This window comes from Martes martes, assembly GCF_963455335.1.
Source record: "Martes martes genome assembly, chromosome: 15".
Taxonomy (NCBI): domain Eukaryota; kingdom Metazoa; phylum Chordata; class Mammalia; order Carnivora; family Mustelidae; genus Martes; species Martes martes.
This window is the reverse complement of record NC_137903.1, coordinates 3,664,513-3,808,691: the sequence shown is the minus strand read 5'-3', so window position 1 is coordinate 3,808,691 and position 144,179 is coordinate 3,664,513. Positions and strand designations below refer to the sequence as shown.

Sequence of the window (144,179 nt, the reverse complement as noted above, 5' to 3'; positions counted from 1 at the left end):
ACTATAAAGAGAAGTTGAGTAAATCAGATGTCTGCCCATGAGAACTTACCACCTTATGTAGGATCAGTGTGAGAATGTTAAGACATAATAAATGCCTACATTTACATTTATAGCCAATGACATTTATTGATTATTTAATTAACCCTTCTAAGAAATTGTCTATTTTCTCTATCATATTTCTCTACCATATCAGTGCTAAGACATATAACTTGTGTAGCAGTTTTAATATGATACTATGTGACTTGGTAATAAATATTTTAGAACTCAAAATTATGTGCTAAAATCTATTGATGTTTCCACAAAGTACTTATACCAATTCAGTTTAAATATGGCAAAATATTTCACGCATTGGGTATAAAAATTATTTCTCTATTTTGAACCTCTATATTGTTTCCTTACTATTACCATTCTTATAAATGTGGCAAATATCACTTTTTTGCATAAAATTCTTTCCATTAAAAAAAAAACTTCTGTTTCAAGATGGATTTTAAGAAACTGACCTATTAAAGTAAAATGTGCAGATATGTTTATAGCTGTGGATAAAGGTACTGTTTTTGCAAAGGTTGCACTAGTAATGCATGAATGTGGTACTTTTAGTATAACTTTAATAGCAACTGATATGATTAAAGAAGAAGTCTGGTTATTCTGTGGAGCTGTCCTTTCTATCACTGACAAGTTGAAATTACAGTAGGACTACAATAGAGTGATAGATTTCAGTGGTAAATTGAGTTATTAGTCCTGGTTCTTCACATCCCTGGAATAGAAGAATAAGTCCACAAATTTGCAATGAGTGGATTCATGCTGGGTGGTCTATACTTCCCAGTCCCACAACTTTGGATAAGCCTTTTTAATTATTTGATGATTGGGATGTCCGTGGGCATTCCTGAGATCCAATCTGTGCCCTTGCAGTTGGATTTGCTCCCAGCAGCTGCTTCCCTCGCAGCGTTGGACCCATGAGTCCATGTGCCTGAGAATCCCTGGTCCGGAGAATGCGAGACACGTGGAACTGACCTGAACCCAACCTGCCCAAGCCTGGTGTCTGGAGCCCAGAACCAGAGCCCAGAGCCGGGAGTCCAGCCGAGACACGTGGAGCTGGCCTGTGAACCAGAGAATCCCTGGTTCAGAGAATGCGAGACACGTGGAGCTGGCCTGAACCCAACCTGTCTGGTGTCTGGAGCCCAGAACCAGAGCCCAGAGCCGGGAGTCCAGCCTAACTCCCCTTGTTGCAGGTGATGAACAGCCTCACGAGTGTGAGGCTAAATGATTATTGTTTTACTATCTGCTGTGCGTGGGCTTTGTTTGACATAGCACCAGCCTGGGATGGCAGAAATTTAATAACTAGTGCTTATTATCGCATCTTAAGATGTTCTTTTAGGTCGTAAGTATTTTAGAATTGTATTGCTAATTTTAGAAAAATGATTCTATTATTTTCAGAACGAATACTCACGTCAAATGTGTAGTTACTTAACCATGGTGCCTGGTTGTGTGTGTGTGTGTGTGTGTGTGTGTGTGTGTGTGTGTGTGTTTGAAATAAATTTTACACGTTAAAGGGATTTTTGATCATTTAGAGACAGAGCAGGTGCTAAAGACCTGAACCTGTGAGGGCAGGGGGTGGGGGAAAGAGATTTAGGAGAGTCGCTCTTTGGAAGTTACATTATCTTTCCTATACCGTTGTCTTCATCATTTCTGTGGCTTATCGTCATCCTGCACTTGAACAGTGAATGAAATTAAAGTCATAGCGTTAAAAATCTTTTAAGGCAGAATAAAAGTTCAATACAAAATAAGAAATGTACAAATAAAATGTACAAATGAAAATAAGAAATGTACAACATAGTGAAATGTTGTAGAGATTCTCCTTTTTTATTCTTATTGCTTGCTGGGTGTACAGAAGCAAAATGTCTTGTGTTAGTCCAAACATAGAATAAAATTCATATGAATTCTCTGTTATAGTCTCTAGCCAGAAACTGCTGTGTTCAGTAAATCGGTGTGTCTTTGTCTGAAGCCATAATCCCATTCCTTATTGCTTAATTTGGGCGAGAAAATCATTATACTTAAGGGAAAAGACTTCTTAAAAAAAAAAAAACAAGAAAAAATAAAACAGCAACAACAGATCTAGGTCAGTAATTTAAGAGAAGATAAGGCTCATATTGTAAGCCTCATAATTACATAAAGAGATGCTTGAACTCTTTATTGAGTCTCTGTGTTGGAGGGGGTGTGGACACAAAGAAACACACACACTCAGCTGCAAATATAAACTGGTGTAGACGTTCTGCAGAAAAATCTGGTAGAACTTAAATTACACTGAAGTGTGTCCTGTCTTAGTAATCCTCCTCCTAGGAGTGTGTCCCAAAGACATTCCACACTTGTTAATAAACCCACACATGCGAAGATGTTGTTTGGGTATTGGAAAGTTGGAAGCAGTCTGCAATCTATTATGGCTAAAAGGGATACCTAAAATATGCTGAATGAATACTTCAGAGAGTCATAGAGGTGTTAGATACCATAAACTTAATGAACACAAAGAAACATAAACAACTGAAAAATAATGCTAACTGAAAAAAAACAACAACAGTGCAATGAAATCAATTGAATACAATTGATGTGAACAGAAAGTCCATGTAGGTAAAACACAAATGCATCTTTTGTAAGAAAACATACATACAGAAGACATCTTAAAATTAAAGTTAAAATAAATCAAAATAGCTTTATAGGGAGAAAATAAGAGGAAGAATGAAAATAAAGGAAAACATATAAAAATACATTTCAATATACATTTAGATGTAATCCTCTCTTTTTTTTTAACAAGATGGATCACAGCCATTAGTGTTACATTTTCTGAGTTAAGTTTTCTGAGTTAACAATACATTTGTTTATGTCTCTCCAAGTCACAGCACAGAGATCTATGATTTCCACATAAAATAACTACAACATAATATTTTGTATCATGATTGTCCCTTCTGTTACTCATTTAATCCCTATTGCTGTAAATTTGAGTTTTTTAAATCACTTTTAATCATAAACAAGGCCATAGTATGAAACCACATATAAGTTTGCACATTGCAATATTGTTGTAAGATTAATTCTGGAAATATAACTGCAATATTCAATAGTATTCAGGATTTAAAAATGAAATAGATAATGCCAAATCACCATCCTAAGTACTGTAAAAATCTATATAACCTGCCACACTGAGGGCTTATATTTCAACACATTACCCCATGCAATGTATATTACTTGTTGTATTCTTTGCCAGCATAAGGAGACAAAACAAAACAAAATAAAGGAAGATGTACATTTATTTGAAAGTCACCAGAATAATTTATTTAACAATTTATTAATATGTAATAAACAGAGAAGCTCTTTTCTGTTGCCTCTTTAATTCCTAATTAGTATGTGTTGACATTTTTCTATTGAGACTTTTTTTTTAGAAAATTTAAAAAACATGTTAACATAAAAAACATATTACAATTTCATATAATTTACAAAAACAGTGTTTTTTTCAGTAAATCTAAGATGGCTGGAACTATATAAGTTTTTTAGACATGGCTTCATATACTATCTGAAGGCAACCATTATCTGAATTTAGAAAGATGGTACAGAATTAAATGTCATTGTGGGTTTCTAAGTAAATGTGTTTCTATGTAATAGTCAATGGCTTTCATGGAGTCTCATAAAATAAATGCAATGCTTAAAATCACGTAGGATTTTAAATTCCAAATTAATTTTCAGAGTAATATTTTGAAGTCAGAAGAGACACTGTTGGGTCAATTGTGCGAAACCTATTATTCTTCGCCCAACTCTGATAAGGAGGGTCTCACCGTAGAGATATTGGCAACAGTTTGCTAGGATTTCTGGGAGAGCTTTTGCTGATGGGCTCTCAGGCCACAATTTTCTGCCCTGATGCAGGACAAAGGATGCCTGGTACTTAGAGATCTACTTTGCAACCATAAGGAAAAGTCCAAGAGAATGACTTGTCAATTTGGGATCAAATAAGAAAGGAACATTCCTAACTGATAGCAAGTATAAGTTATTATTCAATTATGAAATAAGAATCAATAAGCAGTCATCTTTTGAAGTACAATGTTAGCATCAAGTTAAACTTGTCAATGTGACCATGCAATTTTTAGGAAAATACAATTCCCATGTAAAATATACTAAAACAAAAAAATGTAATTTCCTAAAAATTCAGATTTGGGTTTCAAATAGCTGTTTATAATAACAAAACTAGAACTTTTTATTTTTTTAAAGATTTTATTTATTTATTTGACAGACAGAGATCACAAGTTGGCAGAGAAGCACCAGGCAGAGAGAGAGGGGGAAGCAGGCTCCCTGCTGAGCAGAGACCCCCCCCATGCGGGGCTCAATTCCAGGACTCTGAGATCATGACCTGAGCCAAAGGAAGAGTCTTTAATCCACCGAGCCACCCAGGCGCCCCAAAACTAGAATTTTTTTAAAGAAGAGCTGCTTATTCCATAAAACAGGGAAGGAGAAATTCAAAGAGAGAATGGAATATCTTAAGGCCTAAAAGCAAGGTTGCATTTTCCTAAATTTGGCTTACTGTCCTGGAAATAAGTAATCAGGATGTAAGTTCAGATTTCGCTTTTTGTTTTCCACCAATCTCTTCCCCTTTGCTGTGTCAGCTTCCTTCAAATCTGAGTCTTGGATTTTCAGCATTTTGATTCAATTAAAAGCCAATCTCACCAGAAGTACCACAGAAAAAGGAAGTTTATAAAAATAATTTATTCCAAGGCCTCAGGCTCCTAGACTGTCTCATTGGTCCTGGATTGAAGTTCCCCAGAACTGGGGTTCTCCTAATTGCCAGGCTGAACTGTTTTTCCTAATTAGAGCCATTACGGGAATGCCTGTTTTCTTGTCTTAATTAGTTTATGTAAAATTCCCAAGAGATTCTATCTTCCTATTCAAGTTATGTTCAGAAAAAGATACACACATATGGGAGGGAGGGAGAGAGCTCTACAGGGAGTGTCAGATCTATATTTCATTGCCTGGTGAAGAAGATACAGTTTAGATGGAGGACTCGGGGTAGGGACATAGCACAAGAGCAAAGGAAGTTGATGGTGGGCCACATCAGGGTAGGGAAAGTTAGAGTCTTCATCTAGATTTGTCCAACTTTGGAAGCCAACAGCAGCAAGGTCAGTGAATTAACTAATTTTGGGGAACTGGAGATATCCGAAGGAAGAACGATCCACTGGCATAAGAATAGATAACCCAGTGTGCATGCAGATACCATGGATAACTCTTGAGAAGATTCTGAACAAAGAGGAGTTAGGAAAAATAATACTGTAGGACAAGTTAGTACAAAGCATAAATGTTTTAAATATTACAGTTTCCCAGGAAATGGGGCCAAGGCTCAAATGATGGCTTTAAAACCACAAAGGAGCCTTGTAATCGATTTCTGAAATGTTTTAGGAATCAGTGTTTCAGGAATCAGGTGAGATTTCCAGTTAGCTGTTTGATGTAAACGTCACTAATGTTTGCACTAGATTTACAATTACTAAGTTTTAGGTAGAGGAGAGTTCAGTGGGAAAAGTCTAATGGTTTTTCTTTCAGGGTTAGATCGTCCTTATCCCTTTTTTGACCTGACTGTATCTCTTTGGGAGATTAGGGAATTAGGTCTGGGTCTGCTGGGAGGCACCTTCTTCAACTAGTAGCTTGGTTCAATTTGTAAAACCCTTCCCTGACAGCCATAGTTAGAAGATGTGGTGACTACCACTGGGGAGATCAAGACTTACGGGGAAGATCAGATATGTACATGAAAAATCAAGAGAACCTAGAATAGGCATATATATGGTAGATATAGATGATAGATAGATGATCGATAATCATGAATAGAGAGAGATAAATAGATACTAGGTAGATAGTTAGACATAGTTATAGATAATCGATGGACAGATAGATGGTAGATGAGAGGTAGATCTAGCTCACAGGGAATAGGAAGAAAGTGATTCAAGACATGTGGGATTAACTTGTTGAAACTAGAAAAGACACACGTAGAAATTAGTGAGGGTTAAAAAAAGTTAGAGGTTGATGAGGATATTTCAGGTAGGAGAGATTTACTTTAAGATAATGTTAGGAGACCAGAAAATGAAACTGACGTGTTTGGAATAATTACAGGTTTACTGAACTGGGGATTGATGATTAATAATTTGCCATAACAACAGGAGATAAGGGTTTTTTTTTGTATAAATGACAAAAAAAATTCTGTACATTAAAGAAAGATGATGTAGTAGATGGTGTAGGAATTTGATGGGTCTTAATTACATAATCAGTGGACAAACACATCTGTAGCTAGTATAAGTAAGAAACTGTAATAAAATGCCCTTTTCTAATTCATACACAAGGCTAGAACCTAATGAATGGTAGACAACAAAGGGGGTTTACGACTTCCTGTTCCAGCGATTAAGAGAGTGTCATCCTAGAGGACTTGAGCTGTTACCTTTTTAAAGCAGAGACACCTCAGAAGAAGAGAATGGAGAGAAAGGGAAACTCACGTAGAGGACAGAAGGAGGTCACGTGTGTAAACTGATGATCTGACAAGACAGACTTTGAGGGAATGGAAGCTTGTATCTAAAAGTAAGACCTCCGGAAACTTGTTACCCTGCTGTAAGGCTTAGGAGTAGGCATCAGATTAGGTGCAGGCAATGAGGATAAAAGATACTGATGACAGAGCAAGAAAAAAGTTAAGTTAAGCATAATCGGATGGTTCATTGGGTTTGAGAAGTGAGGCCACGCTGGATAGAAAATGACTAATGCTGGTATCCAGATGAACAAAAGTAAGAAATTCACTAAGGGGCTCTGGTGGCGTGCTGTGGATGAGGATGGGGACACAATAAAAAAGTGTCACCGCCTGAGTCCTCGGCTTCAACGACAGGAATTTATTTTCTTTCGATTCTAGGAGCTAGGCGTCTGCGATCCACGTTTGGACAGAATTGCTTTCTTCTGAGGCCTTTCTCCATGGTTTGGATGTGACTGCCTTCTCCCTGAGTCTTCCTAAGGTCCTCCCTCGGAAGCCGTGTCCACATTTCCTCTCCTTAGATGTCCACTGGTCATATCCGATTAAGGTCTACCCTAGTGTCCTCATTTTGATTTCATTATCTCCTTAAGGACCCTTTCTCCAAGCAGAGTCACATTCTGAGGCTCCAGGGGTTAGAAATTCAACCTGTGAACTTTGGGAGGACAGAATTCAGCTTGTAACAGGTGGAGACAGCACGTTTGGGTGAAGGTGAGACCTCTAAGTGGGAGGGTTCTGAAGAAAATGTGGGGCTCAAGAAAGAGATGCAAAATAAGAATTCAGGAGTCACATTAGTTAATGAGAGTAGGAGGCCTATAGAAGTTGATAAACAATCTTGAATAAATAAGATCTCTTTGTAAAAAAATATGGAGTTAGAAACAAAGAACAAAGAAAGAAATTTAGGAGGTGGAATACAGAATAGCCAATGAGGGGAACCAGGGTACTGTGGTGGTGGGTATTAGGGAGGGCACAGATTGCATGGCACTGGGTGTGGTTCAAAAACAGTGAATACTGTTACACTGAAAAGAAATAAAAAATTTAAAAAATTTAAAAAAAAAGGCAGAAAGGGAAGGACTTTCAAAGATCAGGTGATTGAGCTTTGGAGGTTAGTGGCAATGAGGACAGAGGGAGGCCATTGAAATTTTAATCAGAAAGCCACTGATATACTTAAGAAAAGTCATATGGAGCATTGAGAACAGATCATTGAGTCAAAGGGATTCAGGAGGGAATGAAGGCAATAAATACATATTCACACATCAGGGGAAAATGATGTTGGTACAGAGGAGAGAAATCATCTGATAGAGACAGTACTTCTCTCTTAAGATAAGATTTGTGCACATTTGATAACAGGAATAAAAGAATCAAATAAATGATTCTGAAAAGGGAATAAATTAATAGGACCATATCCTGCAATGTGATGTTTCCATTGCATTCCATGAGCCTCCAGCCTCTCTCTCCACCCCAGCTCCCACTAGAGCAGCTCTGCGTTTATGGCTTCACGTAGTAACTTCTTATTAATTATGGCATTTGACCAAAGCCTTTTGGCAGAAAACATATTTGAGATCCATTTTCCTAGAAGAGGGAGGAGAGAAGGAACTGGAGAAGGTAGAATGGCCCATCCTTTTTTTTTTTTCTTTTAAGAAAAATAACATAAACATTGCTATCATTGGTCTCCTCTGAACATTCTCTGAATAATTATTGCTTATACACATTATGTATATTATATGAAGTATGGAGATAGAGGATATGTCAGAGACAGGGAAGGAAGAGGATGAAATTCACGAGTGATGGTTTGTCTTTGCCATTAAAATATTCAATTAAATTGCATGCCAAGAATCAGATGAGGAACTGGAAGCTTGAGGAAAGAATTCTGAAATCATTGTGGGGAGATCGTTAGGGAATCAGTAAGACTTGAATGAGGGGGAAAAACTCACCTACTGTTCCTTCACTGTCTTGTTTAGTTCTTTCTTTGTCTAAACACATGGTTTTAAAATGGGGTTCCCTTAACCAGTAGGATTAGAATCATCTAGAAATGTGTTAGGCATGCAAATTGTTTGGCCTTACCCCAGATCTACTGAATTAGAAACTCTCAGGATAGGGACCAGCAATTTGAGTTTTAACAATGCCTCCATATGGTTCTGAAGATGTGAAAATTAGGGAATCATCGGTTTAAAATATTGACTGTGCTTTGTGACTGGAGATGGTCCCATACTATAACTTTAGTTGTGACCATCTATGGAGTATGGACTATTTCCTTCTTCCTTTGTCTTTCTCCACATCCCCAGTACAGGGATCTACACAGAGCTGGCATTTGGTAAGCGTATTTACTCTCTCACCAATAGTAGACATCTCCTACAAGGTTGAGTGCACTGGGAGTTGGAAGTCCTTGTTTTCAACTAGAAAATGGAGAGCCCCAATCAAAGCACTAATCAGGAATTCATCTTCTCTGCCTTCCCTTATTCCCGGGAAGGTTCTGTCATCTGTTTCATTCCACTGCTCTTCATTTACACTTTCATTGTCTTTGGAAACCTGGTCATCATCACGGTGGTCCAGCTGAACGCTCACCTCCACACTCCCATGTACTTCTTCATCAGCACCCTTTCTTTCCTGGAGATCTGGTACACCACATCGACCATACCAAAGATGCTCAGCAGCCTGCTGAGTGAGAAGAAGAGCATTTCCTTGGATGGCTGTCTCCTGCAGATGTATTTCTTCCACTCCACTGGCATCAGTGAGGTTTGTCTCTTGACAGCTATGGCCTTTGACCGATACCTGGCCATCTGTAGCCCTCTTCATTATCCCACTATCATGACCCCGAGGCTGTGTGTCCAACTGACTTTGAGTTGCTGCATTTGTGGCTTTATCACACCCCTCCCTGAGATTGCCTGGATCTCCACACTGCCGTTTTGTGGCTCTAATCACCTTGAGCATATCTTCTGTGACTTCCTCCCTGTGCTACGCTTGGCTTGCATAGACCCACAAGCCATCGTCATGATTCAGGTAGTGGATATTGTCCATGCAGTGGAGATTATTATAGCCGTGATGCTCATTTTCATGTCCTATATTGGTATTGTGACTGTAATTCTACGCATTCGGTCAGCTGACGGCCGACGTAAGGCATTTTCCACGTGTGTTTCCCACCTCACTGTCTTTCTGCTCTTCTTTGGCAGTGTGGCCCTCATGTACCTACGCTTCTCTGCCACCTACTCCTTATTCTGGGATACAGTCATTGCTCTGGCCTTTGCAGTTTTGTCCCCCTTCTTTAACCCCATAATCTATAGTCTGAGGAATAAAGAAATAAAGGAAGCTATAAAAAAACACTGGGGTCAAGCTAAAATCTTTTTTCATAAGACCAAGGACCTCAAGTAAAACCTAATTATTGGAAGTCTACCTAGTTGTTGGTGACTTCTCATTCGCAGCTCTCAGTGATCTTTTCCCACCAGCTTTTACTGAAACTGGTCTTCCAGAGGTCACCAAGAACAAAATTCACTGAAAACTAAATGTAATAGTTTCCTTCACTCTTTATCTAACCTACATATGGTTGGATCTAACTTTGTTAAATCAGCTTCCTGCCACTCAATTCAGTCAAGATAAATTCATATTATGGAAATGATCTGGGTCAATATTTAATTTTAACATAGTCAAAACGTTTATCAGATATGGTAATTGAAAACTCATCTTCATAAGACAGAGTTCCCTCCGTGGTACCACTAATGGATATAGTTGAAAAATAACCCTAATTCCTAAATTAAGCATTCACTGTTTTTCTTTTTAATTTAAATTCAATTAGCCAGCATATAGTACATACTTAGTTTCAGAGGTAGTGTTCAATAACTTATCAGTTGTGAATAACACCCAGTATTCATTACTGATGAATATCTGTATAGATATGTTTCAGCAGGTTCTCCTACATGGCTCACCTGTTCCATTCACACCTTAGCAGTACTGTACAACATGAGTCCCATGTCTGGATCAGTAACAAGCCAAGGCCATCACAACTATAATGTGTGAAGTGAGTGGAGGCCGTTTGGCTCAAGACTCAATCAACTTCATTATTACTGGTAACGTAAGAAGCTAGGACCATGGTAGGCCTCTGCAATATTGACAGGGGAGGAAGCCTGACAAGACCATTGGCTGCGATTGTGCGGTAGTTAGACTATGGCAAAGAATCTTAGGTCAAGAAGATCACCGAATAATACTATAAACGCAAAAACAAAATTTAAAACTTGGTCTTAAAAAAATAAAGCAATATAACCATCAATGAATCAGTGCTTTTTTTTTTCCTTTGTGTTCAATGCAATTAAGGATATTGTGTGAATTAAGTGACATCATCAATAAACCCCATTGAATGAGTAAACCAGCACAGCCACGCTGCGTTCCAAATGTTCCAGCTGGCATCCACAGTACCGAATGACTCTTCTCTTTTCGCTTGGCTTTGAAGATGCTGGACTCTCCTTGTCCTATTTTGTTTGAGGGCTCTTTCTCTTGCTGAGTCTTCTTATACATGCTTCATAAAGGGTGATTTTCTCCAGGGCTCACACCCCAATTAAGATGTGACGAAGTGTAAATTTACATTTACTAAATTTACATTTAGTACATTTAGATTTACTACAATGTAAATGCTGGGAGATTTCCCCTCCCTCCTGGCCCACCCACACAAGTCCTATGATTGTCAGCCTCATTTTCCCATGACTGTGCCACAGCCATGCCCTCATCCTCACTCCTAAATCTTATGATACTAGATGGAAAGACAGGAGTAAGGGGGAAAGGCTGATAAGAAGAAGCTAATACGATCTAATAAAAATCTTAGATAGAGAAGGGAAGGTAAATCAGAGAAAATCAGAGAAAACTGAGGCTGAATTATTTCTTAAAATTTAGATCTGATCACTTTGTTACTTTGCTTAAAAACCTATGATTAAACCCACCCTACTCTGTGAATGGAATTTTACTAGATAACGTGTGTGTTTATGTGTGTGTGTGTGTGTGTGTGTGTGTGTATGTGTGTGTTGAGCAAAAACAGTTCCAAGCTAAGGGAAAAACAAAAGCAATGGAAACAGAAAAGAAAGTTTGTGGTGTGTTGACATTCATACATGACTTTCTTACTACGCCCTTAGTAAATGCATAGGATTAAGGAAATGTGTGGCTTCTGACTTGGTGAGCACAGGAGCACCTAACTCTTTCTTCTTAATGTTAGATGGATTTTATCAACAACTCTGCTGCATTTATTAATCATAGCTTTACTTCTAGTAATAAAATAACATTTTTATATTCACAACTGCAATTATATTTATCGATAATAACAAAAATACAATTTTCTCCTTATTGGGCATGGATTGTATATAAGATATTGTAATAAATGTCTCCTGTATATATGTTACTTGATAACAATCCTAAGCAATAGGTATTACTATCATTCTTACTGTACAAGTGAGGAAACCGTGACTTCTAAGGGTTAAGCGACTTGTCTGAGGCCATGCATTTAGGAAGAGGCTGGGCTGTGATTCTAACTCCATTCGCTTTTACTCCGAAAGCCCTGCACTTAACCGCTGTGCTACGTTCCTAACACTGTGCTGATATTCTTGAGAAAACAGAGAGGTGAGGAGGACTCTCTTCTCAGAGGCTATAGCATAGGCCATCCCCGAGGTTCTTGTTACTTCTATTGAAATAGCTCAGCTATTTCTTAAAAAAAACTTTAAAAATGCATCACTATATAGAGAGGAAAGTGCTAAGTGTTGAATGATAGTGGTATAAGGCCCGTTCTCTGATGGGCAGAAATTCACAGTCTGGGACAAGAGTTGACATCAGTTGACCCATGAGCTGGATCCGGATGAAGGGAGGTCTACACCCCTGCCCCTGTCCTCGTAACATGGGTCCTGCTTGTCTTCCCCTCTCAGGGGCTGCTCCAAGGACAGAGTCTTGACATGTTGATGAGGTGCTCACAGAATCTGGGCAGTATACACCACTGAACCCCATTAATGCCCCATATAAACTTTAAGACTCTGGTGATTGGGTGTGAGGATGCACGCATCCTGTGGTCACCCTAGACAACCTTGTATGCAAGTTCTCTTTGCTCATTAAACCTGCCATCTACCAATCTGGAGTGGCCTGCCTTTTTTTGGGTCTCTCACTGCCCTCCAAATATGGAGACTGGTTTCAGATTACACCTGGAAAGCTTCAGAAGAGCTTGTAAACCAACAAAAGGATGCTATAGAATTTATCCTGAATATGCGTTTTTTTTCCCCCAATACTTGGAATCTCAGAATAGGCCACATGGGCATGAAGGCCATGTCCCCCATCCTGGGCAACGTTCATGGCTTCACAGTTCCAATATGTGGCTGCTTCTTCTGTGAACCTGTGGATTTTTCTTCCACAATTATAAACCAACCTGCCACATTGTGGCCCAATATTTTCTATGTATCAGGCACTGATAGGATCTGGAAAAGAGTTTCCACTGGAGAACTGGAGAGAAACCTATGAAAGTACAATACAAAAAGTAATAACAAAATTCATTAAATCATAGCAGACACAGTATCCATTCTTGGTGAGTCAAGAAAAATTTCAAAGAGAAATTATATTTCTTCTGAGACGTGAAGAACCTTCACTGTTTCTTTGCATTGGTTATTTACCCATAGATCTCCACCCTGACTTAATTTAGGAGATTTCTTGACACAAACTAAGGACAGGCAGTAGACCACTTTTAAGGAATACCTTACTCTCTTTCATCCTCGATAATGGTGAGAGAGAATTTTTGCTGGGAGGACTAAAAGCTTCTTCCTATGTAGTGGAAGTATTTATTCCAAGTAAAACCAACAGATGACACATTCAGAAAGTAATTGGACGTAAATGAGCTTTAAAAAATTGTTCGCAATTAAACTTTTAACATTTAAAGTTATTTTTGCTCGTTCATTCTTTAATTTAGAAAAGATTTATCAAATGTCTATTTTCTATTTTTTGAAAGATTTTGTTTGTTTGTTTATTTAAAAGAAAAAGAGAGAGAGAGCGTGAGCAGGGGTGGGGCAGAGGGAGAGGGAGAAGCAGGTTCCCTGCTGAGCAGGAAACCCCATGTGGGACTTGATCCCAGGATCCTGAGATCATGACTTGAGCCAAAGTCCAGTGCTTAACAGACTGAGCCACCCAGGAGCCCGATTGTCTGCTACATAAGAATTGATTCTTGCACCTTGAGGTAGACATTCATCACAGGTCTAACCAGGGTGTTTTCCTCTTGATAGTAAGATATAATAAGATGACCAGAAAATCATTTCCTTTTGTTTTGAAGACTCTGGCTGTCCTTACCATTCTCTCTTTTTTTTAAATTTTATTTTTTCAGTGTTTTAAGATACATTGTTTATGTACCACACCCAGTGCTCCATGCAATAGGTGCCCTCCATAATGCCCACCACCAGGCTCACCCATCCCCTCACCACCCTCCCCTCCAAAACCCTCGGTTTGTTTCTCAGAGTCCACATTCTCATGCTTTGTCTCCCCTCACCTTTCTCCTAATGGCCCGGGTCACTTCCTTTTGTGTACACCCACATGACATCCACAGTGAGAAGTCTCATCTCTGGACAGTTTTTGAAAGACCATAAAACAGTACTAATTTTCTCCAAAGTCACCTCAGAAACAGAGCTGGAATTCTCTTCACTGATATTCCTCTGAATCCTACAACACTAATTCATCAAAGCGCAGTGTGACCTTTTATTGTTTCTGGAAAGCGGAGAAGATGATATATTGGAACTTTTGATGTAGACTTGAAAATGTCTCGTTTTTTAGTGACTGATTTACAAATGTCCTGGTTCAAGTGACTTATATTTGCAATAACAAACCATTCCTCCACCTTTTTGTTAGAAACCATTGTTTTCATGAGAAAAATCAAATGTTACTGATGTCAGTTTGCTTGTTGCATATATGTGTGTATATATGTACACATATACATATATATACATTTTGCATGCAGCCAACTGTAAGCACAGGGACCATTAGCATATTCTTATTATATATGTAATGTGAAAAGTGGGCCCTCTACTTTGTAATCTCCTCGAGAATAGGCATCTTGCTTTGTTCACCTCTATGCTCCCAATGTCTGTGAGAATTCTTTGTCCCTAGAGATGCTCAATAACAGTTTGCTGAAAGAATAAAGTTTTAGAATAGAGGTAGTCTATGTTTCTTGACAAATTACAAGTGATGAAAAAATTAAGTTGTAAAAAACTCGGACTATTCCCACATTCACCAGAGAAGGACAGGGGAGGGAGATAATGGGAAAGGCATGGTATCTGGTCTGTTTGCAGTTGCACATACAGCCAGTTGTAACAGTGGAATGAAGCCATGTCACAGACAATCCACATAAATTTCCATGACTGGCATAGATGTTAAATAGAACTTTCATTGACATTGTGGGACTCTAGTCCCTTAAATTTAAGAACTAAACTTCATAGTTTAATCATGGCTACGAAGGAGATAATACGTTCAGTCCTGCTCCTTGGCTCATCCTTTCCTTTATTTTAATGAGAAATAATATTTTTTAGTTGAACTCTTTTTTCCCTGAGTGGGGCCATGGCACTAAACTTGCTATTTTTTTAAGGTTTATGAGGATTTAGGCTTATATAGTTTCCTTCAGCACTGCTGTACTCAAAGAAAATTATTAGTGGATGGGAACATCAATCAATTACATGTGAGATTTTTAAATGATACGTTGCAAATCATTCTTTAAAAAATACAACCTTAGCTTTATGAGGAGTTATTCCAAAGCAGATACCAGACCTTTTCATTCTGATTTTCAAAATTAATGATTCAGAATAAAATGTATGGCTTGTAACTAAAATGTAAAGTGAGCCATATAACAATTCTATGAAATAGGTAGATTGGTCATTATTACCCCCATTATATACTTAACAAAATTAAAGGAAATTTCTAATGCTCATGTGGTTGTTTTTTTTTTTTTCCAATTTTTTATTTATTTTCAGCGTAACAGTATTCATTGTTTTTTCACCACACCCAGTGCTCCATGCAATCTGTGCCCTCCCTAATACCCACCACCTGGTTCCCCCACCCTCCCACCCCGCCCCTTCAAAACCCTCAGGTTGCTTTTCAGAGTCCATAGTCTCTCATGGTTCACCTCCCCTTCCAATTTCCCTCAACTCCCTTCTCCTCTCCATCTACCCTTGTCCTCTATATTATTTGTTATGCTCCACCAATAAGTGAAACCATATGATACTTGACTTTCTCTGTTTGACTTATTTCACTCAGCATAATCTCTTCCAGTCCTGTCCATGTTGCTACAAAAGTTGGGTATTCGTCCTTTCTGATGGAGGCATAATACTCCATAGTGTATATGGACCACATCTTCCTTATCCATTCATCCGTTGAAGGGCATCTTGGTTCTTTCCACAGTTTGGCGACCGTGGCCATTGCTGCTATAAACATTGGGGTACAAATGGCCCTTCTTTTCACTACATCTGTATCTTTGGGGTAAATACCCAGCAGTGCAATTGCAGGGTCATAGGGAAGATCTATTTTTAATTTCCTGAGGAATCTCCACACTGTTCTCCAAAGTGGCTGCACCAGTTTGCATTCCCACCAACAGTGTAAGAGGGTTCCCCTTTCTCCACATCCTCTCCAACACACGTTGTTTCCTGTCTTGCTAATTTTGGCCATTCTAACTGGTGTAAGGTGGTATCTCAATGTGGTTTTGATTTGAATCTCCCTGATGGCTAGTGATGATGAACATTTTTTCATGTGTCTGGTAGCCATTTGTATGTCTTCATTGGAGAAGTGTCTGTTCATATCTTCTGCCCATTTTTTAATATGATTATCTGTTTTGTGTGTGTTGAGTTTGAGGAGTTCTTTATAGATCCTGGATATCAACCTTTTATCTGTACTGTCATTTGCAAATATCTTCTCCCATTCTGTGGGTTGCCTCTTTGTTTTGATGACTGTTTCTTTTGCTGTGCAGAAGCTTTTTATCTTGATGAAGTCCCAGAAGTTCATCTTTGCCTTTGTTTCCTTCGCCTTTGGAGACATATCTTGAAAGAAGTTGCTGTGGCTGATATCAAAGAGGTTACTCCCTATGTTCTCCTCGAGGATTCTGATGGATTCCTGTCTCACGTTGAGGTCTTTTATCCATTTCGAGTTTATCTTTGTGTACGGTGTAAGAGAATGGTCAAGTTTCATTCTTCTACATATAGCTGTCCAGTTTTCCCAGCACCATTTATTGAAGAGACTGTCTTTTTTCCACTGGATATTTTTTCCTGTTTTGTCAAAGATTATTTGACCATAGAGTTGAGGGTCCATATCTGGGCTCTCTACTCTGTTCCACTGGTCCATGTGTCTGTTTTTATGCCAGTACCATGCTGTCTGGGTGATCACAGCTTTGTAGTAAAGCTTGAAATCAGGTAACGTGATGCCACCAGTTTTATTTTTGTTTTTCAACATTTCCTTAGCAATTCGGGGTCTCTTCTGATTCCATACAAATTTTAGTATTATTTGCTCCAGCTCTTTGAAAAATACTGGTGGAATTTTGATTGGAATGGCATTAAAAGTATAGATTGCTCTGGGCAGTATAGACATTTTAACGATGTTTATTCTTCCCATCCAAGAGCATGGAATGGTCTTCCATCTTTTTGTGTCTTCTTCAATTTCTTTTAGGAGTGTTCTGTAGTTCCTCGAGTACAGATCTTTAACCTCTTTGGTTAGGTTTATTCCGAGGTATCTTATGGTTTTTGGTGCTATAGTAAATGGAATCGATTCTCTAATTTGTCTTTCTGTATTTTCATTGTTAGTGTATAAGAAAGCCACTGATTTCTGGACATTGACTTTGTATCCTGCTACATTACTGAATTGCTGTATGAGTTCTAGTAGTTTGGAGGTGGAGTCTTTCGGGTTTTCCATATAAAGAATCATGTCATCTGCGAAGAGAGAGAGTTTGACTTCTTCCTTGCCAATTTGGATACCTTTTATTTCTCTTTGTTGTCTGATTGCTGTTGCTAGGACTTCTAATACTATGTTGAACAAGAGTGGTGAGAGTGGGCATCCTTGTCGTGTTCCTGATCTCAATGGGAAGGCTGCAAGCTTTTTCGCATTGAGGATGATATTTGCTGTGGGTTTTTCATAGATAGATTTGATGAAGTTCAGGAATGTTCCCTCTATCCCTATACTTTGAAGCGTTTTAATCAGGAACGGATGCTGGATTTTGTCAAAAGCTTTTTCTGCATCAATGGAGAGGATCATGTGGTTCTTCTCTCTTCTCTTATTGATTTGTTCTATCACATTGATTGATTTGCGAATGTTGAACCATCCTTGTAACCCAGGGATGAATCCTACCTGGTCATGGTGGATAATCTTTTTAATGTGCTGTTGGATCCTGTTTGCTAGGATCTTGTTGAGAATCTTAGCATCCATATTCATCAGTGATATCGGTCTGAAATTCTCCTTTTTGGTAGGGTCTTTGCCTGGTTTGGGGATCAGGGTAATGCTGGCTTCATAAAAAGAGTCTGGAAGTTTTCCTTCTGCTTCAATTTTTTGAAACAGCTTCAGGAGAATAGGTATTATTTCTTCTTTGAAAGTTTGATAGAATTCCCCAGGGAATCCGTCAGGTCCTGGGCTCTTGTTTTTTGGGAGGTTTTTGATCACTGCTTCAATCTCGTTACTAGATATCGGTCTATTCAGGTTGTCAATTTCTTCCTGGTTCAATTTTGGGAGTTTATAGTTTTCCAGGAATGCATCCATTTCATCTAGGTTGCTTAGCTTATTGGCATATAACTGTTGATAATAGCTTCTGATGATTGTTTCTACTTCCTTGGTGTTAGTTGTGATCTCTCCCTTTTCATTCATAATTTTATTAATTTGGGCTTTCTCTCTTTTCTTTTGGATTAGTGTGGCCAATGGTTTATCGATCTTATTGATTCTTTCAAAAAACCAGCTTCTAGTTTCGTTGATACGTTCTACTGTATCTCTGGTTTCTACCTCGTTGATCTCTGCTCTAATCTTGATTATTTCCCTTCTTACGTGTGGAGTTGGTTTGATTTGTTGTTGATTCTCCAGTTCTTTAAGGTGTAGAGACAGCTGGTGTATTCTGGATTTTTCAATTTTTTTGAGGGAGGCTTGGATGGCTATGAATTTCCCCCTTAGGACCGCCTTTGCTGTATCCCATAGGTTTTGGAGTGAAGTGTCTTCGTTCTCATTGGTTTCCATAAATTGTTTAAGTTCTTCTTTGATCTCCTGGTTGATCCAAGCATTCTTAAGCAAGGTGGTCTTTAGCTTCCAGGTATTTGAGTTCCTTCTGAACTTTTCCTTGTGATTGAGCTCCAGTTTCAAAGCATTGTGATCTGAGAATATGCAGGGAATCATCTCAGTCTTTTGGTATCGGTTGAGCCCTGATTTGTGACCCAGTATGTGGTCTATTCTGGAGAAGGTTCCATGTGCACTTGAGAAGAATGAGTATTCTGTTGTTTTAGGGTGGAATGTTCTGTATATATCTATGAGGTCCATCTGGTCCAATGTATCATTCAATGCTCTTATTTCTTTATTGATTTTCTGCTTCGATGATCTGTCTATTTCTGAGAGAGGCGTGTTAAGATCTCCTACTATTAATGTATTCATATCAATATGACTCTTTATCTTGATTAATAGTTTTTTTATGTAATTGGCTGCTCCCATATTGGGGGCATAGATATTTACAATTGTTAGATCATCTTGGTGGATAGTCCCTTTAAGAATGATGTAGTGTCCTTCTGTATCCCTGACTACCGTCTTTAGTTTAAAATCTAATTTATCTGATATGAGAATCGCTACCCCGGCCTTCTTTTGAGGCCCATTGGCGTGAAAGATGCTTCTCCATCCCTTCACTTTCAGTCTGGGTGTATCTTTAGGTTCAAAATGGGTCTCTTGTAGACAACATATGGATGGGTCCTGTCGTTTTATCCAATCTGCAACCCTGTGTCGTTTTATGGGTGCATTTAGGCCATTCACATTGAGACAGATTATTGAGAGATACGTTTTTATTGACATTGTGTTATCTTTGAAGTCTTTCTTTCTGTCGATTGTCTCTATATTTCTGTTCAATGCTATTCTTAGGATTTTTCCTCTTTTATAGAACCCCCCTTAATATTTCCTGCAGTGTCGGCTTGGTGGTTGCATAGTCTTTCAAGCCTTGCCGGTCTTGGAAACTCTTTATCTCTCCATCCATTTTGAATGTCAGTCTTGCTGGATAAAGTATTCTTGGCTGCATGTTCTTCTCATTTAGTGCCCTGAATATATCTTGCCAGCCCTTTCTGGCTTGCCAGGTCTCTGTGGACAGGTCTGACGTTATTCTGATGGGCTTTCCTCTGTATGTAAGGAGCTTCTTTGTCCTAGCGGCTTTCAAGAGATTGTATCTACAATTATGATTCCTCAATTTTACTATGAGGTGCCTGGATGTTTTTTTTGAATTTATAATCTTGGGGGGGGACCTTTCTACTTCTAGTACATGAACACTTGTTCCATTCGCAAGATTGGGAAAATTTTCATGAAAAACTTGTTCCACTATATCTTCTAGACTTCTTTCTTTCTCCTCCCCTTCAGGGATTCCAATAATTCTGACGTTGGAACGTTTCATGGCATCATTTATTTCCCTGATTCTGTTTTCGTGGCTTCTAAGCTGTTTGTTCCAGGCTTCCTCCTGATCCTTTCTCTCTATTTGTTTGTCCTCCAGATCACTAATTCTATCTTCTGTCTCAGTTACCCTAGCTTTTAGAGAATTTAGATTAGATTGGAACTCATTGAGAGCGTTGTGAACCTCATCCCTGGTGGCCTTCAGCTCTGCCCTAACATTATGAACCTCCTCTCTGGTCGCTTTCAATTCTGCCCTAATCAATTCTGTTTGGTCATCCATGGCTTTCTCCAACCTAGCTATTGCCTGGATAATTGTTAGCCTGAATTCTCTTTCTGACATATTGTCTATGTTGATAGCCGTTAGCTCTGTTGCAGATGGCCCATCCTCTGTATTTTTCTTCTGTTGGGGATTCCTCCTCCTAGTCATTTTGGTGAGAGATGACTGGACAGATGTAGCTGGATGTATTGACCGTGGTGCAGTCAAGGTGCACCCTGGAACGCTTCTGAGCACTCAGGATTCCCCACCCAAATGAGAGAAAAAAGAAAAGAAAAAGAAAAAAGAGGGAGAGAGAGAGACAGGAAAAAAAGGGAAGATAAAAGTGAAGGTTCAGCCCAAATGGGCCCCAGGGTAAGGTTTATGACGTATATAAACAAAAACAGACAAACAAAAAGACTGATAAAAGTATATGACGAGAGAAAATATATATATATATATAAGCAAAAAAAAGGGAGGAGCCTCGTCAAGAAGAACCCCAAGTATAAGATTTATATACTATCCGGACAAACATAAATACACAGAGACACTGGCAGAAGAAAAAGATGGGAGCATGGTTATAGATTCTCGGTGTGGGCGAGGAAGGTTATTTTGATTCTTCCTGGATGTATCTTGATATCTTTGTTAAAGGACTCAACTTTCCTAAGAAAAAGGGGGATTAAAAATTGGTTCACCTATAGGGGTAGCATTGCTTGGAGAAAGGGGGTTACCTTGAAGTTTAACTCTATATGAATATTAGAAAATAAAAATAAAAAAGGAATAAACTGGACTAAACTAAATTAAAATTTTTTTTTTAAAAATTAAGAAAATAGAAAAGCAAAAGAAAAACACATGTGTATGTATCAAAAAATTCAGGTTAGAAGTTTATCATGGAATTTGATGTACTGGACATCTCACTGTGATGGTAAATAGGTTAAAAAATTATCTATATAAAAAAAGAAAAAAAATGAACCAGAATAGTGGGAAAGAATTAAAAATAAAAGTTGTATCTATGAAGTAGTGGTGGTTGTTCTCTTGTAGTCTTTTTTTTTTTTTTTTCCTGATTTGTTTTCTGGGGGAGGGGGCTGCCACGTGGGTTTTCAGTCAATGATGTTCCCTGAGTTAAGTCCTCCTGACCCCCTCAAGGGGGTGGGCTCTGAGAAAAACGTTTTTTTTCAGGTTTTTGTTCTCTGGAGGTTTTTATGTTTGTCCACTTCTTTTCTCTCGCCTTGACAGCTTTTGATGGTTTTTGGAGGTTTAGAGGAAAGAAAACTGCACCCCAACCTCCCTCTCAGAGAGAAGCCTCAGTCTGCTCCCCTGCAGGTGCTGCAGCCGCTGGGCCGCTGGCAGAGCAGGTTCTGAGTCGCGGTCCCTGGGGACGCAGGATCTCCTGCTTGTACGCAAAACCAAGGCAGCTGTGGCTGTCTGGGCAGCTCCAGACCGCCAGAGAGGTTCCAAGCAGCAATCGCACACTGAGATTTTCCCGCTGGCTGGGGCTGAGAGCTCAGGGCTTGCGCGCACCTCTCCCAGGGGATGGTTTGGGGCGCGGCGCCTCCAGCTCTATCGGCTCTATCGCCGCGTGGGTGTATTGCCGCGTGGGTCCCAGAACACCAGGCTGGGCGTTCGTGCACCTCTCTCAGGGGAGGTTGAGGCACGCGCGCATCTCCAGTAAGGTGCGCGTTCTGCCATCTGGTGTGGCTCCCAGCCCCTCACGGGAGCCGGACTCCACCCGTTCTCGGGCGCACTGGCGGCTCCGGGACAAAGACCAGGTTTCTCCGCCGCACTCTCCGGCTCAGCGCCAGGGGAGGCTGCCCTGGGTCTGGGGACTTAAGCCCCTATCCCTATCCGCCCCGATTCCCACAATTTCCCCGCTCGAGTCTTTGCTCTTTTGAGTGCTTTCAACAAGACTCCAAGTTAATGCTGGTCCCCAGATGCCGGGCGCTCTCGTATTGGGGTATTATTTTCCAATCGGTCGCCTCCGGTGGCTCCCTCCCCCTTTTGTTTATCTTCCGATATCAGTCCGACGTTCCCACTCCACTTTACCTGCCCACTGGCGTCTTCTGCCCCCGTAGAGATCCAGACGTGTATAATTCTGATCTCAGGCTGATTTCATGGGTGATCGGAGTTCTTTGGTAGGTAATCAGCTCACTTTAGGGTGCAGGTTGAAAAGGCGCCTCCTCCTACTTCCCCGCCATCTTCCCAACCACCGCTCATGTGGTTGTTAAATGGAGGAGTCAAGCCTTTAAATTGATGGTTCAGTTTCAAGTCCAGTGTACTTAACATTATCCCTGCCTCTCCTGCCTCCATCACTTGGTTCATTGTATAAAGCAAATATCATGGGTTTTGCTTTTTCTTATTCAGTGCATTGATACTAAATAAAACAAATAAAATAAAATAAGTAAGAGAGACTGAGAGAAGATTATAGTAGGGAGGAAAAGAGTTATATTTTTTAATGATAGGATTGCAAACTTGAATAATATATATTCTGAATAGAGTTAAGGCACAGATAACTTTAGAGGACCTGAAGTGCTAAGAATTAACATCAATATATTTAACTGTAAAAGGATCACTTCGTGTTTTTGAATTATATTGCATAATTTTCTAACCCATTTACAAGGCAAAAATTGGAGACATTTTAAAACAAGAACTAATTCTGGAGAAGCAAAAATTAAAGATTTTAAAATAATAAAATAATTACGACCTTTATCCCATGGGAAAGAAATGGTTTTATGTTAAAATTAACATCATTTCCCTTGCTGGTATATGAGCCAAGAAAGTGGGACTCCAAAATATCCCCAGTAAATGTGGTATGACTGTTAGTGCTGCAAGTTGGGGTACTTCAGAATTTGAGGTAGAGAGCATCTCTTGGAGCTTCTGGGCCCAGGAGAAGATCTGATAACTGAGGGGAGGCCACAGGCAAGCTGGACAGAGCTGATTAAATGGGCATGGGAAGCACAGATCTGCCCAGTGCCGATAACCGCGACCCATACAAGAACCCTGCAAATTACTCCTGCCCTTGCAAAATGGAAGGTAAGACTCCTCTCTCATGACGCTGTCTGGGATGCACTCCAGCCTCCTCTGCAGCCACTAGCACTCACCTAAGAGCGGCATGCCACCCGAAAGACAGCGCGGGGCTCCAAACCCCCGCTGTGTTCTCATCCGTCTCGATGGCCTCAGAGCCGATGTGCGTTCTCAGAAAACTGTAAAAGTAGCAAGACAGCCAGGGGTCCAAGTGTTAAGCCACCAGGATTTAAGATGCTCTCATCCTGTCCCTCCGTTAATCCTCAAGTCTCCCTGATCCTCACCCCAACAATGGTGGTGCTAAGAGGACTGCAGCAACTCGGTCAGTCTAGATGGACTGAGAAGACGAGGCAGGGCTGAGCCTCGCAGGCAGGGCCAGAGCAGTAAAAGCAGCCCGTCCCATGAGCCTCTCCTGGCCACAAAGGCTGAAAACCCTAAGAACACTGGGTTACAACGCATGAAACCTCGTCCCTGAGTCTTGTGCACTTCCACAGTGCTCCCTGCTCTAAAGGCTATTGTTCTTTTTTTTTTTTTTTAATAATCGTATTTTTTAAAGATTTATTTATTTATTTACTTGAGAGAGAGAAAAAGAAGAACACTCCCCACTGAGCAGGGATCCCGATGCGGGGCTCCATCCCAGGACCCTGAGATCATGACCTGAGCCAAAGGCAGATACTTCACACACTGAGCCACCCAGGCGCCCCAAGACTATTGCTCTTACCCCCCTTTATTTTATTACTTCATGGTGACCAATCCTGCCCTGTTATTTCTTTGGTCATAAGCTTACCACAGGGTTGGCACCATTGGTGAGAAGTTTCTGGAATAGGACAACCGGAAACGTTTATGGATTAAGAGAAGCTTAGCTACAGCAGATGAAGAGCAGGATGGCCTGACGGTGACACTCACAGGGACCTGACTCTGCATACGGACAGCCAAAAGCCATTGGATAGGACACCTCTCAGACACTGAGACACTGCTTCTGTTCTCAAATAAAAATTGGGATGGTAATACCTGCTTCACAGAATTGTCTAAAGATCAGAAAGTAATGTGAATTAATCATGTCTATATATAAGTTATATGCACATTAAGATAATTGATGGTGGTTCTTATCTCTTAAAGATTTTTTTAAGGTCTTTATTTATTTGAGAGAGAGAGAGAGAGAGAGAGCACGCGCACAAGCAGGGAGAGGGGCAGAGGGAGAGGGAGAAGTAGTCTCCCTGCTGAAAAGACAGCTTGACCCCAGGACTCTGGGATCATGACCAGAGCTAAAGGCAGATGCTTAACCAACTGGGCCACCAAGGTGCCCCTCTCCTAGATAAAGATTTTAGAATGTTTTCTCCCCACCCCAACTCCATCAGAGGTTCCTTGGTGTGTGTGATATAATTCATTGCCTGAGTTGTGTTTCTACCTTTAATACTGTTATATATTTGAATACAATGAAATGATATGGAAAAGTAAAACAATACTAGACTTTCAAGAAGATAATTTTAAGCTCTCTCAGGTGAAGGAGAGGAAAGAGGGGAAACCAGAAGTGTAGAACCTAGCTCTACTCCAGTAGAACACGAAGTTAGGATATTTAGGTTGGAATCACACTAGAATGAAGTGTGGGCAGCATATCTAGCTCAGGAAGTTCCCTGCTTTGTAGAAGGGTCTGAAGCCATTCTACCATTTTCTTTTTGCTTGTTTCATTTTTGTAAAGTTGCCAAAAAGAAGTATGCCTTTGGAGAAGAATTTCTGTTTCTCTGTCTCTCAGCCAAAAATACAGGTTGACTTTTATCTTGCATTTTAGAACTCCAACCCATTTAAAAAAAAATGCGATTTTGTTAGTTTGTTCAATGAAGTATCCTAATTTTTGCTTCATGAAATAAAAGTAAACACACATATATCTCACTTCCTTTATCCCTTCCATTTAAATGACTAAGAGTACAGCTAAATCAGATTTTTAAAAACCCAATCCATGAAGCTAGGAATAAAATTTTCTTCCTATTTTGACAAAGACTCTACAGAGAGAATTAGGCTATCTTGTTAATTTCAAGACTGTTAGAAATCTGCACCTGGGTTTTCATGAAGTTGTTGAGTTGTATTTCCTAGAGATACGTTGGAAAACAAAACAAAACAAAACAAAAAACAACCTATGTATGTCCTGAGTTCCTGTCATTCTGGAGTCCAAAGATAGGATGGTCCAGAATTCCATCCTGACTTATGGGATCTAAGACTCATCAAAGAAACACAACAAAATTTTAACACAACCTTTTTATGTTACACCTATTAACGGGTTTTTTTTTTTTTCTCTAATTTTTCACTTAGAAACCCGACTTTTATGTTCATAAAACAATTATGTCTCACAAAGTCCTACTGAGAACCTTCTGGAGCCACAGTCTCTCTGAACCGCTGAGTCACCCGGCATCTGTGCGAGTCAGCATCTCCCTCAGCTGAACCTGTCTCCTGGAGATAACGTGGACTGTAGCTGGCGGGATTCGGGGCCCAAGGTTGCTTTTTTTTTTTTTTTTTTTCTTGTACTCTGCCACATATGCAACGTTTCTTTCATCTTTATCTGAAGAAGACTAGACAATTTTTTGAGAATTGTCTGTCTTTCTCTCTTTGTCGTCTTCCTCTCTCTTTCGGATACATTTTATCTTGCCAGGTTCTTGACCTTCCAGAAAAGCGAAACACTTTCCAAAGGAAACCGTGAGTACAGAATTCTTTGTAGTACAGTTTGTCACCAATATAATCAGGAAAGCTGTCTCTTTTGAACTTTCTGCACTGTGTTTGATAGAATCTCTAAGAATTGTTTCCTGGCTTTTAAGAAGTAGAGAAGCTTAATTTTAACTCTTTCTGTGAATATCTCGCTTTAAACAATGATCTTGAGCTCGTAGCTACACAGTATCAAAATCTAGCAATGACCTGTTTACATGGGGTCATAGAGAAAACAAGTAGGTAACTTGGAGCAAAATAATACACAAGAAAGATTGAGGTCTCCATAGAATCATTTGATTCTGTAGGCAAACTACAAAAGGACATCCACAAAGTAGCAATTATATTTTGGGAGGAAGAAGTTTAAAAATTTGAAATTGGTGTTCAGTGTTCTGGCTGAGGTAAGCTAGGGAAAACTGCGCCCATATCCAGATGAAAGAAGGTAAACCCTATGGAGATTTTGCCGGCTGTTGTCTCAAATAGGTTGGATCCCACTTATGTTGTTTGACAGTATAATATTTTACATTGCAAAAGCCAATTACCGAGAGGTTAATAACTTGAAATTTATGATAATTGCTAAAGGATGTGCTGAACTTTTTATCTGTAGTGTTTGTGAATAAAGCAAATAAAAAAGATAAACATATATGAGCTATACTTTATGTGAAAAAACAAACATTTCCAAATATTTGTGTATGTCATTCATCAAGTTTATTGCAAACCATGTTTAATTATTCATTAGATTAAATTCAGAATGATCAGTACAAGTCAACACTTTTCTAGCCTCTGTAAAGAAAATAAAATTACAACTCTTTTTCATCCCTCTGAGATGTGTGATTTTGCTAATTTAAACTTGTCTCCATCATTCATCCAAATTAATTCTATTTATAGGACTTAATAAATGGTGGCACATATTTATGTGAAAAGTTGGGAAAATGTAATCACTGATAAAGAATTACTATCCTAAAGGGTAGCTGCATATGGTTGAAACTACATAAATATCCTAGTGTCTTGTGACAACAGGTTTTTACAGGCTTCAAGACATCTGAATGTAAGTTCAACCTGTGAAAACACCTTGGAACACAGAAAGGGACATCACAGAGATTTGAGAACCCGCAAGAGATAGAAAATTTTTAACTTTCAGGCTATGGAGAGTGGTGGACCGAAGGTGCTGGAAACCGCGGAGCAGATCCAGGAAAGGCGTCAGGAGGTGTTAACTCGCTACAGAAGGTTCAAGGAGCTGGTTGCTGAGAGGGGTCAGAAGCTCGAAGATTCCTATCACTACCAGGTTTTCAGACGGGATGCAGATGACCTAGAGAAGTGGATCTTGGAGAAACTCAAGATTGCAGATGATAAGAGCTATGAAGACCCGACTAACATACAGGTACTCCAGTCCTGTGACTTCCCCAGAGCAGACTCTAAGATCTCCAGGGAGGGAAACACTCTTGTAATGTAAGTGTGTATTTAACTATAAGGGCATAATGTCATTGAAAGTTCAGACTTCCTGTTAGGGACCACAATTCTGTCACTAAATGGCCTGTGTCCTTAACTTCTTATGCCCACGACTTATGTACAGAGGAAACTCACCCTATGAAAGTAATTTTGGTCTGAAGTTGTGCTATGGGCATAATAGTGACTGAGAGTTCAAAGAAGTTATGACATATCAGGCAACTTTAATATTTCAAGGTTATGAAATGTCAGGGCTTCCATTCTGCTGGGAGATTTTCCCCAGGTTTATCCCAAGGGGCTATCCATGCCCTTGCTCAGTCCACATGACAGGTGTCAGAAGGAGGCTCCTCTCCTTCCATCCCAGCATGTGACAGAGTCATGACCAGAAGAAAGGGTTACCTACCTAAAAGGGGTGGTTGACGTTGGAGAGGAAGCTCCTGGATCAAAAAGAGAGTGATATCTATTAAAAGGATTGATACACGTATGACAACAAGAGTATTATCTGATAAGCAGAAACCTCTCAATTAAAAAAAATGTTATATTAATGATCATTTTCATCATTGTATTCAGCTTTCCATAGCACTTACTTCCTCTGTTCTGAAGAGGAACAAATATGGGGCATCTTTTCATTCTCACCGAAGGCAATTGAGGCTTAAAAATAACAGGGTATTTACTGGAAACTCCCCAGAGTCAATGCGGACAGGACGAAACATTTTCCTGGGTCCCCTAACCTTGTGCCTGGATTGGCCTGAAGTGGTCATTTCTTTTAGGATGTGACTTCTCCAGCTCTGGTCATGGGTTTTCTCTTTATCTAGGTTGTGAAACAAGTAGTTCTGCCCAAAAGTAAGAAAAGGAACCGAAGAACCCCTTTATGCTCTAGGCATACTAGGGTTCATTAGCCTTAACTTCTGATTTCTAAACTTCAGGGCAAGTATCTGAAGCATGAGTCCTTTGAGGCAGAAGTACAAGCAAAATCAAGGGTCATTCCTGAACTGGAAGAAATCAGGGAAACCCGATTTGCTGAGGGGCATTTTGCCCACGAGGACACCAAGGTAAATGTATGGTAGGGTTCTGTAAGAGATGTTTCCAATTGTTGATTATGTTAGCAGAGTTTTAAGTTACTATGACTCAAGGTCTAAAGCTTGAGATAGGGGGTTTGGAACCAGGGTTCCTGCCTCTTATCTTCCACTGGGGTGGGGCAGGAAAGATGGTGGACTTCCTCATGTCCCCTGGGTCAGGAAGAAGAGAGCTATGATACAAAATGGATCCTGGGATGGTGTTGCATTCCTCCCAGGCCACCAGAAGACAACTTGGCTTAAGATCAGGCCCTCTTTAACCCAGTTGCATGTGTCTCGGATGAACTGGCTTTCCTAAATGCCATTTCTAACGATTTCTTCTGACCTCAGAGTCCTTGTCCCTCACATTCTCCAAACAAGGGATATGGTGTCATGTGAGTCTTCTCTGAAATATCTCTCCCTTCTCTGTGATACCTCCCTCTCTTCACAACCCACATGCTGTGACTAATATTATAGTTCTCAAACTCCATTCTTCTGCTCATTTTGAAAAACTTCTAAAATCCCTTCTCTTCAGAAAATCTTCCCTGAGCCCGGCAGACTAAAGACCACCACCACTCTGGAATTCATTACTAATGTATCAGTTCTTTCCTGACAATCCGCATGCTCTTCCAACACGTTTGTGTTGATAGAGTCAATTCAGGATCTCTCCTGCATGAGTGGATTTGTTTGTTTTTACTGTTGAAGTTTGTTTGACATTATCATACCAAATTTATGTGACATGGTCTTTCTACACTTGCATACAAATTCTAGTCCATTTTACTGTCAACAAAATATGGTCGGAGAACACGGACTTTAACAGGAGAGAACCTTATTGAAAAGGATAGTCTGTAACAAGAAAAATCTCAAAAATTATGTATTGATATAAAATAGATTATTTTTTGGTATTACTCACAGCTTTGTGTGCCACTAATCACCTACATTAGTTAAAATAGTTAAGACATGTTTGAGACATCTTCACAACTATCAGACTCACTGAGCTCCATCAGACCACAGCACTGGAGAATTCAGAGAGAAATGTGATCTCCCGGCTACCATAAACAGTAGTTGAAAAATACCAGATTTCTGAGGACATGACATAGACAGTACTTTAAATTTGATAAATTATATAATCTGTGATCTTCTAAACTAACCTGGCATCAAAGCCTAAAATTACATAGTCTTGAAATTCTCTTACTGCTTTGGTGCCAGTAATTTCCATTATAAATTAGCAACATTGTAGTTCTTACTCGTCCTGGCAAACAGCTCATGCTAAATTTCTTCCATAATTTGCCAGTACTTAGAACACCCTCTGCCTGCCCCCTACCTGTCAAAATCCTATCTGTTCCTCAAGCTTCAATTCAAATTGAGCACTGTTACGTGAATCCTTATTCCATCCTGTCTTATTATTTATGATCCTTTCATCCTCTAAAACCTCAAAGCATTTTTACATTTTTTTTCTCTTATGGCGGATCACGTGTGGCTTGATTTAACATCTACTCTGAGGCACATAGATTTTTTCCTTTAAATATCTATTGAGCAATTAATGCACGAGAGAATGCAATTTTTATCCAGGGCCCTCTCTGCATGCGTCTCCGTGTCCTACCTACTCCTCAGCAGGTACGGTGCCTGAGCAGTTTTGTGTCTCCTCCCAAAGGCCCATCTGGAACAGCTGCACAGACTATGGGACCTGCTGCTGGAGCTGACTCAGGAGAGGGGCGTCCTGCTGCTGCGGGCCCTGAAGCTTCAGCAGTACCTGCAGGAGTGCGCTGACATCTTGGAGTGGATCGGAGACAAGGTACGGGACCCACAGGACGCAAGGAGGGCTTTCCATCCCTGTCCCGGGCAGCCCCCTGGCAATCTAATGCAGGCTGCTGGGAAAGCAGTCTGGGTGTCTGTTTCTGGACTTTGTTCCTTGAAAGAAGCCATTCTGGCAAAGATTTAGGGGTATCCTGGAGATTAGTGACCTTGTATGTGGGGAAAAGTGCCCTGGGCTTGTCCCTGTCTCCCTCCCACCATCCTTCGCTCCTCCTCCTAAGTTTCTGCTCTTACTCTGGGTTCAGGCTGAGGGTGTCGCTAGCTCCTTTCCTAAGGGCTGTCTCTCAGTACCTATAACTAAGGAGGTTTCTATTTTCAGAGTACCTGAAGGATAGTCCCGTGTTAGGACTGAAGATGCACTCACGTGAGTGCCCAGTCCAGGACTTCTGCAGATACCAGTGGGTTGATTGAGTAGAATCAGGATGAATTTATTTTTCATGTTCCAGAACACACAAGGGCACTTCCAGGAGCCTTGACCAACAATGTCCCTGATCTTTCTGAAGGATTACCCCAAAGAGCAACGTCCCCGGGACCAGGATACTCCCTCAGGAAATACACTCCTGCCTCCGGCTCTCTCCTGAAGGGCCTCCCCCAGGCTCCACCAGCCACTCCTTCTGAGCTCTCCTGAGAGGGTGCGCAACGGTTTTGTACATTTGAACTGCAGAAACTATTTGCTAGTGACTCAATAGACTGCCCATACCCACAGGAGACAATAGTGACGTCCGTGGAGCTGGGTGAGGACTGGGAGCGCACCGAGGTTCTGCATAAGAAGTTTGAGGAGTTCCAAGCAGACCTGGAAGCTCGACGGGAGAAAGTGGAAGGAATAAACCGGTACGCCAGAGAGTCCGCCAAGGTGAGGTGGGGCGCAAAGGGTCAGTGCGGGGGACGGTTCCGGTGTCCAGAACCTTCCAGCCATCAGTAGATGGGCTCAGAAGGATGTGGGACGTTGTGAGAAAACAGGGAGGCGTGACCCTGTGGCAACGTGCCCGGGGTAGTTTCCTCTCCTGTCTCTGCCCATCTCTTGCCCGTCCACGGAAACAGAGGCGTGAGCGGGTGAGCCGGTGTATGTGTGTGCACGCGCATGTGTGTGGAGGTCCTAGACCACAGCGTGGTACCTGCTGGGCAGAACGCCCATCGCCCGTGTTCATGACGCACCCTTTCCTCATGAAGAAGAACCAGAATAAAGTAGCAAAGAATATAAAATAAAGGAGCGCTCTCATAATGTATATGATGTCATCACACGTGATGTTTTTGTGAGGGCGGAAGGAGAAGGGAGGCAGTTTTACCTTCATTCACTTAAGACAGTGTTTAAGCAGATTTTCAGTGTCTGAGCAAACAGTTTGGTGTGGGCATAAATCACATTAGGATATGCGGGAAGACTGGGGAGCCCGTCTGATTTCATGTGCTGTGAGGGAACTAGCAACTCTGACCGTCGGCTGCTGTGCCTGTCCATTTGGTTTCTTCATTGCCTCAGCTCTCGTACAGGGACACTCCTTCTGTAGTAACAGATCCGAGACTTCAGGCTGAATGGGTATTGGAGTACAGGAAGTAAACGGCATCTCAATTTTTTTTTTTTCAGGTCACGTTTCCAACAATCTCTAAACTTTCTCTGTCCGCCATCTTTGTCTCATTGTGGAAGTTTCTCGGTTATTCAGTGCTATCTAACACGCTGTCCCCAAACTTCAAACAACAAACATGTTCTTTTCCCCCGATTTGGTGATTCAGCTGCCTGGCTAGGCAATTCTCCTGATCCCACCTTAAGGGCTACAGTTGGGGTGGAGGGCCTAAAATGGCCTTGCCCCCATGTCTGGGGCCTTGGCTCTCACTTTCCAGGAGTGCATGCTTTGTTTATGTGTCAGTGGTCCAAAGGTAGGAACAGAAGCTGAAGGGCTTCTTGAGACCAAGGGGCAGGAGCTCGTATCATTCCAGACACATTCTATGGTAACCCAGGCCTAGGCCAACCCAGACCCCAAGCCTGAGGAAATGGACTTCCCTTATTGCAAGGAGGGCTTCATGGCAAAATAACGCGGCCATTTTGTCTAATCGACCATAGGACGGATTGATTCTTGCAGAGTGTGTCCTCTGCTCTGGTGGGACCCGCACACAGCTACAAGTACAAAGGCCATGCATTCAAGAAGGGGAGTGTAGAAAATTCCATCTGGAGAGGATTCAGAATGGGGATGGAAATTCCAAGAGGCAGGGACAGAAGGGGTAGGAAGACTTGGATGCATGGGAACTGCTCGAAACTGCCAAGTGTCCAAATAGGCTGATGCCGTGAACTTGACCTCGTTTCATACATCTCGGTGCTTCAGATGGTTTGCAACGACGTATGAAATTTTCTGCAAAATTAAATGCATGTGTATGTAATTCTGGGAAGAGGGAAACATCTCTCATTTGATTCTCAAAGGTGTCGGGACCCCAAAGGCGTTAAGAACCACCGTAGTAGAGTTTTGGAAAATAAAGTCCTAGTTCACAGAGGGAATTTTTTTCTTCCGGGGTTTTCCAGGGACTTGGCAGGCATCCACAAGGTGGAATTCTGAAAATAACCTCATGGCCGGGCAATCTGTTAATAGTCTTTCCCAGGGCTATGGGCAAAAGATAGAGTATCTGGCGGGTGGGTTTCTGAATCTTGGTAAAACTAGGACACAGGGCTACGGTGAAGATTGGCATCTGGCTAGATGATCATTCTCTATGCCTGGCAAAGTAGGAACCAGTATGAAATGAGAGGTGTTCAATGATTTTTGGAACAGGCTCACCTTTGCCTATCCCCGGCCCTGGTTTCTTTCCAGGAGAACCATCCTGAGCTGCCCTTGATCAAGCTGAAGCAGGATGAGGTGAACGAAGCCTGGGAACGTCTCCTCAATCTGGCTCTGCAGCGGCAGGAAACGCTGTCCAGTGCTGCAGACCTCCAGCGGTTCAGAAGGTATGAATCTGGCCAACACGTTATGGGGAAACTCTGCAACAGCACTGTGTTTGTGCTTGTTCTAGCTTCTGGCTACAGTTAGCAATTAGTGGCCAGTATCTCAAAACGGAGTAAATCATGCACTTGCACTTGAGGCAGCAAGGGAGAGTGTAGTTAGGGCAAGTGTGACCCACCACCTAGCCAAGTGTGTGATGACTGGAGCCCAGAGCGATAAATCTGGCGCAGGTGAATTAGTGATGGAAGTACTGCAGAGATGAGGAACGTGCATCAGGACCTGGATGGGAGTGGAAGGTTGCGTGGGAAGAAAAAAGACAGTAAGAGCTGACCGAGATATGGCAAGTATATCTAGAGGCCCAAGGACCAGATAATGCTCAGGCCTCTACATCTCAAAGGAAACCATTACAAGCAAGAACTCTTACATTACTTTTTGCTAGTGAGTGGGAATTCAAGGTAACTGCTAGCTGAGTATACTTGCCGTGGACGTTGTTTGCCCTGGAATGCCTGCCATTGTCTTTGTTGGGACTCATGTGGCTCTCCGGCAGGGATGTGACTGAAGCCATCCAGTGGATCAAGGAGAAGGAGCCTCAAGTCACCTCTGAGGACTATGGCAAAGACCTTGTTACCTCTGAGGCCCTGTTTCATAGTCACAAGGGCCTTGAGAGGAACCTTGCAGTCATGGGGGACAAGGTAAGCCACTGTTGGAAGCCTGGCTGGTCTCTTGGCCTGGGAGAGGCATTTGGTGGATATCTTGCCTCCAGAGGACACAGTAAATTCACTGTGTTGATAAAGGAGAAATGCCTTATCCCTGAATACACTTCCTTGTTCTAGTTCATAACTTTTCCATGAAGTTTCCTTTAAATATATGTACATGTTTTATGTGTGTGTGTGTGTGTGTGTGTGTGTGTGTGTGTGTGTGTTGTAATGTACTTTATGATTTAAAAACAAAAAGCTACCTCCAGGAATGGTTTCCTAATCTTATTCAGGACCTGCCGTCAGAGGGTCTTTCCTTTTGTCAAACCACATTTCTGTCAGTTCAGCTGATCCTATTTCTTTTTGTCCTTCTCTCAGTAGATAAGGGAAGAAATTTCTCCTTCTTCTTCTTCTTCTTCTTCACCTTCTCACCCTCCTCCTCCTCATCCCCGTCCTCCTCCTTCTTCCTTCCTTCCTTCCTTCCTTCCTTCCTTCCTTCCTTCCTTTCCTCCTCCTCCTCTTTCTTCTTCTTCTTCCTTCCTTCCTTCCTTCTTTCTTCTTTCTTATCTTCTCCCTTCAAATAAACTCAGAGACACCTAGAACATGTTACTAGATCCACTTTTCGCTTCTCTTCTGAAAGCTGGAAGACCCGAGTCCCTATCTCTAGAGGAGGAGACAGAGGCAGGTTTGAATTTGGAGGAAGCCTCTACCCCTGATTGGCTCCCATCCTTGCTTCTTCCCCTTACAACATCACCCATAACCTCAACCAACTCCTCCAGAGTGTGTACAGTGGAGTCAGCCCTGAAGGTCCCCACACGCTGCCCCCGACCATAGCTTTGTCTCTAGAGCCAGTTTCCGAAAACTCTCCCGTTATTCTATTTCTTTCATTCTTGCTCCATTTTTGTATTTTGACTTTTTCTCCTAAAAATGAATAATAAAATCCCATAATTTGATGCATAATGATAATGAAATTTTAAATCCTAGACAACACCTGATTGTAGTTAAATATAATGCAAGCACTAATGGTAACACGTGGGAAAGTCACCCATACCCACATTTTTGCCCCAATGGTCTTGCTTCCTAGGAATTGTTCTCAGAATGGTCTGGCATTGCTAGAATTCTTGGCAGAAATTCTCCCGGGCAAAAGGGTCTCTCTGATTCTCACAACAGTATTTATGAGACAGTATAGAGTGTGGTGAAGGACAGTCTGAGGTCCAACCTTGCTTTGACACTTAGTAGCTGAATGGCCTTGGCCAAATAAAATACTCTACCTCTCAGTTTTCATATAAAGGAGGAAATAAAAATAGTTTCTGCTTCTGAGTGTTATTTTAAAAAGACAATAAGTCAGTGCATGTGCAGTGCTGAGCAGTAAGCACTCAATAAGAGACAAAAGTGGTCAGTACATTATCATTGCTGATATAGTATGTTAGCATATTAATACAAAATTATCTTTGGAAAACAGTGTGGAGAGTCCTCAAAAAATTAAAAATAGAGCTTCCCTATGACCCTGCAATTGCACTATCGGTATTTACCCCAAAGATACAGATGTAGTGAAAAGAAGGGCCATCTGTTCCCCAATGTTCATAGCAGCAATGGCCACAGTCACCAAACTGTGGAAAGAACCAAGATGCCCTTCAACAGACGAATGGATAAGGAAGATGTGGTCCATATACACTAGGGAGCATTATGCCTCCATCAGAAAGGACGAATACCTAACTTTTGTATCAACATGGATGGGACTGGAAGAGATTATGCTGAGTGAAATAAGTCAAGCAGAGAAAGTCAATTATCATATGGTTTCACTTACCTGTGTAACATAAGGAATAACATGGAGGACATTAAGAGAAGGAAAGGAAAAGTGAATTGGGGGAAATTGGAAGGGGAGACGAAGCATGAGAGACTGTGGACTCTGAGAAACAAACTGAGGGTTTTGGAGGGGAGGGTGTTGGGGGATTGGGTGAGCCTGGTGGTGGGTATTAAGGAAGGCGTGTATTGCATGGAGCACTGGGTGTGGTGCATAAATGATGAATTCTGGAACACTGCATCGAAAACTAATGATGTATTTCATGGTGACTAACATAACACGATGAAAAATTAATTAAAATTGTTTTATTTTAATATTTTAATTTACTATTTGTTATTTTTATATTTATTATATATTTTATTTAATATCTTTATTTATTTTAATTTAATAAGTACGTTACCGTTATCAATAGTTATCAGTTGTTTTGTCAGATCCCTCCCATAAGACTTTGTCGGGATGAATCGGAGTGCTTGGATTTCCCATTAGGTTTCTTTTTCATCCCAAAGGTGAAGGAGTTATGTGCCAGAGCAGACAAGCTGATGCTTTCGCACCCTCCAGAGGCATCTCAGATCCAGCAGATGAAAGAGGACCTAGTCTCCAACTGGGAGCACGTTCGAGCCTTGGCTACCAACAGATACGCGAAGCTGGAGGCTTCTTATGGGTCAGAAATCCCTCCTCTCTGTTGCTCTATCTCTACAGGGTTCGGATAGGACATCAAAAGCAGAAATAAAGAGTGAAAGAATCGAATAATGAGGGACCCGGCCCTCCCGCCTGCTGGTGGTGGAGGCGAAAGAAGCTTTATTTGTTAAGGGAAGCCCTCTGCCGGCTGGCATCGCACCCAGCAAGACTCCTCCCCGCACTGTGGCTCGTGGGTCTTCCCTGCCTAGAAACTGTAGAGTGCTATCAAATGGCCCACGCACCCCGAGAAGCAGCTGAAGAAGCATCAACATCCCCAGCCCTAGCTCAGGAAGTGAAGTAAATTTCCAAGCTGAACGGTGTAAAAATAAATCCAGAATTATTTCCTGAATGTGGGTCAGCTTGCCAAAATGTTGGGTAACATTTCAGTAGTTAATGTTTATAGTTAGTCATTAAAACACCAGAAAGCAGTGTTTATCTTACTTTTACAATTCCAAATTAACTGGTGAGCATTTAATTATTTGAATAGGTAAACATTTTAGTGTCTTGTTTTTAGTCATGGGGTTAAGGGTGAGCTAAGGCACGCGAGGGCTCCTGACCTTAACACTGGTCCCCTTTCCTGCCAGGTGCCCAGTGTTATTCATATGCCGTGTCTTATTTATTGGCCTCATTGGGAGGACTTGACTTCACTTCATGGGTCTCTGGGGTGGTGTGACCTTGTGATGTTGGGGAAGCAAGGAAGGCGCAGATGCCTCATCACACAATGACACACCGTCCCGGGAGTCAGCAACCTGGACTGAAGGACCACCTGCCCGACACGCCCCCCCTAAAGGAACAGGAAGGCCATTGGGGGGGAAGGGGTAGGAAGGGGTAGGATTAGGATTGCATCTCTCAGCTCAACCCAACCCTAACTCCTGGCTTGGTCCACGTACACCTGGTTTCTCCTTCCTGTCCTTTACCTACCTTTCTTGCAGGTACCAGAGGTTCTTATCTGACTATGAGGAGCTCTCAGGCTGGATGAAGGAGAAGGCTGCTCTGATCAGTGCTGATGAGCTGCCCACAGACGTGGCTAGTGGGGAGGCCTTGCTGGACAGGCATCGACAACACAAGGTGGACAGGAAGAGCCCCCCGTCACCCAGGGGGAGCAAGAGGGAGGGGCCAGGAGTGCCAGAAGGTTTCTTGTTGCATTTTAAGACATTTTGTCTTGTGGCCACAGCATGAGATTGACTCTTATGATGAGCGATTCCAATCTGTCGATGAGACTGGTCAGGCTCTGCTGGATGCTGGTCATGAAGCCTCTGATGAAGTTCGGGAAAAGGTAACCTAGTTGAATAGTGGGTGGAATTCTGATACATATTTAGCCCCACGTAATCTCATAATAATATGAACCATGCTACCCACTCAGACCTTGAAGTCGTGAGAGAAAAGCCCACTTCTTGTCCACGTGTGCATCCTTCCAAAGGCCTCGCACTTACTAGATGTTCACGTTGTCTCTTCCTTTCCAAAGATGACAACACTTGCCAACAGCTGGGCGGCCCTGCTGGGGCTGTGGGACCAGCGGCAGCTTCAGTACCTGCAGTGCCTATACCTGCACCTCTTCTACCGTGACAGTGAGCAGGTGGACAGCTGGATGAGCAGACAAGAGGTAATGGGGGGAGGGGGGCCAAGCAAGTGTCCAGAAGCCATTTCCCCCACCCCTCATTTATCCCATGACTACCGTCAGCACCCTCACAACCACTTCTGTGGGCTGGAGATTGTCTTAGGAAGTAGAGGGTGATCTATAGGAAGAAGATGAGATTGGCCCCTCCTTTGAGGCTCTTACAATTCCCTCATGAACAGACGCCTAGAAAAATACCTAAATACACAGCAGAGGAGCGTTAACTTCCCCTGAACATAAGGCCAGATGAATATCACATTGCTGAGGGGTCAGGAATAGAAAGTTGTGATGAGTCAGGGAAGGTCAACCAGAGATTTCCTGGAGGAGGTGATTGGTCCTCTTGAGGCAGTGTTGGGAAGTCAGAATGGAGCCAAGATTGGCCAGGACAACTCTATGTGGACAGAACCAGAAACAGAGGTGATCAAGTTGTGTGAGGGGATTGGGGAGGAGTCTGAAGTTCCTGCTGTTCAAGGTCGGTCCCTACCCACCATCCCACAAGATCCCACCTTGCTCTCCCACCGTCTCCTCTCCATCCTTAGTCCTTGTCTCAGAGATGCTCCAAAAGCAATGTTTCTCACCAACAAGGAAGAGCTGAGATGTGTCTCTGTCTTCTACAGGCCTTCCTGGAGAACGAGGACTTGGGGAACTCCCTGGGCAGTGTGGAAGCCCTTCTTGAGAAGCATGATGACTTTGAAGAGGCCTTCACCGCCCAGGAGGAGAAGATCACAGTGAGATGCGGGCTCTGGCGTGGGCGCCAGCTCTGTTTGTTTGTGTCACTTCATACAACACCCGTCCTTAGAGAGAACCACTCGTCACTTTCAGACATAACATGAGGGTTCTTTTCAAAAGAGAAAACATTCAGAAAAGTAATCATACCCATTTTTACCATCACATTTTTTATTCCACACAGCATATTTAGAAAATTTTTAAGGAGGAATTTTTTTAGCCACTTACATTTTCCCAATGAAGTGATGATTGTTTTATTTTTTTCTGCAGCATAAATAGATATTATTGGATCCCTATCTGACACAGAATCATGACTTGGAAGTTTGAGGTGTATTATTTACTTTTTCAGTTTTTTTTTTTCTCTCCAGTAATGTCTCCATTTAGTTTTCTCTAGTAAAATCTAGATGTCTAAGCAACATCTTTTCTTTTCCTGTACATCTTCAGCTTTGTGTTTCTTCTCCAATGTGACCACAGCTTTCCTGTGAACCCTACACTACAATGCCCCAGAAACTGGTCAATGTATAAGCTGGGCTCAGACAAGGGTGGGAGGATTTTATTGGTCCAATGTACTGCGTGTCTTTGGCCGTCTCCTCGGCTGGTTTTGGCTTTTAACCCATACATACTACCACTGGCAACAGCAGCAACCATAACAATAGAATTCCAAGTCAGTACGGGGATTAACGTGGTCCTTATCCATCCATATGCTTGCTCTGTTGATTTTTATTGGTAAAAACTAACAGTATAAAATAAGTTGTTGTTTATAAAATGCTATCATGTATTTTAGATTATATTCCCATTCTCTATCACTTAATCCATCCTGAGTTCTAACAATTTGAGGGGTTCATGAATGAATATGAATAAAAATTTCTAACCCTTCTTCCTACGAGGCTAGAGATATAAATACATATATTATATCAGGCAGAAAAGGGAGGGAGGGAGAGTGAGAGAGTGAGAGCGAGAGGCTGGCCACTGCGCAGGACTATATCCACAGTGCTTCCTCTTGAAAACTTAAGAGCAGGAGTGCCTGGGTAGCTCAGTCTGTTAAGCCTGTGACTCTTAGTTTCAGCTCAGGACTTGATTTCCTGGTCGTGAGATCAAGCCCTGAGTAGGGCTCTGCATTCAGCATGGCGTCTGCTTGGGATTCCCTCCCCCAACTTGAGCACATGCTCACTCTCTCTCACTCTCTCTAATAAATAAATAAATACAATCTTAAAAAAAATAAGAATAGATCAAATATTCACCTTCAAGTGACATCAAAATTCATTTATTATAACCTCGATGTTAAAAATATTATGGCATCAAAGAGGGTAATTAACTCATCAACTATACATTCTGAAACAGAATTTGTAATAGAAATCAGAACTAGGTCCCAGATGTCTGACCCTGAGAGTTGTTCTCTTCCCACATTGCCACGCTTTCTCTCTCAACAGCTAGCCCAGTGGTGGCCACTTACTCAGGGGCCACTGAGGGAAAACCACTCCAGTTTTTGTTGTTTTGTTTTTCAGACTGTAGACAATAATGCAACGAAGCTGATCAACGGTGGGCATTACGACTCTGAGAACATTGCTGCTCTGCGGGATAGTGTATGTCGGAAGCCCCGGACGCACGTCTGCCTGCCTGTGCCCTGGGGCCCGGGGAGGAGGTGGGGCCCAGGGACCGAGCTGGGCAGTGAATCTCATGTGTTCATACTTGGCTTTGATGACCGTGAGTTTCATCTTGGTTTTTGCAGCTCTTGGCCCGGCGGGATGCCCTACGTAAGAAGGCGGCCACACGGCGCAAACTCCTGGAGGATTCCCGGCTTCTGCAGAAACTCTATGAGGACTCAGATGACCTAAAGAACTGGATCAATAAGAAGAAGAAGTTGGCAGACGACGAAGATTACAAGGTAAGCAGGGTGTTCGGACCCTGGGCACACTCATCAGGACTGTTTCAGGGGACCGGAGTCTTAGAGCTGAAAGGACTGGTGAGCCTCTTTACAGAGAAGGACCCTGAGTCTCTCAAGGCAAGATACTTGGTTAAAAGCAAAGAATCTGGTTTCTGGATTTCCTGTGTCCCACCACCTCTCACTTCTTTTCTTCGACACAAATTCTCTTTTCCCTTCCCTTTCCTTCCTTTTTCTTTTCTTTTCTTTTCTTTTCTTTTCTTTTCTCCTCTTTCCCTTTATCTCTTTTCTTTTTTTTTTTTTAATTTTATTTATTTATTTTAAAGAGAGAGAGAACAAGGGGGTGGGCAGTGGGAGAGGGAGAAGCAGACTCCCCACGGAGCAGGGAGCCTGGCGCAGGGGCTCCATCCCAGGATCCTGGGATCAGGACCTAAACCGAAGACAGACTCTTAATTGACTGATCCATCCAGGCACCCTTCTCCAGCACAACTTCTAATGTTCCATAACGGAGTGGGGGAAGGGAGGCATGGCTCCTTGTTTAGTCGCTTCTTGTCCCTCCACTGCCTCTGCTGCTTCTCTCTGCACCTTTGTCATAGAAAAACATTACGTCTGATCCCGTTGTAGGTTCACATTTACTGAAAGCTCCTAGGAACCCAAAGGTAACCTCAAGGTTTGGCATAATGCAGGGTTACACAGTTTTGTAGCTAGAAGGGAACAACCCCTCATTTTATGGATGAGGAAACCAAGGATTTAAATTGGAAAGTGACTTGCCCAGAGTTACCCAGTTACTTGGAAGGCAGTTTAACGTAAGTGTTAGAGCATGAATTCTGGAGAAGGTGAACCTGGGCTCGAATTCTCTTAGTTCTGTCTTATTTATGTGACTTTGGGAAACCCTTGACTTCTCTCTAAGCCATAGATTTCTCTACCTTGGGGTTGTGTAAAACATGGATTTTTCATTCACAAGTGTTATGTACTACAAACTATTATACCCACATATATATAATCATACACTTTCACACTTAGTGGAAGCTAGAATGAGTCTCCTAATTTCTAGGCCAATACCTATTCACAATATTTACTTTTGTTTCATATCTTTATAGAACTATGAGCACCTTATCTGTACCTTTCATCTTGTTAAACTTGGAAATATGTGTTTGTGTTCTTGGGAGGAGGTGTGGTTCCTGGGTACAGAAGGTATACAGATCTTCTCTAGAGGGAGATATCATGCATCGGGACAGAAATGGGAAAAATTTGTCATCTTTCATGACAGCTCCCTGTTTCTGTTTTCCCTTCTCTTTTTAAATTTCAAATTTTTATTTAAATTTTAATTAATTAACCTATATGGTAAAATTGGTTCCAGGAGTAGATTTGCAGTGATTCATCACTTCCATATAACACCTACTGCTCATCACAAGTGCCCTCCTTTATCCCCATCCCCCATCTCGCCCATCCCACTGCCCACCTCCCTTCATCATCTCTCAGTTTGTTCTCTATCATTAAGGGTCTCTTATGGTTTGCCTTCCACTTCCCACCCCCCTCCCCTATGTGTATCTGTTTTTGTTTCTTGAATTCCACGTATATGAGTGAGATCATATGGTACTTGTCTTTCTCTGACAGATTTATTTCTTTTAGCCTAATACACTCCAGATCCATCCATGTCATTGCAAATGGCAAGATTTCATTCTTTTCGATGGCTGAGTAATATTCCATTGCTTATATATACCACCTGTTACTTATCCATTCATCAGACGATGGACATTAGGTTCTCCCCGTAGTTTGGCTACTGTTGATCATGTCTGATTGTTAATTCTTGCCTGGGGTGACATATTCAAAATGATCTTTAGGAGAAGTCTAGGCTGCATGTCGATTAGCCATGTGTGATGTGTGGCTAGAAGGAGGTGTTGGCCACATGAGTTTGTTCACGTTCTCTGGCTCAGTAGTTGAACTAGGACAGTTCCCTTGTTTCCTCTCCTTAATGCAGTTGTATTTATAGTGAGAAGTAACCCCTATCCTCAAAATTTCTGCTCCCCATTCTTCAGATAAGTTTCCTTTATCGTTTGGACTTAGGACATACAGAACTTGAAGAGCCGCGTTCAAAAGCAGGAGGAGTTTAAAAATGAATTGGAAGATTACCAACGCCTGCTCGACACACTGGAGAAAACTGGCCGGGAGATGATTGAGGCTGATCACTATGCCTCGGACAAGGTGGCTGAGCGTGTGGACGAGGTTGTCAGCCTCTGGAAGGAGCTGCTGGCAGCTACAGAGCAGAAAGGTGAGAAGCAGAGATTTTGGTGAACGTCTACCTCCTAAATTCTGAAACCTAGCATTTTAATCTCTACCACCTTGAATTTGCCTGGTGACCTCCATAAGAAGGGAGGCCACTCATTTCTTCCTGTATTGAACAGAGTTTTTATAACTTAAACTAAGTTTACCACATTATATACATACAGCTTTATGTTTTCTTCAGGCACATAAGTTTAAGTGAAATTACTTCTGTTTTCTTCACTTTGCTCCCACTTTTTTTTTTTTTTCTGTCTCCTTAACAAATATTCCAGAGCCATGAATCCAGTATTGGCTATGCACCTGAAACTGGTGTCCTTAAGTTAGATTTTCCCTACTTGGGTTCTACAGATGAAACAAGATATTTTGACCCAGGTTATTAAGGTAGACATTACAAGATTGCCAGCACCACATATGATGTTCTTACAATATTTTGTTCTTTTTAAAAAATATTTTTATTAACATATAATGTATTATTTGCCCCGGGGGTATAAGTCTGTGACTCATCAGGCTTACACATTTTACAGCACTCACCATAGCACATACCCTCCCCAATGTCCATCACCCAGCCACCCCATCCCTGCCCCCTCACCCCCAGCAACCCTCAGTTTGTTTTGTGAGATTAAGAGTCTGTTGTGGTTTACCTCCCTCCCAATCCCATTAAAAAACACAATCTTTTATTCTTATAAATGGAGTTTGATGATGCTTTTTTTCACATATCTGAAAGTGTTCAGGCCCTGTAAGCTCTTAAAAAATTCCCACATGTCTGCTTGGATAACCTCTACTTACATTTAACCTCCCCTCTTTAGAAAATCAGTCAGTTGTGGCAATTAACACAAATAATGAGGTCTTCCTATCAATATTCTTCTTGTGAGACAGAGACTCCATCTACAGACACCACTCTGCCCTGGTTATAGACTATATATACCATGCTGATTCCTTTAGATATCAACCCAATTTGGGGTTTAGGGGAAAAAATGCAAATTTACAGTAACAATAAGATGGTACTGCTACTCCCCAGCATCAGGAGATACAGCGACTACTTAGCAGAAATAATGTGAATGATCGTTCAAAGAATAAAGAATTTAGCTGAGAATGGTGTGGACAATCAAGACATTTTCTGGAAGAGAAAAATTGTGAGGCAGGGCTGCTGATGAAGGACAGGTACCAGGAGGGGCTGGTAATGTTCTGAGAAAGACATTTATAAAAAGACAGTTCACAATTTCAAATGGAAACCCATCCCGATTTTTATACTTCTCTTGGGAAATGCAGAGTTTGGGTTTGAATCCCTTTGAAAAGGAGGTCTTGATAGAGAGTGATGGTTGACATATTAAATACCCAAGATGGTCAGATCTAACACAATAGGACTGTACCTCCTCAGCAGAGAATAAACAGATTATTTCTTTGTTTTGGGAATGAAAGTTACTGATTTCAAAACAAAGACCATCCAAATTGCACAAATTAAAGATTTTTTTTTGTATAATCACATATGGAATGGATATTTTTTTCTCATTAGGATATCAAAATATTGTATTTCCCCTTAAGTCTGACGGACAGTGTATTACTGTGTAGTGAGGAAGAGTCATGGTGTCTGTCCCATTCTTACTGCCTCATTCCAGGGAACCAGTTGCACGAAGCTAACCAGGAGCTTCAGTTCAAGAACACTGCAGAAGACCTAGAGCGCTGGCTGGGGGACGTGGAGCAGCAGGTGGTCTCCGAGGACTATGGGAAAGGCCTGTCTGATGTACAGAACCTACTCAGGAAACATGGCTTCCTGGAGTCTGCTGTGGGCGTCCATCAGGTCGGTTGCCAGCTCTCTGGCCATGGTAGACCAGAGCTCCCGTCCGTGCCATCAGCACACTCGTAATAAATAACTATTGACAGAGAAAGAGAGCAAGAAACTGAAGGCAAAAATTCCAGAATTTTAGTTGGTCAGCTGTGCCTTCCTAAGACCTTGTGTGGTGCAGCCATTATCCTGGGGGCGGTTGTCAAAACCCCACGGCCGGGGGAGCTTTGTGGGCTCCCCTGTATATGGTGTGGCACTCTGACTCCAGAAACTTGGGCTTGGTATTTCTGCTCGTCACCTGCTGCTGATGTGACCTTTGATGCTTCTTTTCACCTTCTCACATCTCTATATGCTCATCTGTACTGCAAGTTTTGGACAACATGGCCTCTTCCTGTCCCGGCATTCCATGGGTCAAAGCTTGCAAATATCTTTAATCCTACTGCTTCATTTTTTGGTTAAGAACATTGAAGCCCATAGCTGTGGAGTGACTTCCATGAGGTCACAGAGAGAATTGGCAGCAGGGTAAGGACTAGGATGTGGATGTGTAGGATGTGCACTCTGGAGTGCAGGGTTACTCCCCTGACATCCCGCAAGATTGTCACTTGAGTTTATCTGCTCAGTTGTGAGATTGTGTGATTTTCTGGAGAACCCACTTCCAGCTGACTCACTTTCTCATCCAAGGTCTCTTAGCTTGTACTTAAGTAGGAAAGTCCTACTGATCTATCTTGTTAAAATCCACTTTTATGATGTCTGCTCCTTGAGTTAAATGGGAAAGACAGAATAATCTACAGGAAACAGAAAACAGGAGACAAGACAAGTCCCTTAGATACCTCCAGGGATGGCTTGATGAGGGTGCAAACAAGGTAACAAAATAATGAGATTCTTTTTGGAAACACCCCATTTCATCTCCTGGGCATTGTTCCTGGGATGCCACAAACTTCAGCCTGGGAAGTTTCCATGTTAGTCACACTTGCAGCTCATTTGCAAGGAAGGAGGGTGGGAGGGGAGTCTGACAGAAAGTGCCCCTCTGTTTTCCTCCAGGCCATGGTTTATTGACACTCTGACAGGTACTTGTGGTTTATTAATACTCCTGTTAGTTAAGGCTCTGTGTCTGTGGTTTCCCTGATTTCCTTGGCATACTCTCTGTATATTCTGTTTTTCTGAAATGTTTAGGAATTACTTTCCTATAAATAGCTCTTGGGTGATGATGGGGCCCTCGGGTCAGCATCCTTTGTCACTCTATCTCATGGATCTGGTTAAAAGTCATCACATGGCACTGGGGGAGCTGATTCTCCCCAAAGCCTCCTCATGCTGGACCCCCCCCACCCCTTTCTACTAAACGATGGCATTTCCTGACACCTATTCTGTCTCTCCCTCAGGATCAGGTGGACACCCTCACAGACCTGGCAGTATATTTTGAAAAAATAGACCATCCCGATGCTGGAGACATAAAAGCAAGGCAGGAGTCCCTAGTGTCCCGGTTTGAAGCTCTGAAGGAGCCACTGAGCGCCCGGAAAAAGACGCTCATTGACCATCTGCTCCTGCACCAGATCTGCAGGGACACGGAGGATGAGGAAGCCTGGATCCAGGAGACTGAGCCCTCAGTGGCTTCCACCTACCTTGGTTAGTTCCTGAGCATGTGTGGGCTGAGCCATAGAAGACCAGGGTCTGCAGACTCTCAGAGAGATCTGGGACAACCTGAGACACCGTTGTGGGGGATGCAGAGTTTGCTCTCAGCTCTTCCCTCTCACACTCAGGAACAATTTTTCCATCTTCCATAGAAGATTTTGTTAAAATTCATAGTGAACAGTTTACCTCCCAAAGTAAACCATGAACAATGCCATGAATTGAAGGCCTCTGAGAAGAGCGGGAGGGCTCAACCTTTTGCTACTTTCTCTAACTTAAGTTACTGCCAAGGCCCTTGGCTGAGCCTTCATGGTTGGTGCTCGAGGTCCCAAATAATTTTGTCCATCGTGTCAGTGCCTCCCTTCTGTGAAGATCTGAGCTATGGGAAAGAGAAAAGTGGTGGGACAGCAGAGAGAAGTACATACCTTCCTTTCCTTTGGGGGCCGTCCATCATTGCCAGTGCTGGGGTACGAGCGGAATGCAAACTTCATACCCAACAGTGGGAGCATCTATGAGGAGCTGATGATGGTGACAGTGGAGGGGCCAGCCTGGGAGAACTTCTAGAAGAGAAAAGACGTTTTAAAGGGTGGACAGGCCTGGAGAGCTTCTGGAAAGTCATTCAGTGGGACGTACAGGGAAGGGATTTTTGAAGGGGAGGGGGGGAACGTGTGGACGGGAGATAGGTAGTTGACGTCTGGAACTGGGGTGCTGAGAAACTGAAGCAACAATGTATAACATTTAGTTGGTGCTTGTTAATGCCAGCAGCAAGGGAGGCATATTTTTATTAGGTATTTCTAATCTTTACAAAGAAAACTTTAAAACATCTAACACATCATTTTCATGGTGAAAAACACCTAAGTTCAAGGATTTGATAACTTTCTGACACCCATAGGAATTCGTAAGTGGAGGAGTCTGCTTTTTACACCGTAATATGCTGAAACAAAATTGGTCACGCGCCATTGAAAGTCCTGGTTGAAGAGTTACTTGCCTTTCTGCCTATATAGTGACTTATTTATTAACTTTTATAAAATAATGAGTTGAACTTTCTCAGTACAAAGAGACAAGGGGAACAACAGTGAGCAGAGTTAATTCGGACAAATGATATAAATTTCAGGAAGTCCAGACGGAGACTACAGCCTCAAAGGGAAAAACTTGTAGGTTCAAGAGTTATAAAAAGTAGAGCAGCCTCTTCTTATTTCATGCACTAGAACAATACCTGACCTTAGAATTATTTTTCTCTGTAGGCAAGGACCTGATTGTCTCCAAGAAGCTTCTGAACAGACACCAAGTCATCCAGGATAACATTGCCAGTCATGAGCCAAGCATCCAAGCGATAACAGAGAAGGGAAACAAAATGGTAGAGGAAGGTATGTATGGTTCGGGTTGAACTGGTCGATAATCACATGCTAAACTTAAAGGAAGAAGTTTGTACAATTTTTTTTTTTTAATTTTTTTTAAATTTTATTTATTTATTTGACAGACAGAGATCACAAGTAGGCAGAGAGGCAGGCAGAGAGAGGAGGAAGCAGGCTCCCTGCTGAGCAGAGAGCCCGATGCGGGGCTCGATCCCAGGACGCTGGGATCATGACCTGAGCCGAAGGCAGTGGCTTAACCCACTGAGCCACCCAGGTGCCCCGAAGTTTGTACAATTTTAGGGCTTTAAGGGAATTTTAAAAGATATCTGATTCACATTCCCTTTTAATGCAGAAATTCCCCTTGGGCATTTCCGACAGACACAATGATGATACAATATTGCTTATATAATCCAATAACAGGAAACTCTCTACCTCATAAATCAACCATTTGTATTCTTCAGTTAAGCCAAAATTATAAAATAAAATATTTTTATGCTAATAATCAATATGATCTTCTGTAGAAGTTTTAGAATTTAGAATTTAAGTTACAAAGCCCCAGAAAACAAATCAGGCCCTTTTCCCACATGGGAATTTCCGGATCTGTGAAGAGTTGCCTCAGATCATTTGCATTTATTTTGATCATTTACATTTAAAGCAGTTATAGTCTGGATAGTTAATAGTACCATTTCTTTAAATTCCTTATTTGTGTAATCTCAATATCTCTCCTCCTCCTGGCTTCTTGTCTTTAAAAACCCCCTACTGCTTAAAGATGATGTTTGAAACTGAACGTCAAGACATCAAGTTCCGGCTGTGCTATAAGCAACATAGATTACACTGGATCATCTCTCCCTTGATTCAAGAATAATTTGTTGCCAACAAAAGAAGAAGGAGGTGGAGGAGGGGGAGGGGGAAGGGGGGAAGGAAAGCAGGAGAAGAAGAAAATGTTGGTAGCTAGCATCCAGCTATCAAAAGTATAGTTTAAAATTCACATTGTTGACCAAAAATTCAGATCTCAACTGAGGGATTCAAACTAAAAATGTTTATTTACAGTTCCTATTTTACTATAGTGACTCACCTTATTTCTTTTCTTGAATTGTAATTGTGGATTTCATCTATTTTGTTCAGTTCTATCAGTTTTTGTTTCATGTATGTTGAGACTATATTTTTGTGTGCGTACATATTTAGGCTTGTTGAATTAATGAATTAAAATCTTCCACATTATGATAGAGAGCCCTCTTTACCCCTGGTCATACCCTGAAGGCTACTTGGTGCTACATCAGTACAGCCACACCAGCTGTCTTTGATTCATGTTTGCACAATATATGTTTCTCCATCTTTTTGGTGGTAGTCTAGTTCTTTATGTTTAAAGCAGATTTCTTACAGAAAGCATAGAGTTAGGCTTCACTTTTATGTTAGCAATCCGGTAATCTCTCTCTTTTATGGGATTGTTCAGACCATTTAATTTTAAAGTAATTATTAATAAGGTTAGGCTTAAATCTAACATCTTGCTATTCATTTTTCTTTGTCCGTCAGTTTCCACTTTCTTTGGATTAATGATGCATTTATTACGATTCCATTTTATCTCCATATTTGTTAGCTACAGTTCTGTGGGGTACAAGTCTATGGGAGATGTGTGCATATGTGTTTGTTCTAGAGTAGTGATTCACCAATTATGGTTTTAATAATGCTAAGACATTATTTGCCTTTTTAATATTCATTCTTTTGTAAGTGCACAGTGAAATTTTCCACATGATGTGTGAGAATGCCTTTGCTCTAGTGGCTAATAGAATATATACTTGGATATTCTTTTGTTTTAAAAATTTTTGTTTCAATTTCTGATATGGTGACTATTAATAGATATCACCATATGAGCAAAAGCTCTTAGGGATCCTCAATAATTTTTGAAATTATAAGGGGATTCTTAACTATAGGGAACAAGCTAAGGGTTGTTGGAGAGAAGTGGGCAGGAGATGAGCTAGATGAATGATGAGGATTAAGGAGGGCACTTGTGATGAGCCCTAGGTGTTATCTATGTGATGAACCACTAAATTTTACACAAGAAACCAATTTTAGAAACCAATTTTACCATGTATGTTAACTAACTAGAATTTAAATAAAAGCTTGAAAGGAATTAAAAAAATATAAGAGGATTCTGGGAACAAAAATTTAAGAGCCACTGTTCTGGGATTTAAATATATAGATATTTAATGCATCACATTCTAACTTTATAAAAGCATACTACTTCATGTGTAGAATAAGATCCGTAAGCAGTATGTTTCCATTTCTCCTATTTTCTCCTTTGTATATCGATGTCACACATTTTAAATTTACATATGTTATAAATCCCACTGTAGATTGTTGCTAATTTTGCCTTACCAGTCGATCAGCTTTAAGAGTAAGAATGGAGTAAAAAAAACCTTTCATATTTATTCTATATGTATTCACATACATTCATATATTTCGTTCTTTGTTCCTTTGACTACACTGATATTTTTACCTCGTAATTTTTCTTCTACGTGGAGAGCTTTCCCTAATAGCTCTTGTGGTGCGGGTCTGCTAACCCCACATCCTCTAAGCTTTTGTTGGTCTGAATGACTTCATTTTGAAGCACATTTTTAGCTGACACAAATTCTTGGTTGACAGTTTCTTTCTGGAATTAAAGATGCTGCTGCTTTGTCTGTTGACTTGTGGGGCTTCCGACTTGGAGTCTGCTCTCACTACTATCTCTGCTCTTCCCTGTGTAAAATGCCTCTTTCCCCTGCTACTCTTTTAAGCTCTTTATCACTGGCTTTCAGAAATTTGCTTACAATATAACTTGGTGCAGTTGTCTTTGTTTGTTGATCCTGGTGATCACTGAAGCCCCTGGAACCTCCAGGGAGTACTCTTAAGCTGGAACTGATTTCATGATGGGAAGAACGTCGTTCTTCTGGTCCACTTTGGTGGGAGCTGATGTTAACTACTTGGAGCCCTATGTTGAGCCTTAGGGATTTGGGTCTCCTGCTTTTCCACCCCCTTGTCTTAACCTCGGGGAGTCTCCTGACCTGCACGTGTAAGTCTCAAACATGCGAGGAGACCCCCTGTACATCTCCAGGGCTCTGTGTGTGGTGTCCTTCCTTGGCCCCCTGCTCCTCGAGCGTGGGTGGTCTTGCCTGCCCCGGCTCACTCTGCCTGCTCAGCTCAGTGTGACAGCTGGTTTTGTGTGACGTCACCCCGGCCCTATAGCCCAGAGACTGCCCTGGACGTGGGGGCACATCTCATTTCCTTCCCTTCTCTGAAGAGTCACAGTCTTCTGCCTGTGATCTGGACGTCGTCATATGTTGTAGTTTGTCTTGTTTTCTAGTTCTTAGGGTGGGAGAACTGGTCGTGTGGTGATAAATCCTTTCTGGGCAGAATTGGCGATCTGTTGGATTTTCTGTTTATTCCAGAAAATACATGTTTTTGGAACCCTGAGCAGGACCCACATAAAGTCTTCTGTTTTCAAGTCTATGTACCGCAGACTATACCACACCCCTCACCACCACACAGACACACCCATCCTCCCTGACCACGTATGGACGCTCCGTCTCAGGACATTCTAACTCCCAGGAATTTAGGTGAATTGCTACACTGACAGCGTAAAGCAGCAGCCTGATGCCTTCCTTTCTCTCTCCCAGGTCACCAAGAGGACTAAAGGAAACTGATGTTACTGAGGACAATACTCATCCTTTCTCTAACTCCACCACAGGGCACTTTGCTGCAGAAGATGTGGCCTCTAGGGTCAAAAGTTTGAATGACAGTATGGAGTCTCTCCAGGCTCGGGCCGGCAGACGGCAGAATGATCTTGAGGCCAATGTCCAGTTCCAGCAGTATCTGGCTGACCTGAATGAGGCAGAAGCATGGATTCAAGAGAAGGAACCTATCGTAGACAGCACTAACTATGGGGCTGATGAAGAAGCAGCTGGGGTAAGGGGGCATGGGGGTAGACATTGCCTAGTTCTCACCAAATGGTACCGAATTAGACTGTGGGACGGCTGCAGGTTCTGTGAGATTATTTGGGTGTTTCCAGAGTGATAATCTTTGGCCTTGCTTTGGTTGGGATAACCTCGGAGTTGACACAAATCCTAAAATGTACACTACATTTTCCTGATCCCACAGAGGTTTATAGATTCCTTAAAGATTATCTAAACCCCAAAGGGCATGGCCAGAGATGATGCCTGTCTTGGTCCATCCTAAATTTCCCAGAATAACCTTGGGCTTTCCCAAACCAACCATGGTTCTAAGATATATATAGTTTCATTACTTTATTGACATAAAATCAAGCAGACATGTTGGGACAAGAACCTCAAAGGTCATAATTACCCTCTCTGTCTGCTTCTTGTTTTGTTCATTGTCTCATAATAAGCCAGCCTAGTGTTTAACAAACCTTCAGCACTAGAAGTAATTGTGGTGGGCATCTAAAGTCATGCTAGTATTTAATACCAAAAACTAACATCGTTAGCAGCGCCCTCTTCCAGCTGGGATGCGGGTCGATAAAACACTTGTACAATGGTGACTTCATTTTCATTAAAGCAAAAGTAGTGAATGTATTGAAATTTTCGATCATTTAATTCCTAGTTTCCTAATACTTGCAAATTTAGAGTTAAACAAACAAACAAACAAACAAACACCTCTCTTTATTATTATAGTGTCTCTTACCAGGAATTAGGACGATTGATACAATCCAAATAACAGCCGAATGACTCCCGAGAATGCTTAGGGCTCTTCCCGTACTCAATTCTAATGTCCCCTCATCGACAAATCCAGGCTCTTCTGAAGAAGCACGAGGCCTTCCTGGTGGACCTGAGTGCCTTTGGAAACAGCATGCAAGCCCTGCGGGACCAGGCGGCGGCTTGCCAGGTGAGAAGGTGGAGATGCCAGGAGCCACACTCCCCGCCCGACGAGAGAGGATTCTCTTTCTTACTGGCGTGTACGTCCAATAACCCAGGAAACAACTGCAAAGGAAATCCTAAGTCCTCTGGGCCTTTTAAGCAGGAACGGTAGCCTCTCCGCAGCGTTCACAGATTTAGTTCTCAAGGGGCTCTCGGTGAACGCAATCGCACGCTCATCGATGTGCTCTCGCTTTCCACCTTCCTTCCTTTGATATTTCCGTTCCTGCTTCTTTCTGCCCCCTTACGCACACCTCTCCTTCTCACAGTCCCTCCTGATTCCTCGTCTCCCTTCCTGGTTGTTTGCATACACTTATGAAATGTCGACCGTGCACAACCTTGAATAAAGCGTAATCCCGACTGCGGGAAAACTCCGGTCTATTAGGAGATCAGAAAGTTCGGCAAATAAGAGCACATGACAGACATACGGACAGGAGGAAGGGTCTCAGGGAAAGGAGCTCCCCTCACCAGGAATAAAACTGCTGGAAAGTAGGAGGATCCTCACGGCTGAGGTGAACCAATTTATCTGGGTTATTTTTAAAGATGGTTTACCGTGTAGATGCGAAGGGCTTTTCCAGTCAATAAGGTATGAGCGCAAAAGACACAAAAGCCCAGAATACTCGAGTGTGTTTGGGAAATGGGTCCTGCGAGAGCTGGAGAATGTGAAGGTGGTCAGGAAGGAGCCCGCGCTCAGAGCTTGTCCTGAACCGCAGCCAGGCTGGGACCCACTGAGTGACGGGGCGTCTCCTTGCGGTAGTGGAAGGAGAGAGAGAGGCTCTGGGTTCATACTGTGGGAGCAGACAGCAGACGTGGGTGGGACGGGCCAGGTCACCGTGTGTGCACGAGCGTGGGTGCCATGCCTTCCTCGGGAACCGGTGGGAGAGTGCCTTGTGCCTGGCGAGGAAATACGGTGCTCCAAGGAGATAAAATCAGGAGGGTCTGTAAGGGAGGCACACATCTTTCCCTCTGACGGGAAGCAGGCGTGGGCCACGGCTTCCAAAGGCGTGTTGTACTCCGTTCATTCTCTCAGAGGTCTGATATGTGCATAAAATATAAATCAGAGAAGGCTACACCTCGGAGAGCAGGTTGCTGGCTAAAGAGAGGTCCAAGATCTCGGATCTCAGTTTACGGTGTCGGTTTTTACAATTCTGTGGGCTTTCCTGTGCTCTAGGTCACCCATCTCTTAAAAAAAAAAAGTCTACTTTCCCTGATATAATAATTCAAGAGTGAAGGGGTTGGAAGGGTTGTCAGTGAAGGCCTGGGGAAGGCAGAAGGCGATGGGAGACAGTGGGTTTTTCACTTTCTCAAAGAGTCTTCTGAGATGTTGGGGCGTAGAAACCTTACTACCTGCTTTACACCCCGGAGGCTCTGAGCACTCCCTACGTTTCTGACAAACTACACACTCAGTGGCTCATTCTGTGTTCATGCCTCCCAGCCTGCCCGTCCCCTCAAGGGTCAGGGGGGCACCGTGCGTCTGAGAAGGGCTGGTTGCAATCTCCCTCTGGCTGGCGGCCGAGTGGGACGGCCCAGCCCGAGGCTCTCCTCTCCCGTCAGCTGGGCTCGGCTCCCCACCGAGGGGCTGGAGAGAGACGTGTTTCGAGCCGGCGACTGACGGGATCTGCTTCCTGCTCTGGTTCAGCAGCAGCAGGCAGCGCCGGTGGAGGGAGCCGCTCGAGAACAGCGGGTGGTGGCTTTATACGACTTCCAGGCCCGCAGCAACCGCGAAGTCACCATGAAGAAAGGCGACGTCTTAACTCTGCTCAGTTCCATCAACAAGGTGACCTTCCCTTCTAACCTTCTTCCCATCAGCAAGACAGCTCCTCCATGGTCCACCCTCCCAGCCCTGCCAGATGTCCATATTTTGCCAGAAGAACATTTTCTATGTTTCTCTCTTAAATCACCATAATTTATTAAGTAGCATCTTTCCTCCGGGTATTTGTAAGGTCTTGCGTATATCCTTTGGGGTTATACTGTTAATTATAGCGAAAAAAAATGAAGATTCAAGAAGCCTAAGTAAGTTGCCCAAAGACATAGAAGCTATGAATGGCAACTCCGTGATCCTAATTTATCCCTTTCTCCTCATCTCTGCTTGTCCCTCCTTCATGCCAATGGTCCCAGTGCTGGAACAACAATGGCCAGGGTGAGGAGGAACCTGGAAAAAAGAGAAGTTTTTTGTTAACTCGGGTTTCTTTAACATGTGAGGAACAGGTCTGTGAAAGAGCCTGTGAGACTAGGGACAAAACATCGGCTCTTTTCATAAGAGCTCAGATGATTTTTTTTTTTCATTTCAATAATTTCCAAAAATTATTGGGAAGAAAAGAAGAGAATCTAGGATATTGTTGTCCTAGGGTGAGCGAATTTTTGAGAGGCAGGATGGATGGTCCATGAGCAAATAAGCTACATGCCAGTCCCACTTTCTCCCTGCTCAGCCTTCTTCCTGTCATCACGTCGTGCCCCAAGGACACTGAATCTGGAATGTTAGTTCAGTAACCCCCCAGATTGCTCTGTGGGGCCCAGGGTGATACTGGAACACAAAACATCCACGAGTGAATTTTAAGGCCATGCACAATTTTTAGGTGCTCTGGGAGAGGTGGAGAGGAGAGGCCCAGGCCCACCGTAGTCTGGCCTGTGCCTGCAAACTTAGTTCTAAGAGTTGAAGCCTCTCCTATTTGTGGTTTTTCAAGAACTAAAGAAGGAGTGGGGATCTTTCTCTCTCTCCAGGACTGGTGGAAGGTGGAATCTGGTGACCACCAAGGCTTTGTGCCTGCTGTCTATGTCAGGAAACTGGCTCAGGATGAGCTGCCCACGCCCCCACAGCGGCAGCGAGAAGATCCGAGCAGCATCGCCCAGCGCCAGGAACAGATCGAGAACCAGTACGTTTTAGAAGCAGGAGAACTGGACCCTACTTGGCTCAGTATTTCTTATTGGCAAAGACACTTCTCATGACTCTGCTGTTAGATTAATGATGCCATTGTAAATTCTCAGATTTTACGAGCCAAAAGTCAACTTTGGGTTCTTGAAAAACTTCAGTTTTTGTATGAGAATGATGAAGGCAATTGCCTGAGGTCAGGCACTTCATGGAGCCACTCCTTCTGGTTGCCTGACCAGCATTCTGAGGTTATCAAAGTCTTCTGACTTCCACGTGAACTTAGTTACCCCACCAGCTTCTCACCCAGGTGTTGGCTGGCGTGTGAACATCTCACGTCTATAGAATAGGGGAAGTGTGATGCCAGTCACACTGTTGGAACACTGACATTTGTATTGTTTTTAATGGAACCCTGTGTGTTTGTCTCTCTGCTCTCAATGCTGTTTCCTCCCAGCTTTATTTCCTCCTCTCCTCCATTCTTCGTTTGATTTTCCCTCTCTCTTCTTCTTGTTCCTTTTACTCTCCCTGCTTCCACTCTTCAGCATTTCTTCCACGTTTCACACCACCATTCCCAGTCTCTCTGTTTCTGCACACAGGTACCGCTCCCTCCTTGATAGGGCAGAGGAGCGTAGGCGTCGTCTGCTGCAACGCTACAACGAGTTTTTGCTGGCCTATGAGGCGGGCGACATGCTAGAGTGGATCCAAGAGAAGAAGGCGGAGAACACCGGGGTGGAACTAGAGGATGTCTGGGAGCTGCAGAAGAAGTTCGACGAGTTCCAAACGGTGAGAATGAGCAACCTTCTCCTCCAGATGGCTTCGGACAGTGACCCCGCTTCCGTTTATCCCACACATTCTCCTAAGTGGTTCCTCAACTTCGCATTTGCTGAATATCCTTCCCAGAGCTGCTGAGAGTCCCACGTTTCAAATCTCCCTCTGGGTATGAGATGTGGAAGGGAGATACAGAGGGATCAGTGGCCTTGGCTCTGCAGCCTACAGTCCCTGACACTCCCAGGCCCTCCTGGAAGCAGTGGTCTCCTGAGCTCTTCTGCAGTCATCCCACACCATGCTTCGTTCTGGGATCCCAGGTTGAGGTGGGAGGCTATGCGACTCTTCAGAAGCTCTTAATTATGGGGCAGAAGCTGAGATGGGAAAGTGGGAAGAACTTATAGCTAGTTTCTAAGTTTCTACCCGCCTAAAACCATCCATCCTCCATTCTCACAGACTCATCCTACACGTTAGCTAGCAGTGAATATAAATCTCTTCCTTCCTTTCTTTTTCTTATGATGTTTTCTGCATAGAATTCAAAGACACACATAGGTAGATGATACATAGATAGATAGATAAAAGAATGGATAAAGAGGTGATAGATGATTGATATATGGATAGATGGATGGATGGACAGATGGATGGATGGATAAATGATAGATACTTAGATGATGGATGGATGGATGGATGGATGGACAGATAATAGAGAGCTAGATGATAGGTAAATAGGGATTTCACATACACATATAGAATGTATAAGGAAAGAGGAAAGTGAAAAAAAGGGAAGCAAGGACAAAATTATGAAAGAACACCAGGAATGACACTCCCATGAGGAAGCTCATTTAGAGGCCTTTGTAAAATGTAATGGGTGATCTCAACCCCACAAGCATCGTCATGAGCTCCTCAGAGCTATTTCTTGTCACACGCCTTAACACGAGCCGATTACAACTTAGTCCATGGAGTTCTTTAGAGGACAGGGGAGTTTGTATTGGCAGGAAAGCACCGGCTGCAGTTAGGTAATCCAGGAGAGATTTTTCAGAAATCTCAGGAATTGGATGTGCTCCACACTCCAGAACTTGGCAGCTCTCTTGCCAAGTTCTCAATAGCCACTGGGGTCAGGGGGTTTAAGGCTCCTCTTCTTAATGGCAGATCGGAGGGTAGCTTCTTGTGCATTGCATGTCAGGTTAGCGATATTAATATTTAGGGCAGAGGGGGGCAGGCAGGTATGAAGATTCCTGAGAAGGGGATTTATGCTGCTTTGGACGAATTTTCCCACCCAGGATTTGAAGGCCAATGAGCCTCGGCTGAGGGATATCAACAAGGTGGCCGACGATCTTCTCTTTGAAAAGCTTCTAACACCAGAAGGAGCTCAAATACGGCAGGTCAGTAGGACTCCCTCCGTGGTTTCCTCACCGTCCGACGGAGCTCAGGGGCCCCGTTTCGCTTTGATACACTCAACCTCATGTTCCACAGATCAGCTAGGACAGGCAGAAGATAGAAAGTTGGCTTCAGGAAAGGTCAAAGATGATGGCTCAAGTAGTCCTCCCATGTATGTATTTAAACTGATCTGAAATCTATAAATTGCAACACATGTCTCCCTCCTCCCCACATCTTCACTTACAGACACAGAAAATTCATGCTCATATACATAAATATAAAGAAAATGGAGGGAAGAAGCTATAGCAGTGGAAAGGGGCTGGTCAGGAAAGCTGACTAGAAGAGACAGGCTCTGATAAAATCTGATGAAAGAAGGAGGAAAACACAGGTCAGTACAGAGGAGAGGTGGGACGTTCTAGACCTGATTTAGACTGGGACCCTTCGTTCCATGGAAGATCAAATGAGCATGAGTGGGATGTTTAGTCCAGCTCTCTGGGTTGTCATAAACCAGGGAAGAGCAGTTCTCCGCCTCTTTTCAGGTGGTTGAGGTGGAGTAGGAGGGAGAAGAGATGTGCGTAGGAATAATGCGCGTGCTCTCTGCGGAAAGTAGAGCTCTAAGCGGTGGCTTGGTTTGGTCCCTTCAGGATGCATAAATATAAGAGCCGCTAACTACCAAGGCAACATGCCGTACCCATCTTCTGGAGGTTGGTATGTCGTCTCTGTAGCAGTCAGTGTCGGTTGCTGCTCTAGGGTTGGGTTTCCATTCTGGAACATCATTTGGGGAGGGAAACATCCCTTTGTCCACTGCAGGAACGAGAGCCGCCAAGCACTCCAGAGAGGAAAGAAACCTATTGAAGTTTCCAAAGTAGGTCACACAACAACAACGAGCATTCAAACATCATTGGGTCTTTGGACAACACTGAGCCACCTGAGTTAGCTTTCTAGCCGACACCCATTGTGTCTACCTCTTCCAGGAGTTGAACACTCGTTGGAACTCCTTGCAGAGCCTTGCAGAGGAGCAGCGTCAGCTGCTGGGCAGCGCCCACGCGGTCCAGGTGTTTCAAAGGTGAGATGGTAACCCTGAGAGGCAGTGCTTCTCTAGAACCCACTCGAAAGCCCGAGCCTGGTTGCTGCAGGAGAGGTATCGCTATGACTAGAACATGCAGAGACTAGATCGGCGGAGGTCAGGTGATTCTGTAGCCAATTCGTTACTCGGCACATGGGGTCCTCCCGGACAACCAGCTCGAATTTTCTAGTGCCTGGTCTTGGATCCTGATGCATAAGTAGCAGTTTTCATGATAGGTAATGAAACTTGGAGTAGAGATAAGAGGTTTATGTAATTTGTTTCAGAACTAGCCATAGACGGCAGCCAGCCACAGATACCACATTGGTTTCAACTGTTGATTCAAACCTTTTTTTATGTCTGATTCCAAATCTGTGTCTGCACACACATAGCTAAGCAAGCAAGCAAACAAGCAAGCAAATGGTAACCAAACACCTTCACTGGGTATAAACATACTTTTGAGTGTTTGGAGCAGGGAAACAGAGATGCACAGGGTGGCTGAGCAGTCAGGTCCCTGGGCCCAGACAGGCTGCACCAGTTAGTAGCTGTCTACCCTTGAGCAGATAGCCTCCTTCAGGCTCTGGTCTTGCCTGTGGAAAGTGGTCACAGTAGCTTTGCCTCAAGTCGTAGGTGGGAGGATGAAGTGAGCCTATGTTCTAACACATCAGGAAGGGGGCGGGGATGAGTAGAAAGGACGTCCCTGGAGTCAGCTGGGCCGCCTGAGGAACACACTGTCACCCTCAATCCTTCACTCTCGTGAGCCAGAGAAGCAGATGAGATGAAGGAGCAGATCGAGAAGAAGCGCCAGGCCCTCCAGGTGGCCGATCCCGGCTCCGACCTGTTCAGCGTTCAGGCCCTCCAGCGGCAGCACGAGATCTTTGAGAGAGACTTCATGCCTCTGGGAGAAAAGGTGGGACATTCGCTCCCAAGCTGTTCCAACACATCCCTCTTCACATCGATGCCTCTGTGTGGCCTCCTCTGTGTTTCTATTCCCCAGTCCCTCCTCTCACATTTCTCCTTGTCTTACTCCGTACTTGATCTTGTACCTGTCCCTAAGACGAGGGCACCCAAAGGACATGGCCAGGACCTCAGAACATGGAGGGAAAACATCCTGAAATGACCTCTGCTGTCCAAGCACCTCTTAGTGGCTTCCAAGTGCCTAACCTGTATAGAAGGCCTGCAGCCTCAGACCGGGAGGGACTGGCCACCCCCAGGATGATCTGGGCTGGGTGTGTTGCAGTTTTCTTCATAAGGAACTGATAGAACTTAATCCTACTTGACCTACAAGAAAGCTCTGGAGTTTGCCAGGTGCAATCTGGGATAAATCAGGGGCATCCTGCAGGTTGGCATTATCTTGCAGAAAGGGCACAGAAAATATCTATATTGAAAAGGTCTTCACATTAAAAGTCAGGACCCTTGGGTGCAAAGTTGACCTTGCCACTTATCAACAGGTTCACTTAACCATTTGCCCAACACCCTCTCATCTTAAAAAAGAAGTTTGGTAATGTCGAGTTTGACTACTTGAGGAAGTTACCATGTGTACTGAAAGGGTTGGCACTATTTGATGAAGTGGCAAGATGTGCTCTTACCTCCCTGACGTCTACTTGAGGAGTGAGCATTGCCAGGGCTCAGAAGCGGTATTTCGCTAAGACTAGGTATGGCTCTAACTGCTGATTTTCAGAGCTCTTGCGTCTCCTCAGGTGACCATGCTGGTGGAGACAGCAGAGCGGCTCAGTGAGTCCCACCCAGATGCTGCTGGTGACCTACGGAGGCAGGGGACGGAGCTGAAGGAGGCGTGGGACAGCCTGCTGAAGGGCTCGGAGGAGCGGAAGGAGAACTTAAATGAGGCCCAGAAATTCTACACCTTCCTTATGCGAGCCAGGTAAAGCTCCAAAGGCAGGCTCCGCCAGGTGGGGTGGGCCATGCCCATGTCTGGCCCGTGCAGACCTTTTAGAAGCAGCCTGGATATGGTTGCTCTTTACTCCTGGTTTGGAGGGTACATCCACGTCCAGATCGTACCTTGGTCGAGGCGCAGAAAGCACAGCCCCAGTAGTTCAAGCCCTAGAATACCCAAGTTTGAACGAACATGACACCACTGAGGCCAATCAAGTCAGCCTAGAGCATGTACGATACATGGGGCGCTGTGTGGAGTGTTGTAGACAATGGGTGTTTTCTTCCTACTGGAAAGACAGAGAAGAGCACAGATACCCACAGTCAAACACAATACAGCCCAAACGTGCATCCTAACAAGTGCACGGAACTAGCATGGAAAGGTACGAGGTTAAGAATGGTGTATAGTATGTTCAGGAAGTGGGGGCAGCCGGGGCACAACTGTGCATATCAGAGGGCTCAAGACAACTGTTGGGGCATAAGCTTAGACATGTTAAGATAAAATCCTGAGGACTTCCGTTGCCTTATTAGAGACCCTAGACATTATCACAGTGGAGCAAACAGACACTTCATCTGTGGAACAGCTTCCGTGTTCTGCCCCATCACCGTCGTCTGCTGGGAGGAGCATTTGGAATCAAGGATCCAAGAAGTAGTTCCTCACAATGTTATACTTTTGCGGGAAAAAAATTATTTACTTTTGGTAAATAAATGCAGTTCCTCTTGGCAACCTCCTCCCTACTTTGGCATCTCTGGGACGCTGTAGTTTTTCATACAATATAAATAAATAGCGTCCACAGCCACCCCCCAAATCATACCTGCTCACAGCTCTCTGTACATACAGATTCTGCTCTGGCTTCAGACTCAAGTCAGATGCCGCCTCCTTCCCTCGGTGAACTCCACCCTTCAGTATGCGGCGGTCATACTCCCTCTGTCCGAGCAACTCTGACACTGGCTTTTATCTCTTTATGACCCTCTGCTTTCCAGGCTGTTTTTGAAACAATAGGTTTTAGCCTCTTGTGTTTTGTTTGCTTTTTTTTTCCCTTTACTCTAAAGTGTGAATTCCTCTTCTGCAATGTTTGGTACTTAGTAAGTACCCAGTGAAACTTACTTGTTTAAGTGAATACATGAGTTTATAAAAGAAAAGACCCTTCTGCCCTAGAGTGGATGTTTGTTTTTTCTTCAGCAAGAGGAAGGAGTCTCTGTGTGTGATGCTAATATGCATTGTTAACTGTTATTTATCCTCTGGCTCATGGACCTTAGCTCTCCTTGTCATTCCCCTTGACTGCTGACAGTAAGAAGTGGGCCCTGGTCTCATCAACAGCATGGGGAGAGAGAGAGAGAGAGAGAGACAGACAGACAGACAGACAGATTACATAAATGTGTGTGTACATGCATGAGTGCGTGTGCATGTGTGTATATGTGTATGTGTACACACATGCTGGGAATCAAAGTAAGAATAAAGACATACTTTCCTGAGATTCCATACAAAATGGATCCTTAAACCCAAGAATTTACTCCTCATGTACAAGGATCATTTAGAGTAATGGAATATGTATTGGTTGAGGATTTGAGTGTCCGGGTTCTTCCCAGACATCTGTTTTTACTTCTATTACATGGATAAATCACTTACATTCTCTAGGCTGACCTCCTCATTTCCAAACTGAAAAGGGAAGAGTTCCCAGAATTCTCTACTGGATTATTACAAGAACGGAAAGAGATAATACATGTGAAGACATTTTCAAACATAAGGGATTGCCATTATTAAGTCAAACAGTGTAAACAACAGAACTCAGTGATCCGTCACTGACCCACAACACCCAGTGCTCATCACAATCGTCCACCCTCCATCTAGCCATCCCCCACCCACCTCCCTCCTTCAACCCTCAGTTTGTTCTTTATAGTTGTGAGTCTTTCATGGTTTTCTTCCCTCTTTCTCCCCCCCCCATGCTCATCTGTTTTCTTAAATTCCACATATGAGTGAAATCATATGGTATATGTTTTTCTCTGACTTATTTGCTTAACATAATACACTCTAGCTCCAGTCATGTCATTGCAAATGGGAATATTTCATTCTTTTTGATGGCTGAGTAATATTCCATTATATATAAACACCACATCTTCTTTATCCATTTATCAGTCAATGGGCATTTGGGCTGTCTCCATAGTTTGGCTATTGTTGATAATGCTGTTGAAAACATTGGGGTGCCGGTACCCCTTCTCATATTAACTAACTAGAATTTATGTAAAACTTTGAAAAAAAATAAAAGCTTGTCAAAATTAAAAAAAAAACATTTCCAATTGGTTTCTAGTAAATCATCTTTATCACACTTGTCTTTTTTCTGATTTTCCTTTTACTTGGAATTTTTCTTAGGCATTGTTATCAAATTCGAGAAAGTGTCTGTCTGTCTTCATCTCCATAATTTTATATTTTTATCTATTTCATTTTTAAAGATTATTTTCATTCCTTATACACTAGAAGATTCATGTGCAATGAATTTACAATAATAAATTTGCTTTTTAAAACAAGCAAACAAAAACCATTGTGAACAACAAACCTAAGATCTGTGAAGCATATAAAGCCTGATGGAAGGTGTGAATCCGGAAATATTTTCTAGGGAGGAAAAAGCCAAGGACTGATAGCCTTGTTGCAAGCTGCATGGATTTCTTGTCAATCCAAATACGTCTATTTCTCTAGGGACCTGGAGAACTGGATCAGTAACATTGGCGGCTTGGTGTCATCAGAGGAGCTGGCTGAAGATTTAATCGGCACGGAGATCCTGCTGGAGCGACACCAGGTCCGGCTGCAAAATCCACAGCCACTGACCACTTGACCTCCCAACCTTCCCTCACTTTGCAACATTGTTGAGATTCCCCTGGTGCCACCAGCCTCTTCCTTTTTCCAACACAGGAGCATCGTGCTGACATGGAGGCTGAAGCGCCCACCTTCCAGGCCTTAGAAGACTTCGGTGCAGAACTTATAAGCAGTGGGCACCGTTCCAGTCCTGAAATTGAAGAAAAGCTTGAGGCGGTCAGGCTAAAGAAGGACGACTTGGAGAAAGCCTGGAAACAACGCAAGAGGATGTTGGATCAGTGTCTGGAGTTGCAGGTAAAGCACACTTGACCCCGTTAAGAAGGATTAAGCTCAGTCTGTTCCTTCTGTGCAAGTTTGCACAGTTCCTGCAGGTGCTCATGTCACTGGGCTTGCCCTCCTGTAGGTGCAAGGGCATTTCTTGGCTCTCTGCCATTGTGCTCTCAACATCGTGGTGTTCTCTGCTCGTATTCCTGTTAGAAGGACCAAAGTGGGGATCTGCTTTTGGCACGAGAGAGGGTGATTATAATGTATTTATTGATTGAGAGTTTGGTTGATTGATTCTTGTTGAGAACCTGCTGGGTGTGGAGTCCTGGAAACACAAAGATTAGTAACATAACATCCCTTTTCTGAAATAGTGAAATTAGATGTGTAGACAGACCATTCAGGAACAGAAAGTGATTATTAATAAAACAAAATGGTGAAAGTTTTAAGGCTAAAGAAGTCTGAGTGATTAGTGCCGGTGATGGAAGAGACGAACAGGTGACTGGTGGCCCTGAGGGTAGTGGTTATGATGGTCCTAAAGCAATAACCAGCCAGCATCGGCTAGTTGCAGCATATGGGAAATGCACCAGGGGAATAGAGTGTAGCTTAAACAGAAACAATGTGTTTTCAGGGAAGAGTAAAAGGTACAGAATAGCTAAGATCAACTGTGTGAGTGTTTCTTGGAAGAACATAAGCAACCCTTATGGGATCCCTTATATTAGTGTTACAGGAGAAAAATAGATCATTTCCTCTGTCCCCTGGATTCGATATAACTTCTACCTTCATTTCCCATAGTTGTTCCACGGGAACTGTGATCAGGCTGAGAGCTGGATGCTAGCGCGTGAGAATTTCCTGAGGTCAGAAGGCCATAGTTCCTTAGACACTCTGGCGGCCTTGGAGAAGAAACGGGATGATTTGGACAAAGCAATCGCTTCCCAGGTAATAACGACCAATGCAAGAGTTCCAATAACAAATATTAGTAATGATAACAAAGATTCTATACATGTATGTGGTTTTGTGATTTACAAGTATCTTAATTCCCATTTGCTTCTTAGAGAAAACTCTGAAGTAGACAGCGCAGTTCATTCACATGGTGGCTTAGTCTTAACTCAAGTCACTCATGGTCTCGGACCAACTTACCGCCAGCCCAGCCTTTTACAACTTTTAGAATTGGAAGTGACTTTATATACTGCTTATGCTAACATCCCAACCAATGCAGGAGTCACCCTCTGCCATGGTCATGGGAGGAGTCTGTTCTTTAGGGAGGTCAGTACCATAGGGACTCTGTACCACAGGAGCTCAGTATCGTAGGAGTCACTACCGGAAGAGTACATACCACAGGAGCCCCTCTTAGTGTCACTACTAATGTTTCTACTCCTGTTGAGTTAAAAGCCAGTTTCATGGCGTTTACTCTCAGGCCCTCGTTTTGTTCCCCTTTGTGAAGCCACAAAGGGTGTCTTTGTCCTTTTCTAGGAGAGAGTCTGGGATTCCGCCGAAGGCCTAACCTCCGGACATCCGGACTTTTTTCTTTTCCTCTATCTAGGAAAACAAGATCACTGAGCTAGACCATGTTGTAGAGCGGCTCATAGCGGATGACCACTATGCCAAGGAGGAGATTGCTGCTCGGTTCCAACGGGTGCGAGACAGGTCAGGCCTGAGCAGGTGTTCTGTGAGCTAAGGAAGATGTAGCAGAGTGGCTCTTTGCTAGCATGGAGGATGGAGGTCACATTCTCAGTTCTTTTCATTTCTAAATGCCTAAAACTATCTTGACACTTGGAAACATTCCTGATCTAGACTCACAGAACGAAAGGCGTGGAATACAACTTAAAAATTACTGACTTAACCAGTGTGTTTTATATTTGAAAATAATGAGACAATGCAACAACTAAACCTATGTGCATAATACGTAATATTAGATGCAATATATATGTTATATAATATGTATATGTACACTCTATGTGATGTAGTATATAGCATATAACTAAATAATATATAGCTATGTTATATATAGCATGTAAATCTGTAAAGAACGAGAGAAGGGACAGGTTGGCAAATGAGAAGATCGCAGATATGGCATCAAACTTGCTGGATGGGTCGAGGGCAGAGAGCGCTCTAGTCTCTTTCTCCAGGTGGAACGCTCTCAGAGAACTGCTGACTGCTGAGCTGACAAAACTTGGTGCCTATGCTGACCTCAAAAAGTTCCACCATGACCTTGAGGACCTGGAGGAATGGATCAGTGAGATGCTGCCCGTGGCCTGCGATGAATCCTACAAAGATCCCACCAACATTCAGGCAAGTTCGAAATAGGAATCTTGGAAAACTCTAGCATATCCAGATTATTGGATGAAGGGTCGCCTCCCTACACAAAACTCTTGCTCACTGTTGAGACCCCTGCCAGCCCTCAGGGGCTTCTGAGGGGTGAGTCCTTCGGAAGCCCCGTTCGTTATGACGGAACATTACTCTTTCTTTGAAACAGAACGTATCTATCTTGCTTCCTTAGATTACAGACTCATTTAGTTTCTGCTTTCCCTTCAGAGAAAATTCGTGAAGCACCAGGCTTTTGAAAAAGAGGTCCTGGGCCGAGCTGATGAGGTAGAGGGAGTCCGCATTTTGGGGGAATCTCTGATTGACCAGAAGGCATGCGACATCAGTGAAGAGACCATGAAGGTGGGGATTCTGCTCAGGGTGGTCTGGGCTAAAGGCACATGAGGAGAAGCCTCTTCTTCCTTCAGCGTTTCCGTGGGTGGGGATGTGGAGTGTGTTCTTTGGGTAACGATCTTCCCTCTGGCTGCCACATAGAGAAGGCAGGAAACCAGGATGCTCAGACCTTATCACTTCTGTCAAACTCAGTAGCTAGAACTCTGAGAAAGTTCTAGACCTAAGTCCTAAGTGTTGTCATGCTTGTTTGATGTTTTCTATCCCTACTGCCAAGAGTTTTGGCACTTAGGCACCAGGCTCTGTAAGCAGCCCAGGACCCTTTCCTCAAACTTTCTTCCAACACCTCCTATTGTTTCCCAGACTAACTAACTAACTCACTAACTGGTTAAAAATGTATGGCATTCAAGGGTTGGTGGATTTTGGCTCGTCCCTAGCTCCTAGCCCCCTCCAGTATCCTTTGAAGTTGTCACAGGACTCAGCATCCTTTGAAGTTGTCTCAGGACTCAGGATCCTAAAGACCATAGTGATCCCCCAATTTCTTTGGGTTAGGGTCAACTGAAAGAGCTGAAAGACCACTGGAACTACCTGCTTGAGAAGACAACTGACAAAGGACAGAAGCTCGAAGAGGCGAGTCGCCAACAGAGGTTCAACACGGGCATCCAAGACTTTAAGTTCTGGCTCTCAGAGGTAATTGCACTCCGAATCATGGGGGCATGTGAGCTTAATAAATATGTGCCAGTAAATGGATTATGCACGAACAATTTCCTTGACTTTCTTGGGAAAAGTTGGGGGACGTGGCTGCTAATGTTCTCCTTAAAGGCAGTTTTCATCTTGCAGCTTCATTGCATTTTCCTTTATTTGCAGGCAGAGACACTGCTGGCCATGAAAGATCAGGCCAGGGACTTAGCTTCAGCAGGAAACTTGCTCAAGAAACATCAGCTGTTGGAAACAGAGATGTTGGCCCGAAAGGTAAGCAGTGTTGGAATCTCACTCCTCTGGGCAGAATGGAAATGGTTGCGACTGCCCTCTCTCATCTCAGGAGGCCATTTGAAAATACTTTCTTTCAAAACTGACCTTAGCATTCTTTATCAGCAGTCATTATAACCAGATCAAATCCGTGAGCTGCAGAGCTGTGGCATTGATCACTGCGAACCAATTACCATGAAACTACAGTTCTAAGGAAGAGAATCCAGGAAGGGGATCCTAAAGCTATCTTGTCTACCTCTTAATGATGCATTTGTATAAACTCACTATCTTCCAAAGCTCATATTTGATCTGGCTTGAAAGAAAGTTTATTTTATATAATTATAGAAAGCAAAAAAAAAAATCAGAGTGTGATGTCATGTACAATGAAGTTGAACTATACATACACTCTGGAAATTCTCTGGAGAATTCCATTTACCTTCCAATATCAAGCAGAAATGTGTCTTGGGAGCAGTGATAAACATGTTGGCAGATATTGATTTCATCCTGGAGAATTTTATATTATCATTTTTACTTGGTGGCAGAGGTAGACACAGAAAGGACAAAAAGTCAAAGGCTTTCTAAGTTCCAAAGCTTTAGGACTTGATGACATTCCCCATGACAACACTAGAAGGGCAGACTTAGAATGAAAACAGACAGAAGAGCCTGGGTGTGCTCTGGACATGGCCAGCCTAGGAATGTTATGGTAGAGTAGGTCTTCTTGAATACGTCCATCCATCAATCTGTGCCAGACTCAGTACTGTGAGGAACACAGTCCTGTTTGAAGACACACACTTACACTCATTTTCCAGTTGGGAAGAGGAGGAAAAAACAAGAGAGAATGTCAGAAGCTGAATGGACAGGTTGAGTATTATAGTCCCGTTACTCATCGTGCTCTCTGATCTTGTCCCCATCCAAGCTGAGATAAAAGAGCATATCATCAAATTGACTATCTTCAAAAACAGTCTATTTGACACAGTCTTTGAACCTGCACCCGTGTGGTTAAAGTCCAGGGGCCGTTTCATATCTGCATTGTTCTGTTCACTGAGCACACTTGGAATTTCTAGGATGCACTCAAGGACCTGAATGAGTTGGCTGCTGAACTGCTCTCCAGCGGGACTTTCAATGTTGATCAGATTGTGGAGGAAAGGGATAATGTCAACGAGCGCTTCCTGAATGTCCAGGATTTGGCAGCTGCACACCATGAGAAACTCAAGGAGACCTATGCCTTGTTCCAGTTCTTCCAGGACCTAGATGATGAGGAATCATGGATAGAGTACGTACGGCCAACTCACACTGCACCAATAACCAAAGAGAACAGATGATCCACCAAACGTGTTCCCATTTGGTGCTGAAATGAAATATGTATAATTGTTTCTTACAGTTGGTATTACCTCTAACCATGCTTGCCTTAGCCTAGAGTTAACATTTGTTTTATTCTTCTCAAATTACCTTGCTGTATGCAGGCAGAAGGAGATGGGCTTAGAGAAGTGGAGCGCAATTCACATACATTCTGAAAACAAAATTAAGTAACCTTGTATGCTTGCTTGTTCTAAACAGTTCATAGAATGTGTAATGTCTGAATGAGACAGCTGGGCCTTTACAACGTACTCAACTGATGAGATCCTTGTCATTAAAAAAAAATATTGAAATGCTAGTGGGTTAATATGCAAAAAAAACATACAGTGCAACACTGGTTTCAGGAGAATTCAGTGATTCTTGACTTCCATATAATACCCAGTGCTCATCACAACAGGTGCCCTCCTCTCTCCGTGGCCCACCTGACCCAGCCCCCGCACACCTCCCTCCATCAACCCTCAGTGTGTTCTCTGTCTTTAAGAGCCTCTCATGGTTTGTCTCCCTCTTTTTCTTTTTTTTCCCCTTCTGCCATGTTGATCTGTTTTGTTTCTTAAATTCCACATCTGAGCGAAATCATATGGTGTTTGCCTTTCTCTGACTTATTTTGCTCAGCACAATACGGTCTAGCTCCATCCAGGGAATCTGAGAGGCCACCAAACTGCACGCAGGACGACATCACCCAGTATCTGCCACGGTTTCATTACTAATTGCGCTTTTGCGGTAAAACGTGTGATTAGGAAAATCTTAGTAGATCCGATTATTTTCCCAACTTCCCATTTAACCTGCCTCATGGTGTTCCCCTTCTACAAGCCTGATGATTCTTTCTGGTAATCAATGAATTAGAGGGGAGCCTTGTGCATAGGGCAGCAAGGAGGACATCGTAGGAACTTCAGAAATAGCGAGATGATAGAATCTTGTCTGTGCTTTGCGGCGGCAGTCAAACGTTTTACCCTCGGAACCTACTCAACAGCCGTGGCTCCTACCATATCAGCTTTTTATAGCCATTCTACCTAAATTCATTATTGGTATTAATAGACAAAAATAGTGAAGGCCATGAAGGCCACATATGCACACAGGGTCGTTTATATGTGTGTGTGTGTAATTTTCACACTTTTGTAAAGAGAATCATTAGTGTATGTTCTTGAGCAAAGAAGACAAGATGCACAGGTGAACAGGCGAGGGAACAAATGGGACGTGGGGGCCAGTATATCATTTTCATTTGTATTGTCAGAAGTTTTGCAGAAGACCTCTGGTGCTAATTATCTTTGTGGTTACGGACACCTGAGTGTTCCAGAATTTACCGCCTCCCCACCCCTAGCCACACACCCACTCAGAAAAACCGTGTTCTAGCATCACCTTGCATGTCTAAAGCACTATCCACTGCCTTCCTTGATCCCAGGGAGAAGTTGCTACGTGTGAGCTCCCAGGACTATGGGAGGGACCTTCAGGGAGTTCAGAACTTGCTGAAGAAGCACAAGCGCCTCGAGGGGGAGCTGGTTGCCCACGAGCCCACCATCCAGGTAGGAAGGGTCAAGGTCTGTGGATCCGTAGGGTGATGCTGCACGAGGGGGAGGCGGCATGCAGGGCCACAGAGAGCTAGGCGTAGAGCTCACAGGCATTCTCCCCACCTCTGCACCTTGTCTCCTGTGAGCAGAAGGATTCTGCCCAGGGTCCATGCTTTTCCCTGGAAGGGACACTTTCAACACTGCAGGCACAGTTGTTGGTGACTCTGGTGCAGGCTGGGACATCTGGAAAAGTTGTACTTGAGCCGAGCCACAGGGGAAGAAGACAGCTGTGCCTTGCCCTGTGATCATGAATAATGCAGAAAGCAGGTCACGGAATGTAGCCTAGTACAGACACTGAAGTTGCACGAGGGGATATCTAGCATGGTGAACCTGACGGCAGGTGTCTTCATTCTCCCAAGATTTTCATGACCACCCCAAGTACCATAGAGTTTATAAATGACATGGAGGCCAGGAGGGGCTGGCTACCTTGCCAGGGCACTCTAACTAGATGGGGAAGGCCTGCGGGGTAAGGTGACGTGGGTGTGTGTGTCCTTCAGAGTGTGCTGGATGCAGCAGACAGACTGGGAGATAAGGCTGCTGTGGGGCAAGAGGAGATCCAGGAGCGGTTGACTCATCTTTTTCAACACTGGGAGGAGCTCAAAGAGTTGGCTGCCGCTCGGTGAGTGGGGGATAGGGGTCCAAGCTGTCTTCCTGGGTTGCTGGTATTGGGCTTAGCGTTGGCTGCTCTCCCCAGCTCCCCTTCTCTATTTATCATCAAAGTCCCTGCTCGGATGCCAGTCTGTCACGAAGCTTGCCCCCACGACCCCAGGGAGAGGCATGGAGGCTGCCGCGTCTGTGGTCCGAACACACATCTGCTCCCGCGCTTGCTTGCTGTTGTCCTTTATCATTATGGGCCTCACGTGCCAATCTTTCACACCAGGTCACGCCCTTAGGTCTGTTTTACTTTGTACACCACCCCCCCACCCCGCCCCAGGTTTAGCACTGTGTGCCCCTCAGAATGAAAGACCAAGGGGATATATTTTCTCCTGGAGAGCCACACAGCCGTGGAGAACCCTGAAGCCACAAAGCCAAACAGAACAGTTTCTGTCTAGGATTCCACACCTACTGGTGGCAGTAAGACATGTCTTTCTGGGGAATACAAGGAAACTTCTAGCACTGTGAGCTGCCGTCACCATGTAAGAGGAACCACAATGCTCTGAGTGGAAAGAGACACTACTTCACTGATGCTGTCCTCCAACTCTGATACTGGGCCCTCGTATTTGCACAAGTCTTCCTTCCCCCAACAAAGATTCCCAGAGAGCAGATGATGCCACAAAACAGAACTTCTGGGGCCAGGGCCTCCCCCGTTCCCAGGAGCTCAGGTCGGACTGTTCTGAGGCTCAGGCCCACTGCAGCTGCCTCGTGCAGCCGTGCTACTCGCGGTGCTCCCCTGAGTCCTGCTGTCTTCTCGTCCTCACTGTGGCTCCCTGCCCCGTTGCAGAGGGCGTCGGCTGGAGGAATCCCTGGAGTACTTGGAATTCCTGCAGAATGCAGAGGAGGAGGAAGCTTGGATCAGTGAGAAGGAAGCTATGGTTACCCGAGGGGGCTCTGGAGACACACTGGCCATGACCCAGGTGAGCCGCAGGCTGAACGACCAGTATCGTCCTTTTGTTTGAATCTTTTCTTAAGTAGTCAACACTTCATCTATGAAAAGAATCACTCTCCTGGTGGGAGAAAAAGACAATGGAAATATGGATACTCCTACCAGTTTTAAATATGAAAAATCAAGGTCCAATGATGGATGTAACTTGCCCAAGATCGTGGAATCAGTCGGGTGTGAAGGCGGGACTCAAAGCTCAGTCCCATAGGTTCTTTCTGTGACTTCAAGTCATCGTTGTTACAGACCTTCCCTCATAGGGGTAGGTTTCCTAAAGATTCCCTCAAATACTAATATTACACCGAAGAGGAGAGATTCTTATACGGGGCATTGGTTGTGGTTTCTAGAAAATACAGTTTCAGCAGGGCTACCTGGCAGGTGGACCGGTTCCACAATTGAGACATCCTTGTAAATACAGAGTAGAGTTTCCAATAAAGACAAAAACAAATGGTCCACATGATCTCAAGTTAATACGGATTTTTAAAGCTTCTGAGGGTGGTCATAAGAAAATAATGTTTTTGGGAACTTGGCATCTGTGCCTACTAGCCTTACAACTTAGGGACTTACCAAGAATTCTCTGTGGGGATTAATTCGCTCTTATGTGATGACATAAGGAAAGGCTCACACTGGCAAGAGAAAGGTTAAAACCTGCAGAGCGTACAAGTCACACCACCAACCCCTTTCTTCTGAAAAGACTTTTGGGACATGTGCACCCATGGGACACGTTCAAGTGGTGTAAGATTTCACCTCAAATATTCCCAAAGAGTTCCCCTTTTTAAATGAAACCTTTGGTCTTGAGAATTGGGGACACACATGCAGTTGTAAGAATAAAGGGAGGTCCCATGCTACCGTCTACCCAGGTTCCTCCAACGGCAGCATCTGCTGGGACACTGACCCCGATGCAGTCAGGATGCAGCACATCATCATCTCCCCATTTACAGAGTACCCCTTCCCTCCAGCCCCCACCCCATCCTTAGCCCTGGGCAACCACCAATCTGTTCTATGCCTCCACAATTTTTGACATCTCGAGATCGTGGTGTAAATGAGCTCACACGATATGTCCCTTTTGAGGGTCGTCTTCTCACGCAGCATAGTTGTCTGCTGATTGATTCAGTTGTGTGTAACCTCAGTGCCTTTCTCGTGACTGCTGGGTGGTATTTCATGGGATGGACGTACCAGTTAAATCTGCTCATCTGTTGAAGTGTATCGGTTTTGCCGTTTGAGCTGTTAGGAGTAGAGCTGCCTTTAATATTCGTGCAGAGTCTTCCTCATAAACATGGGTCTTCATTTCTTGGGAATATATGTCCAGGAGTCCAACAGCTGGGCCACAGATTAGCAGCACGTTTGGTTTTGTAAAAGCAGTTAATAGATACGTAAAAATACATGCATACATAAAAAATACATAAAAATACATAATAAATACAAAAAATTAAAAAAAATACATAAAAATATTTCCAGAGAGGCTGTACCATCTTGTACACTGGCTGGCTGGGTGTGCATGACCCTGGCTTCCTTCCCACCCTTGCAGGATCTGAGGTCATCATCATCTTTATCTTAGGCAGCCTGCTAGGAGCGCAGGGTAGGTAGCTCATTGTGGTTTGAATGTGAATTCCCTTTATGGCAGATTTTTTATGTGCTTATTTGCCGTCTCTATATTTTCTTCAGTGGAATGTCTCTTCGCCTCTGTTGCCCATTTTCTGGTCCAAATGATTGTTTGCTCTAACTGTTGACCTTCTGTGCTTTGTGTCAAATCTAAAAAAATTTTTTGCCTAGTCCTGGATCTTGAAGATCTTTTCCTATGTCTTCTTCCAAAAGTTTAGAGCTTTGCATTTTAATTTTAATAATCCATTTAGAGCTCAACGTTGTCTGAGATGAGAGCTAGGGCACGGGTTCATCTTTTTGCGCGGAAGGTCCAGTGGCTCCAGTGCGTTCTTGCACAGTGCCCCCTGCGGCCAACGCGCCGCTTTCACCACTGCCCACACCACTGTCCATGATGTGTGGTTTTGTAGACAACGTAGGGTTGGATCCGATTTTTGAACCCATGCTGCCAATGCTGAACTTTCAATAGGAATTTTTATACCATCACATTCAGAAACTCACTTTAGTGAGAAGTTTTTGCACTAACGTACGAATTCCAGGAAATGATTTTATGAAGCTTTTTTGCTAATCCTCCTCTTACCTTAAGATATCTATCTACCTAACCCTTCTATGTCATCTTTCATGAAGAAAAAACTGACCTTCTGAGTGTTCGGTTTCCTGAGCTCATATGCACTGGCTAATAAGAGAAAAGAGAGTTGTTTACCTGCTGTTGAATTTCGGTTTCTTTCCAGGGATCTCGTCTTCTCCTTTTGTTTAACATGTCAGAAGAGAAGAGGTTTCTGATTAACTTCTTGCAATCATGAGGCACATAATAGATATATTTAAAATATGTTTTAAGCTTTGGCTTTATCAACTTTTAACACAATATTAAGGAGGGTACTTAGGAATATATTTGAAAGAGGGACACCTATCCAATTTTAATTAAAGGAAATTTGTGTTTGATGTGGGGTACCTGAGTTTCTGAGGTGTCCAAGGGTGAGCACAGAAAAGTCACTGGAAACAGAAGGTGGCGGTGTTGAAGAGACTTTATTTCATGCATTATGTGTATGTGAAAACTTGGCTGAATCAGTCTATTTTATACCGTGGACCATGTGTCCAATCTCCATGTATGGTTTCTGCATCAAGTTGACATATAATACAATCATACAAGATCATGTAGCCCGTCTTGTATTTAAAGAAATAACCATCTTATTTTATGCCTAAGAACACCATATAACAGAAATCCTTTTATTTTCAAAATGTGGTGGTTAAAAGTATGATAGTCACACGAAATCTGTTTTTTCCTTTGGCCCGGGTTAGTATGCAATGTAGAAGGAAAAGTGGACAGGTGTCTTTGTGACAAGACAAGGCAAAGGCGGTAGAGGCAGCCCAGGCCTTTCAGGATGGGAGTGGCAGTGGGCAGAGCAGGCTGGACTGGAAAACACTCAGAAGAATACTGAGAAGGAGGAGACACGCTGTTCCTGGACTTTGTCCTAACTCTATTCTCCATCCTTCCAGCAGCAGGTAGACACAGAGAAGTTTAATGCTGAGATTGAAAACAGCTCAGAGTTTCTTTAGCTACCTTTAGGTCAGTTTTTCTTTTCTTTTTTTTTTTTTAATGTTTTATTTATTTATTTGAGAGGGAGAGAGAGTGCGAGGGATAGAGAAAGCGAGCAGGAGAGAGAGCATGAGCAGTGGGAAGAGGGAAACTCAGACTCCCCACTGGGCAGGGACCCTGGTGTGGGACTCCATCCCAGGACCTTGGGATCATAACCTGAGCCAAAGGCAGATGCTTAACCGACTGAGCCACCCAGACACTCCTAGGTCTGTTCTCGGTATGAGATGATACTTATTATCTATATGGTAGATACAACTTTTCATGGAATTATATAAATTTCAAGATGGTGGAATTCTTACATTTTACCTTGACCCACACTTCCATTCCAAAGTTCAGAAAAGCTGAAGTTCACACAGTACGTTAGAAAGCATATCACTGTAGTCCTTTGTCTCTTTCTTTTCTGGTAAGATTGCCCCTTTTGGCAAGTGAAGAGCTTCAGGAGAAGCGTTTAGTGGCACCATGGGAGAAGAAGTGGACACGCCCCTGTTCTGCCCGTGTAGCTTAGTCGTCCCTGTGGGGAGCGTCAGTGGGAGTCAGAATGAGGGTGGGTTAGGTTGTCCAGGCTTGGGAGTGTTGATTCTCACTGACTTGTTTATGTAGAGCTTGCTAAAGAAGCATGAAACACTGGAAAATGACTTTGCTGTCCATGAGACCCGAGTGCAAGATATATGTGCTCAAGGAGAAGACATCTTGAATAAGGTGAGCCACTCGGGGGTTCCAGGCCAAGCTCATTTTCCAAAAGGGATTGCTTCAAGTATAGAATCATGAGCAGTGCTAAAACTCACACATCAGATTTTAACACTCTCTGTCTAGCTACCTTGTTTTTGTTCTGAGCAAATAATTATCTCTTCGGTTGCTGCTTTTAATAAATTCTTTTTTCAAGTTCCTATCAGCATATCCTGCAGATTTCCTTAAGTCCTCTCTTGCCCCTCCTACTCACAGTGTGCAGAACATGGCATTTATAAAGACCTCACGGCACGGTTTGGTTATAGAGTATTGTAAAAATGTAAAGAGGTTTCTTTGTACGCCACTAGGGAGGAGGACCAGACTGAAACCTCCTTGTGACTTGAAAATCATTCTTTTGTTTAAATGCTTGTTTTTACAAATCCTCACTGATTAAGTGCTACATGAAGAACCTTAGACAGAGGGCATTGCAGCTAAGAAGGCCACACTCAGGTGGACAAACATGCGAAGCTCTCCCAAATGCTAGAGTGGAAATAACCATCCCAGACATGGACGAAAAATAAAATAAATGGATTAGACCTAGAAGAGAGTAGTTACATATTTGGAGTGGGAGAAATGACACCTTTTTTTTTTTAATCATAGTAAATAATTCCAACTTTTAGCTCTGGACATCCACCCATGTATCTGTCTCTCCTTCTCCCTTCCACCTTGGTGTCCCAGGAGAAAAGTCAGCAAAAGGAGAAGATTTCTGCCAAGATAGAGTCTCTGAAAGAAAAGATCCCTTCTCTGTCCATGGCAATAAAAGCTTGGAAGTTGCAACTGGAAGACGATCATGCCTTTCAGCAGTTTAACTGGAAGGCTGATGTGGTGGAGGCCTGGATAGGTATGATGTGTGAGGGACAGGAGAAGTGCTGGTGGGTTGCACTGATAGGTTCTGGGATGTTCTCACTTCCCATGGGAAGAGAGATACTCCCTCCTCACCAACGCCTACCCTTTCTGGACATAATTACACTCACATTTGTGTGCTTGTGTGTGCACGCAGACACCTCAGAAAACATGCTGATGGGTGACTGCAGACCAGAATTCCAGAAAACACATTTTTGGGAAATTGGTGATTTCATCTGTGATATTCAAAAGGGCAGAGCCGTGGCAAAACATTCTTTAGAAAAGCAGTGTGTTTGATTACTCCCAACTTATGTTTAATCTGCAATTTTCCTTTTTTTTTTTTTTCCAAGATACTCAGAAGTTCCCTTGGCTCTAGCTCTGCTCAGTCAGTTCTATGTTGCACAAGACCAAATGACCCATGCATCAGCCCCTAGTACTCCCATCTTCCAATAAATGGTCCACTCCTGAGTTAAGGGGCTCTCTTGTGACATAGAGTAAATATTTCCTTTCTCCTTACCAAGGCTGATTCAAGAGCAGCTATGTCTCCCCTCTAATCAATCATCTTTGCTCTCTAGCTGAGAAGGAAGCAAGTCTGAAGACCAATGGCAATGGGACAGACCTCGCTGCCTCCCTCGCTCTCCTGGCAAAGCAGGTGAGAACAGGGCTGCTCCTGGGCAGGTGCCAATCACGTTCATGGCCCACATACACGGAAGTTAAACACTAGGACTATCCTGTTCCCCAAGTCTGTAGTTTTCTTGTCTGTAGGATCTGAGATATTGTTACTTTTCCCTTTCCTAATATTGGTAACTTGCTAGATACATATATATATGTATATCTTATATATCTTATATATATTATATAATTATATATAATTATAATATTATATTAATATATAATAATTATATATATAATTATATATAATATATAATTATATATATATAATATTTTTTTCTTAGGACTTGGCCTTTTCAGGTAGCTCTTACTTCTAGGGCCTTTTAAGGGTTCAACGAAATCCCTTTTATTGGTGCTGCTCCTCTGTGTCCTCAGCTCAGTGCTGTGACACCATTGAGGACTCTACTTAGCATCTTTGACTCTTTGCGACTGTTCTTCTGCTTGGCCTCTGGGACTCCTATCCTATAGAGTTTAGGAACCCGTAGATGCCTCGAGGGGGAAACAGGCAGAATATTGAACCAAATTTTTCCCACTACTGCTCCAATCCTGGCTGCCTGGTTCCCCAGAAACTGTCTGTTTAGTTCCATGAGATGGTCAAGAGCTCCGAGCAGCTGCTTTCCCTCAGTCTCTTGGCCTGTGCAGCTCACGTGTCACAGGGAAGGGTGACAGAGAATATTACTCTGATTTTCCTACTATTTCACCTTCCTAGAGTTTTGATTCCTGAAGTCTAATGACCTGAGCTGTGTACCCATCTCGTTCAAACAGCTGATGTGTTGTACTTTTATCCAACAATTAAAGTTGTTCTCAAAGGGAGAATTGTTTAAATACAAGCCACCGTGTTAAAGCTGGAAGTGTAGTGTCCAGAATCTTGTGATTTTGATATCAACACCACACTAAATGTGTAACTGGCCTCCCTAAGGGATCTGTTGTTAGTGTGCGTACTTCTTTAGCAGTGCACTGCTACTACTCAGAACACAAAATCTAACAGGGGATGTAAGAGACTGAGGAAGGATGTGAGCTGTGGGAAGCCTTTAGTTTGGACTCCAAAAATGAAGATCATATCATGCTCCAACATTCCTTTACTATTGATTATATAGCTAACCTAAGCTCTGATTATAAAACATGCATCCACCAGAACTTAGGTATAACTCCAGCCACAAATGTTCATGTAGGTCTCTAAGTTATGTTTCCTTTTGCTTGGCCCACTCTCTCATTCTTTCCTAGACCTTATCTGGTCCATGATAAAGATCTGGTGGAACCCAGGTGTGAATGGTCCCTGGGAACCTACATTGTTTCTCTGTTCACAGCTCCTCTTTGGGTCTTTCCCAGGACACTCTGGATGCCAGTCTGCAGAGCTTCCAGCGAGACAGACTGTCAGAGATAACTGACCTAAAGGACCAACTGGTGGCGGCTCAGCACAGCCAGACCAAAGCTATTGAGCAGCGCCATGACGCTCTGCTGAGGCGCTGGGAACAGCTGCTGGAAGCCTCTGCAGCCCACAAAGAGAAGTTGCTAGAGAAGCAGCTGCCCCTACAGCAGGTAAAAAAAAAAAAAGCCCCAATCAGGCCTCAGTAATCTGTATATTAGTCATGTAGAAATGGATTCTACTGGAACTCCTGTTTGGAGTCCAGTAGAAATAGATTCTACTGGAACTCCTGTTTGGATAAACTCTAGACATTTGAATGGGGGCATGGAAAGGATCAGGAAGGCACTCTTACTGAACAAGAAGTAATCAGGGACTTTTTTAGACCATGTTTCAGTTATCCAGCTGACTTGAGATGGATGCCAGGCACATGTAACAGAAGAACAGAAAGATGGGTGGTCCTAGCATACAGAAAAACTACGCTGGCAGGCAGGAGGCAAGGCTTTCCTGACATTGTCCTCTAACCAAATGAAAAGAGCACTCAACAAGGGAAACTTGAGTTCTCATCTTGTGTTGCCCTGAGCTGGGAGACCTTGTATGTGTCACTCCACATTTCTGAGCCTTGATTCCTCCATTTATGAAATATGACCATATTACCACTGTCTCCTGCCGGTCTGTTTTACAACGTTTGAGAGAGATCATGGACCTGAGAATGCAGTGCAAGGCACTAAGCTCTCTATAGGCTTATGTGATGACAATGTTCTCTCTAGTGGTGGCTGCTAAGGTTCGATGTCGATCATAAAAAATAACCAATAATAAAAGGAAGTCAAGATGCTCAGTGAAATTACCGAGCATTCCTAGACCATAAGAAGTCTTGTACCAGGCAGCAAGTCAGGGTAGGCGGGGAAGGGAATTAGGAAACAAACACACAGATAAAAATCAGTCAGTCTGGACCCTTAACTAATTATTGAAGGGCTTGGTACCTACAGAAATAAGTCCTAAGTGAAAAACTAAATCCATTTATGGGCAACTTTACACACATATATGCGTTCTACATAGGAAGATGTTTTACATTTTTATTCTATTTTGCTTAACTTTCAACCTCTGCAAAGAGGTTTGTCATTTGATTTCCTGCTTATAGAATCTTCGTAAAATACAGAGATGATCCATAATATTATGGAAGTGATATGAGGTACCTTACAGGTTTTTGCGTCTTTCCCGTGTAGGGGCCATATCAACTATCTCTGTATGGGCCCATTTTACAAAGAGAGTGCTGAAGTGAGTACAGGGTAAGATGTAATGGTCTCACACCTTTGAGATCCCTCTTCCATTTGGACCAGTTTTCTCCTCCTTAACCTCCATATTTGGGAATGAAAACTCATTTTCACATTTGCCTTAGATAAATCTCTTGGGAAATACGAACTGCTGACCCTAAGTCTATGGTACATTTTAATCTAAAACTATTTTTGGTCACCTAATGTTTGTAACAATACATACTATTTTTCTTATTCAGAAATTCAGACAGTTCGGTCATTCAGAACATCTGGTTAACTCCAGACCGTAACATAGGGATAAGGGTACAGTTTAGAGGGTAGGAACTGGGTTGAGCCCTGAATAAATTTCGGAAAGAAAGCAAGAAAAGGACTTGGTACAGACAAAAAGACACCAGAGAGGCGTTATCTTCGGAAGAGAGAAAGAAGAAGCAAGCAGAGTGGGAGAGACTGGCCTAGCCCATCAGTGATCTCGGATTGAATGATTCACCCAGTCACTCATTTAATGCCTACTTTTGCATGTTTGCCATGTGCCAGGAAGAACCAGGGCACACGCTTCAGAATAAGAAACCGTGAAATCTCATCACTGGAAGAGGACCTTGCTTCGTTTGGACTCTCGGCACTAGAACAACTCTAGGGTTCCTTCAGCCTCTTTATTTGTAGATGACGAAGACTTGACTAGTTTCACATCAGGGGACCAGGACCCGGGCGGTGCCTCAGATGCACCTGTGCGCCCATTGATTTCATGTCTTCGGTGCTTTCAGTTCTGCCCTCTTGGAGAGCTGACCCTGAAAATATTTGAACATGGTCTTTATTTTTAACCCTCCGTCTTTTCTCTTGCTGAGGGCCTTTCTCAGGAAAGGTGGAGATGACTTTTTTCTCTGCAGGCTGAGGAGCTGTTCATGGAATTTGCACACAAGGCTTCCGCTTTCAACCACTGGTGTGAGAACGCTGAGGAGGACCTGTCGGAGCCTGTGCACTGTGTCTCCCTGAACGCGGTCCGGCAGCTGCAGAAGGATCATGAAGCTTTCTTGGCCTCCTTGGCCGGGGCCCAATCTGACTTCAACAATCTGCTGGAGCTGGACCAGCAGATTAAGGCCTTAAATGTGCCCTCCAGCCCTTACACGTGGTTGACGATGGAGGTGCTAGAGAAGTTCTGGAAGAACCTGTCTGACATCATCAAGGTAATGGCACACAACGGAGACTTTCTTTCACGGTAGTGAGCATGACAACCCAACGTATTATACAAGTTGTGGGCAGATCTTTTGAGAAAGAAAGGACACAGTTAATAACTATGATGGGTCAGCAGTCATGAATAGGAACTGTCTAAGGAAATGTCAGAAATATGCTCATGGTGGGTCCAACCCTATGCCCCAGCATTCAGACACTCTCGTGCCTCTGGGTGTTGAGCAGTGATTTAAGGAAACAAACACGGGCTCCAGGAGGTGGCTCTAAACATGGGGTATGAAAGTTCATGAGGTTCGTGTATAAGTTAACAGTCTGTAGATTCCCCACAACCTTATTTCATACCCACCTCCAAAGTGCCTTTTTTATGTGTTTGTGTATAATTTTTATGTGTATAATATTATTCATCATATAAACTATGGAAAACATTAAAAAGTTTCACAAAGAAAAATGTCACCAAACTACCACCAATTTTATTTTATTTTTTTAAAGATTTTATTTATTTATTTGTCAGAGAGAGACCACAAGCGGGGCGGGGGGGGCAGGGTGGGGGCGGCAGCTTGTTGCTACTTTTCCCTTTAGGGCTGTGTTTATGTTCATTTAAATGAAGATTTCACCTAGGGGAAAAAAATGAGAAGAGGACGATTTGCCTTTATTACTAGCTTATTTGTTACTGGGCTTGGTCTTAGTGACACCTGCAACCACTTTGGGGTGTGAGGGGAGCTTCCTGCCCCTTTGCAAGGAGAGGTGGGCAGGAGGAAATACCAGCGCGTAGGTAGCACATGCTTCCGGAAGACGTGTTAGACTGGGGGGAGGGGAGCGTGTAGGAACCAGCTATTTTACTGCAAAGAAAGGTCTTCAGTGTTCACGCCACTATTTGTGATTCGGGGTCTTAGGAACGGGAGCAGGAGCTGCAAAGGGAAGAAGCGAGACAGGTCAAGAACTTTGAGATGCGCCAGGAGTTTGAGCAGAGCGCCAGTGCCTTCCTTCAGTGGATCTTGGAGACCAGGTGCACAGTGACCCCCGCATCACCGCGGGGATGAAATACATGCCTGAAGGGAGCGGGAGGGGGTCCTACAGCACCTACGTGGTCCTAAATTCACCATATCCTGTGAGTGCTTCTCAAGTCTGGAACTGATGGTTTTCTAAAGCAGTCCTTGCAAAACCAAGAGACGAGAATGTCCTGCCACTGCCCATTGTCCACATGTCCATATTCTCACCTAGATACTCTCATTTTTTAATTCCTGTTGCCTGTGATTAAGTCTGAGATAACATAGTCCCTTATGTTTGCACTTTACAAGGTGCTTCTATACCCATTGCCTCCCTAACTCTCCCTGTGACCTTGAAAAGTGTACAGAGCAGATGTGATTACCTCTGCTTCCAAGTGTGGGAAGAAGTTCCATAGACAAATGGACTTGTTCAAGGTCACGTATGTATTTATGGGCATGACCAAAGGCAGAGCCTGCTGTGAGCACCCGCTGTGAAGCTATCATGCTGCCTGATCACGAAGCAGTGGTGAGAATCACTGAGACACTCTACGCTAATGGCTTTTATTAGAGGCAGAATGTCTTCTACATGAAAATAGCATTTGTCACATGTTTCGGGGCAAATGACCTGGAAAAGAAGAGACTTGGAGGGTTGTAATACATTAGAATAAACGTCAAAGTTGGTGGACCCTATCCAGTAGGTGGGTCAGAAATGGGGACTTTTGAGAGTTGAAGGGGTGGTTTAGACAATCCGTGATATGTACTGTTCCTACAAACCCAACAAGGAAAAACCAGATGGTGGGTAAAAGGAAAACCTGTGTCACAACTAAAAGTCATGGGGCAGAAGGCAGAGGAAGCACAGCTCATCCTCCTCTCCCTCTGGTTGGGTCCTTCATCCCCTGGCAGCGTGTGCCCCCCACTGAGCACATCACCTGAAACCAGAGCTCTTCATCCTAAAACAGCAGCTGCACAGAGGCTCTGAGTTCCTCCAAGATGGAGAGACCCCGGGAGCACTGTGAAACAGGTTCCTATTAGGTTTAGAATATTTCATTAATCTAGGGAAAGAAGATCATTGAAGTAATTTGTGTTAATATGCGATTTCTCTTTTCTCTCGTTTGATTCCTGCCTGGACCTCCATGCCCAGGGCTTATTTTCTGGACGGGTCAGTATCTTATGTTATTATGTTTGTTTGTTCTATTCTGCAAAACTAATAATAAGGAGGACTTAGCGCCCAGGCATCTTCATCATCACCACCGTCACCATCACACGGAGAGGGTGCCTGACTGAAAGGGTGGGGTGGAAAGAGGAGAACCCGGCGTATCAGACGGTCTGCATCCCACTAGGGGGCGTCTTAACCTCATTAGGTTCAGGGTATGTACCGAGTAAGAGCCTTGAGGAAGGGACAGAAGCCTTCTTGCAGACACGGAAGAACAAGGGCAGACCTCCCTTCTCTTCTCATCCGTCTAGCAGCTTGCCAGTTGGCAGAACAGTTCAGTTTCCTGAAAATCTGGTGTGAAAATTCATTTCAGAGGAGCCGTATAATAGACACAGAGGTAGAGAAATGTAGGGTGTCGGAATAGGTCTGTCTGGGTGAAATACTGACTTCTGATATCATGAATAACATTTCCCTCTGGCTCATAACTAGGTCTTTGCTCAAAGAGACAGGAACTCTGGAATCCCAGCTGGAAGCAAATAAAGTAAGTAACATTTGCTTATTAGCTGAGATATGGCCAAAATTATGAGGAGTGCCAGGGAAATGCTTTAAAGGCAACCCCCATAGTATTTTTAGGTAAACTCCCCAGGCCGAAGGTCAAGAGCCTCAGGGTTTAGTCCCAGCGCTGCCAGCGGCTTGTGTTCTAGCCTCTCACTGCCACTCCATGGGCATGGCCTTCGGTTTACATCAGTAACCTCGACTTCTGTGTCTATACAATGGAGTTCATAACACGGGCGTCACAGTCACTGTGATAATTAAGAAAGAAAACAGGTGCAGAAGCCGTCATCATTGAGAGTCGCTTGATAATATAATTAAATCCAGATGGTCTTTCCACAGTCGAGTGAAGCAACGGGCTAGAACAGTGTTTTTTAACCTTATTTTCATTTCTGCTCCACTTCAAGGAGAACATTTAATTAATTTAATCCAATTACTCCCATATGAAAGGCCTTCAATAATGAAGAGTAAGATGCCATCAGGTAGGACTGATCCCTGGAAGGTCGCAAGCCTTTGCACCATGTAGTACAATCAGTATCTCCATCCTCCCTCATGCTCAGAGCCCGTTCCCTCCTCCCCTGCTCAGGAGAAAACATGGCCTGGATGCAGGTGGTTGGCATCCGATGTGCCTGGAGGACAGGTACATCCTGTGGAAGTCTGTCCACGTAGTGGCAGGGGAGCCGGCTGGAGCTCAGCCAGTCCCCAGTGCGGATAACTCGCAGTGCAGACCGCTAGGAGCCAGCCATGCACGCATCCTGGGAGTACGCCTCCTCTCCTCTGCAAGATGTAGCTACTAACCCTTATATTTATATATTACACATGACCAGAATGACTGAGGTCACATCTCCTAGCCTTCCCCCATTGCATAAGCAAGGAACAAAGAAGTGGATTTTCTGAGCAGTTCATTTTTCACAGAGGACAGGAAGAGTTCTGAGAATAATTAAAAAAGAAAGAAAGAAAGAAAAAGAAAACAATTAGAGGAAACTCAAGCTCATCAGCTTCTTCTCTACCATCCCTTGGTTTGAAGCCAGTACCCTGCATGACTGGTCTCTCCTTCTTGGCTTTTCTAGCGGAAGCAGAAGGAGATCCAGGCCATGAAGCGCCAGCTGACCAAGATTGAGGATCTGGGAGACAGCCTGGAGGAGGCGCTGGTCCTGGACATCAAGTACAGCACCATCGGGCTGGCCCAGCAGTGGGACCAGCTCCACCAGCTGGGGATGAGGATGCAGCACAACCTGGAGCAGCAGATCCAAGCCAAGTACTGCAGACCCATGACCGGGGTTGCAGGGTGTGGGTGGGATTAGGTGTTGCAACTTAGCCCCAGGATCTAGAGATCAGGGTGCTGGATGAAAGAGCTGCTTCAGAGATAGGACACATACTATCTCCAGAACCAAAATTCTCTTTCTCTCTTTTCTTTCCCACAGAATGACTATTTCTTTTTATTTGGGAGTCTGTTATGAAACAGGAGACCATGTGCCCATCCCCCTGAAGCTACTCACCACCCAGTTCTCAGAGTCCCTTCTCCATCTCATACAACCCCTTCAGGAGACCATCCCTTTTGTAAAGTCCCTCTCAAATGTCTAGAATGCAAGAAATATTCAAGGTGTAGAGCCAGAAGAGCAGAATTCACGTTTTTTTTTTTTTTCTAAATAAATTAATTACATCAAAGCAGCTTTAGTTCTTGGTAATAATGACAGCATTATTGTCTAGATTGGGGATTGGCAAACTTTTCCTATGGAGAGACTCATCGTAAATGTGTCAGCTGCGGTGAGTCCTGTGGTCTCTGCTGTGACGACTCACTCACTGTCGTAGACAGAACAGGCTATTGACAGCCCACAAATTCATGACCATGTCCATGTTTCAGTAAAATTCTATTTATGGACACTGAAATTTGAATTTCATGCAATTTTTATGTTTAATGGAACACTTCCTCTTTTGATCATTTCCAACCATGTAAAGAGGTAAAACCCATGCATAGCTCACTAAACTGTACAAAAGCAAGTGGCAGACTAGATTTGGCCCATGGGCTATAGTTTGCCACCCCCTGAATTAGATGACCGAGTAGCCTAATACCCACTAGCATCCCTCTCTGTTCCACATGGCATGGCTTCTGCTACTTTTCTGTTTTATTTATTGGGTTAATGCATGTTTTTCCTTTCAGAGACACCATAGGTGTGAGTGAGGAGACGCTGAAGGAGTTCAGCACAACATATAAGTGAGTATAACTTCATAGTTGGTCAGTTTTTTATTTTCCAGCCCATTCAGAATGAATCTCCAAATAAGTAATTTTTTCCCCTCAGTGTTGGTGTGGTAGGATCTTAAATGAAAGCCTAGATGTCTTAATTACCTTCAGGTCATGGCTTTCAATAGGTCTATGAGATTCCTGGACTTCAGAAAATACATTTCTCCCACACTCAACATTTTATTGTCTTTGCTCCATTCACTGGGTTAAAAATAATTCAGAAACAGGGGCAAGCTCCCCACTCCATTCTCTGATGACCTGTGATGAGTTAAAGCCTCAGCGGACCCAACAGGAACTGTTCTTTTCTGTTCTAACCTGGTTCTCTAATGAACTTGATAAAATGGTTTTGTGCTTCAGACATTTTGATGAGAATCTGACTGGGCGCCTGAGCCACAAAGATTTCCGGTCCTGCTTGAGAGGGCTCAATTACTACCTGCCCATGGTGGAGGAGGATGAACCTGAACCCAAGTTTGAGAAGTTCTTGGATGTCGTTGACCCGGGCAGGTAAGAAGAAGACCAAGGGCCAGACCATCATAGGGGATGGGGTTTGGAGGAACAAGCACAGAGGGTAAAATGACCCATGAAAATCGTACCAACTCATCATGAGAATAGGAAGACACAGACTACCCTACATGAGTTGGGCAGGTTTTGATGCCTTGTGGGATTAGCTCAGAAGTTCATGGCACTGACTCCAACTCAGGTGCAGTCTTTGTCATTTGCTCAGTCCCTGTTTTCTGCTTGATCTATGAATCTCACCTTGTTCTGAGAATGGACCTTGAGAGAAGAATCCTTCCGTGTATGTAAGGTTGTAAGGAGACCTACATGATTTGGAGGCCGACGGATGGGAGTGGAGTCGTGTGCCTGTGGGGGTGGAGTACAGTCATGGAGAGATCCCGCCACTTTTAGGGATGAATTCTTTCTAACGCCAAGGATGACAGAAGCTTGAAAAACGTGAAGTGCCTGGGGACGGGTGCTGATGGAGACTCTCAGACTGTGTAGAGAGTCCAGCCAGAGGGCTCATGTGGGCACAGAGGCTGGGGCTTGGGAAGCGGCATTTACTTCCCCGCAAGGGCATGAGGAGTGGGGTCAAAGTAGAGGTCGCAGCTCACAGTCTCAGAGCGGGGAGCCCATTTCTCCCACAGGAAGGGCTACGTCTCTCTGGAGGACTACACCTCATTCCTGATCGACAAGGAGTCCGAGAACATCAAGTCCAGTGATGAAATCGAGAATGCTTTCCAAGCCCTAGCAGAGGGCAAGGCCTATATTACCAAAGAGGACATGAAGCAGGTCAGATTCCAGTTGCGTCCACTGTCACTGAGCTTGTCACTGAGCTTGACTCAGCTTGTCACTGAGCTTGTCTGGCGGCCCACTGTTGGCAACTACCCTCCCCCACACATCTTTTTGTTGTTGTTGCTCATACATTGTCCTACGTAAGTTACCACTTGCTTCCCTCACCATTTCGTTTTGTGCTGTCCCAGCTTGAAAATTAAATTCATTCTCTGATGACCGTAAGGGTCAATTCCAAATCCGAAACTCCATTTGTAAGGCTATTTCTTTTCCCACTTCTTGAATAACCTAAATTTAGGGAATGGGATGAAGTCTGTAGTCCAAGTGAGATGGGACTCCTCAGGTAAGGGCTAAGTTGAGAAGATGAGCTGGACGTACTCATTAGAAATTACAGACTTCTGAGAAGGTCTGTGATGGGAACAGGGCGGGCTGCTGCTCCCCCATCTCTCTGCCCCCTGGGTCCCAGGTCCGGGGCATGTTGCCATCCCCAAGGAGCCAGCTGTTTTTAATCCCTATGGCTGTATCTCTTTCTGCTTTTTTTTTCAGGCACTAACCCCAGAACAAGTGCAGTTCTGTGCCTCACATATGCAGCAGTATGTGGACCCACGAGGCAAAAGCCACCTTGCCGGCTATGACTATGTGGGTTTCACCAATTCCTTCTTTGGAAACGGAGAAGCAGCTTTTCCTGAATCATAGCAAATCTTGGTGTGGTGGGAAGTACTGGGGGAGGAAGGAGACCGCAGGTATGGGGGAGGAGGGAGACAGTCTTGTGTGTGTGGGTGTGTGTGTGTTTATTACACTCATTAGAACACCTGGACAAGTCGCAGGCTTGGGGGATAGAAGGCATTCACAGAGCTGGGGGAGAGGAAACATCACAGGCTCATTTTGTATGCAACCTATCACTACGTTGGGGACCAGCTCTCTATTTTTTCTTTGTTGGATTCTACACATCTGTATTACTTTGTTTTGTTTTGATTTTGAAATAAAATATTTCCTTTTTAAAAAAAAGTTCATTTTTTAAAGTATTTCTTTTTAATAGGGCAATGTGAAGTCAAATGTTACTGACACACGTGAGCATATGTATTTCTGAGAATTATATCGTTCTCTAAATGCAGACTGCTAGTCACACCACAAACAAGGGTCATAGTGGAATGGATAAAGTCCAAGACTCACATTTGTAACTCACAAATGGTTTCTCTTGAGGTTTGGAATGGGTATAAATTCTTATATTTGAAAAACGAAGATATTTGACATTCTGGAGAGCCACAGTATTTTATCTACGGAAGAGGAAGAAGACCAGCACTTGTGTTCTTCTCAATCTGCCCCTTCTCCATACTTCTCCATTAGAGAGGACACCATTTAATCTCAGAACGACGAGGTTGTGGCTGGGCAGAGCATCTTTTGCCCTCCATGGCCCCACACTCATGCTTACATTTTAGTGTGATGAAAAGAAGGTTTTGATTGACTTCTGCCTCCTAATAGACTAAAGTTAGATTTATAAAATGAGGAATCAAGAAAAAAAACAAACAAACAAGAAAAGGGAGTGCTGTCTCCAAAGAGTGTTCAGGCCAATGCCGACATTCTGTCTGGATTTGTAAAAGCCGACAGTGTTGTTTGCCATCGAGAATCCTCCCATCACATCTCTGCCTTGTGTGGGACTACTGGTATCCTGCACTGCCTTCGCCACCAGCCCATGAATATCACCACCTGACTACCACTTTGTCTCAATCTCATCCTTTGCACAAAAGGTAGTCCTTCCTCAGTCAGGGACAAATTCTTTCAGGAACCATTCAAATGAATTTTGGTTAAAACTAAAATGTTGTCTCTGTTGCTAATAATGTATAAGTGCTTTTTACTGATATTTGATTGAACAGTTGGATCCTATTGAACATGACAATTGAAAGTAGTTTTTAAAAACTTGGTTATGAATTACCAAGAATGGTTGCAGTTGAAAAAAAAAAAAAAACATCAAAAATCAGTGTCATTGATATCACACTTACCAAGAAGTATGGGGACTCCGACAAATTCGTGCTTGTAGTAACCAAGGTGCGGTGAATATGGTTATGTTCTCCTCCCACCCCCCACCAAGTATCTGCAAGACCTAAATCAGATTATTAAGCATGTGATAGGTGAAGAAATGCTCTTTATGGCAAAGGGCTGTTAGCATCTTATGAAAGAGATTGAATAATATAGAGGCCAGAGAAGATAAGATTTGTCTGAAGAACCAACAAAACGCCATAAGAAGATGACACCGTTGGTGTCAAATACAGCTCCCTCTGAAGTCAGATCCTGACCACTGAGGCACGCAAGCAAAAATGGAAATGCAGAAGCAGCATACATAACTTGGTTGGATCTATAAATGTTCAACTTGTAACAATTAGCACTTTTATCAAATGTTCCTTGTGATTTGCGATTAAGTTCCTCCCATACTCATCTTTCCTTGACCTTCTGTTCACTTACTTTAAACTGGAACCCCTGACTTATTCTTACTAATTCTTTTCCTTTACAGCCTATAGATTAGAGCCTGTGTTTAAGTCCCAGCCCTACAGCTACATCCCTGAGTTTTCTCGTGATCCCTATTGCTTGAGACCCAGGCTCTTTCTGCCATCTGATTGACTCTCCTACCTCTCTCCAACCTGTTCTCTTCTCTGGGCTCTGGCTTCCTTTCTCCCAAATTTAGTTTCCATGAAGTTCTAACCAGAGGCTATGATTCTTCCCTGAGGGCATGGAAAAAATATGGATTCCTATTTGAGAAAAATATCCCCTTAATGTAAGTTTTCTCTCTCAAATCCTGCCCCACTGCTCCCTCATTGCTGAATTATGCGAATCCTGCATTTTCAAAATCTCTTCTGTTTGTCATTTTCTTCATCTTCCAGCCCCACTCTCCATGTTCTGGTCCCCATGTCTTTGCTTAGGACAACGGCAGTGGATTCCTTACTGATCCCTGCCTCTGTTTCCTCTCTGCCGGGCTCTGTCATCCTCTCTGCAGCTGGATTAATCTTCCGAAATAGGTTCCCAGATGCCACTCTGCTCTCTGCTCAGAGGCTTACTCTCCCTGATGAAGGGATCAAGTCTGAGGCAAGGTATTAAAACTCCTGTCTGCAAAGAAGTCTTCACCCAAACTAACTTAGCATCATTTGGGACACACTTTCAGTCCCTCTGGACAGCTCGCCACACTCTGAACAGGCCTAGACTGCCTCTCACCACTAAAGCTTGGGTTACTCTGTTCCCTCTTTTGGAATATACTCTCTTCCCACTTAACTGCAGTCAAGACTTACCCACCCGTTAGGAACACATTCAAGTACTACCTTAGACACGAAGCCTCTGATTCTCCATGAGATTAACCTCTCCCTAAACTAAAAGCCAATATCACTCTGCTTAGCACGTTAACAGTAAACTCAGCTCACATGTATTGGAAGATCATTATGATCCAGGTCTGGTGCTAAATTCTTTGCATGCGTGGTCCTGTTCAGTAAGCAATGCAAACTGCAAGGTTACAACCATTTTACAGACGAGGGCATGGGGGTGGAGACCTAGCCTCACACAGTAAGTTACAGGGCCTGTATTCAAGCTGCCCCCCCCAACAGCTGTGTGGTTTCATTACGCTTTCATTGGTCCCTAAGCATGCCGGGGCTGAGCACTGTATACTGCAGGCGGGAAGTGAATTCCACAGGAGAATACGTCCACAGCAAATGCCAGAGGACGGTATCCACACTAGGGAGGGAGACAAGCGAGGAGGTCCTCAACACTCAAGATTATGAGGCCATCACAGAGCAATGATGAGTATCAAAGAAAACAGGAGACCTACATCTTCTCTGAGATACAATCTACCAACTGGGAAAGCCAATGACAAGGAAGAGCACAAAGTCACAATGAGTCAGAGGACAGTGATACAAAAATAATAATAAAGGGGAAAGAACCCCATGGGGCAGAGAAAACAGCCCACCTTTTCATTTAACAGAGCGTTCAAGCTAATCATTCAAACGGATTCCCACCGAGTTTCAGATCTTGGAAGAGCATTAGAGGTGGGATAGTCTAATTATGCAGTAATTTAAAAATCTCTACAGTACCCCCGGATAGGACTCCAGCCAGAGCTGCTCTGAACTGAAGCAGGCCAAACTGCTCTCAGCTTGTTCAGCAGAGCTGGAAAATTCTTGAGGAGCTGGACTTCTGCAGTGGTGGTGAGAAAGTGGGAGTTCAGATTCTGAGCTCAGTGTGAGCTGAACCCAGCGAACCGAGGGGGGTTCCCTGCTCCGTATTCCCCAGCAGCCACGGGGAAGTGCAGGCAGCAGGACAGGGCTCTCCCAGGGGGCTTCAGGGGGAGGACAGCTTTGATCTGAGACCCTGAGCATCTGGCCCATTTTCCTGGGTTCCTGGTCTCAGTCCAGCCTGTGCAGAAGAGACGGTGCCGCTGGGGGAGGCTTCATCCTCTATGAAGCAGTCTCCCTCGGAAGGCGCTTCTCAGGGCCGTCTGCACAGCCCGGTTCCTCAGACTGTAAACGATGGGGTTGAGGAGGGGCGTCACCACGGTGTAGGTGACCGCGATGAGCTGGTCCCGCTCCAGGGAGTAACTGGCTTTGGGCCTCAAGTACATGAAGGAGGCGCAGCCGTAGTGGACGATGACCACCGTGAGGTGCGAGGCGCAGGTGGAGAAGGCCTTCTTCCGGCCCTCGGCGGACGGGATCCTCAGGATTGCCGTCAGAATGTGGGCGTAGGAGACGGTGATGAGGGAGAAAGACACGAGGAGGACCAGCAGGCTGAGGATAAGGATGCCCAGTTCACTCGGGCCCGTGTCGCCACAGGCCAGGCTCAGCACGGGAGGCGTGTCACAGAAAAAATGTTGGATCTCATGGGAGCCGCAGAACGGGAGGCGGAAAATGACTAGTGTCATTCCCAGCCCGAAGAGGTACCCGCTGAGGAAGGAGGTGCCGACCAGCTGGAAGCAGAAGGTAGGGCTCATGCGGCTGGCATAGTGCAGCGGGACACAGATGGCCACATACCTGTCGAAGCCCATGACAGCCAGAAGGAAGCAGTCGGCGCAGGCCCAGGAAGCAGAGAAGAACATCTGGGAGGCACAGCCCACATAGGAGATGGCCTGGCCCCCCATGACCAGGCTGGACAGCATCCGAGGAACGATGCCCAACGTGTAGCAGGTCTCGGAGAAAGACAGGAAGGAGAGGAAGAGGTACATGGGGGTGTGCAGGTGGCTGTCCAGCCTGATAACCACGATAATGAAGACATTGGCGGTCAGAGTAGCAAGATACAGAAGTAGGAAGAGGGCAAAGAGCAGGAGCTGCAGCCCCCCAAAACTGGAGAAGCCCAGGAACACAAAGCCCTTCCAGGCGGTTGCATTGGCCTGGCCCATCCTGAGGGGCCCCCGATCCACGTGCTGACGCCTTCCGCCCGGCCGGCAGATGCCTCGCTTCCTTAGAGGGCGGGATGAGGCGGGTTCTCCTTTCTTTGTGCCTGTTGTAACTCAAAAAGAAACCTCATTGAGACAGCAACCAGACCTCCGGAAGGGGTCGATGGCACCAGACACACAGACGTACGGACCCGCTCTCACTCACGTGCACGTACGTGCCCATGTGCGAGGACACACAGCATGCACACACATGCCCACACACACACTACACAGAGAGACACGCATGCCACACGTAAAGCACTCATCCCCAACCACGCCCAGTTCACATGTCCAAAACTCTGTGCACCCGTATTTGCCCCGATGACTGTGTGCACAAGTCCCTCAGGCGTGTTACAAACACCTGCCTTCTGAGACAGGACATCAACAAGCAGATGGTGCATTGGACTCCATTCATACCGACATCCTACAGACACCCACGTAAGAATACGCACGTGGGCACAGACTCACCCTGTTAGAACAGGACGTGGGGCAGCTTGTCGGATATTATTTTCTCGGTCAGGGAACAGAGACAGGACCAGAGAAAAAGTGCCTGACTCCTAATCCAACATTGCTGCCCCCAAACAATGACAGCCCTCTGACACCGTGGGACATGCGTACCCATGAACACGGAGCTCTGTCACAGTCCCTTATCTCTGCCGCCCTCCCCAGAACCCCTTCCGCGTGGGTCCAGGCCGAGCGCGGACGGAAGCATCAGACGCGGGGAAGTGGCAGACCTCTCGGTGCACAGATCCGCTGCGAGGCAGTGCTGAGGCTGGGAGACTGGGCAAGGGGAGGCTCTCCACTCACCCAACAAGGCTCACGGGGAGGAGAGCCCTGCTTCTCAGCAGCCATGCCCCAGATGCCTCGGCGCCCGCCCTGTCTGCAGGGGAAGAGCCCTGAGACCTGTCTCAGATGCTTCTCTGAGCAAAAGGCGATGCTCCCAGGTGATGCCAAGACAGCCTCTGCACCTGTGGCCCCAGGAGGTGAGTCATCTCTGCTTCCGTGAAAGAGCTTCTGTCTCTGAGGGACCCCAGTCCCTGGGGCGCTGTTTCAGGATGCACTTCCAACTGCCATTAGCTGTGAGTACTCCTTTGGGGAAAGCAGCAGAAGAAATGGGAACACAGAGATGCTGTGATCATGATTTAAATAATAATCCCATTATGTGTTAAATATTATATTCACTATTTTCACATGTTACATCTCTTTGAAAACTTAAAATTACCTGGTTAAAAAAGGGTTAACAATTGCATTTTATAAAAAGAGGAAACCGAGCCTCGTAGAGTTTAAGTGACCCATCCCAGACCACAGAACTCAGATTCATGCTTTTGAGGTCTCCCGGTGAGATGTACAGTAAGGACACAGGGATTCGCCTTCCCTGCTTTTGTCTCGAGAGCGGAGATGACCCTTTCCAGGGCGCACCCCGTTTCAAAGGCGCACACGCACTCACGCTCAAACCCGAGAGCACCCTCGATCCTCAGCCTTACCCTCTTCCCACATCCTCGTCTGTCCACTCCACTGCTTTCAGACGCATCTTTGTATTTTATTTTTTTAAGATTATTTATTTTGGGGAGAGAGAGAGCAAGCACGGGGGGAGCGGGAGAGATGAGGTGGACTCGACCGCTTCTCTTAACTACCGAGCCCTTCCTGGGGACCCATGTCAGTCCGAAGGGGAGCAGAGATGTGGAAGTTAGTCTCATAGCAGCACGACTACTGGCTTCCTAGTGATTTCCCTTGCACCACTGTTTTATCTGTTGGTCTGGAGATCATAGCATGCGTTCTTAACGTCACCCACTCTGCTTAAACTTGATACTGAATTATTTCTGGTAAAACGCAGGAAAGTTGCAACGACAGAGCTGTGTTTACTAAAGTTCACTAACAACGTTGTTATAATTTTCAAACAAGCATATATGACTTTTTTTAAAGAATATTAGAGAATACTTGTATATATAGATGTTTATACTCTTTTATATTTAACCTCGTGTTCACCACGTTCAGCTCATTCTCTCCTGTGCATCCAAGTTCCCGTGAGTTTCATTTTCTGTTGGCCTTCCTTTAGTGTTTCTTTTTTTTTAAATTAATTTTTAAATTTTTTTAATAAACATATAATGGGGGCACCTGGGTGGCTCAGTGGGTTAAGCCGCTGCCTTCGGCTCAGGTCATGATCTCCGGTCCTGGGATCGAGCCCCGCATGGGCTCTTTGCTCAGCAGGGAGTCTGTTTCTCTCTCTCTCTCTCTCTCTCTCTCTCTCTGCCTGCCTCTCTGCCTACTTGTGATCTTTCTCTATCAAATAAATAAAATAAAATATTTAAAAAAAAAAAAAATAAACATATAATGTATTTTTACCCCCAGGGGTACAGGTCTGTGAATCCCCAGGTTTACACATTTCACAGCACTCATCATAGCACATACCCTCCCCAATGTCCATAACCCTACCACCCTCTACCGTCCCCCCTCCCCCCAGCAACCCTCAGCCTGTTTGCCTGTTTTGTGAGATTGAGTCTTTTATGGTTTGTCTCCCTCCCGATCCCATCTTCTTTCATTTTTTCTTTTCCTACCTCCCCCCAAGCCGCCCCCCCGCCTTGCATCTCCACTTCCTCATATCAAAGAGATCATATGATAGTTGTCTTTCTCCGATTGACTTATTTCACTAAGCATAATACCCTCTAGTTCCATCCACGTCGTCGCAAATGGCAAGATTTCATGTCTTTTGATGGCTGCATAGTATTCCATTGTGTATATATACCACCTCTTCTTTATCCATTCATCTGTTGATGGACATCTAGGCTCTTTCCACAGTTTGGCTATTGTGGACATTGCTGCTATAAACATTCAGGTGCACGTGCCCCTTTGGAGCACCACGTTTGTATCTTTAGCGTAAATACCCAGTAGTGCAATCGCAGGTCATAGGGTAGCTCTATTTTCAACCCTTTTGAGGAACCTCCATGCTGCTTTCCAGAGTGGTTGCACCAGCTTGCATTCCCACCAACAGTTGGGAGGGTTCCCCTTTCTCTGCATCCTCGCCAGCATCTGTCATTTCCTGACTTGTTAATTTTAGCCATTCTGACTGGTGTGAGGTGATATCTCATTGTGGTTTTGATTTGTATTTCCCTGATCCCGAGTGATGTGGAGCACTTTTTCATGTGTCTGTTGGCCATCTGGATGTCTTCTTTGCAGAAATGTCTGTTCATGTCTTCTGCCCATTTCTTGATTGGATTATTTGTTCTTTGGGTGTTGAGTTTGCTGAGTCCGTCATAGATTTTGGACACTAGCCCTTTATCTGATATGTCGTTTGCAAATATCTTCTTCCATTCTGTCAGTTGACTTTTGGTTTTGTTGACTGTTTCCTTTGCTGTGCAAAAGCTTTTGATCTTGCTGAAATCCCAATGGTTCATTTTTGCCCTTGCTTCTGTTGTCTTTGGCGATGTTCCTAGGAAGACGTTGCTGCGGCTGAGGTCGAAGAGGTTGCTGCCTGTGTTCTCCTCAAGGATTTTGATGGATTCCTTTCTCACACTGAGGTCCTTCATCCAGTTTGAGTATATTTTCATGTGTGGTGTAAGGAAATGGTCCAATTTCATTTTTCTGCATGTGGCTGTCCAATTTTCCCAGCACCATTTGTTGAAGAGGCTGTCTTTTTTCCATTGGACATTTCTTCCTGCTTTGTCAAAGATTAGTTGACCATAGAGTTGAGGGTCTATTTCTGGGCTCTCTATTCTGTTCCACTGATCTATGTGTCTGTTTTTGTGCCAATACCATACTGTCTTGATGATGACAGCTTTGTAATAGAGCCTGAAGTCTGGAATTGTGATGCCACCAACTTTGGCTTTCTTTTTTAATATTCCTCTGGCTATTCAAGGTCTTTTCTGATTCCATATAAATTTTAGGATTATTTGTTCTATTTCTTTGAAAAAAATGGATGGGATTTTGATAGGGATTGCATTAAATGTGTAGATTGCTTTAGGTAGCATAGACATTTTCACAATATTTGTTCTTCCAATCCATGAGCATGGAACATTTTTCCATTTCTTTGGGTCTTCCTCAATTTCTTTCATGAGTACTTTATAGTTTTCTGAATACAGATTCTTTGCCTCTTTGGTTAGGCTTATTCCTAGGTATCTTATGGTTTTTGGTGCAATTGTAAATGGGATTGAATCCTTAATTTCTCTTTCTTCTGTCTTGTTGTTGGTGTAAAGAAATGCAACTGATTTCTGTGCATTGATTTTACATCCTGACACTTTACTGAATTCCTGTACAAGTTCTAACAGTTTTGGAATAGAGCCTTTTGGGTTTTCCACATGTAGTATCATGTCATCTGCAAAGAGTGATAGTTTGACTTCTTCTTTGCTGATTTGGATGCCTTTAATTTCTTTTTGTTGTCTGATTGCTGAAGCTAAGACTTCTAGTACCATGTTGAATAGCAGTGGTGATAATGGACATCCCTGCCGTGTTCCTGACCTTAGCAGAAAAGCTTTCAGTTTTTCTCCATTGAGAATGATATTTGTGGTGGGTTTTTCATAGATGGCTTTGATAATATTGAGGTATGTGCCCTCTATCCCTACACTTTGAAGAGTTTTGATCAGGAAGGGATGCTGCACTTTGTCAAATGCTTTTTCAGCATCTATTGAGAGTATCATATGGTTCTTGTTCTTTCTTTTATTAATGTGTTGTATCACATTGATTGATTTGTGGATGTTGAGCCAACCATGCAGCCCTGGAATAAATCCCACGTGGTCATAGTGAATAATCCTTTTAATGTACTGTTGGATCCTATTGGGTAGTATTTTGGTGAGAATTTTCGCAACTGTGTTCATCAAGGATATTGGTCTGTAATTCTCTTTTTTGATGGGATCCTTGTCTGGTTTTGGAATCAAGGTGATGCTGGCCTCATAAAACAAGTTTGGAAGTTTTCCTTCCATTTCTATTTTTTGAAACAGTTTCAGGAGAATAGGAATTAATTCTTCTTTAAATGTTTGGTAGAATCCCCTGGGAAGCCATCTGGCCCTGGGCTTTTGTTTGTTGGGAGACTTTTGATGACTGTTTCAATCTCCTTACTGATTATGGGTCTGTTCAGGTTATCTATTTCTTGCTGGTTCAGTTGTGGTAGTTTATATGTCTCCAAGAATGTACCCATTTCTTCCAGATTGTCAAATTTGTTGGCGTAGAGTTGCTCATAGTATGTTCTTGTAATTGTTTGTATTTCTTTGGTGTTGGTTGTGACCTCTCCTCCTTCATTCATGTTTTTATTTATTTGGGTCCTTTCTCTTTTCTTTTTAATAAGTCTGGCCAGGGGTTTATCAATCTTATTAATTCTTTCAAAGAACCAGCTCTTAGTTTCATTGATTTGTTCTATTTTTTTTTTTCTTTAGTTTCTATTTCTTTGATTTCTGCTCTGATCTTTATGATTTCTCTTCTCCTGCTGGGTTTAGGCTTTCTTTGTTGTTCTTTCTCCAGCTCCTTTAGGTATAAGGTTGGGTTGTGTATTTGAGACCTTTCTTGTTTCTTGAGAAAGGCTTGTATTGCTATATATTTTCCTCTCAGGACTGCCTTTGCTGTGTCCCACAGATTTTGAACCATTGTGTTTTCATTATCATTTGTCTCCATGAATTTTTTCAATTCTTCTTTAATTTCCTGGTTGACCCATTCATTCTTTAGAAGGATGCTGTTTAGTCTCGTTGTATTTGGGTTCTTTCCAAAGTTCCCCTTGTGATTGAGTTCTAGCTTCAGAGCATGTGGTCTGAAAATATGCAGGGAATGATCCCAAACTTTTGATACCAGTTGAGACCTGATTTATGACCCAGGATGTGGTCTATTCTGGAGAATGTTCCATGTGCACTAGAGAAGAATGTGTAATCTGTTGTTTTGGGATGGAATGTTCTGAATATATCTGTGATGTCCATCTAGTCCAGTGTGTCATTTAAGGCCTTTATTTCCTTGTTGATCTTTTGCTTGGATGATCTGTCCATTTCAGTGAGGGGAGTGTTAAAGTCCCCTGCTATTATTGTATTACTGTCGATGTATTTCTTTGATTTTGTTATTAATTGGTTTATATAGTTGGCTACTCCCATGTTAGGGGCATAGATATTTAAGATTGTTAGGTCTTCTTGTTGGACAGACCTTTTGAGTATGATATAGTGTCCTTCTTCATCTTTTGTTATAGTCTTTGGCTTATAATCTAATTGATCTGATATAAGGATTGCCACCCCAGCTTTCTTCTGATGTCCATTAGCATGGTACATTGTTTTCCACCCCCTCACTTTAAATCTAGAGGTGTCTTCGAGTATAAAATGAGTTTCTTGTGGGCAGCATATTGATGAGTTTTGTTTTTTTATCAATTCTGATACCCTATGTCTTTTGATTGTGGCATTTAGCCCATTTACATTCAGGGTAACTATTGAGAGAGATGAATTTAGTGCCATTGTATTGCCTGTAAGGTGACTGTTACTGTATATTGTCTCTGTTCCTTTCTGATCTACTACTTTTAGGGTCTCTCTTTGCTTAGAGGACCCCTTTCAATATTTCCTGTAGAGCTGGTTTGGTGTTTGCAAATTCTTTCGATTTTATTTGTCCTGGAAGCTTTTATCTCTCCTTCTATTTTCAATGATAGCCTAGCTGGATATATTCTTCTTGGCTGCATGTTTTTCTCATTTAGTGTTCTGAATATATCATGCCAGTTCTTTCTGGCCTGCCAGGTCTCTTTGGATAAGTCCACTGCCAATCTAATGTTTTTACCCTTGTATGGTACAGACTTCTTTTCCAGGCTGCTTTTAGGATTTCCCCTTTGTCACTAAGACTTGTAAATTTTACTATCACATGATAGTAATCACTAAAATCATTTTTATTGATTTTGAGGGGGATTCTCTGCATCTCCTGGATTTTGATGCTTGTTCCCTTTGCCATGTTAGGGAAATTCTCTACAATAATTCTCTCCAATATACCTTCTGCCCCCCTCTCTCTTTCTTCTTCTTCTGGAATCCCAATTATTCTAATGTTGTTTCATCTTATGGTGTCACTTATTTCTCGAATTCTCTCCTCATGGTCCAGTATTTGTTTGTCTCTTTTTTGCTCAGCTTCTTTATTCTCTGTCATTTGGTCTTCTATATCATTAATTCTTTCTTCTGCCTCATTTATCCTAGCAGTAAGAGCTTCCATTTTTTATTGCACCTGATTAATAGCTTTTTTTTTTTTTAATTTCAACTTGGTTAGATTTTAGATCTTTTATTTTTCCAGAAAGGGCTTTTATCTCTCCAGAGAGGGTTTCTCTAATATCTTACATGCCTTTTTCGAGCCCGACTAGAACCTTGAGAATCATAATTCTGAACTCTAGATCTGTCATATTACCAATGTCCATATTGATTAGGTCCCTAGTATTGGGTACTGCCTCTTGTTCTTTTTTTTTTCATGGTGAGTTTTTCTGCCTTGTCATTTTGCCCAGATAAGAATATATGAAGGAGCAACTAAGATACTAAAAGGGTGGCAAAGACCCCAGGAAAGTGTGTTTTAACCAAAACAGAAGAGACCCCAAATTGTGGGAAGGAGAAAGGGGATAAAAAAGAAGTTCAGGAAAAAAAAAAGTTAAAAAAAGAAAACAAATAAAGAAAAAATATTAAAAAAGAAAAAAATATATATGTATTAGACTGGTGACTAGAACAGGGTCACTCACTTAATTTTGGGAGTATTCTGGTCTCTTAGAAGAAACCACCTCCCAAAATTTTAAAGGATGAAAGGGTAGACACAATGAAGTGTAGACACCATGAAGGGTTGGAATAAGCCTATAAAGATGAGAAAAAAAATTAATTTCTAAAAAAATGAGTTGATAAATTAAGTTGATTGGGAGAATAAAGAAAAAGAAAGTGGAGAGAATTTGCTCGGGCTGGAGACTAGAACAAGTCCGGAGCTAAATTTAGGGTATATTTTGATCTATTAGGAGAAGTTGTACCCGAAATTTTTTAGAAGAAAAACCCTATGTGTATACAAAAAATATAGTTACATACAATGGAGGATAAAATATGACTATAATAATGAAGGTTCAAAAAAGATTATTGTTATTATTTTTGAAAGGTATTGTTAAGATAAACTAAACAAAATGTTAAAAGAGGACAGGGTAAAAGTTAAAAAAAAATTAGCAGAAGAAAAAAGAATATTAACTGCAAGACTTAAGAATCATGGGCAGAAAGCCATGAATTCCTTGCTTTGCTTTCTCCTCCTCTGGAATTCTGCTGTTCTCCTTGGTAAGTGAACTTGGTCTTGGCTGGGTTTCTTGTTGGTCTTCTGGGGGAGGGGCCTGTTGTAGTGATTCTCAAGTGTCTTTGCCTGAGGCGGAATTGCCCCGCCCTTATCAGGGGCCAGGCTAAGTAGTACACTGAGGTTTGCTTTCAGGAGCTTTTGTTCCCTGAAGGCTTTCCATAGAGTTCCGGAGGAGGGGATGATAATGGCGGCATCCCAATCTCTGGCCCGGAGGAGACGGAGCTCGGGACCCTGCTCCTCAGTGTGCCCTCAGAGAAAAGTGCTCAATCACTCCCATCTCCCTGGCCTCTGGCCGCACTCCCAGCTCATCCAGCCTGTGACCGGTTCAAGGTAACCCCGGGGCTGAGAGCTCACTCCTCAGCTCTTTCTCTATAGCGAGCTTCCCTGCTCTAATACCTGTGAGCTCTGTGACACTCAGACACCCCTGGTCCTTCTGTGACCCTGCAGGATCTGGGGCTACACTGACACCCCCCCCCCCCCGCCGTGGGCTTCACCCTGGTTTAGCTTCTGGAGCGATGTCCCTCAGTGGAGCAGACTTTTAAATAGTCCTGATTTTGTGCTCCGTTGCTGCGCCGCTGGCAGGGAGCTGGCCCCTCCCCCCGCGGTCTATCTTCCTGTCACTTCGGATTCACTTTTCCACCGGCCCTACCTTTCAGAAAGTGATTGATTTTCTATTTCTAGAATTGTTGTTCTTCTTCTCTTCAATCTCCTCTTGGATTTGTAGGTGTTCTTGATGGTTAGATAAGCTATCTAGCTGGTCTCCTGCTACCTGATGTCATCTCAGCCTGCTACTTCTCCGCCATCTTGACTCCTTCTCCCCTTAGTGTTTCTTAAAGCACATGATTGCCAGCCACTATCCTCATGTTTCTTTACCTGAAAATTTCTTCATTTTGCCTTTATTTGTGTTATTTAGTTTTCCTGAATAAAAAATTCCTAGCCAACAGGGTACATCTCTTCATCTTCCCTCATGCCACTTACTGAGTCTCTGTTCTCCCTAGTTTCTGATGCCTGTGCTGCCTTTAATGACATCGGTATTTTACTCCACATAACGTGTCAGATTCCTCCTATTTCAATGCTTTCTTGTTACCTATGGCTTGCATCAATTTGTGAATGGTGTGTTTACACATCCTTTTGTATGTTTCTTACTTGTGATTTGTTGAACATCTTGACTTTGTACGATATCACCTTCCACCATGTTTGGGAAATTTCCAGCTATTATTTCTTAAAATATTTTCTTCTTTCTCTTTATCTTTCTCTTTATCTTTTTATTTCCTTCTGATATTCTAAGCATTGGACTACTTGATATTGTCTTGAAAATCTCACAGACTCGATTCATTTTAACTTTTTTTCTTCTTCAGATCAACTTATTTCTATTGATTTATTTCCAAAGTCATCAGTCCTTTCTTTATCATCTCCAAAATGTTCTTGAGCCTATTTCATGAAAAATCTATATTCCAGCAATATGTAAAAAATAATAATATTTTATAACAAAAGGGATTTATCCCAAGAATGCAGAACTAATTTATTATTTGAAAATGTTAACATAATTCACCAAATTAGTCAAATAAGTGAAGAAATGTAATCTAGTTATCTCAATGTTTGTGTAAAAATTATTTGTAAAAATCAATATCCATTGATATTTTTAAAAAACTGTTTCTATTTAAAATTAAAGCCATTATCATACCCCTTTGTGAAATATTGAACTCTTTTCCCTAGAATAAGCCCTCTGACCACTCTATAAAACATTGTACTGGAGGTCCAAACCAGTGTAATAATGTGAGAAAAATATATAAAAGATCTAATGATTTGAAAAGGATGATGAAACCCTTCACTTGCAAATGACTTGACAGAGTACTGAGAAAATCTTACTAAATCTACAGAAGGTCTACAAGCCTAATAAGTACATTTAGCAAGTTCTCAAATCAATTGTTTTTCTTTATATTAGTTGCAAAAAATAAGAAATTACATTTTATTTTAATAGTATCAAAACACAGATGCTTAAAATCAACACTTAGAATTAAATTTAAAACAAGATGAGGACATACCCTATACTTTAAAATTCTAAACATTAAGAGATAAGATTAAAATAAACCTAAGTAAATTTAATACATTAAATTTCATGGATAGAAATTATTGTAATTTTGATTTCCCAAACTTATCTATAGATTCAATGTACCTCTATTAAAAAACTCCAACAGGATGTGTGTAGAAATTGGGAAGCTAATTCTAGACATCATCTGGAAATGAAAAGATCTAAACAATCATATGAGAGATTTGGGTGAATTAAACACTTGAACTCAAAATTACTATAAAATAACAATAATGAAAACAACTGCTACTGGCAAAAAGGTAGGTATATAGGTCAATAAAAAATATAAAGTCCAGAAAGAGTCACATCTGTATCCAATACCATCAATTTCCATAAGGTTGCCTTGCAAATCAATGAGGAAAGGAAAGTCTTTCCAACCAATGTACGGGAATGACTGAATTTCAGGGTAAGAGAAAAGAGCAAGACAAAAATAAAAACGTAGTCCTCACTTCATTCCATATACATAAATTATGCCAGATGAGGTGAGGACCTAAATGTCTGAAAGGACAAAACAACTAAAAGAATACACAGAAAATATCTTCATTACCTTGGGGAAGGCAAAGAATTTTTTTAGGCAGGAGACAAAAATGCATAGGCGCCAATTTGTACAAAGCTAAACAGAGAGAGAGTAGGCACATGGACACATGGAGACTGGATAAATGTTTTAGCTGTTTAATCCGTAATCATGAAAAACTTAGAAACGGCCCAAATGACCAGGAACATATGAATACTAAACAATATCTAGAAATAAAAAGGAATAAACATGTAACCCCATGGAAATTCTCAGAAGCATTCCCTTAAGTAAAAGAAGCCACAAGCAACACAGTTCTTAGAATTTGTTTCCATTTATGAATTTAAAGAACAAAAACGTTTTATAACGTTTGTGGAAATCACCTCACTCATGGTCCCCTCGGCCCTGATTGGATAAGGGCAAGAAAGAACTTCTTGAAATGATGGAAATGTTTCAGGTCTCGAACTCAGACTTGACTAATTATGGAAATACAAATTTAAAACACAGTCCTGAACAACCAAGTGGTCAGAAAAGAACTCAAAAGAGAAATAAAAACTTATCTTGCCACAGACGACATGGAAAAGTTAGGAGATGCAGCAAAAGCACTTCTAAGAGGAAAGTTGATAGTGATAAATAACCCACATTAAGGGAAAAGAAAGATCTTGAACAGATGACCTAACTTCACACCCAACAGACCTAGAAGATGGAGAACACGGAAACCCAAAGATAGCAGGAAGAAGGAAGTTACAAAGATGGGAGCAGAAACAAATAAAGACCAGAAAAACAATAGAAAAGGTCAACAAAATCAGCAGTAGGGGTGCTTGTTGCTTGTTTGATTCTTTTTTTGGGGGGGGGGGGACGGGGTTTGATGTTTCCAGGTTGTCGACTTCAGCAGCTCCAGGACTGGGAAGTATAAGGCAACAAGAAAACCCAGAGACCTGGTCACCATACTGTTCTTTGGGCCCCAGAGTCCCAGCTGTTCTCATCCTTCCCAGCGTTTGGACACTTCTGTGTGCTTGATGCCTAATGCCCAGCGTTTTCAGTTATAGGAGGCGGGAGGCGCGGGAAGGTCCTTCTACTCCGGCATCTGGAAGTGAAAAGTCCTATAGTCAGCTAGGTTGTATCACAGAGTTCCCTAAATCGAGTGAATGAAAAGAAAAATGACAAAATCAGAGAGGGAGACAAACCATGAGAGACTCCTAACTGTAGGAGACAAACTGAAGGGTCACTGGAAGGGAAATGGAGGGATGGGGTGACTGGGGGATGGGCATTAAGGAGGGCAGTGGTGTCCTGATACTGGGTGTTCTTTGCTGCTGATGAGTCACTGAGCTCTACCTCTAAAACTAACGGTGCATGATATGTTAACTAACTGAATTTAAATAAAATAAGTAAATCCAAGGAATGAAATCTGTAACTCCCGCCTTTTCAGAGTTAGGTAAACAGGGATAAAAAGATAGACGCCAAAGCATGTACGAGAATAAGAGGATTTTAATGAAAATCTACTGACCAGGTGACTGGAATCCAGAGTGTTTTCATTTCCCCCAAACTTCTGAATATATAAACTTAGGCAACATGTTCATGAGTAACAGATAAATGATCATAGTTGACAATCATTTTGTAACAACTAGAAAACCCTATTACGATCAACTTTTCAGAAACTGAAAAATTGCATGCTCATGATAGACAAAAAATATTTTTCAAGTCCTTTCCATGGAATAGATTCTGTATCATTGTTTTTGAGAAAGTTTAAAAAAAATGAACTGATAAAGTCATTCTCCATTATATTATTCTCCATTATATTATTAAAAATACCTTTTTGATGATAGACCATTCGGCTAATAATGAACTATAACTTAAAAGGAATTTTAAAAGCTTGAGTAGCACTGCTTTTCTTAAAAACAAACAAACAAACAAACAAACAAAAAAAACCTTTTTTTGGAATAAAAGTGATCCTGAGCTCATTTTAGCAAAAAGAAATATTATTCATTGATATATAAGGTAATTTTTAAAGCACTACTGTTATTCAGAGATAATTTTACATTAAAATTCTGATTTTCACATTTAATCAGATTTTTTTTATTATATTACCTTAGTCATCATCCAGCACATCATTAGTTTTTGACATAGTGCTCCATGATTCATTGTGCATAACACCCAGTGCTCCAAGCAGTCCAAGCCCTCCTGAATCCCCATCACTGGACTCACCCAACCCCCACACCCCTCCCCTCTAAAAGCCTCAGTTTGTTTCTCAGAGTCCACAGTCTCGCAAGACATATTCAGGCATTAAATGAGAAGAACATGCAGCCAAGCCTACTTTACCCAGCAAGGCTGTCATTCAGAATGGACGATAAAAACATTTAAAAAAAATCAAACCTATAAACATTTTTGTTACCAAGAAGTATGGTAAGGTGACCCATCAAAACCTTATAAACCAACAAATATTTAGGTACACATATATCAGAGAAGTTCCTAGAGAAAAATACAAAATATATTTTAAAATGGAAGATCTAAGATAGCAAATTACTGTTGCATCTAAATTACATTGAATCCATTTTTAAAAATGAACTATAGGAGCGGCATGAAAACACCAATACATGTACATGGGATTTTATGATAGAGGTAGATTTTACAGATGTGAGTATATATATCCGCCTGTCTCCCCCCGGTAAAGAAACAGAGGCAGCTCCGAACCTCAAGGGCACTGACCAGACGGACTGCAAGGGCGGAAAGAGACTGGCTTGTCACCTCCCTAAGGGCTGGGGAGTGAATGCTCGGTGTGGGACCCCACGCAGAAGGGCCTGGTTTGCACCTCCCGCAGGCGCCCCAGGACAGAGCAGGAGGCTTTTTTATCAGCTTGCCCAGCTGCGTGGCAGAAAGGGAAGAGGTAGGAGTGGACGGGTTTAACGGCTGGCAGAAAACCACAAAGCGGAGACAGGCTCCTCCAAAGCTTCTGCCCCGTATCACGCCTTCTTGATTAATGCAGGTCTACGGTAGGGGTTACCGCTGGATGGAGTGATTTCCACTTGATTCTTCTTTTTCAAGAGAGTTACAGGTGTTCCTGAACTTGTTACTATCCGTATAAATTAAAATGTTGTCCTTCTCTACAAAAATAAATAAATAAATAAATAAATAATATATATCTATATCTATATCTATATCTATATCTATATCTATATATATATCTATCTTTCTGGGATTTGGAAAGGACTGCATCAAGCCTATAAATGAACTTGGGAATGAATTTTGTTATGTTTTTCTGGGTTCTTGAGATAGGAATTTAATTCACTGTTAGAGACTCTCCTCCTCTCAGATGCTTTAGCTGCATCCCACACACTGGTGTGTTGTAATGGTGGATGGATTGGTTAATATTGTTTAGTTTCCATGTGTTTATAGACTTTCCTACCATCTTTCTGTCCTTGACTTCTAACTTGATTCCATTGTGGTGAGAGAACCATATGTCCTCTGTAGGATTCCCATCCCTTCAAACTTCCGGCAGTCGAAGAGGTGATGGGGATTGAGGCGTGCCCTTGTGAAGACCGTCGGGTAGTGTCTGGAAGTGACAATTACTACAGTCGACACGTGAAACGAGTTGAAGACCGTATGCTAGCTAACTGGAATGAAACACTTAAAAACATTCTTGTGGTTTGTCTCGTGGCTCAGGATGTGGCTTTTCCTGGTGTGAGGTGGATGGTAGGTCACCCCCCAGGCTCTGCTGGCAATGCTGCTGTGGGTGGATGGTGTGGGGGAGGGGAGACGGGCTGACACTGCAGGTGCGGTAGATCAGGGCGCCCACTGCCATTGGTTTTAGGTCTCTCTACTAAGTCCCTGCTGGGCTTCCCCTTTTTTGGTTCTTTGCCGGAGAGAACAGGCTTAGCTTGCATTTATTATTTATTTATTTATTTATTTATTTATTTATTTATTTATGTTTTCATTTTGCCTTTGCCTGGCCAGTCCATCGTCTCTGCCTCATCTTTCCGAGTCATTCTTAGGATTGTTATTTCCAGGCTTTGTAGGTGTATTTAGAGGGCAGTGCTGAGAAACATGAATATAGACCGTTTGCCTCGAACTCGAATAGATCAAACTTTTAAGGAATCTGTAAACTACTGTCCAAAATTGTGAACTATTTTCTAGCTTTTACATTTGCGGCAACAGCATACGTATTACACTTCTTCCAATCCTCACCAACACTAACATGGCTCTTCTTCTTCTTCTTCTTCTTTAAATAAAGATATTTATTTATTTCTTTGTTTGACAGAGAGACAGAGATCACAAAGAGGCAAAGAGGCAGACAGAGAGAGAGGGAGGGAAGCAGGCTCCCCGCTGAGCAGAGAGCCCGATGTGGGGCTCGATCCCAGGACCTTGAGATCACGACCTGAGCCAAAGGCAGAGGCTTAACCCACTGAGCCACCCAGGCACCCCTTCAATCTTCTTTTTAAAAAGACATTCTACTAGTTGTGTCGTGGAATCATATTGTGTTTTTATTTTGTATTTCCTAATGAGTGATCATGATGAGCACCATTTCAAGTGCTTATTTCCCATCTGTGTATATTCTTCAAATGTTTTTAAGATCTCATTGCTGGGGTGCCTGTGTGGCTCAGCTGGTGAAGCGTTTGCCTTCGACTCTGGTCACAATCCCAGAGTCCTGGAATCAAGTCCCGTACCGGGCTCTCTGCTCAGCAGGGAGTCTGCTTCTCCCTCTTCCTCTGTCCCCCCTCCCCACTTGTGTTCAATATCTCTCCCTGAAATGAATAAGCTTTTTAAAAAAATCTCATTGCCATTATATTTATGCACTCATACATACATATGCAAATGATTCTTTTGAAATATATTTATTTAATCCATTTTGTGTCGTTACATAGTTGCAAGTGCCGGACTACTGCAACCACACACGATATTCTTCCAGGACCTGCAATCCCAGCCTTCTTATTTTATGGTCTTTCCCCGAACTCCTCCACGGCTCCTCCTGGAACCACGCTGCTCCAATATGTCCTGTCTTGTCTGAGCACTTTCAGCCCTCGGCACACAGTGTGCCTCCATCTTCTTTCCTCCATTGAGGTACAAATTCCTTGTAAGAAGAGCCCATTCCTTCTCAGACTCATCTTCAAACACTGGGAGCCCTTCCCAAAGGCCCAGAACGGGGGCTGGTGATGAGAGGGTGAGAGCGTTGGGGCGGGGAGACATCGGGGATGGGCCTCCCTCCCTTCTCTGCCGAAACAAACCCTGCGAATTAACAAGGACAGAATATGAACTCTGCAAGTTTTAAATCCCCAGAGACTCCCAGCAGAGTTTTACTAGCACGTGTTCCACAAAGCCCTGTAACTAATGAGAGAAAATTACAAAGTCGAGTGAGAAAGTTCTCTTGCTCCCTCTGATGAAAGGAGAGAGGAATCCCCGAGGGTCTCCTAACCAGAGTCAAACCTCCAGAGCGGAGGAGCCTCGGGTCCTCGTGATGATCAGGCAAACATCCTAAACTGGTACGAGAGAAGGTTCTTAACCACTGGGATTGGGCGAGTGGTAGAAAGAGAGCAGAGGTCATGCCGCGCAGCCTCACAACTCATGTCGGAGGCTCTGGGCCACAGGACGCCGAAGCTTGCCCGAAATCAGGGCCCTTTCCTCACTCCCCAGCTAGGGAAACTTAGACCCAGAAGGTTCACAGACTTCTAAGGTCACTAAACGAGCAGTGACAAGGTTAAAAATGTAGACTGTTCAACCAATGACTTTTGTAGTAAGCAGACCTCTGTCTCTTCTGAGCGAAGAACAAAGCAGGCTTCCAGCCACGTGAAGACCATCGTGGAAGAGGATAAGCCCAGCACCGAGCTAGCCTTGGGGCACTGATAAAGCACACGAGGTAGGAGACTCTTGCGGATGATTTGACTCCGATTTCCCCACAATTAATTTCCCCTACATTTTCTTCAAATTAAATTTTTCTGGGACTTTGGAAAGGGTGTGCATTTCTTTTGTCAGTGGATCCATATTCCAAACTAAATTTGACACAAGTTGATTTAGGGATAACTTCAGAAACAGGTGAGGGTGGGGCGTATGATTCCCTCACCCCTACACACACAGGCATTCAGAATACGTCAGAGTAGGGGAGGTTCTGAAAGTCACCCTCCAACACCGGAGCTTCACCAAGTAGGCACTGAGCGCACCATTAGGTAAGAACTAGGTAAGGGACCATCTATCTTGGGACATCCACTGCTGATTTTTTGAGTTTTCAAAATGCTCCTGAATTTAATGATGGATTTGAACCCAAGCCCTCCAAGCTGTTTAGGAGGGAATATGGCTTATTGTGTGAATCAGGCTGTTCTGCAGTTGTTGTGTTAGAAAGAGCTTGAAGGACACCTGAGTGGCATAGTCGGTCAAGTGTCTGACTCTTGGTTTGGGCTCAGGTCATGATCTCAGGGTCACCATCTCGGGGGTGTGAGATCAAGCCCCACATCAGGCTCCGTGCTCTTCACAGAGACTGCGTAAGACTCTCCCTCTGCCTCGCCCTGCACTCCACCACCGCCCCCCCCCGTTCTTTCTCTCTTCAAGTGAATAAATCAATCTTAAAAAAAAGAAAGAAAGAGAGAGAGAGAGAAAGAGAGAAAGAAAGAAAGAAGAAGAAAGAAAGGAAAAGAGCCATGAGTTCTGCACTGAGGACGCCAGGTACGAAAAACAACTTGTTTTGCCCCCTCTCCTCCCCTTGCCCCACTTTGGGGTACTTAGTTATTCATCTTTTCATTCCGCAGTCCGACTGCTCTTCTTCAGGGTTCCTGTGCAGAGTCGAGAGAGTTAGGAGACTCCGTGCTCTCCTGAGGCAGGAATTGTTCACAAGGGCTCAGAAGAGGACCTAGTACCTCTGGGAGAGGAGAAAATCGTCTGAGATGTCCGAAGTGCTTGAGAAAGCCATTTGCAGGGGGAAATAGAACATCGAGATTCAAGTGTGGGGGTGGAGATCCTAAATTGGACGCTAAGGAGGCTTAAGTCTTGCCTAACGTGCCTCCTGCTAAGGAAGCCCACGGATGGTTTAGACACTGTCCTTCCTAGTATAACTGCCCAAGGCAGGAAGCAAAAAAAAAAAAAAAAAAAAAAAAAAAAAAAAAAAAATGCTCTAGTCTCCTTTTGGGGAGATAATTACCCACAGATAGCGGGTGTGGATACAGTGAGAGAAGGTGGGAAACAGGAAAGGAGAAAGTGTGGTGGGAAAGATTAGACCCATGATTGTCATGTGACCAAGAAAGAAGTCAAGCCTCATCAGGTCTAAGAGGACAGAAGAATCAAGGAGATCGCTAAGGAGAGTCCATCGGGCCATGGGTTGTTTCTGTAGCTTGTAATAATAAAATTTATAATTACATATTTATTTTATTTATATTTATATTTATTTGTATTTGTTAAAGTTGTATAATTATAACTTAGACCATTCTCCTTACTGCCTGTTTTGACTGTCGGTGACCAGGCTCGATGCTGCTGACGGAGGACTTAATCTTTGCCTGAACCAAACCTAATTAAGAGTGGGAGGTCTGTCTGTCTGTACGCTTCTCACGCTCCGCAGTGCTGAAGAACAAAGTAAAAGGGAAATTGTTTATAGATTCCACACTCTTTTTGATAACCAATCTATCCATGCAACACATATTGGGAATCATTACCTTCTTAATACGTTTTGTGTTAGCGCTGTGAGAAATACAGAAATCTGTGACTGATAGCCTCTTTCCTCAAGGAAGAGGCATCGATAAATGGAAAGAATACACAATTAAACTCAAAACAGTTGGATTGCAGCTACAAATATGCCACTTCATAGACACAACTATCTTATTTCTAAAACACAGAAATCACAGCTGCCATACGCATGTCACAGCTGTGCTATGTGCTTCACGTTTTCATTGTCAAGAATAAAACCAATAAACATTACAAGGAATTTGGCAAAATGCAGACCCTACCGGTGCTAGTTGTTAAATATGTTGGCGTGTAGGAAACGAAAAACAATAGCTCAGCATAACATTAAATATAAGGAGAGACAGCATGTTGTAGAAGTTAGAGGAGGATGAGATTAAATCAGATGCAGAATTACTGATGAGTTCACAGAATCTCTAGAATTTATCTTTTTCAGATGCTAGGGTTGGCATTGAAGAAGTGGGCAGATTTTCAGCTGCTACCTGCACTGTGCCTGTGTAAAGGGTCTGTTTATCAACACCATCCACGTACTCTATTAGTCACTTTTATTCTGAAGGGTCCTGGAGTATCACTATCTTCCCTCTCCTCAGAACAAGGGGAGGGAACGTGTTCTTCACTTTCTTTTAATATTTCAGGACCTAAATGTCTTCTCCAAGAAGAGATAATGAATTTGGGCTTCCTTATAATTATAAGCCGTTGTCCAAAAGTGGCCCCGATTTCCTAACAAACCAATTATCAACCTTCACTCATTAGATATTTACAATGTTATATGTAGAAGTTGCTTTGTCAGACTCTGACTCTGTGTATTAACTACTTGGTAGTTGTTTGTTTTTTGTTTTGTTTTTGTTTTTTTTATTCAGAGTCTGATCAAATCTGGCTTACCTAATGCACCTGAATTTCCTTTATCTGGATATCAATCAGAATATTTTTCCCCTCATTATATTACCACCCAGTAAAGTCCTTTTAAAATGAGCCAGAAGGTATGTCTGTCACCCAGTAAGTGATCAAGGATTGGTCACTGAACAAAGGTGTAACAAGTGAGTTAAAAATTAGGAAAACGCATAACCTATACACACAGTATTTTGCTAAACTAAGTGAAAAATCAGTTAGTAATTATAACTCTGATCCTCTGTCTTATTCGCAACATAATTTTCAAAGAATAACAGAGAATGGAGTATTTATTTGTTCTTTCTTTCAGATTTTAGACATGCAAACAATGAAGGTCAACCAAACAATCGTGAGAGAATTCATTCTTGTTGGCTTCTCCGTGTACCCACATATGCAGATGTTCCTCTTCGTGGTCTTCCTTGGCCTCTACCTTCTCACCCTCACAGGTAACCTGGCCATCATGGGTCTCACTTGGGTGGACAGATCTCTCCACATCCCCATGTACCTCTTCCTTGGTGCCCTGTCTTTCTCTGAGACCTGCTACACACTGACCATCATCCCCAAGATGCTGGCAGATCTGCTGACTGAGAACAGAGGCATCTCAGTCGCAGGGTGTGGCTTGCAGATGTGTTTCTTCTTGGGACTCGGTGGCACCAATTGCATCGTCCTGACCTTGATGGGATATGATCGCTTTCTGGCCATCTGCAACCCTCTCAGATATCCACTGCTTATGACCAACGTGGGGTGTGGACGACTTGTGGCCTCTGCTTGGGCTGGAGGCTTCCTTATCTCTCTGATAGAGACTGCCCTGATATTCAGGGGCTCCTTCTGCAGCCCCAACCTTGTCAAACACTTCTTCTGCCACATGCGAGCAGTGGTGAGGCTGTCCTGTCTGGACAGCGACCTCACAGGGTCCGTTGTGACGGTGATCTCTGTGTCTGGCTTGATGGGCACGTTCCTGCTCATCATCATCACTTACGTGTTCATTCTTTCCACTGTCTTCAGGATCCCGTCAGCCGAGGGCAAGCAAAAGGCCTTCTCTACCTGCGCCTCGCATCTCACAGTGGTCCTTGTCCACTTTGGGTTTGCAGCCATTGTCTATCTGAAGCCAGAAGCTTCAGGAGGGGACGACACGCTCATGGCCGTCCCTTACACGGTCATTACCCCTTTCCTCAGTCCTCTAATTTTCAGCCTCAGGAATAAGGACATGAAGAATGCCTTAAGAAAGGTGCTTGGAAAGAGGAGATTCTTGAAAAAATAATCTTGGATTAATGCTACATGAGTGACTGTCCCCTGACGTCAGTAGGCATTTATCCTGTGACATCAGGAGAAGCCTGTGCCATTTGCCTTTTTCCTGTTGTCATGGAGGAATCCATAGACTGAGTGTGGGAACTTAAGCATCACAAATATTTACTTAGTTTGTTAAGAAAGTTGTTCAACTACTTGTGCTTCCTCTACTGGCTGCTTTTAAAGACCCTCGGCTTCTGCCAGCCAACCTTCCACTGATGGAAGGGGAAAAGCAAGATTGTAGAAAGGAAAAAACAACCCTTGTGACCACAACACTAAGAGATGCTTAAAAATATCTAAAGATACAGCAGATGAGGAACTTTTCTTGGAAACACTGTGAGACATTGGACTGTGCCTCCCGGGAGATAAGTCATTTCTAGTAGGTGACACACTATGTAGAAATCATCAACTGTCTCCTTGTGCATATCTGGACTGATACCTCTATTTGTTGAGTCCACTGCCATACTGATGACTGAAGGATTTTTTTTTAACATTTTATTTATTTATTAGAGAGAGAGAGAGAGAGAGAGAGCATGAAGGGGGGAAGGGGTACAGAAAGAGGGAGAGAGAATCCCAAGCGGACTCCGAGCTGAGCACAGAGCCTGACTCGGGGCTCGATCCCATGACCCTGAGATCATGACCTGAGAGAGAATCAAGAGTTGGATGCTTAATCGACTGAGCAACCCAGGCACCCTTGATTACTGAAGGTTTTTAAAAACACTGTTCATGACTGTGTCCTTCCACTGACAGACACTCACTTCTGACTATACAGGGTATCTTGGAACATTGATCCATCAAGCAGACAGGACAGCAGAGCCTGCGTGTCCTGTGAAATGGATGAGGGCTGGAAATAACCTCCATTTTCTTTTAAGATGACAATATTCAAAAGCAAATGTTATACACACACACACGCACACGCACACACACATCACGGTCCTGCAGGGGCCGAGAGTGGCAGGCGCTCTGGAATTATTTTGGCAGACATATAATGTGTAATGAAGGAATCCACATGAACACAGCATTACACCTTGATATCACCCAGAAGACTTAGAATTAGAAGCACGGTGGAGGTTATACCACACAGGAGTAGCAAGGGATCTTATGGACTATCTGAACACACGAGCCTCGGGACTTTTCCGAGTCCTTTGCTCAGTTCTGCTGTTAACCAGATCGGTGCCTTCTCATGATGGACATAACCTTTGTATTAAGGCTTGATGTACATCGAACACATGAAAAGTGTAGGGGCAAGGTCTGAACTCCATTATTTACAGGGATGTTATAAAGATACATGAGATAACAGATAAAAAATATTACGAGCACACACTGATTGCAGTTTCCTCTTGCCACTACTCTATTTTCTTCCCTGGGACCATTCCTGTGGTGTGTGTGCAGGCAGAGCCTGTACCCACTTCAGTCATGGTCACTGCCTCAATGACAAGTGTTTCCTCGACTCCTGTTCCACCCCGAGAATGGATTATCCGATCGAGGGAAGCCATAAAATCTTGGGAATAGATGCTAAGAATTTACTCACTCAAGGTGGGTGTAGAAAACATCATGAAGCCTAGACACAAGTTCCTGAACTTGAATTTGGACCAATTAGCTTGCATATACCTGATACAGTAACTGGGGCCAATTTAATCACCAATTTAAAGTCACCAATTTAACATTCATTGTTGACATAGAAATAAGTAAGTAACCGGGAGCTGGAAAATATCCATATGTTTAAAAATCAAGAAGCACATTTCTAAATACATCATGAATCAAATTAAAAAATTTATGAATACTAGAAAAATGATTTGAATGGGAGAAAATGGAAATACTACAAGTCAAAGCTTTTGGGATATAGCTTTTCAGTATTCAGATGGAAACAGAGGCTCTTTAAAATGCATATTAAAAAAGTTCACAGGTTGGAGAGCAATAACTTGAGCATTCATCTCAAGAATTTGGGAAAAGAATAAATGAACACAAAACGATTGTAAATAAAAAATGAATAAATGAGAGCAGAAATTAATTAAATAAGTATACAGTACAGTGACTCAAAAAGTCAAAAGTTGGAATATTGAAAATATCAATAAATATTATTCTCCGGTGAGGCTGATGAAGCAAAAAGACAGGATGTACAAATCAACTCTGATGGGAATGGAAGGCAGAGCACTTCTCAGGTCACACCACGTAAACGATCAGAGAATGTTGTGACTGACTTCATGAACATAAATTTGAGAACTTATGTAAAGTGGGAACGTTCCCGTAGAACACATATTAAGGCTGATATAGGGAGAACAGCTATTTAATTCTCAAGAAATAGAATTTTAATTCATATATTCCACATAAAAAAACCAACCAACCAACCAACCAACCAATCTCTGGGTTGCTTCATTAGCTTTACTAGTAGATTCTGCCAAAATTTTAAAGTGGAAGTTTTGCCAAACTTGCCCCAAACCCCCCATGGGAGAGAAAAGAGTAAAATCCCCACCTCATCTTTTGGGCCAGTAGGATGTAGAAACTAGATCTTGAAATCTCACTCAGGAGCATAGACAGAGAGCTCTTAGGTAAAACTCAAGCTGCATTTAGTCCAGAAATGCAAGATTGGCACATTTGAAATCAATCAATATAATTTAGCATGTTATCAACATAAAGGATATTAATTATGTAATTATGTATTATGTAATTATGTAATTATTATGTAATTAACTGATGAAGAAAACATTTTTGGCAAAATTTAATATCCTCTCAGGGAAAGAATAAAACCTGTTAGCATAATAGGAATTAAAAGAAGGTTCCTTAAACTCATGAGGCTGTCGAACGTCGTCTGTATCTGAGTGTAGTCGCCGCACGTTCCACCGGTTTCAGGGGTCCAGCAGGGGGACTCGGCAATCAGCTTCTCACTGGGCAGTGACGCAGGTCAACACGACTGTGCTGAATCAGGAGCAAGAACGGCTTCTCCCATCTCTGCGGTGTCGTTCCAGACAGTGCAGGGAGAAAGAAGCAAAAGGCAGAAGGATTATAAAGGAAGAAAAATAGTCATTTCTCATGAATTACAAAATTTCGTTTGTTAGAAAAATCCAGAAATAATCTGCAGATCAATCATTACAGGGCTGAGGACTCAGTACTGTACTCAGTACTCAGCACCAGCTGCATCCCTATCATTAGCAAAACTTAGAATATGGTTTTTAAAAAAATCACATTTTGAAGCTTTAGAAATATCAAAGCCCTTGGAATAAATTTAACAAAAGACATGCAAGGCCTCTGCACAGAAAATTAAAAGACCTATGTAAATGGTGAGATATACTATGTCACAGATTAGAAGACTCGGTGTGGTACAGATGTCCGTCTCCCCATGCTAACCTATGCTTCAAAGAAATTCCATTGAAAATCCTCATAGTGTCCTTTTCTGGGTATGAAAGCTATAAGGGGGGGCTAAAATTGATTTACAAATAGCCAAGACATTCTTAAAGAACAACATATATATGTCATATATATATATGTTATAATGCATTTTTATTTATATTTATTATATATTTATATGATTCATATTTATATTTTATTTATATATTCATATTTATTTACAAATATAAATATATTCAATATAATATATAATTATACTTAATTATTTAAATAAAGTTATATATTCATAAATGTTCTATTTTTAAATGTATACTTATATATTACTTATATAAATTTATATTTATTATATATGTATGATACATATGTATATACATATATATATACATATATATTTTTTTCTTTTTTTTACCAAATATCAAGACTCATGCATCTACCATGTGGAATTGGCCCAAGTGACAAACAGGCCAACAGAGCATGAGAGAGCCGCCAAAGACCCATGCACACACGGGCATTGGCTTTATGATAATATGGCTTAGAAAACAACAGACTTTTCAAAAACTCATGCTAGGAAAATTGGATTTCCATATACACATATCTATATGGAGGAAACCTGTCTCCATAAATAACTACAGCAAGGAAATCAATTTCTGGGTATCAAAACCTGAATTTGAAAGACAAAACAAGAAAACTTTTAAATATATTAAAATTCTTGCTGATATAAAAAAATTACCTTTACAATATTCTTAGGGCATGAGAAGATTGTTTAAAGTGGGCATTAAAGCCTTGACTAAAACTGAGAAGACTGATTAAATTGAAATCGAGAAATTGTGTTCATTAAAACACAGCATTATTCAGCAGATGGATAGGTGAGCCACATAAAAGTGAAACGAAATTTAAAGAAAAGATTAATGTAAAACAGGATAGAAATTACTTTCGGAGGGAGGGGCACACAGAGGGATTCCTAGCTGGTAAAATTCTTTCCTTGATCTGGGCAATGATTACAAAGGTGTTTGCATAATAAAAATTTCACTAAGCTCTCTATTTGTTTGGGTGATTTTCTAAATCTGTGTTTTATTTTAAAATATAAAATATTTTATTTTATTTAAAATATAAAGGCTAAGCAAGGAATTTCATAGAATGAGAGAAAATACATGCAACAGATACAATTGGCAAAAGGCTCTTACACAGTATATATACAATCCCTACCAAAAACCAAACAGAAAACAAAAATATAATAGAACATTCCTATCAATAGAAAAAATGTTCTAGAGCTGTGAAGAGATCCTTCCTAAAAGAAAATATCCAAATGTCCAATAAATACAGAAAGATGCTTCATCTCGTTGGTAAGCATGGTCATGGACATTAACTCCCCCACGTGGGCGGTGAGCGTTGGCAGGGTGGGGTAAAGAGTGGGGCCACAGAAGTCTCTGGTGTTCCCCTAAGAGTGCTCATGGGCTCAGTCACTGCAGAGAACAGCCTGTATTACACACTGACCTTGGAGAAACCTACGGTCCGGGGATCTACTTCTCTACTCTTAGGTATGGGAATTACTCAAATATTCCCCAACAGCAGAACAGACCAATAAATGGCCCATGTCCACACAGAGGATTCGCAGGCGGGGAGCGTTATGTCAGCAGACTCCCACCTGCATGAAGTGTGCGTAGCGCTTTCCCCTCTATACTGTCACTTTCTCAGACAATCTAAACCACAGGTTGTAACCCAAGGCCTTTGCCTCTGGCCTATTTTCTCATTAGATTTTGCTAAATGTTTGTTCTATAAATGTCCCTGATACAAAGCAGTAAGATATTCTGTCTTGTCAATAAGAAATATAGTAAAATAATAATAAAATAAATCCGAAGAAATAAAATCAGACATCAATGCGATGTGGGAAACAGAAGCAAAATTAAATTAAATTTCCTTTCTACTTGCAGCCCATTGATGACTCCTGAAACAGGAAAGTGACATTCCTGTAAGAGCCCAGTCGCCTTGACCTTAGTACTTCACTAAGGGCAAAAGGCAATCTTAGGTTAACATTATTCCAACCCTCTAAGATCCTGTAAGTCTACTTTAACACACACAAATTCCTTTGGAAACTTCCTTTATCTCTAAACCCCCAAGATATATGCTGGCAATTATCCCCCAAGCACGTGGCCCACCGATATACATCTGAAGGGTCTCGAGACTCAGGTTTTATCAGACAGCGATGAATGATGTTTTCCTAACAACAGCTCGCCCCCTCAAGGCCCTGGAAGCCTTGCTTCCAAATTCCTTAGACTTACACTATCCCTGACCCCCACCCAACTTGAAAGGATATAATGGGCTACGAATCCTGTGCCATTCTTTTTGTCCCCAGGTCCTGTCCCCGCGCTCTAATAAAACCACTCTTTTGCATCAAAGACAGCTCAAGAATTCTTTCTTGGCCATCAGCTCTGAATCCTGACATCTTTTGTGCATCAAATTGCTTCTGTTCTCAACATAAATGTGCAAAGTGGTCATTTGTTTCTTCTATATATTTTAAGAATTTACCCTGTTCAAGACACTGCACTGGCTATGGGGAAAACAAAACCACAAAGGAATGTTTTTTCTTCCAAGAGACTCACATTCTCCTTGTGGAAAGGCCAGGAAATGTGGTATAAGGTGGACTGGAGCTTTCATGGAGATCTGTGGGAGTGCTTGGGACACAGACCCACATGAGACAAGACGACTAGATGGTTTCAGCCATACTGAGGGCCATTGTCCCCAGAGAAGTCTGATCTGCCCCAGGGTCTCAGCCTCCCTGAAGAAGCCCGGGACAAACAAGAAAGAGACAACCAGGAGGAGCTTGGGGGGTCAGAACAAATCTCGGATAGTGACCCTGGGAGCTCCTTTCGAAGGAGCCTGCATTTGTTATTACTGTGAGCAGCCTACGTTCCAGGGCAGGTTAAAAACCAGAGCACTGGGCATGGTCAGGAAAAGACAAAGGAAGAAAACCGGGGGCCTTGGACCCAGAAGTGTTATTTTGAGGATGGCAGAGCTGGCCCACCCACCGGAGCCTCGTGCATCCTTGTGAACCCGCCCAGTGCATCCTGCCAATCACAATGGCTTGTCCCTCTACTGTCCTGTGACAGAGAAATAGAATTCTGTTATCTAGGCCACTTTAATTTGGGGGTTTGGGTGGTTGAAATTGTCGCCGCACTGTATTCATATAATTTAATGCAATATTTATCAAATTCCTAACGTGTCCACTATGTCAAAGTGCTCACTACAAGGCAACTATTTTTTCGGGCTCCCGTGGGAGGAATGTAAGCGCAGCTCATCCTGCTTCACTTCAATCCTGATTGTCACCACCCTCCCCCTTCGCTTCCTGAGACCACCTGACTGTACTCCCGCGATTCCTTTCTTGGCTGATTGTTGGTCTTTTTCCTTCTTTGGTCTGCTACAGGCCGTTCCTCCAGCGTGTCTGTTCACCTTCCTCTCTCTCTCGAATCTGTTTCTCCGGTTACATCTATCCCAGCGATTTCTGTCATATTCGTGATTACTTTTTATTATTTCCAGGTTTGTAATCTGAAGACAGACCTAAGATCCAGACCAACAATTCTAACATCGCTGCCTTTCTTTGGGCTTCCTATGTCAAGAGTGAATTCCTCCCTGAGTTCTCACTCCTCACCCCTCCAGCCGAAAACCTGCGGAGATAACTATAATTCTCCCAATCCTTATAGCGTCATCTAATGTTTTGCAAAGTGCTACGGTTTGTAGCCCTATTGTTTTGCAGAGAAGAGTGGGAAATTCTAGAGCTGGGCACTTCCCTCCCCGCCCCTCCCAATATTGCATCCTAAACAGGAGGGCATTCTGATGTGGTTTGGTGAGTTGGAGTCCAGAGCCAATGGCCAAGAAAGAATTCTTGAGACGTCTTTAGTGCAAAAATGGTGGCTTTATTAGAGCACGGGAACAGGACCTGAGAGCAGAAAGAGCCCCCGCGCTGGGGTGGTGAGAGGCAGGGAGGAAGGGTGGATTATAGGCTTGGCAGTTGGAGGAAGTAAAGACAAAGGGGGAGGGGTTCCAAAAGGACTTTCATATGCTAAAGGAGACTCCCAGGACCCTGCAGGCCTTGCTGTTGTTGAGCTACGGTGGTTGTCTTCCCTCTAGCAAAGCATTAACACAGGACAGCTGGAGCTTCCCGGAGGAAGGCTGTCCTCTGCCGGCTTCAAGTGTGTGTCAATGGGCTGCAGGTTGAAAAGGACGTTTAATTGTATCTACATTTCTTTCTGTCTTTGTTTCCCACATCAGTTCGACCTCTGGTTGAATAATTCCAGCGATGGGGAGATCAGCACATACCGCAGGAGGTAACTGCCCCTTTCCTGACAGCCCAGGTAGGTGGAGACGCACCGAAGCTGCCTGGGCATGAGGGGCCGGCGGGGACCCAGGGCTGCGGGGCAAGGAAGAGCCCTCATGGTGAGAAACAGATTCAGAGTTGAGCCAGGAATCCGGTGCCTGAAATGAGTCCCCCGGCCAGCCTCAGCCCCTGGGCCCCCCAGGCCCCCTCCTAGCCCGGTGCTATTCATGAAGGGACATGAATAGGGGCGAGCAGGGAAAGACGCTAACCCCATCGGATCGTAGGTGTGGAGACGAAGCATCTCCTCCTCAATCATGGACAGACGGACACTGATGCAAGGCGGTCCGAGTTTGACAGATACTTTCCCAAAAAAGAAGTAATGATCTAAAATACCAGTCAGTTAATTTATCTGGAACTTTCTCACTTCATTGTTCTACTTCCTCAGACTTGAGGAAGCCAGATGGACTTTAACTCGAATCGTTGTTAAGTCTAAGGATGTGGACGCCACCTGGCCAGTGCTCACGCGGTGGAGTTGACGGCATTATCCTGGCTCCCTCATGGGCCATGTCCCACCGGATTTTGCTCTTTCCTGACAGAACGGCCTCTGGGCGTCTTGGGCCCAGTCTTGTTGGGGAGAAGTAGGTCACCATGGCAATGCATCCTAAGGGACTCCGTCCCCAATGATGACGTGACAAGAGCCGGCTACCGCTGTCACTGTCTGCTTCAGGGCTCACCTGCCAAGCCTCTGTCCTGTCATGCCACAGACGATTCCGAGACCAACAGGAAGAAGCGGCTTTCCTGACAAGCGGCTGGGGCTGACTGCACCTGTCCAGAAGCAGCAGGTAACCAGCCTCCCGACGAGCGTCCAAAGACAGAACATGTGAGCGCATGCAGGGGTCAGGCAAGCAGAGAACTAGGCAAACCCCTGTGAGAAACTTTTGCCTCATTCATTCCCTATGGCCTCCAGATCTCTCATAATCCTGAAAATCTCTTGAATTTCTCCAGATGTTCGATTAGCTTAAAACCTGAACAAGCTTAGTCATGCAAATATCTCATACTGAGAACCCTGCTATTTTGCTAGTATCCAAATGTGTGCAGTTACAGAGTTGATGCCAAGAGGTGCCTTTAAAATGCTCACGGGGGTGAGGGATGTTTCTCAGTTCCGCTGACGCGGAGTGCCAGAGATCTGTGACCGTGTCCGAGAGGACAGGGCGTTGTGTAGGGAAAGGGGGACTCCTAAGAGCAGAGGCTGATGGGAGGACAGGTGGGGACCCATCTTGGCATGTTGGGAGAGTAGCCCCGTCCTTGCCCTAATGCAGGACCAAAGCCATATGTACCGTACTGGGTCCGGAGCTTCATATCCCAAATTCAAATGAGATGTTAGAAAACTGTTGATTGAATTTGACCGCTGAACGCAGATGAGCCAACAACACGCCTCTGCTTTTACCGACTGACTCCGTCTAGCTGCACCAGTGAGCAGCTGCTTTTGCCCGGAAGCACGTAGAGGATGGTGGCTCAGTTTGCTGCCATGTCTCCACGGCCAGAGTTTTCTGGGTATATCCCAAGTCCACAATTTCCTACATGTGTGATCTTGAAGGAAAAAAAAAATCACTCCTCTCTCTTTATCCTCTCTAAAAAGGGACAAAGGCGCTGGGGTCATGGGCTGCTGGGGGGATTAAGCCAGCACAGGAAAAGGTCTCAGTACCTTGCACATCGTATCAATTGTGTTATGGCCTCTCTTCGTGATGAAGTCTTAGAATATAAGTGAGGTTCGGTGGGGTGAGGTCCAGAGCTGGTGACCAAGAAAGAATTCTTGAGACATCTTTGGTGCAAAATGGTGGTTTATGAAAGCATGAGGACAGGACCCGTGGGCAGAAAGAGCTGCTGCCCCGAGGCTGTGAGGAGGGGTCCATTATACGCTTGCAGGTTGGGAGGGGGTCAGGGATGGCGTAAGTCTCTAAGGAACTTTGGAAGCAAGGTTTCTAGGACCTTGTGGGACTATCTGTTGTTGGGAAAAGGTCATTTGTTACCGTCTAATAAAACCTTAGTCATGAGACCCTGCAGATGTGTACCGGTGGGCCATGTGCTTGGGAATGACTGTCAACACTATCTTGGAGGGTTTGGAGATAAAGTTTCCAAAGGACACAATTGTTCAAGTAGACATACAGGATCCTGGTTGGGGGTAGGGGTCGGGTCAGGCTAAGATTGCCCTTTGCCCTTAGCCAAGTCCCCAGACACACCTGAAACCAGACGATGTGTACTTTCCAGTCTGTACTTTCTACCCTCCACCTACTTAAGGTGCAGGCAGTTGAGTCCCCAGGGAACGTCACTCTGTCTTTTTCAAGGGCTTGTCAGTGAGTAAGGAAATTTAATAATTTTTTCTTCAGCCTCTGTTTCCCACATCATATATGCCATGTGGACACAGACCAGGACGATAATTACGTTTCAGACGGATCTCAGCTTTTGATTCATGACATGGCTTACTGAGTTACAGTTACTCAATTTGTGATAATCCAGTGAAGAATTCAAGGGAAACAAAACAAAGCGTTTTCCCCGAACATGGGGGGCAGCTGGGTGCAGGGTGTCCTGCCCCACGTGTCTCTGGAGGAAGTTTTGTGTGGCTTCCTCTGGGGCCCCTGGGGCCAGGCAGGTGCCGGCCAGGCTCCATTTCTGCGGCGTAGAGGAGGGGCACGTTGGGAGAGGAACAGCCAGGAGGCCAGGCACTTGTGCTGCTATCAAGAGCAAGCAGGGTGTCCCCAGTGATGTCCGCATGGTCTCACACCCACAGACCACCAACGCATTTTGCAATCGTGAGTACGTTCCACGCTGTGGGCAGATCATGCTCACATAGATCCTGTCTTTGTCACACAGCCCAACCAAGGAAGAATGGCCCATGTCACCGGCAGGAGCAGCAGCCCGTTTGCTAAGATAAGAAACAGGTCCAGCCTTCTACCTCTGACATAGAGAAAGGGCATCAATTTGCCAAGCTTCTAAATTATCACATTATTTATCTACTACCTCGCTCAAGAGACGTTTATTTGTATCTGTTATTTGCAAAGCACTGAATGAGGCTCAAGAAAGGAGCGAGAGTTTCTGCTCTGGAGGAGGGAAAATCCAGGTCAACGCCTAACTACCCCCAATCTGCTAGTAGGTCTGCTAATAGAGTCCTCGTCCCAGTACAGATGTGAGGGACTCCCGGACAACGTCTTCCCAAAGAACTGATGTTCATGATGTCTGCTCATCTGCAGGTGACCAGAGGTATAGCGTGGAGGTGTCTTTTTTTTTTTTTTTAAGATTTTATTTCTTTATTTGACAGAGAGAGAGCACAAGTAGGCAGAGAGGCAGGCAGAGAGAGAGCGCGTGGAGGTGCCTTAAATAGCTGTGGCTCCCCTGCAGGGGGTGGCAGGTGATGGATGGGGGAGGGGACATGGAAGGGAGCAGGAGAGTGAAGGCAGGGTGGGCCCTGCAGCGTCATCCAGTCCTGAGTGTGGGTAACGAGCTGCTCTGGGTTCTTAGGGCAAACGCAATGGATTATTCCTTGTTAAACGAGTTCTTCCTCGTTAACTATTCTCTGGAACCTAAGTTGTCAAACAAGAAGGATGTTTTAGAAGAACTTATTACTGTGAGTGTTGAATTCAGGCTCATCTGTCCCATGTTGGCCTCGTGGTAGAATGCTGCCCTGACCTCCTGTCGAGGTGGCAGCAGAGGAGGGCTGTTGGGCCAAGCCCGACCGTGAGGACAAGACGTGGCTCAGAGGTTAAAAAAGGGAAAACAAGGAACAAGCAACACAAGAGATCAGTGTGCACAGCGCACGGGTAATTCAGAGCGACCTGAGGCATCTGATGGCCGTGAGTCAGAAGCAATCTGTCTAGGAGGACCTCCTCAGAAAGGAAGGGCAGGTCTGGAGGCCGGAGAGATGGGGTCACAGGGGCGAGGGGCCAGCATTGCTCCGGCTGGAGGGGAAAGTCCTTGGCAACAGCAGGCCAGTCTGAGAAGCAAACGGCATTTTTTTTCAACGACTTAGCTGGACACCAAGGGTGATGGTGATGGGAAGTGATACTGCAGAGTGGGAGGGAGCAAGGGTCTTGGGGGCCTCATCTGCAGGCTTGCAATGGATCCAGCAGACAACTGCAGGCACCAGGGGTTGCGGGGCAAGACTGGCCCCAGACACATCCGAAATCAGACAGTGTGTGCTTTTCAGTCTGTACTTTCCACCCTCCACCTACTTTCTAACAGCTTCTTCCCACCCCGACCCTCAGGACTTTCAAGCAAAGTTCATGCGGTATCGCAGCTGGAAAGAACTCTAGCTTGTGTTCAGTGTGTGTACGTTCCAAAATATGTAGCCAAATGAAGTAAATGATTCACGATTATACAAATCAAGGCTGAAACTCAGCCCACTAATGTGTCCTTTGCCTGCCATGTTCTAGGCACTGCTCTGTACACTGAGGAAAGACGGGGAGGGCAGGTCCCTTTTCAGACTTGGGGACATTGCTCACTCTAGGGCACCATCTAATGCCCTGAAGTTGGCTTTGGCATTTCCAGGCGGCCTTTTAGAGCTGTTTCCATCCCCTATTATATTTCACCCCAGGGTGAGCTATGCCTCCTTCCTGTCCCGCTCCCCTTCCCCCACCCACCACCCCCCCAACTTGCTGCCCAGTCCTCCTCTCCAAACTTGCTCTCAGAAAAGTATCTGATGCATTAAGTCAGTTTTCCAAACCCGGGTTTATGCGCTCAGGAGGGTGCAGAAAGGCTTTCCAAGATCCAGGTATGAGTCCTTCCAAGGGAACCATTCCCTGATCTTCAAACGTCTTATCAGCTCTTCTTAGAACTGGTCTGCTAGAGGAAGAATGTCTTCACTTTTCCCTCTCTGCTTATCAAAACCTGTTCTCCCTCGGTACAAAGGAGGGCATAACTGACCCAGCACGTGGGGCAGAGGGAAGGTAGTGTGGGGGCAGCGTCTGTGCTGGGAGAGGGAAGGAACCGTTCTGGGCAGCACGTCCTTTTACAAGTCTGCCTTTTCCAATTTATTTCTTTCAACACAACTGAATGGAAGCTGATTGAGTTGTCAGCTAATAGATCAATAAAAACCATTTTGATGATAGATGACTGTGTAATTTCTGGCATATAACTAATAGAAAGTTCAAATAATTTAGTGTTATTACTATAACAAAACGACTTTCATCCCCCGAACTGTGGTGTATCAATGTCATTTATTTCCATGAACTAGTTTCCTCTGTATTTATATCTCCAAAATGAAGAATAAGAATGGAATGGATTCTGAAACTGCTCTCATTCTGATGATAAGTGGTTTTCATGGATGCACACGAGAATTGAGAGAAAGCACAGTCCTCGTTATTATAAAATGATACGCCAATAAAAAATAACGTATTTTAAAATATGTCATGTATTTTTATTGTTTTGGTGAAATGCGTGCTGATTACAGAATAAAACCTAATAGAAAATCTTTTCAAAACTTTTATAGCCTCCAGAGTACAAGAGACAAAAAAGACATGCAGATATAGAGAAATCAATAAAAGACTTGTAATTATAAAAATGTAATACCTTGAATTATGAGTTCAGTGAGAAAAATAATGTAAAATTTCAATTTTTTAAAAGATTTTATTTATTTATTTGACAGACAAAGATCACAAGCAGGCAGAGAGGCAGGCAGAGAGAGAGGAGGAAGCAGGCTTCCCGCTGAGCAGAGATCCCAACGTGGGGCTCAATCCCAAGACCCTGAGACCATGACCCGAGCTGAAGGCAGAGGCTTAACCCACTGAGCCACCCAGGCGGTCCTAAAATTTCAATTTTTTTAAAGGCACATGCACTCACGTAATTTTTGAAAGACGTATTCATGGGTATCCTCTCACCAACATTTAGGTATCACTGAACACATAAAGGAGTGACATAATAACTTCATTTAAAATGTCAGTGCTCACATGCGGTGGCCATTGGATTCCATGCAACTATTTAAACGTTTGATATAAAAATGTGATGTCCAGTTTACAATTGGCACGCCCACGTATTGTTTTATTTTGTCTTTTGTGGTTGGGAGTGGGATTTTGTTGTTGTTGTTTTTACTTGAGTATAGTTGACACAGAGTGTTACACGGGTCAGGGAGTACAGCACCCGGATTCAGCTTCTCTGTTCATCTGTGCTCCCCACACTTGCAGCTGCCTTCTCTCCCCACGCAGCAGCGCTATGACAATGATGTGTTGTTTTTTATGTTGCTTACAGAAAAAAAAAATGGGAAGTCCCATCAAAAAATGAGAGAGCGTGATGATATGTAGCCCGTGATCGAATCTCCGGTCAGATTTCCGTGTCTGTCAGGTGCCCTCCCCTGGCAGTATGGAGAGGAGACTGCCGGGCTCAGAAGGCCGGGGGCATATGATGGTCTCTTCCAATCTGATGTTTCAATGGCTCCATCAGTTTTGTTACTGATGTAACAATTTCCACACACTTGGTGGCTCAAAATAAAGGGAATTTATTCTTTCTCTCCTTTCTGGAGGTGAGCCGTGTGAAATCAACATGCCAGGTGTCGGCCAGGCCGCACTCCCTCTGAGGACTCCGGGGCAGAATCCACTCCTTGTCTCCGGTGGCCGCTGGTGTTCCTCAGATCGTAGTCCCTGGGCTTCCAGTCCTCCGGGCCAGCATCTCCAAATCTCTGTCCATTCCACCTCCTCAGTGCCTCCTTCTCTGTGTGTCTAGTTCACGTTTCTCTCTGCCTCTCTCTTATAAGGACCCTTGAAATTGCATTTAAGGTCCACCTGCATGGTCCAGGTCCACCTGCATGGTCCAGGATAGACTACTGTCTCAATACCCTTAATGTAATCACACCTGCAAAGGCTCTGTCAGTGGCTGTAATAGTTACAGGTTCTGGGGCTTGGGCGTGGGCACTTTTGGGGGTCCATGTTTCAACCTCCACACCAGCCTTGCAAGGAGACAACCTAATTCTAGCACAGAAAATGTACTCAAAAATAGTTGTAAAAGGAATGGAAAAATAATTCTTTTTTGGGAGCAGAACTTTGAGCTCACTCTCTCTCTCTCAGATTAATTAATTAACTAATGAATTAGTTAATTTTAAAAGAATGGGGCACCTGGGTAGCTCAGTTGATGGAACATCTGACTCTTGATTTCTGCTCAGGTCACGATCTCAGGGTTGTGAAATCAAGCCCACGTGGGGGCTATGCCGAATGTGGAGGCTGCTCAGGATTCTCTCTCTCTCTCTCTCCCTCTGTCCACGCCACCACTGGCACTCTCTCTCTGTAAAAAATAATAATGTATTTTTTAAAAGAACTGTTTTAGCTCATCTCTACTGAATTATTTCTCTAACTGTGCATGGATATTTCCCAAACCAGCCCTCCTTCCTCCCATGCTGCTAGCCTACAGCTCAGTGATGTCCTCGACCTACTACTTCCTCTTTCCCTGGAGAGAGAAGCCCTCAGTCTCCAGCTAGCTATCCCTCCTTTTTTTTATTCATCCACTCAACAAATACTGAGTCCAGATGCTCTGGGGCTTACAGTGTTGCAGGGAGTGAAGGAAGAACATGTCATGGATAAGAAAACAAAAATGAAAATAGTAAGACCTGTACGACAAGCATTTATCAAATACCCACTGCAGTTAGATTGCTGAATTCTCAAGTACAGTCCTCCAGTCTGAGCACTCTTCCCTTGAGGCGGGAGATGAAACAGCGAAGTGAAGGCACTGAAAGATGTCCCAGTAATTGACAGTGTACCACCGAGCACCTTCACAAGGTTGTAACCTGGGGTTGCGGGGGAGGTTGGCAATCTGGTCCTCCTGTCTCTCAACATCTCGTTCTTCCTGTTATTTTTCAGGCAGGCAGGTGGACAGAGACGATGGGAAACTTGAGTGGAGGCCACGTAGCAGAGTTTGTCTTGGTGGGCTTCCCTACCTCGCCACCTTTCCAGCTACTCCTCTTCGTCCTCTTCCTCGCAGTTTACCTGTTGACACTGCTGGAGAATACGCTCATCGTTTCTACAGTCTGGCGCACTCCAAGCCTCCACCGCCCGATGTACTTTTTCCTGGCTCATCTCTCCTTCTTGGAGCTGTGGTACATCAATGTCACAGTTCCCCGTCTTTTGGGAGCATTTCTTACCCAGGACCGAAGAGTGTCCTATGTAGGCTGCATGACCCAGCTCTACTTCTTCATTGCCCTGGCCTGCACCGAATGTGTCTTGCTTGCGGTCATGGCCTATGACCGCTACCTGGCCATCTGTGAGCCCCTCCGTTACCCTACTCTCATGCCTTCCAGCCTGGCCATTCGCCTTGCAGCTTCCTCTTGGGGTAGTGGTTTCTTCAGCTCCATGATGAAGCTTCTTTTCATTTCCCGACTGTCCTACTGTGGACCCAACATTATCAACCACTTCTTCTGTGATATCTCTCCCCTACTCAACCTCACGTGCTCTGACAAGGAGCAAGCAGAACTGGTAGACTTCCTCTTGGCCCTGGTGATGATCCTTCTCCCTCTGTTGGCTGTGGTTTCATCATACGCTGCCATCATCGCCACCATCGTGAGAATTCCTACTGCCCAGGGACGTCGCAAGGCCTTCTCCACCTGTGCCTCTCACCTGGCAGTGGTTGTCATCTACTATTCCTCTACCCTCTTCACTTATGCGCGGCCCCGGGCCATGTACACCTTCAACCACAGCAAGATCATCTCTGTGCTCTACACCGTCATTGTACCATTCCTCAATCCAGCCATCTACTGCCTGAGGAACAAGGAGGTGAAGGATGCTCTCAGAAAGTTGGTCCTGGGCAGATGCCACTATTCTAGGGATGTTCCAGATTGATGTGCAGCAGAACCTAGCAGGCAGGAAGGAACAGCATCTTAGTAGTGCCACGTCAAGGAATCATAAAATAGGCTCAGAGGGAACATAAGTGTCAATTGGTATGTGGTTCTGCTAAATAGCATCTGGGAATCTCCTGACACAAATAAATGTTTATGAGTCATTGATCTTGCACAAGTTTTCTGAACTAAAGTTGAGTTAGCTGCATACGAATCTCCTGGGGGTTGGTTAAGATGCAAATTCCCAGACCCTCTACAGAGAGGGTCTGATAGAGTATGTCTAGGTTACAACTCTGCCGTGCACAGTTTCCAACTTCATAGCAACTCTTGGTTCATAGCTAGTTGGAGATTCCCTACTTTAGACCAACCCTCTTAGGTTACAAATGAGAAAATATAAGAAAGGGGACTTACAGATGGATATGTCAAGGTATTATATGCTTTATTGCAGCAGTTTCAAAGATCCAAATTCTCAAATCCCACTTCCATAAGAAATCACAAATGTACAATTATTGCACCCCAAGAACCGAAACTCATGTCACGTAATCAATACTCTGTGCCTCTACAAACCTTACACGCCCTGAAATGCACAGAGGAGGAAAATGTCACGTCGATACTCAGCTATGTGGGCACCAATCTGAACACGGTCCCATATTCATCTGCCTCTCCCTTCCTTGACTCTCAGGGGGATTGACATAATGAGTATTGATTCTGGAGTCGACAAAATGCAGTCGAAATCTTGTATATAGGTTGCTCTCAGCATCTTCTCCAGCACTATGGGCAGTTTCTGCTTTCATTAGTTGGTACCTGGGTTATACCAGTTGCTAAATACTTGTTAAGTTTTGCTCCTGAGGTAAATGAGCACAAGAGCAGAAAATGTCTCTCTCTCTCTCTTTTTTAAAGATTTTATTTATTTATTTGACAGATAGAGTGAGAGAGGAAAGACAAGCAGGGGGAGTGGGGGAGGGAGAAGCAGGCTTCCTGCTGAGCAGGGGGCCTGATGCGGGACTCGATCCCGGGACCCTGGGATCATGACCTGAGCTGAAGGCAGATGCTTAACAACTTGAGCCACCCAGGTGCCCCTAAGAGCAGAAAATGTCTTAATAAGAGAGGGAATGAGGGAATGAGATGTGGGATGCTGGTATCTCTCTTAGAGTGAGTTAGAAGCCTCAGATTCAAAGCCTGAATTATATACATTCTTTCAAGTTTCTTTGATTTTTGGAAACTTGTTTGAATTGCTTAGGGAGATTTTCACACCCTGACTCAGGGTTACGTTCTGCATATGTGAACCACATTTGATGTTTCTTTAGTTGTGGGATATGTAGAAGAATTAAAAAAAAAAAATTTGTATTGAACAAATACTCATAAATACAAATTGTGTTTAAAACAATTTGTGAGGGGAAAAGATGATTGTTTATTTAAAAAAACTACTTGATCAATAATCATTTTGGGTTTTCCAGGATCTAAAATGAAATAACAAAAGCAACAAAGAAATCTGACCCTTTTATAAATATGTTACTTTATTTTCATGAAATTTCTAAATAGCCTTTTAAAGAAACATTTCTGAGACTGGCTCCATGGAGCTTTCCTTCACTATGTTCTCTTTTCCATTCATAGAGTTATGGAGGGCCTGGTGTCTTATGCTAAGAATTTTGCTCCTAAAACCAAGAAATCTCACTTGGATCTTAGTCTAAGTCCCTACCCCTAAGTCCCTGTTACAGTGAAAATATTATCACCTACCTCATATGCTTGCTGTGAATATCAACTAGTGTACGTGGGAGTCAAGTGTTAACATCTTTTCTCTTTGTAGGTAAATTTCACCTTGGATTAGCTTTTTTTTTTTTCTTGTAGTTCAGTAAAGCTACAACTGACAAATAAAACTGTAAGGTATTGAAAGCATATAATGTGACGACTTGATATTCATATACACTGGGAAAGAATTCACCTTTTGTGAACTTTCTAGCTCAGGGCTCTTGGAAGCCTGATAAATGTTGCTAAGCAACACTGCATATGGTACAAATGAGGTCCAATGAGCAAAAGTCCTCTGGACTGGGAGAATGATGAAAAGTATTATAGGTAACTGGGGGTAAGTTACAGCTTCAAGCTGCTTTCATAACTTGGCATGCCTTTTGCTGGGAGCCCTGGAAACCATGGACCCCAGAGAACTTATAGAAGAGATGATAGCTCTTCTGGGTCTTGAGAGTTCCAAATCGAGGTTGACCGTGTGCTCCTGTGTGTGAATCTCACAGCCTCTCCCTTGCCCTATGAATTTGAAGCCCAGAGACAAGCCCCCATCTGTTTTCAATACTCCCTCCACCGGAGAGAAATTCCTGATGCTGCCTGCCTGCGTGTTGTGTCTCTGTCCTCTATTTCTCTAAGTGAAACTGATGCCAAGTGTGGCCTTTGATTATTTGGTGAAGACTCATATCTTCTGGCATGTAATAGCTAACGAACAGTAACTATTCAATAAATGCTAAGCCCCATCTTTATTGTCATTTTGTCATAAATCATATGATTATGCGCTTCTAAAAGATGTGTCTGTTCTACTAACCACGAACGGAGATTGGAGGACTGAGCGGGTGCTCGAGACCATTACGTGGAAAGCTAAGCTCAGAGAACCCTTTGTAATTATGTGGAAACGGTGATAAATGGATTAGAAAACTCAGCATTTCCAACGATCTGATCTAAAAATATTGCAGCTCGTCATTTAGTTGACTCAGCGAGGTTCGCTGATGATGATCGGAATGTATCATAAAGATACATGATCGGAATGTATCATAACTTTTAAAGATGATCGGAATGTATCATAACTCTATTAGAATATTAACACAGAACGTTAATCTCTTCCTAGCCATTTTGGTCTTGGATTTTGTGCTTGATACCAACCTTCTTGGAAGGAGGAGCTACAGGTCAGATGGCCTTCATGTATGGTTCTCATCCTGTCATCTCTTGCCCAGTGGGAGATGGAAACCCTTCTCGTTTGCTTTTCATCTAGTGTGAGAGGTGCCCACAGTGTGCTCACTGGGGTAGATGGCTCATTTTTCTTTGCTATGACAACACAATTATTTTTAAGCGGAAAATATGTCCAACCCAGTCATCGCATCTGCTTCTCTTTGCCATGTGTTTGATTCATCAGCTTCTCTTGTATCTAGGAGTGGACCTATGTCCCATTTTTGCCCAATAAATGGAAGTTGAATTCTGCTGGAGGGACTTTCCTTTTCAGAGAAAGATGTAGCTGGCGCTGGTGGTTCCTCTTTCCTGATGTTAAACTTGGGCTTGATGCCCGGTGCTCCAACAGCAGTCCACGAGGTAACAGACATGAGGAAGGGTGGTCAGCTCACTGAGGCTGGAGGTGCAGAAACACATGAAAATCGTGGGTCTTTGATACCACGGTGGAGAAGCAGGACCAACACCAGCTAATTCCTGTATCCAAGTTTGTTTGTTTGTTTGTTTGTTTTTAAGGTTTATTTTGTTTGTTTTAGAGGGAGAGAGAGTAGGTGAGTGGAGGCAGAGGCAGAGGGAGAGGGAGACGGAACCCTCAAGCAGACTCCCCAGGGAGCATGAAACCCAGCAGGACACTGAGATCATGGCCTGAGATGAACTCAAGAGTGGGCTGCTTAACTGACTGACCCAGCCAGGGATCTCCCGAGTTTTGTTTATTTTTAAAAATTAAATGATAAAAAATTAATCCCCATTTGTTGGAGTCATTGTAATTCGTGTTTCTTTAATTTTCAACCTTATATGCCTGATGTAATATATTTATCTGCTTTTTGCCTTGAATTCTTTTAGAAGTCTTCGAATGATTTTTAGTTTTAGATTTTTAAAAAAATTTTCAAATGACATGTATTTTACTAAGTTGCCAGATTAAGATAGTGACACCTCCCTCCACACCTCTTATTTTGTCTTTCCAGGAAGTGTGAGATTTATTGTCTCTTTAAAGTTGTAATTCACAGGCTAGCTGTAGAGTGGTGGGTTAATTCCCAGACACTACACCTAGGATTCCAGTAGCTACTGCAAGTAAGTTCTACGTTCTTTTATTTTGCACACTTTATTTTATTTCATTTTGTTTTATTTCCTCTTCTTTAGGTTATGAACATGCACTCAGTGGAGCCAACTTTTCACCAGAGAGAGAGCGAGCAGAAAGGGAACAAGAGAAGAGCCTATGTTCATTATGATTCTTTAAATAAACTTCATTTATTTTAAAACAGGGGCATTCTTCATCACAATTAACTGAGAATGTTCTTGCATTTAAAAAGAAAACATAAGTTGTGTGGTTTTTTAATTCATAAAACTGCATAGAAAGCACACAATGTGGTTATCTGCCTCAAAATTTTTATATTGAGAGGAAATAGAAAACACAATTTTCAGAAATGACTGTAAAATACAAGGAAAAATGTGAATTTCTCCAGTAAACTTCAACTTTTACATTTAAAAATTACTCTATTTCTCCATACTAAAGCTAAGAGCATAATTATACTAAAACATAATGATCTTGAATACGGTTCAGAGTTAGACATATTACAGAACATAAGCTCTGTGCTTTTTCTCACTCAACTCAAAACTATAGTTTCTGCCTATCTTTCAATATTATCCCTTAATTAATTGTCTTTTTTCTTCTGTGACAAGAAACAATAGAATGAAATTAGAATTCCTTTTTTGCTTTAAGCACTCAGAGTTTTAACTACAGCTTTTTTATTTGTAGCAAGGAATGGTTGTAAATAGTTGTAACAAGAAAGGATGGTATTTTGTTTTATTAATTTCTGGGTTAGGTTACCATTGCCTTTTAAAAATGAGGAACATGGCACTTGGAAAGACCTGAGACATGTGTTTGCCCCACAGAGCCAACAGAGAGCAACGAAAACTCTTGTGTGTTTGTTTGTTTTTTTTTAATTGAATATATTTGACACATAACACTGGGTAAATTGAAGGTGTACAAACAACATGGTACTTTGATGCATTTATATATTGTAATATGATTGTCTTTGTAGCCGTATTTATCACATTACATGATTATAGTCCCCTATTGTTGTCCATATCTATTATACCGTGCATTGAAAATTACGGCTTATTTGCTATTCATTGCAAATGTGTACCCTTAAACTCCGTGTGTCTCATCTCCTCACTGCCATTCCCTAGTAACCGCCATTTTACCATCTGTTTTTTGAGTTTGACTTTTTTTTTTTTTTCTTAAAGATTCCACATATAAGTGATGTCATACAGTACTTGTCTTTCTCTATCTGACTTACCTCGCTTGGCATATGTGCTTATAGGGTTCATCCATGTTGTCTCAAATGGTGGGATTCTCTCCTTTCTCATGGCTAGATTCTCATGGCACATCTTTTTATCCAGTCATCCATTGATGGGCATTTAGGTGGTTTCCATACCTTGGCTACTGCTAATAATGCTGTGATGAGCATGGGGGTGTGTAAATCTCTTTGAAATACATATGGATGTGCTCATCTACTGAGTCACTGACTCATGAGAATCGTGTAGGTGTATAGAACTGACACTCGTGTGCGTGACATCTAAGGGTGTTTGGAACTTGTATATGTGTGTGTACGTGTACTTGGGTCCCCAAATAAGAGTAAGTAGATGCCATTCTGATTTTCTGCTGAATGACGTCGGTTACAGCACTCTATGCCCCCAGAGGATCTTAAGATTTGCGAGACCATTCTCCAGAGAGAGCAGAGGACACACACACATGCCCTTTCCCCTCACCTTCCTCTGCCCCAGAGTCTGGTGGGAGGAAGATGATGTGCCTCAAGCCTAAGGTCTCTCTTGCGCCATTAACTTGTAACATTTAACCGAGCTCTTCTCTAGTATTTCCCCCAGGTCCCCTTGGGCCCTGGAAAGGCCAAACACTTTCCTGAGGGTTGTGTCTGCTGGGAGGTCCCCTGTGGGCGGGAGGGAGTTGGCGTCTGCTCCTCTAGCAGCTCAGAGGCTGGCAGAGCCTAAATAGCTCATTCTAGGCCTTCTTCAAGCTGAACAACTGGGCTTGTCTAGTACCTCTTGAGCTTGGGGACGTTGTCTTCCTCCTCCCGGTCTGCATGATCTCTCCTCTTTTCTCCATTCACAGTGGTCCTGCCTGACAAGGCTGGGAGAGGAGTCCTAAGTTACGTGACTGGGAAAATGGTGGGTTGAGAAAAGGCTTTCAGGTATTTCCAAGGGATGATTGAAAATCATTTTTATTTAAATCACTGATTCTTAGGAGCTTTCATTTTATTGGTATTTAAAACTAGTTGTCTTCTGTGATCTTATTGTGGCTTATGGAGCTACACCGTGCAGTTGGGGAGTGGGCTTAGTACATTTTGCTTCAGCAGTATTTCCCTCTCACGGGTGCATATCGAGCTGAATGAAGAAGTGCTGGTAATGTAGGCTGTATGTCATTTTAAGACTCTGCTGTAATCACCCACTCTAGATAAACTAGGATTGAGTCTCCAATTGCCCAGTGATCTGTGCTCCTGAAGATACCTCAGTTTACTGCATCGGCCCACCTGTATGCCTCGCAAAATGCAGAGTCCAGGAGTGCTCCGACCTGGGAAACAGACAGAGAGAAAGTGGAACGACCGTCTGAGAAAACGAGAGTGAGGACGTGGGGGAGGGGACAGGTGCAGCACAGGGACATGAGTCAGCGTGTTGTTTCTCCGTTAAGCGAGGGCGGGTCTGGCAAAGGTGATGGTGGTTGTAGTTCTGATGACTTCTAACCCTTTAGAAGTTTTCACTGTTCTTCATGCATATACACCTTAAGAGGTAGATGGTGAGATCCATCTCTGGGTCAACGAGGCACTATGATGTTTGTCCAGGCTAACTCCTGACGGTGAGGCTCACGTGAGATTCTATGCCCTCAGATCTTGCAAAGTGGTATGCAAACGTGAGGCTTCATCTGCCATGGAGTCAGCACATTCTGTGCAGGGATCTGCTTGCTGCCGATCTTGTGTGGGAACAAAGGCTGTCACTCTCTGAGACTTGCTCTCTTCCTCCTCTGTCTGCCAGACACACTTGATAAATGACCTTGGAAGCCACTGAGGGGACGAAGATGACCCAGCCCTGGAGATCTGAGATCTAGACCCTGTCCTGTATTTACATTGCACAGGACTGTTGGCAAAGCATTATATATATATAGATACAAGTCTATCTATCCATCTACCTACCCATCATCCATCTATTATCTATCATCTATCTATCTCTCTGTGATATGTACATGTTATATATGGAGAGTTTCAAGGCTCAGATGTGCTCATACTGTAATTCCAATTCTTTTCCTCTTTTATTTGACTTTTCCTCTTTTAGTGGACTACTGGAAAACAAAGCTAATCCCATGCTTAAAAGATAAGATTGCTCAGTCAGATGTTTTTGGTAGAATTCTGTATACCTCCTTCTTTCTGCTTTATTTTGCCCTATCTTCCTTTTGTGCTCACTTCCCCGGCAGTGCTGCCTCTGACCCTTACATTCCTGTGGGAAGTACAGGAAAGAATGCAGGACGCCTGTGAGAACATCCCCCCTGCAGGTGCTAGGTCTTCGTATCCAGTTCCAGACGCTGCCTTCATGCCCAGCTTCAGGGCGGAGGCATCTCCTCTGACAATGACAGCCAGTGCCTGTTGCTGAAGTCCTGACAATAGGTTGCATCGCCCCATTTCCTGGGGGACCCTGGGAAGGTTTCCAGGAAGAAAGGACTTCCAGGTGTAATGCCCTCCCTGCCCATTGCTGGAATAGAGAAATGCAAGAGGGGATGAGCCCAAGGACACAGCTCAGGAGACTGGTGTCTTATTACTGGGCATCAAGGACATGCATCCCAAATGGACATGCTCCCTCCATTTGGGAAGGAGGAAACAGGTTGATCTCATGCGTCCGTTTGCCAGGACAGAGGTGTGCTGAGCGAAAGCCTGGCTGGAGGTGGGCCTAAGTTATTCACTAATAAGTTTCCTGCCATTGGATTCTCAGACTCAGAGAAGAGTAGAAAGCAGCTGAGGGAGCTTGGGGTTCAGGACCTTGCCTTGTTTGTAAGCTCCACCATCCCTACACTACCTCGTGAATCCTGCGCCATGGCAAGCAAGGACCATTTTGTGTTTTGTGCGTGTGTGTGTGTGTGTGTGTGCATGTGTGTGTGTGTGTGTGTGTGTGTGAATTAAAGGCTGAGTTCCAACAGAAAACAAACTTGTTTGTTGAATTTGCAGCATTAGACGTTGGTTTTTGTATGTTTGTTTATCCTTGTCTGTTTTCCTCTCTAAAGTGGGTCCCTAAGAGGTGGCTGTTCTGCCTCACTTTAGGATCCTAAAATGAGGTCTGCATAGCAAGAGGGAGGTGAATGGGGTGGGCAGCCATTTTCCAGAAGAAACAGACAGCCTTCCCCAGCCATGCATCATCCGTCCTGCACGCAAGCAGAGTTGTTGAGGAGAAGAGAACAAGAGAGACTGACTCTGGACGAGTGTGGGAGGGAGGAATCAGGCCGTAGGTCCCAGAGAAAGCCTGGGAAGGGTGAGGCACTCGGCATGGGAGCAGGGAGGTTTGAGGTTCAGGTTCAGAGTGATTCTCAGCCCCCCTGGAAGGAGACTGCATCCATGGTGGTGGTGGTGGGGGGAGCCATACAGGAGGCTCACTGATGGCAGAAGGCATCAGGTTCTCCATTTTTCCTGATACCCCTGGAAAGGTCTTGTAATCCCCTCCTTTTTCATTAACAATGGCTGTGTCAATCTGTGTTGAGTTTTTGGCAGGGAGAATTAGCAGTGCATCCTGGAAAGGTCACAGGAATTTCCATAGGAATTTAATTTAAACTTCAAAGCTCATTAGATGTTTACAGATGTGATGAAACTATATTATATCCACCTTGAAAATAAAAGAATTAGTATTCTGAAAATGAAGTCATGTGCTCACTTAGCTGGAGTGAGACAAAAGTGGGATCTGATTTACTTTTTCCAAATTCCTAATCAAGTACTCCATACAATGAATTGGATAAAAGAAAACATTACCTTTTAAATTATCTATTTGATTTTGTTCTCTAGGAAGCTGGTGAATATTCATATCAAATTTGCTATTAATCCTGTGTGTTTGCTCAAATATTGCTTCATTTCAGCTCTACAACCTTGTTAAATAGGAAACAAAACAAAACAAAACAGTAGAAATCTTTCCTTATAGGTAAGTGGGGCCATAAGACTTCTCCAGAGTCATACAGATGACACCTGGGGGATGAACACTTGAGTCTCCTGCCTCCTTTCCATATGCAGTAGATTGGATTTCTTGCTTATAGTGAAGGGGTGGTATGAAGGCCATCCTCCTATGCCCAACGGAGATGTATTAGGAAGGTATAGAACTAACTGGAGTCAGAAGTTTCCAATTTCACTTCTGTGGGACCTTGGATGAGTTACCACTCTTGGCTCAATTTGAGAAAAAATAAAATATAAGCTCTCTAAAGTACATTTTTGCCTAAAATTTTGGTTTTGATCATGCCGTAAGAGGAAGTAAAGGTATAAAGGCAGGAGAACTTCTATTGTCATGAGTTTTCTGGGCTCTGTCAATGTCAGGAACCATAGGCTGGTGCTCAGGACATGGGAAAAACTGATTTTGTCTGTGCCCCCAGCCAGTTCTGATCACCAAGGTTCTGGAAGTAGATAACCGAACAGCGACCATACATTTCATTCTTCTGGGATTTCCAACACGGCCAGCCTTCCAGATGTTGCTCTTCTTCGTGTTCCTGGCAGCCTACCTGCTGACCTTGCTGGAGAACGCTCTCATTATCCTGGCCATTCGCAGTGATGGGAAGTTGCACAAGCCCATGTACTTCTTCCTGAGCAATCTTTCCTTCCTGGAGATGTGGTATGTCACAGTCATCAGCCCCAAGATGCTGGTAGACTTCCTCAGCCATGACAAGACCATCTCCTTCAATGGCTGCATGACTCAACTTTACTTCTTTGTGACCTTTGTCTGCACGGAGTACATCCTCCTTGCTGTCATGGCCTTTGACCGCCATGTAGCCATTTGTAATCCACTACGCTACTCAGTTATCATGACCAACCAGCTGTGTGGTACATTGGCCGGGGGATGCTGGCTCTGTGGGCTCGTGACTGCCATGATTAAGATGGTGTTCATAGCCCGACTCTACTACTGTGGCACACCCCACATCAATCACTACTTTTGTGATATTTCTCCACTCCTCAATGTCTGCTGTGAGGACTCCTCACAGGCTGAGCTAGTAGACTTCTTCTTGGCCCTCATGGTCATTGCCATCCCCCTTTGTGTAGTGGTGGCATCTTATGCCTCCATTCTGAGCACCATCCTCAGGATCCCTTCTGCACAGGGCCGCCAAAAGGCGTTTTCCACCTGCGCCTCTCACCTGACAGTTGTAATCCTCTTCTATTCCACAACCCTCTTCACCTACGCCCGCCCCAAGCTCATGTATGCCTATGATTCCAACAAAGCGGTGTCTGTGCTCTACACTGTCGTTGTCCCCCTCCTCAACCCTATCATCTACTGTCTGAGGAACCGTGAAGTAAAGGCAGCCCTTAAGAAGACCATACTTTGCAAAGGAAGTGGGCCCACAGAAGACGTGGCTTTGAGTAATTAAAAATGTACAGAATCCCTTCAGGCCTGAGTCAGGAGGACTTGAATCCACACCCCACACCTTGTCTATCAGACTCCAGTACTTCAACACCAACCCCCTGTGTTTGCGTGTCTGTGCATGTGTGAGCATGGCTGAAGAGCCAGATCCCCAAGAGGTAGCCTCTTCTAACTCAGCAGACAAGTTTTAAACATTTTCCAAGAATTATTTGAAATGAGGACATGTTTTGTTCTTCCACTAACATGCGAAGTCCATAAGAGCATGGATTTGTGTCTGTCTACTAATGTGTCATCTGTGCATTCAGCTCTGTCACATAGTAGGTATTTAATACATATTTGTAGAAGGGATATTTGAATAAATACACGTCTGAACACAGAAGATGAAAATGGGAATTGTAAATACATTTTGACATTTTGGCACTTCCTGTTCCTCCCTTTCTCCCTTCTTTCTTTCTGTTCTACCTCTTTTTCTTCTTCCCTTCTAACTCTATCCCATCTTCCTTCTTATAGACTTGGAGATTTGCTCCCTCTCTCCCTGCCTCCCTCCTTCCCTCCCCACTTCCTCCCATCCCTCTATTTTTCTAGAGACACTGGCATGTGTTCATCCAAATAAAGTCATCATCTTATCATTTGTGGATTCAAGAGTTCAAAGCCAATGAGTGGCCCAAGCTTTGTGAAAACCTCAGTAAATTTTAGAATGCATACCATGTGTTTTGAAAATATTAAGCATTAAAAAGGAGATTTTCTATGTCTGCTTACTGTAGATTTTATGAGCAATTACTTTTTACTTCTTATATTGCAGTCAGCCTTTTAAAAATCAGCTTTGTAAAGTATAATTCCATTCAATAAATTTCACCTTTTTAAAGTGTACTAAATTTTGGAAAAGTATATAGTTGTCAAACATCAGCAATCACCACACAGAACATTTCCATCATCCCCAAAAGTTTCTTTGTGCCTTTTCTCACTAAGTCTCTTACTCATAGCCCTAGACTACCAGTAGTAACTGACATGCTTTTTGTCCCTTTAGCTTTGCCTTTTCTAGAAATTCATATACAGGGATTATACAATCTATAATATTCTGTGTCAGGCTCAATTGTCATAATGCCTTTAAGGTTCTTAAATTTTTTTTTAATTGAAGTATAATTAACACACAGTATCATCAGTTTCAGGTGTACAGTATAATTATTCACAGTTTTTTTTTTTTTTAAGATTTTATTTATTTGACAGAGAGAGAGATCACAAGTAGGCAGAGAGGCAGGCAGAGAGAGAGGGGGAAGCAGGCTGCCCGCTGAGCAGAGAGCCCAGTGCGGGGCTTGATCCCAGGACCCTGAGATCATGACCTGAGCCGAAGGCAGAGGCTTAACCCACTGAGCCACCCAGGCACCCCACATTCAACAGTTCTATACATTTCTTAGTACTCATCATGATACGTGGACTCTTAATTCCCTTTATCTGTGTCCTCCAGCCCCCACCCCCACCTCCCTCTGGCACCCACCAGTTTGTTCTCTGCATTTAAGAGTCTGTTTTTGCTTGTTTCTTTTTGTTTGTTGATTGGTTGGTTTTGTTTTTTTGTTTTGTTTTGTTTTGTTTTTTTGAGTTCCACATACAAGTGCAATCATATGGTATCTGCCTCTCTCGGTCTGGATTTTTTCATGTAATGGTGTATCCTCTAGGTACCGGGATGCTGTTGCCAGCCCCACCCACTCATGAAAGCCCCTCACGGCAGCCCAGGGAGAGCACCCGGCCACGTGTGAAACTGCAGCCCCACAGAGGGACTGAAGTCAGGCATCCGGTCCCACTGCTGACACCTCCCAGCTACAAGCCCGCAGATGCATTGACGCTCCTTTCATGCTGTTGTGTGTGTGGGTTACCTGGAATTGCTGAGTGCTACTCCACTATCTGGACGTCACAGTTTGTGTTTCTATGTACCCACTGATGGGCATTTCGGCTGTTTCTGGTTTGGAGTTGTTGTCAATAAAGCAACTGTGCCTGTTTAAAATAATTTTTGTGGTGACTATAGACTGTAATTTCTCTCCAGGAGATGAGGGCAGTTACGGTATTGTTACCACATAGTAGGATAAATTTCTGCATAAGTTTATAAAAAGATCATCAACTTTCCCTGGGAAGCTCGATTATTCCACATTCCTATAAGCAATGTATGAGAACTCCAGCTGTCCATAACCTTATCGATGGTTAGTAATGTCGAACATCCCCCATGGCCATCTGGTAGGGTAGATGAGGGTCTCACGTGGGCTGAAACTGGCATTGCCCTGATGTTGAGCACATTTTCATTTTCTTAGTTGCAATTTTGAAAACTTCTTTGTGCAAGTGTCTGATCAGATATTTTCCCCAAGTTTTAAACTAGGTTTTTTGTCTTATTATTATCTATAACCTTTAAGAATTCTTCTTATACTCTGATGAAATTATGTGTCAGATATATGTCTTGCTAATACATTCTCCCACGTAGTGGTTGACCTTTCATTTTCTTAAAAGGGTGTTTTGAAGAGTCATTTATTTTTTCATAGTTTTGGAGGCTCGAAGTCCCAGATCCAGGTCCCTGCCAATTCAGTTCCTGATGAAGACGCATCCTGGCTCGCAGGTGGGCTCCTTCTCCTGTGGCTCACGTGATGGAGAGAGAACATAACTATTTTCAGCCTTACTGACCTGCATAAAGGCGGGATCTCCAGATACAGTCATGTCGGGAGCTGAGGCTTCAACACAGGAGTTTGCAGGACCACAAACATTCAGTCCATAAGAAAGAGCGCGTGGAATTGATATTTCCCCTTAAATATTTGGTTAAAATTCACCGCTGAACTAACCTGGACACTTATTATATAAAGTTTTTAACTATAAAACTTATATTTTTAATAGATATAGAAATATTCAAGCCATTGGTTTGTCTTTTTTTTTTTTTTTTATGTTATCTTAGTCACCATACACTACTCCATTCGTTTTTGGCTTATTCTTGAGTGAGCTTTGAAACTTTGTCTTTCAAGTCATATACCATTTAATTTGTCAAATTTATTATCATAAAGTTGTTCATGATATTTCTTTAAATGTCTACAGTATATGTAAGATAGCTTTTGCTTATTGCTTAATATTGATAATCTGTGTCTTTTCTATCTTGATCAGTCTTCCTAGAGATTTATCATTTTTATTAATTTTTTTCAATAAAATTACTTTGATTTTATTGGTTTTCTATTGATTTTCTCTTTACTATTTTATTGTGTGAAGAACATCTATAATATCCTTTCTACTGCTTGAATTACTGTAATTTGTTCTTTTTTCTTGTTTTTTAAGACAGAAGTTTAGCTTATAGATTTGGATGTCTCCTTTTGTATTATAAGCATTTAATATAAATTTCCCCATAAACCCTGCTCTAGCTGCCTCCAAGTAATTTTGATATGTCATGTTTTCATTTTATTTAGTTTAAAATAATTCTAATTTCTTTTGTGATCCCCCCCCCCCAACTTTGGCCTGTCAGCTGTTTAGAAGTGTGTAATTTAAATGTAATTTAAATGTTAATAATCTGGTCGATATGTTGTAGAGGTCTCTGTTTTAACATTTTTTAGTTTTAACTTAGTTGTAACCAGAGAACATACCCTTACGTATTAATTAAATCTTACAAAATATTCTGAGACTTGTTTATGGCCATGCATGTGGTCTATCATGGTAAGTACTCCTTGCATACTTGAAAATAATGTATATTCAGTTTTGGGGTGAAATGTTCAATAAATATCAGTTAGATCATATTGGTTAACAGTATTGTTAAAATCT

The 144,179-nt window shown here is 43.2% G+C and overlaps 6 protein-coding genes across 6 annotated transcripts; 5 read left to right on the top strand and 1 right to left on the bottom strand.

The window, feature by feature from the left end:
* Positions 1 to 8,932: 8,932 nt before the first annotated feature.
* Positions 8,933 to 9,898, top strand: OR6K2 (olfactory receptor family 6 subfamily K member 2; the record flags this gene model as incomplete). The annotated part of the gene is made up of 1 exon (XM_080824152.1): positions 8,933 to 9,898. The coding sequence occupies one exon, from the start codon at positions 8,933 to 8,935 to the stop codon at positions 9,896 to 9,898; it is 966 nt and encodes a 321-aa protein (XP_080680278.1).
* Positions 9,899 to 27,225: 17,327 nt separating this feature from the next.
* On the top strand, positions 27,226 to 88,321 carry SPTA1 (spectrin alpha, erythrocytic 1; the record flags this gene model as incomplete). Its single annotated transcript, XM_080824150.1, has 51 exons — positions 27,226 to 27,462; positions 28,454 to 28,579; positions 30,237 to 30,377; positions 31,104 to 31,250; positions 33,187 to 33,320; positions 33,863 to 34,007; positions 36,321 to 36,475; positions 37,425 to 37,560; positions 37,667 to 37,768; positions 37,958 to 38,095; positions 38,725 to 38,835; positions 40,339 to 40,416; positions 40,563 to 40,718; positions 42,783 to 42,987; positions 44,615 to 44,796; positions 46,161 to 46,404; positions 47,652 to 47,774; positions 51,487 to 51,704; positions 52,545 to 52,637; positions 54,306 to 54,443; positions 55,388 to 55,539; positions 56,129 to 56,315; positions 57,578 to 57,679; positions 58,649 to 58,740; positions 59,503 to 59,647; positions 60,438 to 60,619; positions 63,323 to 63,422; positions 63,536 to 63,733; positions 64,496 to 64,639; positions 65,244 to 65,347; positions 65,830 to 65,992; positions 66,236 to 66,367; positions 66,908 to 67,045; positions 67,223 to 67,327; positions 68,389 to 68,597; positions 70,080 to 70,200; positions 70,743 to 70,864; positions 71,687 to 71,819; positions 75,639 to 75,737; positions 76,443 to 76,605; positions 77,183 to 77,259; positions 78,609 to 78,818; positions 80,801 to 81,097; positions 81,995 to 82,107; positions 83,229 to 83,246; positions 83,730 to 83,781; positions 84,863 to 85,050; positions 85,954 to 86,007; positions 86,392 to 86,538; positions 87,177 to 87,321; positions 87,868 to 88,321. 51 exons carry the CDS (start codon positions 27,226 to 27,228, stop codon positions 88,015 to 88,017), a joined length of 7,251 nt encoding a protein of 2,416 aa, XP_080680276.1. The 3' UTR covers positions 88,018 to 88,321.
* A 3,423-nt stretch (positions 88,322 to 91,744) lies between these two features.
* Positions 91,745 to 92,686, bottom strand: LOC308355727 (olfactory receptor 10Z1; the record flags this gene model as incomplete). The annotated part of the gene is made up of 1 exon (XM_080824168.1): positions 91,745 to 92,686. The coding sequence occupies one exon, from the start codon at positions 92,684 to 92,686 to the stop codon at positions 91,745 to 91,747; it is 942 nt and encodes a 313-aa protein (XP_080680294.1).
* A 19,746-nt stretch (positions 92,687 to 112,432) lies between these two features.
* On the top strand, positions 112,433 to 113,365 carry OR10X1 (olfactory receptor family 10 subfamily X member 1; the record flags this gene model as incomplete). The annotated part of the gene is made up of 1 exon (XM_080824171.1): positions 112,433 to 113,365. One exon carries the CDS (start codon positions 112,433 to 112,435, stop codon positions 113,363 to 113,365), a length of 933 nt encoding a protein of 310 aa, XP_080680297.1.
* A 15,539-nt stretch (positions 113,366 to 128,904) lies between these two features.
* OR6P1 (olfactory receptor family 6 subfamily P member 1) lies at positions 128,905 to 129,858 on the top strand (the record flags this gene model as incomplete). The annotated part of the gene is made up of 1 exon (XM_080824154.1): positions 128,905 to 129,858. The coding sequence occupies one exon, from the start codon at positions 128,905 to 128,907 to the stop codon at positions 129,856 to 129,858; it is 954 nt and encodes a 317-aa protein (XP_080680280.1).
* Positions 129,859 to 138,205: 8,347 nt separating this feature from the next.
* OR6Y1 (olfactory receptor family 6 subfamily Y member 1) lies at positions 138,206 to 140,409 on the top strand (the record flags this gene model as incomplete). Its single annotated transcript, XM_080823905.1, has 2 exons — positions 138,206 to 138,421; positions 139,426 to 140,409. 2 exons carry the CDS (start codon positions 138,206 to 138,208, stop codon positions 140,407 to 140,409), a joined length of 1,200 nt encoding a protein of 399 aa, XP_080680031.1.
* Positions 140,410 to 144,179: the final 3,770 nt, after the last annotated feature.